The sequence below is a fragment of the Leuresthes tenuis genome, unplaced genomic scaffold (genome assembly GCF_036924035.1).
Source record: "Leuresthes tenuis unplaced genomic scaffold, fLeuTen1.0.hap1 SCAF_9, whole genome shotgun sequence".
Classification (NCBI taxonomy): domain Eukaryota; kingdom Metazoa; phylum Chordata; class Actinopteri; order Atheriniformes; family Atherinopsidae; genus Leuresthes; species Leuresthes tenuis.
Window position 1 is genome coordinate 5063445 of NW_027325363.1, and position 144179 is coordinate 5207623.

A 144179-nucleotide genomic window follows, 5' to 3' on the forward strand; every position below is an offset into this window, starting at 1 on the left:
TCCATTTGCAGCAATTATTGCATTGCAGACCTTTGGCATTTTAGCTGTTTCACCTAGATAGTCATTTACCACATTAACCGTGTATAGTAGGGATGTGACGATACACCCAGCTCACGAGACGAGACGAGATTTTAAGAAAACTACTATGATAAAATATGACTGGACCAACAGACTTTTATTTAACCGAGTTGCACATGCATTTTGAAATGTTTTATTAGAACTCTTTACATGCATGATGAAAGCATGAGGTTTTAATAAACTTCTTCTTCCACAAATTGAAATCAAATTGCTGCGGTGTACGGCATTATTTTCATACAATGCTTGCATATTGTCCGTGTCTTATCAGTCACTCTACTGCCATTTATCATTTCCACCGGGTCCCCAAAATGCTGCCAAACAAACGATTTGAAAGTGGCGGGAGCATCTTCTATGGTAATACCAATATTTTCCGATGTCATTCTGGCTACTTGCTGCTTCCCCTCCTGCTCCTGCTCCTTCTCTTCTTCTTTTCCTTCTCCTTCTTTAGGTTCCTTCTTTAGGTTTTTAACGCAACGAGAAATACCGTCAAGTTTAATCTCGCGAGATCTCGTGGTACACGATCTCATCACACCCCTAGTGTATTTCTGATTAATTTAATGTTATCGTCATTGAAAAAACAGTGCTTTTCTTTGAAAAATAAGGACATTTCTAGGTGACCCCAAACTTTTGAACGGTACTGTATGTATAACTGGTAAATTAGTTTGCCCCTTTCACTCTAAACCAACACAAAAACAACTCTGAGCTTTCTAATAGGAAAGTCTAAAACAGTCTCCAACACAGTGAATCAGCCTGAACAGCCTACATGGGGAAAATCTACAAAGAATAATGCTTTGCTAGAAATAGCACAATTTTTCCAATGATGGGCTTTATTGTTTTCCCATTACAGTACGTTATGTACCTTTAACGTACGTTATGTTAAAAATTGTTAAAATTTTACCACTAATGATGTTTTATTATTTCGGGGTAAAAACACATTATTCAGACAATTTTATTACCAAAATGTTTTATTCTAAAAGCAAATGAATACTTACACAAAATTGGGTTCCTGGATTACTTGGAATTTGTATTAACCTGAAATACCTGTGTCAGTGGACACCAGATTTAAAGTTGCACTTCATGTTCAAGCATTTGTGTCTTGTACATTAAAAGTGAATGAGATCAATATGAGAATACTGGTATGTATTGTTTGTGATGATTAATATGCCTGTAGACGTTTAGGTAACACTTTAGCAGAAAAGATGATTCAGGATCATGATTCTAGCTGAACTGAGTATCCTGTTTTGCATTGTTGTTCATGATAAGTGTTCCATCATAACATCCTCTTGTCCATTTTCAAATCACTGCCAGTATCCTACTTAATCCAGCACATATGCCGTACATGTGTGGAAATATTATTCAAGCAGTAATTGCAAAGTCTGCCTGAGAGATTTGAATTGTGCAACAGCTGAAAAGTCCATCATTATTGATTAAAGCCAACACAGCGCCCTTGTTGTATGGGCCAAGAAAATGCCAGTCAGTTTTCCCAGACCTCTTCAAATTTAATACTACAAGAGCAGTCCCAGTTTACTTTTTAATTCCTCTCCCCAACAAAGAACAAAACAGGCAGCTGAATTTGTAAACAACTGTCTCCATTTTTTCCATCTCAGTGCTTTGATGAGACCCAAAGGTGATGCCGATGGGATTGACAACACGCTCCTGCAGGGCTTTTGGATTTGGAATAAATCACAAAGACAGGCCCGACCCTCTCGGTGCTCTGCTCCTGGACACTAATATATCTCCCATATAGCTGACTGCCCCAGTCACTCTGTTCAGATGAGAAAAACGACAAGGTGCCTTGGGGAAATGAATTGCATGCATGCAATTTACTAATACATGGGAGAAATAACAGCTCATAAATGTCGGTAGGTAAGCCGAAGATGGTGTAGATTTGACAGCGATTAATTTATTCCTCACAACAACGTGCTGCTTATAATACAGATTGAAGGTGTGAGGCACCCTAAGCTTTATCAAAGAATAACATGTCAAAACACTAGAGGACAGCATACATTTTGATAAGAAGAATGATCATAAGTTGTGAGATGAGTCTAAATGTGTTCTACTTGTCTTAAATAAGTTCAGTTCAGATAAACCTTTTGAGCAAAGGCGCTGTCATAAAAAAACAAGCCTTTCTTCTCATGTTATGCTTGATTAGGTTTTGCCAGAAACCGTCGCAGCAGGGGATCGCGTATTGCATTACACCCAGAAAAATGCAAAAGCAGACGGTAGATTATTGTATGGTTGCCTCATATCTTATTTCACGGGTAAACAAAGGATCAAGAACACATTAGAGACTACTCCCGTATTTAATCAAATTACAGCTGAACATTAATTGCACACATGACATAATAAAATGTTTCATTTCATTCAAGTGGATGTTAAGTATTAATGCTGCAAATCACATGACCTCTCAAAATATCTCTCTTTTTCATATTTCATGCTTCCTGCCTAATTTAAAGGAGAGAATTAGAGCATAAAATTACTCAGCTCTCTATAGAGGGGGAGGAGTAGCGGTCACACACAAACACATGACATTAAGTGCTATCCTTTTTCTCACCACGAGCCGATGCCAACAAAAGCGGATGTGGCAGTTGATTCTCGTGTTTTATAATGTTCAAAAAGACCAGATTCAAACTGAGACTTGCATTGATGAGGGTTAAGGATTCCGTGTAGCACTATCACAGCAATCTATCCTGATTAATGCAGATAAAATCAGTTTCCGTGTTCCTCCTTCAGGTCTTCATAATGCAGAGATTGTATTTTTTAATTGAGCAAGTGAACACAAAAAACTGCCCATTATACACTTTGTAATGAACTCTAATAAGATGACTACCATAATTCAAATACTGTGAGCCATTCCACCCAAAGAAATCAAATTATCTGAATTTGAATACAGGGAACAACTAACACGTGGAGCAGCATTGAAAGTTGGATTTATTGCAGTGATGTTAGCATGTTGTTGATAGTGACATGGTTAAAACTATTTAAAACTAAGAAGAATAACTTCTAGAGGCCACTCTGACTCGATGTAATACTACATCTATTGTACATGAGTACATAAAAGGGGTTTAAACTTGGAATATTGTGAGCAGCATCACTTTTGACATTACTTTTTTGTATAAAAACGCACCCAATAATCATGTACATGCTGCCTATTGGTTCAGAGAAACATCTGCAAACAAGCCGCAGCATGTTTCTCAAAACAAATCTAAATAGTGGCCACCATTTAGATTTACATCTTAATGTACATTTACATGTACATTAGAGATACATGTAAACTCTGTCTTTAATGACAGCCTTGCTGTCATTGTGCAATTTACTAAATTTACTAAATACTGATGTATTTGCTGCCTGATATGCTCAAACCCAATAATCTTAATCTTTTCCTCTGAGCTTCTTTCATGTCAAAACAGGCAACATGGCCACAGCTGGTGGAGTGTGTGTCCCCACGAGGAAGGCAACATTTATGATAGATATATGAGACAAAACAAACACAGTTTCTACCTCATTTTCTAAAATAAATAAAGGTTTGTTATGTCTGAGAGTACAAGGGAAGCTCCGGAGTAAATAAAGCACAAAACTGATATATTTTTCTCCTTCTTGCTAAGTTTTTTAATGTCAAGGCGACTTGCATCAACACAAACACATACTCACAAGCAAGCTATCATATACACTGTTGCATTTTCATGTTAAAAAGAGAGCAAAGGCATTGACCTCTGGAAGATTCGCTTCACAGCCTCCAGAGATTCTACAGACCAATCTCACAGCAGCATGACGGGATGTAAAACATGCATGAGTAACCCGTAACATCATGGGGAGCGTTTCCAAAGCCAGGCTTGACATCTCTTATATAACGCTTATAATAAAGGTTATGCAGCATCGAGACCTGACCAGTCTTTGGCTGTGTGGCAATTCCAGTGTTGCTGTTTCAACAAAAGATATTCCAGTTCCTCCCCTGTCATTCTGATTTGTATACTTAAATTTAAGTGTATGCTTAAATGTTTTTACTTAAATGATATGAACAACTAGTGTGAATCTAATACATTCAAATCCGCCACCTTGCTCACACCATATACAAAATGGGCTCATTAATCAGTTATTTCACATGCAGGAAATTCATTACAGATGCATCATTGATTGTAAGCTGCTCAAAAGAAATGTTTTCACTTGCAAAATACTCTGGTTAAATGTTCAGTTGTGTTTGTCTTTTCACTTTTTTCATTTTTAACAGCTGATGAAGGGATGTTTCTTGACCTGTGTGCTAAGGATCAATAGGTTCAGGTCCACAGTTGTACCGTTATTGGCACAGTGCTCATAGGTACTCATTTTTGAGTATATCAGATCTTGCTGATAGTGTTTCTTTAGTTTGGGTGCTTGTTTGATAACCTGTGTGATCACAGAGACAGTGTTGCATTCATTCAGAAGTCAGGTGCGGCATAGCTCGCAGCTGCTCCTCTCAAGCTGTTTGACTTGGCTGCTAAACTATCAAACACTTCATAATTTAATTTCTTGTATGATAAAAACTAAACAAACAAAGTAAAAAAGGCTTTTCCTTGTTTTTCAAGAAGAGAATAGACACAATTAGAAAGCTGTTTCTGTTTACTCTTAAATAAAAGTGGTGATTCATGATTAAAAGCCTAATTTAATAGCTGACAGACACGAACAAATAGACTGGCTCCAAATACAGGCTGAGAAGGGGAAGTAGAAACCAAGAAGAGCAAGAAGAAGAAGCAGGACTCGACATTACAGTGTGCATAACAAAGACAAAAGAAATTCACTTTCTACCACTTTTATCTGATCAATTTAATGAAATGACAATCTTTTAACTAATTTGTTGTACTGGACTTAGCTTTGAACTATATCAGTCTTGTAAGATGTTGCATGTATGCTTGCACATCTGGAACAATTACAGCCCTGCTGAGAAAAGGACTGTTTCTGTCCAACTATATGCAGAGGGGATTTTTTATTTGATAGGTTGCTGGCAGTGCTAAGATTGTAGTTAAAGCTTGTTAAGCTAGCAGTTTGTTCGCTGCTTAGTTTATTCAGTTCTCTGGCACACAGTGCGGTATCTCTACACGATCCACTGGAAAAGTTGAATATCCTCAAAGTACTAGAGGGAAATTCTATGAAGCACAAAAACTGATGGAGGAGTTTTGCGCACCTACTTTGAGATGCTAGCATTCCTTAGGAATAAATGGACTGCTTGACTCGCATATAAAGACAAAGGTTTGTGGAAATAAGGCATAAGTGCTTATGTGCATCGTTCCAGATTGAATTTTGAGACATTAAAATAAGGCTGTGCTGAAAAATTTGACACCAATGCCTGCCTCTGATACAGGTTTGACCCTGATAGAGGCCTGGTACCCTAAGCCTTTTAAGTAAATAAAGGCCTCAGTCTCTAGTTGAGGAAATATCATACAACAATGTGCCAAATCTGTTGTTTGGCTTTTATCGGAGGTCTCCTTTGTCTGTAACGTATGGTGTTGCAGCATATAGAAATAAATTTGTGAAATGAATCAATAAATCCTAAACTTGCTCATATGTGTAATCTTACCAGCTGTCGATAAATATTATTTATTTATCATGATTGTTGAAATGTTATCATGAAGCTGAATTCCTCTCTGTTGTGTTCTCTGTTCTTGCATCACTCGACTGTAAGTTCCAATTCCTGACTGAAAAAGTTCAATTTCATCTTCATTTTGTTTACAGCAGGCATTGATGACGTGATTCCAGCTACCAGCTACTGCCTCCGAGCAGATTTGCATTGTAGTTAGTTGATAGACTGTTCCAAGCAATAAATTTAAGCCCTGTGACAGCAAACCTGCAAGCTCCTGACATATCTTTGAGCAGGACAGAGCTACAGCTCCAGGCATGCCGTAAGCTGGAACAACATTCTGACTTCTCGAAGAGGAAAGCCTCACATTCAGGAAATTGTCACATTTCATCACCAAAATCCACCTGTGACAGCTTTCCGTTTTGATTACATGAATAGAGTCTAAAACCAACAGAAAACTCTGTAACCAAGATCAATTTATGGAAAAGAATTTTTCTCAGAAATGACAAGATTCCAGTGAAAATGTGGAAATTGCACTCAACTGTTGCAACGATTAGTCTAAGTGCTAATCAATGTCAGCTCTAATTACAGAATGTTGCAAAATGTGTTTGGCTTGATAAACTGTTTTCCTCTCTCTGCCTACACCCATCGCATTTTATTTTGTCTGCTGCTTGGTAGGACGTAAAAACCTGGGCTGTTCCCTGCTAGAGGGAGGGGGCAGTCTCCAGGGAAGCTTTGCAATGACATGATTATCATCCATCTGTTCAATTAACTGTCAGCTTTGCAAGAAATAAATGAAAAGTGCAAATGCAAAAATAAAGTACAATGATGAAGTCAGAAAGAGAATTGAAACAGTGGCCACATACAGTTAAAGGCATGAAATATAAAAACGGACGGCAAACAAAAATCTGCTAATTTCCGACAAAACCTTAAGAAGATAGCATAACATTGATATCTGGTCTTTGACAAGTGATAAGGATAATGAGCTTTTCTTCCTCCTCGACTGGATTCAAGGAAATCACATTTTCTGTGTTACAGATGTAAGTCTCATTATCTGACCTGAGTGTCTTCACTTCAATTCCCAGTCTTTGCTCACTAAGCGCATCAAGATGATTAAAGAACTTTTCCAGAAGACTAAGCCTGTTTTATGCTTGGGTCCTATGTTATCACACCACGAGCACAGCCCTGTGCTCTGGCGGCCAAACAGATAGTGTAGCCTACGCATCCTAAAGCTGGCTTAAACTCAAGCAGCAGCTCATCATCTCCTTCGATTCTTCATGTTCCCTGCTTCTAACACCAGCCTACATAAACAAACGCACTGTGCATCAGAGCATTGATGCATAGCACTTTTGAAAAGCCATACCAAACAGAATCACATCCTTCAGAGTTCTGCTCCTATTTTCATTCATATATTTTAAGATTTCAACAGGGTCTTCAGAGAAAGAAAGAACCTTTTCATCTCAACAATAACACTGTTATTGAGTCACATAACTATAAATTATCAATCTGGAGATTAGGTTCTGCTTAGGAATGACTATTGCATGGATAAAAAACACATGTCTTAAAATATAGTAATCTTTTGTGCAGTTCTCTGTAATAACTTATATTAAACTGTTCATTCAGCATTCATATTTACTATTAGACAACAGCAATATCATTGACTGTCTTCATTTACTCCCATCACATTTTGACCTATTTGTAGTTAAGTCATTGCATTATAGTTCAACTAATCTTGTTTGTTATCTAAATTGCTTGTTTGTTTATTTTTTTTTAAAAAAGGGGGGATATTGCAAAGCAAAGGTTCATATTTTCACAGTAGTTTGTGGTTCTAAAAAAGCGATGGGATATCTTTTATGTTTAACGTGACTCATGTCCTTTTCCAGTGTGTCTCTCCGACTGCAAAGGTCATGAAGCAAATGTTGTTTTCCAATGTGAATCCTCTTTCTTCCACAAAGGGAGAATGATGTTTGAGATCATGTTTGATCGAGTCATTGTGATGACTCCTTCCTGCTTCCATGGGGACAGTGAAAATATTGTTGTACAGTAACAGGCTGCCTTTAGAGACTGTATACATGCAGCATATAGACAGTTTTTGCTTTCATTTCAACATCTATGTGTTTATGTTAATAGATTTTGCGTTTTTATGTTAATATGAATGTAGCGTCAGCTTTGATTTTCCAGACAGAATCATTTTTTTTCCGAACCTATTAATCTGGTCAGTTTTGAAACTTGAGAGATTTCTTCCTTTTACACGATCATATCAGATCATTTCCAATACATATCATTGTATTTCACAAGGATAGTAGAATGCTGATATTTTATTTGAACTAAAATTTATTAACATCAAAATGTTCCAGTTGCCATTTGTTAAGCCGGCAACAACAATTAACAAAGCATTATGATGCTTTGAACTATTTTATCTATCGTCTCAGCACCAATGGGAGGACGTCCCTATTGCTTGTATATTTTGTTTTCACTTACCAGAAGTGAAGTACTAAAAGTAAGACATAGCCTCATCTAAAAAAGTGCTTTATAGGGTTTAATAACTCACTAACTTTTGCCTGGTTAAAAACCACTAGTTATAGGAATGACACTGGTCAGAAAAACTGCCAACTCTCTCTAACTTCAGGGCCTGCTGAGCAATGTGAGAGTGCTTAATCTACATTCAAACCAGTGCCAAATGACAACAGTAGATGGAGGTTTTTAATCAGCTTTAGCTCGGCTTGGTGCGTTTGTGAACACAACACCTGACAGCACATGCTAATTCACACTGAGGATGCTGCGATTAGACGGACAAGAGAGGGCATTGTCACGGAGGCATGCCTGACAATGTGCAGGTTACACATCAATCTCAATGGACTAACGTCTAATTCCATCAAGCCAGTTTTCTAGAGTTGTTGTGCTTTAGTGTAGCTTGACTGATGTTGTGCACTATTCTTGAGAAGGACACATTGGGTTGTATTTAAGCTAAGATCAAGTTAACACAGCAGAACAATGGAACACGTGGTTTGCATGCTAACTTTGCCAGCTTTATGTCTGATTTTGGCATTCTTTTTGTCAAGCTATTAATCATTTGCATTCTTTAGAAGTAACAGCAAACTGCACACCGACATTCAAAGGAATTTATTCATCCTGTCACGTTTTGAGTTTTGTTTTGTCTTGTTTTCAGGTCTTGGTTCATTCTTGTCACGTTAAATTTCATTCAAGTCACCTGTTTCTGTTCCACAGCTGCATGTCATCACTAATTAGTTTCCAGGTTTCCATCAGTCGTTGCAGAATCCTCACCTTACCTTTCATGTTCCATACCACGTTTGCTCAGTCTCGTCAGGTCAGGTTTTTGCCACACAGTTTCATCGTCTTGTTTACTCATAGTCTTGGTTTTTTCATAGTCTTGTTTCATAGCCGCTGTCTTGTTTTGTTTCCACAGTTCTTCTGTAGCCGCGTCTTTTGTTCTTGCCTTGTGCTTTTTTTGTTAATAAATCTGCGTTTTTTGAAGTCTGCATCTGGGTAGTCCTCTCGCACCACGAACCATGACACATCCATGTTCATTTTTGTCTTTATTTTTATTACCTCTATATGCAAACATGTCCCACGCCTTGCAAATAAAAAGGTTGAAGGTCCAGAGTGGCAAACAGGCTGTTGAAAGCTCCAAAACAATTTATAAAAGAGGCGCTGTCAGAGTGTACCATTTTGGTTTGGATATAGAGTATAGAATATATTTATTTTGAATGGTGTTCAATAAGTAGTGGTTTAAACACTTGATCAAAGACATTGTAATTGTAAATCAGAGCAGTTAGAATAATTGTACTTGTTGTGCATAGGTTGATTGATAATTGATGTTCATGGTTTGTTCTTGTAGGAGGGGCTTCCGGTATATAAGGTCTGGAAAAGTGGCCCCTTGGAGATTTCAGTCTTACTTCATGGATGAAGTTGTCAGCTAATTGCCCTATAGCCAACAGCCGAGCACCATTTTTTTTGGTAACTTAGACGTGCCCTTATGTTCTTTGTCATTTTTTTCTAGTTATCTGTTTTTTGACAACACTCCATTCCACAACTGATCTGAATGATTCTTCCATCCATCCATCTTCTATACCCGCTTAATCCGTCGGGCTGGAGCCTATCCCAGCAGTCATGGGGTGAGAGGCGGGGTACACCCTGGACAGGTCGCCAGTCTGTCACAGGACCTCACAGAGGCAAACAACCATGCACGCTCACACTCACTCCTAAGGACAATTTAGAGTCACCTAACATGCATTTCTTTGGATGGTGGGAGAAAGCCAGAGTACCCGGAGAGAACCCACGCGTACACGGGGAGAACATGCAGACTCCACACAGAAAAGTTCCCAGCCGGGAGTTGAACCTGAAATCCTCTCGCTGTGAGGCGACGGTGCTAACTACCACACTCAGTTTTATTTATATATTGTCATTTTATAGCAAATGTCATCTTAAGGCACTTCACAGTTACAATCCAATTCAAGCCAATTAGAATCTATGGGACCACTGTAATTAAACCCGACACTCACTTGGCCAGTTCTTACAGGCACAGCTACCTTTTGCATTACAGTAACACATGTTTACCAACCACACCAGGATTGTCATTGGAAATTGGAAAAGAAGTTCGTATAAATTCTGTGACGCCTTGCAAAAGATAATTGTCATTTTGTGACGAGTTCTTTATGTATCTGTCCTCACTGAATAAAAAAGTCAATTAAATGACATCGAATGGACGTCTCACATGAAAGCTCTAATACTGACAAAAAAGAACAAACACACGGACAAAAAGAGAAGAGATTGCTCGATTTTACCTGACTGCAAGACAGTTAGTGACACATTTATATAATGATAATGATCTAGCCCAATAATCTGGAAAAGCCATGCTGATCAGATCATTAACACAGCATGTTGACAAAATGTCACATCGGGTGTGTGAACTGTGCTGTAACACAGAGCCTCACAGTTGCTCGGAGCTTTATCTGGATTTCAGGACATAGATTCACTAGATGTCTTTCACAGTTTAAAGATACTTAAGGTGAATATTTAGGAATGAAGCAACTTCAGATTTCATGCGCTTTGTTTATCAAAAAGATCTGAGGAAATCTGTGAGATTACACTCACAACCCAACGTATTCAGTGTCACTGACGCTGGAAACGTAGAGATCCAACTCATGATTCTTTGGACAAAGAAACTTTCTCCCAAAGCTTGCTGATTTTGCTGAACACCAGTGTGCAAATCGGTGCTGAGTTTGTGCCTTTAGGCACACTGCCACTGGGTCATTTCATCTGCAGTGGAAAATGTTGTGGCTCTGCAGCTGACTTAATTTCAACTCTGTTCTTCATTTGTGCAGAAAGAGCACGCTGTGATGTTTGATTCAAGACCCTGTTGCAGCTTGTTGGTCTCATTGCAGAGAGAGAATCTGTCAGTGTACCATAAACACAAATGGTTGGAGACAAGCCTTTTCAACTAAACTGTGTAACAACAGTGTTTGATGTGCTTCGTCCCTACAGATAGACCAGTAAACATGTCACTTTGCCCATGTGCAAATCTAATTTTGACATCATCTGTGCAAAACATTTTAGGGGTAAACTGCGATGTAGTTTGTTGTTGAAATACAAACCATAGTTTACCAACAGTTGTTTTGTCTGACATTTGTGTTGCTTTCTGTAGGTTATACAATCAGTACATTGAAGATAATTATATGGTTACAACTGCAGTCAGTTCTTCTGTAGGTGGAGAAAGTACAAAGAAGAAAAAAGATGCACACAGATTTGAGTCATAAGCTTTATCTCAGTGTTGTGGACAAATGTGATTTGCAAACTTTTCTCAGCCAAAAGCAGCAAACTGGGCTGCCCACCAGCTCAGATTTGGTATGTACCCATCCTGCCAGTGTTTGTTCATGAGATGCACGACTATAAACATCAGGTGCATAATCATGCAGGACCACCGTAATGCATCAGCTGCCGGCATGCCCAGGTGAGTCCTCTGAATAATGAACTGTACACTTAATGCTTAATAATATACTGAATACAATTTATTTAAAACAAGCAACCCTCCGTAGAGATCTGTAGACCTTGGAAATAGCTAAAAACGTGTGTTTTGTCTTGTTAAAGGAATATATTCAAAAATGATATTCTCAGTGTGTCAAAATGTGTTGGTCATGATCTGTGTTTATGTGAATGGCTTAAAAGGAGCCCAAAGGAATTTTGACTTCACAAAGCAAATTTGCACTTGTTACTTTTATCAAAAAGCTTTAAAAATATGGTATTTCTAGTTTAAAACATTACTTTACTTCAAATCAGAGCTAAGATCTCAATGAATAAAATGAAGAACCTAATGAAAGTAACATGCTCTTACACTCTAGGAGAAAGATATCAGGAAGAAAAAAAGAAGAAGCAACTGTTGTTTGGGTTTTAATAATTTTACCTTATATAGATTTTAGTTTTTTTTTTGAGTAGGTGAGTCAGTAAGAGTACAATCTTAACACAACAAAGTACTTGTTCATAGTGCCATGATTCGTGTATTTTTACACAAACCATTATAGATTGTAAACTCTGATGTAACCATTCCTGCTTTACTAGTCTTTGCTTCCTGGTTTGTTCATATGTATGAGCCTTAGTAGCAAACTGCTACTGTCAGACTTGACCCTCTGATCCTTAGTTCGTTGTTGAGGAAGAAAAAAACACACCAATATTTACCCAAAAACAAAGGTTGCCTTCAACCGCTCCTAACAAAGTTAAACTAAAAACAGAGTAATTCCCCAAAACAAAAACAATTCATGTTTCAGGGAAAATGCATATCCTCCAAGTCAATGACTACACTATTGCAGAAGCTGTCTGTACACTCAGATGCTGAATGCCGACAACAGAGCGGGACTCAACCAGCTCAATTAAATCTGAGTTCAAACTGTATGAGAGCCCACAAACAAGCAAAGTGTCAATGACCAGCGATCACACACAAGTAAATAGATTCTTAATTGATAACTGATATTAAACTAGAACACCAGCTTATTAGATGAGTCACAGGTGTGTGATGAATTCGCACACAATGATTTTTTTCCCTAATGAAACAGGCAACAGCACGGTGGATGAATAACAACAGCAGCCTACAAAAACTGTAATTACTTACCCTTTAACGGTGACGTCACTTGAAAACTGATGGCAGTGGGCTTACTTTAATCATGTTTTTAAATCAAACAACCTATTCCCAGATGGCAAATAATCTCAGTGCTTCTGTCCATGGATGCATGCAGGCTTTCACATGTAGAATCAGTTTGTGTGGATCAGATGCTGGATGGATCTGAGCTGAATAGCACAGTGAGGACCACCAGCTTCTGCACAGAAGTCATTGGTGACGAATGTGTTAGCAGCATGGTAACATGCATCCCTCCTCCTTGTCATACATGTCAGACACATCATGAAGGGGGGACATACAAGATTGTTTTGAATGTGGCAGAACGCACACACTCCACTCATGCTGCTTTAATCCTGTGAGGCATTGATCACTGAAACTGTTTTTCTTTGAGATGATAGTGAAAAAAACTGTAGGGTTCGTGTTGAAAGCCTTTCAGTGATAACTGAGTTTTGTCAACTGGCCATCAGCTCCCTCCTCCTGTCCCAAAAGTGGCCCTTGAACTAAGCTATTTGACTATCACAGATAAAGGATGTTATAAGTCAAATCCGTTCCTTCTACAGCATTATGACTAGATTTTGGTCAGATCAGCAAAATCCACACGCAGAGGAAAGCAAGCTGTAATCAATTTCCCCATCCTGAGGTCTTATCAGCTCCAACAGATCCTCTCTTTTTTTTAATTTCATTTTTAGCTGTCTTTGCATTGTCAAATGTTGCTACCTCGGCTGAAAAAAGGAAAAAAAAACAATTTTTCAACAACAACTTTATAAGACAGGTTGTTACCAGGAGGTGAAAGCCGATAACCCCCCGGAAGGCTCAGAGGGTATTATTCAAACCCATGCAAGCAAAAAGCCAGCGGAGATAGGCTGCTGAACTGTTGGGGTTTCAAACAGGAATGTGTAACCAACATGACAGGATCATGTTTGTGTGATTGCAGGTGTGGATTTATTAATCTGTGGCTGTTGACTGAGGTTTATTTTCTGTTAGACAACTTATATACCTGCAGCATGCTTCAATCAGATTGCACCTTATCAGAAGAAACAGACTGCGCAGAGCTATCTTAAGATACTGCAGCAGGCTGTGCTCTCCATCCACGTGTTGTTCGATAGGCACATTAGCCACATCATTATTGTAGGCCCACTGACACTACCTCTGCTTTGAGGTTACCCCCCACTGTAGGCTTGCTAAATATCTAATTGAAAACCAGATGTTTCTCTCACATAAGCATTAAAAAGGATTGATATCAAGCTGATTCTGTCCCCCCACTGTGATAGGATGGAAATAAACAACCTTCACTTCAGCACTTTTCTATCTCAGTTCTGTCAAACAGAAAAGAATCAAACGGTCTTTTTTTCTCTACATAATTTACAAAGCAAACACATCACCCCTATATCTTCCAGTTTCTCTGAGGTTTTGCCACAGGTTAGAAATAATAATCATATATAATAAGTTCCATTACTTATTTTTCTGATGTTTAACACATAATAATATGTATGATAGATCTGACTGTTGCCCAGAGCTAGAAATCATTCAGACAGAGTCATTTTAACTTGTGTGCGCCTCCATAATGGTCCCTGTAATGGGCCCTGTGTCACTGCCCACCCATTTGCTGATAGCCTACTGGTCATTCAGCAACTCTCTCATTTTCTCAGTGCAGGCTTTTGAAACCCAAGACTGAAATTAAAGATCTCCAGATATAATCCTTCCCTCGCAGCACTTTGGTCATCTTTCTCTACACTGCTCAGCAGCAGTTAGGCTCCACATGCTTTGCGTCACACGGCTACATGTACAATTGTACAATGCTGTGATTTGTGTATTTGTGGAAGTGCAAATAAATCTGCGAGAACCACCTGCCAATTTGTAAATTTTGCTTTTGCATTCATAGTCTTGCGATTTTAAATCTGCATGAAATTTCATTTTACATCATGTTCCAATGTATGAGTTAGTGTTTATGCCTTAATGAACATAGTATAGAGTATACGGACATATTGGTTTTCTACATAAAATAAATGCTAAGATGCTGCAGTGTGCACTGCGTGGTTTTGCTTTTTTTAACGTGTTAATCGTTATGGCCGGTTGAGCAAAAAGTAACTTTTTGCTGATGCTAAATCTGTGTTTATACTGAGTTTCTAACTCCTAACTACAGATCTTAATCCTACTAAAATTACACAATAAAATATATCTCCTGCCTGCAGCGCATTTCCTGAAAGCTTATTATAGGAGCTATTGATTGAATTTGGGGGCACACTTGATGGCTTTTATAATTGTTAATATTGATGGCAGGGCAGAATATTACATTGGAATTTGCGAGAATACAAGCAGTGAAATTACTTTCCGTCTGCTGCCACGCTGTTAAAAGCATTAAAGTGTACTTATGCAGTGCAGATATTGTCTGTCTTTGTTATTGTGTGTATGCGTCAGCAGACAGTCTCATCTAAAAAGTCTAATCATGTCCATGCTTCATATTCAACACTGATAAGGAGGATGCCGACCTTCTCCTACGTTGATTGTTTTACACTTGCAGTTTCACATTGCCTTTATGCGTGATGATACAGGAGATTCAAATTCCCTCAACAGGATGATAAAAACTGCATAATTTCATCATGTGATATATGAAAGCACATGACAGGGCTGTAGTTCAGGAGGCAGCGCATTTCTCCAACAATCAGACAGGCTGAGAGCTGTCTACAGACAGAATAAAATGTATAGAAGATAGATTCTTTCCATCATATATGCATCTCATTTTGATATAATTTTGTGTGTTTTTAAAGCTTTGGATGGGTTGGCACCTGATTATATTACTGAATGCCTGTGCTTTTACTCCAGACCTCTTACATCTTCTGAACAACTGCTTTCAGCCATTCCCTGATTGAGGTTAGTTTGTAAAGGAGCTTTTACAAAGGCAGCTTCATAGCTGTGGCAGGTCTTCCACTGTCAATTAAATGTGCCCTTTTTATTCAAGCTTTTAAAACACCCTTGTTCTCCTTGGCTTTTAACTGCATTTCCCACTGTAAGTATCCCAATGTTTTTACCTTTCGGGAATTCAACAATCTGTTTGTTTTCTCTCTTTTGCTAATCTGCCTGAGCATATTTGATTTGTTTTACTATTGTTACATTAATGTTGTGTACAGCACTTTGGTCAGTTGTGGTATGTGTCCTCGACATACTTCATAAATACATTTGATTTTGTTTGATAAGAAGTATAAATGTGTAATAATGGATGCACGTGGTATTGTATAACACTTAGTGTGGTTGACAAAGCAAGAAAAGTGCTTAATGTATAATGCGACAATGGAAATGTTATAAATTTACCCAAATATCTGTAAATATGTATATGGTATGCTGGATTTTGTGATAAATTAGTATACAGAAGGAAGTACAAATCATATTCAAAACTAATAAAATTTATAACACGATATATATGTATTTTTACTAGAAATAACTAGCATAAATAACTGGATTAGGCAGGTATGGATGGATGGATGGATGGATGGATGGATGGATGGATGGATGGATGGATGGATGGATGGATGGATGGATGGATGGATGGATGGATGGATGGATGGATGGATGGATGGATGGATTCTGTAATCTTGTATTAAATACGAGGCATCTCCAGTTTCAGTAAGCTTTTTTTTTAGCCATAGCTACAATGTCTTGCTTCTGTGTGCTTGTGTCTGTGTAATTGGTTGGTTAATTAGATGATTAAAAATGCCTTTCACCAATAATTTGCTATTTTTTTCCTTTGGTAATGAGACAATATACCAAAGACTCTTAGGGATGGGGCAATAATAACAGTGATGATGATGCTTCATAATCAAAATGTCACAGATAAATAAAAAAAAAGAAAATAGTGTTTCACTTTTGATCACATCCATCCAACATCCAGAGGGTATTCAGCAGCCGCACTTTTGTAACCAGATGTTACCAGATGCTTCAAAACTGCAACACTTACATTTTGATTAACTCAGTCATGACAAACCTTAATTATAGGATAGAAACTTTCCCAGGAGTAGAGCTGGTCAACATTGTAGTATATTACTTTATAGATTCTTTGAAGAATGATGGTTTGAAGATTCATATACTCCACTCTTACATGCATTTTTTTCAAATTCTTATGTTCTTGCCAAGCAAACTTTGACCTTTTGTGTCACTTCATCCTGATATATTAATGCAAATAAGCTTTGGTAAATAAATCATGAAATATAAAAAGAAATTAATAGGCACCAACATAAAGCATATGTATCGCTCTGCAAACAATTTAATGATGCATTCCTTTGAAATAAGGAAATCACCTGCTGCAGGCAGTACTCGGGAATAGTCTGAGCACGATACAGTCAGCATTTCAAAATGTGCAATCTGGGTTTTTGTCCATTTACATAGTTGGAGGAACACATTTCCTATAAACTCATTTCCTTTTGTTGTCATCACCCAGTGTTTGCTTTTGTGTTCGTTTATCAAGTCTGCTTATACCGTAAGTATGAGTGTGTGATTATGTGCAGTCAAAAGCACAGAAATGGTAACCCAACAGTAAACAAACTCTTTTCAGGTGGCACATTGCATCACAGCGCAGTGTTCTGGAATCATCCACTCAACAAAGTGACTGGGTTGAATGATCCTGGCTGATTTTACACGGGTACTGACAGACAGTATGATTACATAAACAATTTGGTTAAGTTGATGCTGAATATTCAGACAGCTCAACTGAAGCATTGAGACTCTGATACTGTAGTAACTTGGTTGCAGAGCAGCTGTGTCACCTTTGGGTGTCCTCCACAGAAGGTGGGAAAAAGCCCACTTTTTTTCTTCATTACTTTGTTTGTCATTTTTGGGCCTTTTAGTTATCTCAATAGACTAATAGACCTATTTTCATACCTATTGAAGGGGTAGTCTGTAGGTTTCACTGATTTTAAGTCTGGACTTGGTTTGTGAGTCTTGACTTTGCTCAAGGAGTCTTAAAGCACAACAGAGGTTGTTTTCTAGTCTTTTATATTCTCATTTTGATAGGACTGAGATGAATAGAGCCAAGATGTAAGTTATATTAGGGTGATTTTTTTTCCAATCAGACAGGAAAGGCCTGGAGTGTTTTCTATAAATTTGCAAGGACATATTCTACATTGTGGCTTTGAAGGCTGCCACAGAAGCTTGATTCAGTTCTTTCTCTTCTTAGCAATCAATTCAGCTAAAAGGATATCTTTAAAACCCCTAACTACTGAAAAGCTTCTGGCCTGAAAAGGTTGTCATAACAAACCAGAAGAGAATACTTGACCATTAGCAAAAGAGGCAGTTTCTATTTACAATTTGAATTGATTGGCTTGAAAGCAAATTATCCTTGACTGGCACACATGGACGTCAGTGACAATAACATGTCATGTGTGGCTTTAGACGAAACAAAATCTTGGCTATTTTTAAGACTTGATGAGTGAAATAAGTGCAGTTTATTGGCATCAAGAGGGTGTCGTGATCAGGAGACTGTGCATTATTTAGTGACTTCTAAACACACCATCAGAATGAAAATGTAGTTTTCATATGTGGGAAGTCTAGAAGCTTTAGTCTGACAGCAGAAACATTCACAATCAAAATGGAAACAGCCTTTCTGGGCAATGGGAGGTTGAAGTAGCTTGAAAATGAGTGTGCTGATAGATAGTTAAAACCATGTAACTTAGCAAGTGCTGCCATGCATGTGATCCATCTGATTATCCTCTGAGCTGAGATTTTATCCTGCTGCCACTGCAAAAGTGCCTTCTTGCTGAGCTGTAGCTGCTGGATCCACATTCACAGGGATAATGCAAGCACAACACTTCTGCACAGTTTCAATATGAGCTCAGAGGCAGAAAAGTCAGGGGTGCAAAGTATTAGTGCAGCTTTTGATGTTGGAAAATAAAAAAACGTATGCCAGGGGGTCCTTTTTTACATGAGAAATGACCACACATTTTACTTTATTACTTTATTTTTAGCTACATTTTGAATGACAGCAATGAAATGACAAAGAAAATAACATAAATGGAATATATTGTTTTGACATTTGTGCGTCATATAATTGAATCATCTTTTCTTGTAAGTGGGCAACAGGATGTGACTTTTCCTACATCATTAGTGATTGATTTGATCTTTATGTTGGAATGAGTGACATTTTCTGAAGTGCTCCCTGAAGAGCATTCAGTCTTATCAGAATTCTTTCACTACTATTCACATCTGCAGGCTACTTACAAAAATGCACAAGAAAAAGTGATCTTTTCTTGTACTGTGACTGAAGACATCGGGTTTCATAAACAGGCCAAATAGCTGCCAAATACACACCATCTGAAATGCTGTAGGCTATTTGTGTTCAGTGGTAGGTCATCATTTTTGGGTTTACTCTCTGTTTTTGGAATAGAAAAAGAAACAGCATGGTAGTATTTTGGATTTGGATTGTTATGGAAAAATCACCAGGTTTTTCTCACAGCAACAGAATTATTCTTATGATAAAATGTATTTTTTCTCTCGTCATTCTTGCAAAAAAGACATTTTCCCCCTCGTTTTTGCTTCCTTATCTTACCCTGTAAAACATCAGTTCACATCTCAGCTTTAACTTTAACTCCAGCTCATCTATTTGAAACTAAAGTTTGCAAGGACTGAATTTGATGGTTTACTGTAATATTTGTAGCACCCACCCTTTCCAAAGAAATATTATCGCAAAAGAATTGTCCTATTGGTGTGCGTAGTATGAGTCCCATATTGGATTTTAAAAGAAAAGTTAAGAATAAACGTGAGAGATCACATTTGGGGGTTTACTTCCATTCAGTTTACTTCCAATTGATTTCGTTTACTTACAGCATTATTTATCCTGCATAGGACAGTTTGCCAGTATGATGGAAAGAAGTATTGCCATCAAATAGGGACACTGAAAAAAACATATCTTATTATTTGAGTTTCACATGGCAGATTGCAAAATTCAAATGCCTCCGTTTGCATGTTTTCATATGAAAGCACAGAATGTGGTCAGAGGCTAGATGTCAAATGCATTATACATAAACTGTCCAGTGTTAGAAAGCTTTAAGTCATTTTGTTTAAAATTTAATCTTGAGCCACTGAGGTACTTTCCCTTCAATTTGTCCTACACTCTGCTGTCAAAGGGCAGAGGAGGTTGGATATCTTGTCGTTTTCTCAGGACCCACAGAGAGCTTAAGTCTCCCAAGATTTCTTGTTTTCTTATTTGAGTTCATGCTGGAAATGCCAGAGTTGATTTGTGTTTGAAGAAAAAGATAACACACTGTCAAAAAAAAACACTGTAAGGTTAAACCACCTTTTCTAATCTAAGACCTTCACCTAAGTCTTTACACTGCAGAGGAGATTAACTGCCTCATACAGTGCAGTGATGGCTTCTCCACGCTGTTAGGGCTTTTCCATGCTGTGCTGGTGCATGTCATCTTGGCAACATGAACATGTCACCACAGACCTTCCTGGAATGTCCTGTATGAATTATATCTGCTGCTTGAGGTTCACACAGCAAGTTTTTCTTTTAACATTTTGTAGTTGATTCCACCGGCTGTGAGAATGTGTCTGCTGGTTCCAACTTTGATCCAGTAATAAGATTTACAGATTTCTAGGACAACATTAACACTTTTGCTACAGTGCTCATAATTATTTGTAATCATCTGCTTCTTTGAACTGCAGGAGGATTAAATCAAAGTTCCCTTTTCAGCCTTATTCATAAAGAATGTAGATTTGAAGACATTATAAGCCCAACTGGTAAAAAAAATGACCAAGCACTGTATCAAGACATTATTTCAAAATGGTCAATCATTTATTTTTTTAAATAAAATTGCATGTTGTTAAATATAAAAGAAAATCAGAGCTTAGCAGAGCTGTTTTTTTGCTTCAAAATGTTAATATACAATATTCAGCCCATATACCTGCCTGCATGAGGATCCCATTTTGTCACCACAGAGTGTGACATGCGGTTTCCTTCTGTTAAGAGACTAACATTGAATGTATTCAAACATTTAACTTACCCCACTAAACTGGGGACTCTCAATAAAGCTAACAGTTCTGCATCAAAAGTAGAGATGCTCTCCAGGAATGAACACTTTTCAGTGTTTAACTGTTCTGGATTGCTGAAAACTTGGATTCTACTTTGTCAAAGTTCTGCCATATTTTTGGTGCACAATTACAAGTTGGTAACAGCTTAAATTAGTCATCAATACAACAGATGCCATGTTGTATAAGTCAGTGTTTGCATCACTTGCGGTAATGTAAGAATGTGAGACTGGGGCAGACTTGATTCACACCCTGTATCAAGTATTTATATATGAATACGTGTGTGTGAATTTATTTTATTAAATGGTTTTAAAGTTTTAAAGTTTACAATGGGCCATACATTTAAATCAACTCAGTCTAATTTTAAAAGGAAGGATTAAACCTGGAGCTACACCTCAGAATCTTCTGTCATCTGTCTGTCCTTTGATACATTCAGTGTCTCCTGGACAAAAGGAACAAAGGAGCCGAACCTCCTTTGGAGGCTGTACCTCCACCAGGTTTTACTTAGTGGGGTGTTCATTTCTTTGTGTGCTTCATGTTTAGACTGCACTGATATGGTTTATTGATCTCCACTAGTCTCCTCTGTCCATAGAATATTATCACAGGCATACTTTGGCTCATGAGACATTTTGTAAACATTAGTCTTGACATTTGTTCCCTCTTTGAATAGTTAAGTCAACCTAGACGTTTTGCTCAGACAGTGTATCCCTACTTGGCTCAATATACAGCAAACAGACCACTCTTGACTGCTGATGTTTTCTTTTATTTTGCTTAGTTTTTTTTTATTGCATAATTTGCACCAAACTTAATTTCTCTAATTTAGTTTGTTCCTAAATCCACAGCATGGATGCGTAACACTGGCTGGCTCTGAAACTACTTGATAATATACACACTTTTTAAACATGAATTTTTGGTATGCTTGAAATTCTCTTGTAGCTTTTGGTATTGTTACACTGTATTGATAATAGTATTTCTGAAACTCTCCTTCAACTCTCATGTCTTCACCATTGCAGTCAAACAGCAAAAGTCTTTGTTTTGGGGTCTAATTCAGGATATTTTATGTAAGTATTAAAATTTTACACAATATTTTACTCAAAATAGTGTGTTTAAAGTTAAGGGATGCCAACAATTCTGACCAGAACTGTAAAAGATGGCATATTGACATCTGTTTTGCACATTTCTGCATTGGTTGCAAAAAGAAAATGTCTAAATGCTATCATAAGGCGATACTGGCAATAGTGCTGCGGAACTTCTGATACTCAACACAATTCAGTTTCATTTACATGGTGCAAAATCATGACAAATGTTATCTCAAGACACTTCAAAGATGCAATGCAATTCAAGCCAAATACAATCCAATTCATTGTGATATAATCATAGTCCAGTCAAATCAAATTCATTACATTCCAAATGTCTAGTTAATACAAAGCCAATTTCAAAAAAGTTAGCAAGGGAAACTAACAGATTGGATCAAAACTTCTTTTCGATTCAATTCCCCATCCTGTGCAGGATCAGAACCAGACTCAGAAAAGAAAGCCATCTGCCTCCACCGGCTCTGGTGGTAGTACTGTGGTAATCATCAGATCATCAGAAAATGGAAAACACTTTCATCTGTTACCTTATAATTTAGCTTTTTACTTTTTCTTATCTGTCTCTGCATATCATCAAGTGAAAAATAAATTACATCCTTATTCCCTTCTAAGATTTTAAACAATGTCATGAAATACGTGCGCTGTTTTTGGCTGTGCAGTACCTGTCACGTGTTATTGTTAATCTGAGGCTAAAAGGACCAATAAGGAAGTAGGTAAAACCTTGGGGAAAGGAAAGAAGAAGCGTTCTTTTTCACATGACTGCATGTTGTTATGCAATGCAGTTCCTTTATCTCCGCAGCAGCTACGGACTGAGCCTTGATCAGTGGCAAAGGCAGTAGTTCAGAGAAAGTGTACCAAATTTCAATGGCTTGCCTGTGAATCAAGCACCTCAGCCGCTCAATCATGGGGCATCAGAGTTAATGCACCAAATGCAAGGCCCAACCCAAAGTTTTTAGCTTTCTCTGCTTTGTTTCAACAGCAGCTTCCTACTCACAGGCTAGCTGGTGCATCCAGCCAGCACTTTCCTCATGGAATGCTTTGCCCAGGGGAACTCTTCAGAGCTCATACAGAGCTGTCCTTGAAGAAGATATGATTTTATGTTCTCTGCCTTCTTAAATCCAGATTTATTTGATTTAATTCCCATGTCTCAGTACATTTAGCCTGCTTCTCCTTCTCCTCCTCCTGTAACCTTTCAAGGTGTTTGACTGAAAGTGATTATCTCCCAAAAGTCCAATGTCCAAAGATTCTGCAAAAAAAAAGGACATTGTTAATTCATACTGTGTATTTTATTCATAAAACTGGAACATAGTCATGTTATCTTGTGTCATACCCATAAATTTCCATTTTCTGTATATGCAGTGTCAATAGACAGTAATGTATTTCAGCTGCAAACTACATTCTGTTGACATGATTACATTTGTTTAAACAGCATTTCAAACAGCAGCATCTTCACTTTTTCCTTTCTGCCAGTGTCTGACTAAATAATAAGTCACGTATATGCTTTATTTGTAAGCTTCCAGTGTAAATGCACATACCTGGTGATGTTTTACTTGGTTGTAGGCATGTTCATCTGAAGCTCCTCAGCAGATAATTCTGTGACAGGATTTTAACCGTTCAAATGATGCACGCAACTCTGCATCTTTCTCCTGTTGCAACTATCAGAAGAGCCAGTGTCCACAAGAGGGAAGTGTTATCACATCCATCCTCCTATTAATTTGACTCCAATATTCTACCTTCACCGGTTTAATCCTATCTTGATGCTTCCAGAGAGAAGGATGAGCTGGCCGAGGGGCAGATACAAAAGAAGAAAATGTGGGTGTTAGGTATATATATAGTCCCTGATGGCTCAAGAGGTAAAATATATTTCCTTCAATCTGCACACACACACACACACACTCATGAGTCATTTTTCTGCCAGTAAGATCATCACAAGAAAACCCATCCTCCACTGCCATTCCTTCTGTGTTCAATCTAAAAAACATTATCTCACCTCAAGTGTATGTACGGATAACCACTTAGATCATGATTTAGCTCTCACTGACACAGATTAATTTATTGCTTGAGGTTATATGACCTCAGTGGTTGCTGCAGGCGCCATTGAGGGGATCTGTGGTGGTTCCCTGCTTAGCAGAAAACACCCCAAAACTCTTCTTTGTCAATTATTCAATCAGTTTGTAATTAATGGGGAAATCATTGATGACGTTGGATTATAAAGGTTTCACTGCCTGGAAATCATCTGGAAAAATGCAGCTCAAATGATCACTCTTTTCATATTATATTTATTTTTGTAAAATTTAGCTTGCAATTGGTACAAAATGAAGGAAAGTGACAAGAACATGAATACTCCTTAGTGACTATCCCAGTGGGTTCAGGTCGTTTTTCTCAGTGGGTAAACAGTCGGGTGACCTTTTATTATTTCATGCTTTCTGTATGGCTGGCCTTCCTTTCAATGAATACAGTTCCCAGACACGAACTGGTTGTTGTTGTCTTTATTTTCAGTCTCTAAAGCACGTTTACACGATAGATTCTGTTTTACTTCTGTTTTTGAGTCTCACATCTCTTTTGCGCAGAAAAAAACAAATCCCGAAAGTTTCGGCTGCTCTGTAGTTGCCTCAGGAGACTTCCAAGCATTATCTCAGCATGGCTGTGCTGTTGTTTCCCTTCATTCCCACTCAGTCTCTTCGACGGATTAATATCTACACTCCTCAGTGTCTTACTGCGCATTATTAGTACCTTCTAATCCAAACATTTTTTTTTCAAGCTGTTTGACTCGAGCGCATAGTTAGGGGGTCCCTGACTGGAGGGATAGCATGCGATTCTTTAGCTTTTTGCAGGACAATCCAGGCTCCTCCCCGCCACAACGTCACCCGATCCCGATCTCTCCCAGAGCGTCAACTATAGCCAGCAACATATCGTGGTGGCAGATCTGCGGAGCGGTGCGTGCATAGAGGCGAGCTACACAGTCGTTTTAATCCAAAAAGAAGGGGGCGCATCCTCATTTCGAGAGTTACAACAACTTCATCTGATTTCTCCCACTGGCGGTGGCTGCAGACAGAAGGAGTCGGGAACTTGCGGAACTAAAACAGGGACTGTGCCCACAGAAATCTGTTAGGTACAGTGTCAGTTTTGCCACAGAAGACAAAAAGTCGACACCGCCTCGGAGTTACTCTCCCGGTGTTGGAAACTTCCCAACAAAGCATCGATCGAGGACCTCCCGCCCACTTTACCTCTGATCCACAATACTGGAAAAGGGGGGAGAGAGAGTTCAGCAGCCGCAGCGGTGGATGGAGCAACAAAGGCTGGATGGTTAAACTGAAAGAACCCGTCTGATGAGAACCCAGCACTCCTTTCCCTCATCTACTATTCTCTGAATCACACAGAAACCCAAACGACAACTCCGCAGCTGCTTGGATCTCATTCTGGGGACCCAGCCAGGTTCTCCATAGTGCAAACTCTCCGCCAGCCACGGAATCGCCGCAGACGTGAAATTGATGCTTTGGCACGGAGCAGCTCACCACCGATCCTCTAGTTTTGCACCTACTGCTCAGTGAGGGAGGTAGACTAGTTTGGGCCGAAGTGGGATTTGCAGAAGTTGCATGCGTGGTCTTTGTCGTCTCGAGTGAGCTCTGTCCATCCGCTCTCAGGTTATCAGACAAGATCCGGATAGTTGAGGTGCCATGGCGGTGTGTGTTGGGATATGGGCGCTCCTGTTGGTGCTGCAGATTCAAGGTAAGCCACAGTCATACATAGATTTCAGCAGGGAACCATCTGTCTTATTTTACAATGACCTCCCTGCTCTGTGTGTGTGTGTGTGTGTGTGTGTGTGTGTGTGCTGCATGATGTTCAGTAATGACACTCAATACATGCATGAAGATGTGGATCGATTGCATGGTTTGTGTTTTCTGACAAACGACTTAAAGAAAACTGGTTTCTGTCTTAGAAGCCATCCGACTTTAAACGGCTGCAGAATACTTATTTGGCTGCCAAATTATGAAGTTACCCGAACAGCAGGCAGATGGCGATATGTGCGAGTCATGCAGGCCAGCAGTCTTCAAGTTTCAATACTTCATTTTAATGGCAACTCGGAGACACAAGACTTCTGTGAATGATAATTGAAACATGTTATGCTCTGCTCCTGCCTGTTCCTTGAATAGCAACACCTCTCTTCAAATCCTGTAGTTGAAAATCTGAATGGAGTATTGAAGCCTTTTTTGTTGTATTGTTTTTTTTACGCTTTCAAAAAAATAAAAAAATCTTAAATGTCATCACACTCTGAAATATTATCTCCCAGCCACTTAATTCCCCAGAAAGCCAGTGTATGTGTGTGTGTGTGTGTGTGTTTGAAATGGTGTTGAGGCAGACACTGGTGGTTGATAAATGGATGAATGGAAGGATATTTTGACACTGATCAGCCTGACATTAAAGCTTTCCAAAGTGAGTAATTATCTAAATGTGTGGTTAAAAAGCCTACTTGACTTGGAAGGAGAACCATTATTCAGCGTCCATTTGGGAAACAAAACAAGCCTACAGCAAGACGTGTGTGTTCGTGTGTGTGATCTGATATGCTGAAGGGGTTTTTACGGATTAGCTGAAAGTTTACTGCTTTGTTTACATCTTTGACTGGTAAGTTGTGTCTGGAGCCTCCATTTAAAAATTTAGAAACGGTGGGGAGTCAAGTGTACTCAAGAAATATCAGATGGTGTTTTGACGGGCACTGACGGCCTCATTTTCACAGGCAGACTGCTGCTTGTTTTTGATGTAATGCTTTGTTGATCATACTTGCAGATCCCATTTAAATCTAATAAATCTTTCCCAGTGGAATATTTTGGTGCATCCCTTTTTTTCAGCTCCTTTGAGCTTGAGAACAACTTAGATGTTGACCTTGTTGGCGGTGAAGCTCCTTGTGAGGTCATGTGTTTAAGACTGATTGAATACTTTGATCAAAAGCTCTGTCTGATTTATATTGAGATGATCCCTTTGCTTGAGGAGAAGATCAGGATTAACTGGTTCTCTTGGGATTCACGGTAAAAATCTTTTGAAGCTGTTCAACGAAGGGCATGGAAAATGTCTCAAAAACTGCTCTCCACCCTGGAAATGTCTTTTTTGAGTAAAGCTGGAGCTGTTTTTGAAGCACAATTAGACATTGTATAAATACCCATTGCGTTCATTTATTTTCTTTTTTTTATAAAAACCAAAGTTAACGTGTTCAGACCTCCTCATGAAGAGAAACGCTTTTCATTTTTGGGATTACGCTGTTGTTTGGACCTTTTCTTTTGACATGCAAAAACAAGAATTCAGTCTTTCACCCTGAGGTTAAAGGGCGTCGCCATAAATACCCACTTGTCTTTGATTGCCTAATTGATTTACAACATGTGAGGCACAAACAAGTGAGAAATGCCCTGACAAATGCAAGTAGCAGCAACAAGCCTGTTGCAGGCATCCACAAGGGAAAACCATTTGTGCTTGTCATGGTAATAACCATTTGTGGAAAACACAACGGTGCCAAATTCATAGACGGAGAAATACTCTGAGCTGCTTGCCAAATAGATTATCAAATAAAAGGAAGACTGAGTATAATGGATCTGTGAATAACAACAGCAGCTTTGCTTCTGCATTCTTGTAGCAGTACTCAGGCTGCCCTGTATTCCAGACTGATATTTAATTGAGTGTGAATTGAGTTAGCAACCAGGTGGCTGTTTATAGCTTGGCTGCATTGGCAGGTTCTGGTGCTGTACCAGCCCATATAGATATTACTCTGAGGCGTGGCATTAGAAGATCGTCCAGCTCGAATTCCTCATCTTCGTCTGACTTATTATTTGGGAAATTAACTGTGAATGGTGGGCGTGCATCAACTTTTAGATGTGTTATTCTTCAGTATTGGAAATTGTGTTGCTGTCTTTGTGATAACTTGGCAGTTTGCAAGCTAAAATCATTCTGCTGCAGACCCCTGTTGTTAAGTTCTGTCAAGCATTCCATGCAGTTTCTCAAATGAGTTTCTCTTGAGTGTTTTTGTTGTAAGCCTCACTATACAACTGTATTACTTTTTGTGTCGCTGACCTTTTGATTTTCATGTGAGGCCCCCTCGAGAGATTTAAGTCACAAGTGATGTTTCCTGTTAAGTTTTTCGTGTACAGCTTTTTTCTTCCAGCGATTAAGGATTACTTTGACAGCCAACTACTTGATTTCTATTCACTCCCTTGTCACCAGAGCCTGACACACAACACTTAATTTTGACTTGTGACAGATGGTCACATGCTGTGCTGCAGCACGGTGTATTTGTTTTTCAGTTTCCTTTGAAGCACATAAAGCCCCTTTGTGTCTGAAATGTCATGAACTACAGTTGGATTGATTGATTTTTGGAGTTTGGGGCTTTGAGAGGAGTTGCAAACACATTTGTGTGTTCAAATAAATGTTTGATGATGAGAAATGAAACGGACAGAAATATGCTTCCTCTGATAGATGAGTGACAGATTGAAGGAAGAAATGCAGCGCACTCCAGCACTGATTCTACAAGTCTCTGGAGGGATGAAATACCTCTGGTGGAGAGCACTGTTCACAAATTCGCTTCATTTTCATACTTGTCAAAGGACCCCTCATGCCTCATGGGCAGGAGCTGGAAGAACTTGGACCGAACCATTTAAAGCAAGCTGCCCCCTCCTCACATATATACACCTTTACAAAGTCACCAGCATATATTATGCTTTGCAACCCGACTATTACACATCTAATTTCAGCAGACCTTTCATGCTGACTGTCTAATAATCACATCCTACTCTGACGTTTTCTGTTACCTGAGGAGTTCTTTGTTCTTTTTCAGTTTTACTTTATACACTTGCTACTGCACAGGCATCCCAGTCATCAGCCGTGCACTGTTGACCGTAATATCCTACATAATGTGTCCTCCGTAGATGTTAATACAGATGTCACTTTAATCAGTGATTTATTGAAACACAAATCACAAAGTTGTCTTAGTGACCCACCTGAGCCCAATAGTTAACGCTTTTTCAGTCACAGATATTTTGTCCTCTCATAAAATCAGAATCTACTGTGCATGATCAGTATTTTCATACATACCACAAAGCATGAGTCAATTGCTTAATTGTTGCATGTAATGCACCTGGGTGGATGCACCTGCATTTGCTGTTCCCCCACTCACTCGCTCCTGGTTTTCCTTTAATTTGTCACCTGCCTTTATGTCACTGAGGGAACACTGCTGGCCTTTGGAACAGTGTAATTAGTGTTTTCACTTTGTTAATTTTTTCCCTCTTTCAGAGAAAACTGTAATTGCTGCTCTGTGGCAGTTTGCATTTCACATGGATGACAGTTGTGATATAATGAAATGGAGAGTGTCACTATGGCATTGTTGGGCCTTGATGGCTTCAGTTTGAATGCAAATTGCTTTGATCCTCAGTCCTTTGAGGAGCCTCCCTTTGGTCCCTGCTGAGGTGATGGATGGGTGCGAGCGCTGCGAGTCCTGGGAGACTAGCTTGAGGGGAGTTGACAGGAGATTAAGCTTTGCTTTTGCTCTAGCAACTAATGGAGGCACTTGGCCACTCAAACTTCATCTCGCACAGCATTTAGCTCATTGTGGTTCTGCTGTCAACTCCTTAGCAAATCCTCCTTAAAACACAGCATGGAATGTCTCTGTAAAGCGCAGATTCCGTTTTGTGTCTGCAGTGACTGTGGAAATGGAGTGGCTCCTCATTCATTTCAGGGGCCATGTCTCTTCTTTCTTAAGTTTCCTTCCATAAACCTCACCAGTCGATCTTTCTCTGTATGTTTCTCTGTATGTTTGTGATGCCGACTCACCGACTCCTGTTGTCTCTGCATAAAGACTGTTTATCACACAACAGAATAAAACATGATGTTTAGCAGTGAGTCTAAAAATGGAAAGGTTATGACAAATGATCCTTATATGTTGAAGACTGCACACTTAGTATTGAATTCTGAATGAATATTGAATTACGACACGTTCACCTTTCCAGTAGTTTGGAATCTGTAGTTTCCATGCAGCATCTTAGTCACTATAGACAATGAAAAAATGCTTTGAGGCCTCGAGTGGGGAGCGTACAGCTCTTGTGCATGTCCCTCTGATGATGAAATGGTTTGGATCGGATCCTCTGTCACTGGATGGAGCTATTTTAGGGGATAGGAAGGTTTAGTCAGATATCAGAAGTAATGTTTGTCCCAGACACCAGCCGTCTAAGGACACCCTGTTGTGTTTGAACATGCAGTTCGATATCATATGCAAGGCTTTCTTTTGGACATTCTTTCAGGGTATACAGTAGTTTCTGGCAGATGTCCTCTCCTGCTTATTGGCTGTCTTCACATCAGACTGCCATCATGTTGGATCACACAGTTATCAGCTACAGCTGCAATTTTATACTTTAAATCTCTGACTTTCATCTCTGTTTGAACTCAAATTGCAGTATCAGCAAAGTGAGAGAAAAGAAAATCAATAATAAGCTCAAATTTGGCCCTGAGTTTCTTTCTTACTTAGCCGATCCTTGTCAAGGGATTAAATGGTTAAATTCCCCTCCTGCTCTTTAGAATGAGAACGGAACGGACTAACTATACATGCCCCATGTTTTCCTTATCCCTCTTCACATAGTTGCTGCAGCATCATTAAGTCGACTTATTATATTCTTTGGGTAAATATAAATTTCAAATCAAAACGTGAATATTCTCACAAGGCAGTCTGATCCTAACAGTCTGCATTGTTCTCATGTGACATCTTCTTGGATTACCAATAGCTTGTAGAGTGTCTCTGCAGTCTTTCACCCTTTGTGCTCAGTTACTGTAGTTACTACTCACAAATTTATTTCTTTACAAGAGCTGCATCCATTCCTGTGTTTTTCTTTCAAGCTGTCGTGCAAGGAGAGTGCAGCTTTTTACTGCATCATTTTATTGTTTTTTTTTCATGTAGTCCTCTTGTATTTTCTGCTTCACTGGTTTAAAAGAAGAAGCCATATGGGTATACCATTCTTTGCTCATTATGTCGGGGTCTACAACTATGGTATAGCATTTATTCATGAGCTGATTGAGCAAGTGTATGATTCCTGGCCTTCCACTAAGGCTTTGTGCCCTTAAAATACAGCAGATCTGATCAGTACAGCTCCCACTCCAACGTGTGAGTGCCTGAACAAGTCATTTTTCAACAGGCAGCTGGGGTGATGTACCTCCATTAAGGAGCCAAGAAGAATAGGAAAGTAGCTTGTGAACAACCCGCTGAGTCTGAGTGTGAAGGGGAAAATGATTCCCTTAAGTTCACAGTTGATTTAAATGTTTAAATTACACGGTTACATTTTGAACCGTGCCACAGGAAAACCACCAAGTAGTGTTGCAGGAAACACCTTTAAATTGACGTGATCAGTTGTGTGTGTATCTTGGTCAGCTCTGTGGAACAAATTGTGCAATACTTGAAGTTTTAAAACTTGATGGACTAGTTGATGCTGTTGCCGTGTTTTCTGCTGCTTGTCTCAGGTGAATTTTGTGCTGACTTGTGCAGTCTGTTGACAAGAGCTGGCCTGCACTCCTGCCTCTACTGTCTTGGGTCAAATTGATGAATCAGTTCAGTTGGCTGACATAGTAGACCAGAATAGGCTATAAATTAACCATAAGATAGAAGTTCCTCCCTGAGAACAATAGCATTCTGTTGTGGTTCTTAGCTTCCATTTGGTCATTTCAAAGTACACAAGTTTATAGTAAAACACTGGCAACACTTTAAAGTTTTTTTTACAGTGTAGGATTAAGATCAGATTTTAGCAGTCATACACAAAATTTCTCCTCTGCTTTAAACCCATCCAGGTTGGCACCTGTTGAACCACACACACACACATGCACAGTTACACACTCATAGAGACAGATGCCATACACTGGAGCGGTGGGCAGCCAATCCCAGCATGGGGATACAGTGCCTTGCTCAGGAGGTGGACTGCCACCCCTCCAGCTGTCTTTTGAGTGGTAAGGATGGGAATCGAACTGCCAACCTTCTGTTTTTTGGACGATCCACTCTAACGACTGCGCCGAGCTCACTCTAATTTACTTTAAAAAGTATGTCAAAGTACATTACGTCAGATGTAACATAACTAATCTTCATTTACAAAGGACAAGAATCCTTTTTTGTGTATTTTTATTAAACAAACAACAACTCTTGAACTCGAACATTAAAAATGACATGCTACTGTGACGTCACGGTTTCGAGAAGTGGCTATTTATCCGAGCAGTAACGTTTTCAAACTCAGTGACGGCATTAGAGTTACTGAAAATGAAGTGCGACGCATCAGTCGTTGTCAATGCACTGCATGGAGTCAGCATAGCAGAAGGTAAGTCTTTCCCTGCACCCACTGCATTCATGTCAGAGCTTTGCTAATCTAACGTGACACTACATAAAACCTGAGCAAGTGAACTGCAAACATAATGGAACAAACAAAGAACAACTCAGTGTGACAGAAAATGTACTTTTCAGATCTCTCCCTTAAGCTTTATTACTTGTGTGTGTGTTGGGGGGGTGGTTGACAGAGAATAGTCTTTTATGATTATAATTAGCAATTTTCTACTGTTATTTCTTAAGCGATGGCATTAATTGTTAATTTCGATGTGAAGCATGACTACTTAACTGCAATCCATAATGACTTTGAAATTGTAAATTTACATTGGGGTCATTAGTGCACGAGTCCCGGTTTAGTCTTTTTTTCCACATATACTGCCTTAGATATGTTGGAAAAAGACATTTTTTCTTTCAGGCGCTGGAGAATTCTTGCGCTTTGAGCAAATCTTGTTAAAACAAAGCATAATTTTTCTAAATTTATGACCTTAAGAGGTCGGCTTAATTGACACTAAACATTTGCAGAAACTATATCCAACTTCTGAGTGCAAAAATCCATATCAGAAAAATCATATCTGTTAAGACTATTACATGCCTTCCAGCTCACTCACTGCATAGCCATCCACTCAAAAGTACCCTTAGGCTCAAACTGAAATGGAGTTTTAAGTTGCAGAAGATATTCAAATTAAAATATTGAATGTTTCTTAAATTTAGCAAATGTTTCCATGTGTCATAATGGAAATGTTTAGAATTAAAGCAGTTTGGAAATTTCAATCAGGGTGACACATCACTCAGGCTTGCACGAGCCTCGAAGCTGATCTCCTGCTGGAACTTTAATTTTTCTGTTACTTTCTACAAAGTTTGCTGCATGCATCCTCCTCCACTTCTGTCTTCCGTCGCCCTGTCTTCTCTCTCCAATCTCCTCACTCTGCCTTTGAAAACGGTGCGTGCTGAGTGTTGGCTTGGTTAGCACTTGATACAAAAGGGGGTTTGTTTCATGAAATGTTTCCCTTTTTAATGAGTGATGGTGTTCACTCATTTAATATTCCGTGCTGATATCTCTCCGGGAGCTGACTGTGCTTCAAAGCAACAGCGTGGTTGTAAATGGGAGTGGGTGAGGGGGGTGCAGTAACAGCGGTGGTGGTTGAATGAAGGAGGGGCGGGCTGCTTAGAAAACACAAACACAGGTTTATTTATTCTCCCTGACATATAGCTAAGCTCCCAGTGTGCCGCAGCTTGGTGCAAAGCTCCTTAGTGCCCTCGTCCTGTGCAGACAGACTTGCAAAATATGACTGATAACAGGTCAGCTCATATCTCACTCAGCGTGTGTCTCCCATCCCTGCTGTGATCAACTTTATAGACAGCAGCTCAATATGAAAGGTTTTCATTGTTTACATGATAGAATTTCTTTTTTTATCCGCTCACATCACAGCTGACATCTCGTCTCCCAGGGTTTTTCACTGTTTGCGAGATTGAGGTCATTTTACAAAAGTTGTTGAAATCCTTCATGCGGCACAAACTTTGCTTTGAATGAAGGGTACATGATCACAGAGGTGGCCTGTAGGTTGGCCTTTCCTTTGACATAGTGTAATGTAAAGGTAACATAGTTCACTGTTGAGTCCCAAGTTTTCACTGCTGATTTGCTTTGTTTTCTGAAAGTCAGCTGTGCTGACAGGACTCCTTTTTGCTGTATGTCCACTCTCATCCTCAGCACACTTCACAGGGTATGTAGATATTAGCAGATATAAATACACTCTTGTAGGTCAGTAATCTAACCACTAGCCCCACTCCAAAGTAAGGAAAGAGGCTCTAATTATCTCTCAGTCAGGAGCTTTAGGATACTGCGTCTGTGTGCATGAGCTCTCAACCTATTTAAACACTTGACTTGTATGCATCAAAGCAAAGCTTAAAGCAGTGCACAGTATGGCAAATATAGCGCATCACATACAAGAAAAAGGCAGGAAGCAGAGCATTACGTCTTGTTCTTTTCATACCTGACATTCATTAGGAGTAGCTTGTGTGAACACTGACCAAAGGGACTCATGAATACAAGATGTGCACACGCTCTTTACACTAGAGGTCTGTATCAAAGAAAATGTACACCGTTCTGCTAGATTATTCGGGATTGTCTGGTTGGAAAGCAGATCACCCAAATGAAGCCTGCTCTGTGTAATATTTAACATGTTACAAGTGCAGATGTTTTTTTGCATATATGTTGTAAATTGTTTCAATTATTGCCTGAGGTGGACCACTGCTGCGACTTAATGCACTACATTTGCTTGTTAAAGAATTCTGGGAAGTGTGTTTTTAAAATATCACATAAAATGTACATTTTAAAGGTTTTAATCAAGAGAAGACTCTTCATGGGTCAGTTTATGGGGGAAATACAATTGGTGAAGGTTAGAGAAAGATTTACGTCATATTTGACCTATTTCGTGTCACCAGCTGGCATTGACATTTTGACAGGGTTACTTTTTACTATTTTCCCTGAAGGTAGATATTTCTAATACTGAATAGTTGCATATGAAATGTCTGCTGAACCCTCCCCCCATCCACCTCTCCTCCTCTTCAGTTTAAGTCTTCCAGCTGAATGACTTCTGTCATGGGTTTCCACATGGGAGCTTCTTCTCTGCCAGCACCTATCCTCTGTGGCTGTGGGTTTGTAAGTAGAACTAACCAGTAGGAAATCTGGAGTGTGCATTGACACCAGTATCAGAATCATAAGGGGCCAGTTTGTATCATGCAGCAATTGTCACTTCAGCTGTGAAGATACCACAAGTCACATCAAGCCAGAGAGACAGAAGGTTGGGAGTGTTAAGGGCTCGCCATTCTTTTACCCACCCGTGGAACATATGACATACAACATTAATGTGATAAGTTATGTGGATGGAAGTGGCCATAAGAACACCCACTCACTGACCCTGTGCCCTTTTAACTCAGCCTCACAGATGCAGAATGAACAATACCTTTTCCTGTCTTTGTTGGACTCCAATTTCTTCCCCCACATTATGTTCTTTTTACATTGAGCATAAGTAAATATTTATTTCAGATGGATGCAGATTGATCCCAACACTCATACCTGCTTTGTCAGCATTCCAAAACTGAAATGAGAAGCTAAAGAGGAATGAATGCCAGAGTCAAAAGGTTGATATGAATGGTGTTTGATACAGCATCAAAACTTTTGAAATACCTTTTTTTCTCATTCTTACCGTCTACAGACTCAGACCCCTTAGGTTTCAGAGTTTCAGCTGCTTTGCTGAATGGATTTAAGTACTGTACCTTTCTTCCTAAGTTGCTGGAAAAAAAAAATTCCAGGGGAAAATAACTGGCTAAATGTAAAAAGAACTGAGATTTACATGCAGCCCCTGCGGGGGATGGGAGTTAGCACATAGTCATGCTGTTCCTGAGTAAGGCTATGTTCCAAGGGTGATTCTACTTTGTCTTGAAAAAGTGTTCTTGGCTGAAGTTCTATTTAGGCTCATTGGGACTGCCTGCTGAAAGAAAAAGACTTGTGCAAATAAAAGTTCATTCAGTTTTTTCCAGCTCATTAGGTCTTTTTTGTTTTCAATGTGGGAAGCCAGCAAAGTCAAATCAACTCCCATTCTCCATTAATACTTTCTTCAAACATATGCATCGTTCATTAGATAATTATGAGAATACCATTACACATAAATAAATTAAATTAAAGCTCTGGAATAGGCTAAAGATCACATTGTCTGTTAGATTAGTTTAATTAAAGCTTTCCTTAATTTGAGTCATGAAGCTCAATTAGATCTCCTTCAACAAGTGGGTTCAAATTGAGATTAAAAGGAGAAAAATGCTCCAGTAGACTGTTCAATATGTGATGAAAGTAGTTAAAACTGATTGGATTTGCTCCACATCGCTTTGTTCCAGATCCTCACTGCTGTTTCACATATTTGGTTTAGGGCTGTGAAAAAAAAGGGGGAAACTCCTGCCAGAGTTTGATGCTCCAGTGACAGTAGTCCTAATAATAGAAACGATTCTGTGTGTTGCCATTTGAGATATGAAGGGTTAATCCCATTGATTTGCTCGAGGGATTAGTTTGAGTAATTCTGGGGGAAGTTTTTCTGACCAGATTCCGGGCCAGTTTGTAATGCACTGCTCTTCCCGATCTCCCTAACCTCTCTTTTCATTCTCACACTGCTGATGCTGTGTGACTGGCATGGGGTTTGTATTTGTTTTTGTTGGGAACACCCGGGGAAGTGGTGCACTGATGCATAAACACACATGTGTGTGTGCGAGGCCAATTGCGCAAATGCACGCGTCTGTGCTCAAGCTCGAGGCAGAAGCAGTTTCTCCTTGCCGGCCCTGCTCCCCCCGATCCTGACCCACTTTCTTTTCCTCGCTCGTCGCTCCCTCTTTAATTGCCGCGCGGCACACTGAGGCCATCTGCTCGACTGAGGCCTGTCGCCATGGAGATGCTGGGAGGCTTTACGGATTTGCTGTGGACTGACCAACAGGGAAATGGAGGTCAGGGAATGGGGGTAGGGTGTTGGACAGAACTGTATCAACGATAGTGCGATAGTACACCTAAAGGATACATTAAAAAATGGTCAGAGTGATTCCATTAAACATAAATCATATCTTTGCTAAATCACCTTTCCAGGATTTCTGATGTCTTTATTTCTATTGATCTCTGAGATGTTTTTCAAAGCCTAAGAACTGTGGACTGAGTTGAACTCTGAATTTGACTTGAAACTTGAAAATAACTGAGATGAATATTTGGGTTTTATCTGACACCAAGGTCGAGTTAGAAATTCCACAAGATAAACTGAAAAGTTTCATTGTCTTTGTTTGCATTTATACTGAATTCTTTCATGACTCCCAAGGACAGAAAAGTTTCCTTCATGCTACAAATTACACATCTGGTTATTGCTGCGAGGGCATTTTTAGACAAAAGTCTATTTGTCTGTGTTAAGACTACAGTGTCACATTTAGCATCATCTCATCTGCCTGCTCCAATCACACTGAGCTGTGGTCTTTTATCCTTATGAATGCCTTTGTATATTATACTGCTCCCGCTTATTTCCTTTCCAATGACACGCCTGAGTGAGGAAGCAGTTGTGCTGTTTCCAGTTAACACTCAGGCGTATTTCTGAGCCTTGAACTGCGCAGTTAGGTCATCTCTCACTCTGTCAGTCATACTTTCATCAAGCCCTCCGTGCATGTTGCTGAAGTATTCAAATATTCCATTCTTGCTTCATGTGACTATTTGACCAAATGACTTAATGCAGCATTTTACTCCCAGAGAATGTTTTACTTAACCATCTCTAATGGAGTCTGGTTATTGACCCCTTGGCGCCTGAACAAAACTGAGCTTTGGGGAAACAGTCCTTCTATTTACTCCTCTTTTAAAGGTCAATATTGGTAGCCGTCATTTCTGAAGTGCCATTTATAGGTCAATACCTCATTAGTAATCAGGTGGAGTTTGGCTCAAACACAGCTTCTGTTCTGTCTGTGTCATGGAGCTGCAGCCATTCCCACCTAAAAAGTTTGTGGATATTCTTCAGGATTGTGTTAAACTGATTTAGAATCTGGCATGTTATTCCCTCTGGAAATATCGGTTTTATGATATTTGCTGGTTATTGTGACTGTGTTAATGAGGTCCTGTCTGTCAAACTGCCAAACTAAACTTTAAAGCTTGTGTAGAGGTGAAACACAGCCAAAGAAGAAGAACCCATCAAATATGAAATTATCAAATGATTATTAGGAATAATATCATAACAATAAAGTTAGGAATGATATGGCAGTAAAAGGCTTTGGCCTTAGCAGTGCATGCTTCAGTTCTTTCATTCTGAAAAGTTTTGTCTGTAACCATCCAGAAGCAGGAGATACAGAAAGACATGAACAGGGCTAAGAAACGGCTAAAATTTGGTATTTTTGCTAGCTGAATGAACTATTAATGTAGTCAACGTGTCATGGCAGTCAGACAAAGTATGAAGGCAGGTGTCCACATCGAGTTTCTGCTGTACTGATTAACAAGAGTGAGGTTGTTAGAATACGCTGACTCTGATGCTGTCAACATCTGCATAGTTGTCTGGGACAACTTTTTCACGAAAACTCTTTTTTTGTTCCTCCATCACTTTTAGAGAACATCATTCTGTGCATATTTGTGTGTGTGTGTGTGTGTGTGTGTGTGTGTGTGTGTGTGTGTGCGACTCGTGGGCTTGTGGTTCAGTCTTTTTTTCATTTTCCTCAGTTTTATCTTATTTCTTTGCTGTTTTTTTCATTGGCTATGTAAAGCACTTCATGTTACAATTTATTTTTTGTATGAAAAGTTCTTTAGAGATAAAGATTGATTGATTGATTCATCACCAACCAGTGATGGAGTCATATGGAAGGCTGTGGCAGCGGCAAAGGTAGCTCTGTCAATTTAAACTCCTGCAAGTCTTTGATCTCTGAGCTGCCTGAATGTACAGTCAGAGCTGAAGATAACAAGACAATGTAGCCATTGCCTGTAATTGGACCGAGCCCTTCTCTGCAGTCTGAAAAGATGGAGAGGCCCGTCTGTCAGCCTGCTCTTCAGTCAAGCCTGTGATGTTGGGTGCTGGATGTGTTGTGTTTGCTACCATGCTCTTGGACCTATTACAGCTTATCCAGCATCTGCTGGCAGAGGTGGGGTGTGCTCTCTCTCAGCACACTAGATTATGTGCTTTGAGAGATTAATCAGATCTAATGATGGTATACTGTGAACCAGTGACCAAGGGAAGCGTCATCCAGCCAGTCTCGCCAACATAGTCACCTCGATGTGGGTTAAAGGTTATTTTGTTTGTCCTCACTGTCATTGCTAAAGGCACAACACATTTATAGCTTAATAGTGCAGTGATGAGACAAACATTGATAAGCTTGAGGGGCTTTCTGACTCGGGAACTTTTTTTTTATAGGTCTTCCGACTATGGGGAGGAGTTCCCCTTTTGTTTGTGTGTCTGCTCACCAGTAACTGAGAACAATCCCCTTTCAAAGACCTCTGTTTTTGGGGGTGTTTAATCTCTTCCCTCACAGTGGCTATTCTCACAGCACAGGAAGAACCAAATGGGTGACTAAACAGTGACTAAATAGATGACTAAACAGTTTGGCAATACTTGTGGTTGAAAAATTAGAATTCTTATTTTTCTGAATGTACAACATTGGTCAACGGTTGGGTCTAAAAGCACTTGCTCACTGTGTTTTAGTCATCTTATGAGCTCATTGCGACTGTGTCACATTGATCGACATGTCGTTCCATGCTACACTCCTGTTTGGTGGTTGGTAGGTGTAGATTGTAGCTGCAGTCACACTGTAGGAGGACCGTTCTAAAGTTCAGGCACTGTCTCTTACTATGGTCCCACGATCATGACCACAGTAGTCTTTGAGCCTCTCCCATTGTCCAATGTGGGACCGCCATTTTTAGCCACAAACAAATTTATCACCGCAATTATTTCACATTTTTCATTTGTTATCTGGGACTGTCAAAAATTGCACAGTATGTTCTGGGCTTAAGATGTTATAGCCACCCACTGCAGGCCAGGATTGGAGCCTCTCTGCAGATGACAGCTCTTCTCCTCTTGTCTTTATGCTTGGATGTAGTAAACAAAGGGGGTGGGAAGTGGGACAGATGACATTTGGTAAAACTGGCATGTTTCGGCAGTGTTTTATTTATAAATTGAAAACAGTGGATGCTATATCAGAGTAAACTGGCATACAAATGCATGCAATAGAAGAAGTTGAACATTAACCTGAAAGAAGAGAAAGCTGCAGCTGCTAACATGGCTAACGTTGGCATGCAGAACAATAGAGATTCTTATTGTAGTTATAGTGATCAGTTTTAACGATAACCTGTATGTATTATTTCTTTAAGTCCAAATGTATTTGTTTGTATTTAAAAGTTGCTTTAATTGAATGAACCCGTGTAAAACAGTTGAGATCCTGCATTAACTCTGTTAAAATGGCAGCCAGATACAATAATGTTAAAAATCTAGCTTAAAAAAAATGCAACAAGATGTAGATTTGGTGAACAGCATAAGCTTGTCTTTTTTCCTTATTTGACCTGTGCCACATTATTACTTTTAATATCACCAGCTGCAGATTCTCCTCTGCATGTATATCCAAGGGTGCTTACGCTCACACGCTTACACAAAAAAGTAATTCCCTTTCATGGACAACAGGAGGAAAAAAGGTTGTTCACTATTCAGCAGAATCCACTCCACCACTCAACAGAAAATGTATTTATTTATTTACCCTCCTGATGCCATTTTGGTCTGCAGAATCCCTGGAGAGGAAAATGCATTAAGCCACTCACTGTATTTACTTGTGTCAGAATGATGCTGATGTGTGAGGGCAGGCCAGAGATGGAGGATGGGAAATTGATCATTGGTGAATGAGTGTCAGGGGAATCTTGACATCCACACCTGCTTTTCACGCTTTGAGCTCAGGGAATCCATCAAGCAGGGACTTGTCGCCATCAGAGAGTACGACTGCCTACCACGTAGATTAAGACGTCGTTTGTACAGAGAGACACCTCAGTGATGTGTTTTCTTTGATTGTACAAGATAATTGACTCGCACACACACGTCGGGGTAGTGAACCCTGGTGAGTTTGTTGATGTGTTTTCGCTCGCATGCATTGACAACAATCCCATGCAAATTAAAGAAAAACAAGACATTCCCCAAGTTACAGTTGTACTAAAAGCATGTGCTCGTTAAACAACTGGAGGTATTGCAGACCCAAAAACCTATGGTCTTCTTAATGATTTCTAAGCTCTCATCTTCATCATTCCTCAGCAGTACATTAAATCAACAAAATGTAGTTCTTTGATTCACAAACCTTCTCAGCTGCTTTGGTTTTACCATGATAAACACAGCAAATCTAAATTTCCTTGATATGCTTTTGACATGCTGAAACTCAATCGCAATCATCAGATGATCAAAACGAAATGAAGGCCAGAGTCGACGTGGGTGGGTGGCATTATTTCAGAAAAAAGTGCAATGGGGATGGCAGTGGATTAGCAGTTGACTATCTATGGTGCTTTTTAATTGAGAGCAGGTCTGTCACTTTTTTGACAATTTGACCCAAAGACCCCATTTTGTAGCTCAGTTTGAGAGTTGATCCCTGGTGCAAAAGACTGTCTCTTCAATCCACATAATGGTTTTTACCTGCAAATACAAGAGAAAAATGAGTAATATCATTAAACTAGATAAACAAGAGCCAGCAATGAAAGGCTTCTCTGTGTGCCTTTGATGTTTGCCTTCCCACACACCTCGAAAAGAGTTCTCATCTGACAAATCTGTGAAATTTAAGAGGAGAACCAATGAAAGCTGCCATTAAAGGCTGTGTTATATTTTGAATTAGAGGCATTTCAAGGATGGGTAGCAGGATCTCCCAGCCATGAATAAGCCCTTTGTGCTGCATGTGTAGACTCATTTGTTTGACTCGTCATGTCGACAGCGCTGAATTTCATGTGCTGGCTGTGAGAGTGGACTTTATGAGAAATGAGAGGATTACAGGCGCTGCAGTTTCATGATGATGCAAGTATATTTTAATCCACACAATTGTTGATTATTTCTCTGTGTCTTTGCAGAGTCTTAAGCCTACTTCCTCAAATTTGAGGCCTTAATTTGCAGGCTGCATTTTCCCGTTTTGGCTCTCCAAGTCATTATTGTAAATCAAGTCTGGCTCTCAGTTTGCTTTCCTGGTAAAACTGAGGTATGATTAAGAATTAAATGTTGTACACTTAATTAATTCTGATGCTGTGCCTTTGCACAATCCCTAAAGTTAAAAACTAAAATCATTATATGCTTTTTTTTCAAGGAAAACAGCCATAGGCAGCTGATATTTACTTTTTTTATTTTTTATTATAAGTTAATTCAGAGAACTCATTAGACTTAATTAATCAACATTCTTGGCTGGGTTTGTCTTTCGTATTATTCACCACCCTGGCTTCAACCTTAGATATATGATTAATATTTATGGAGACTGTCAGGCGCTGTCAGCCTAATATGATTCAACAAGGCTTCAAAACTCAAGAGCCAGTTGATGTGCTTATAAATCAAAGGGTGAGCAGGGAGAAATCCCACAAAACTGAATAAAAAGAATCCTATTAGAAATGTGTAACCTTTCTGCAGGGACACACACTTTGCGATTTATTAGTTAAAAGCTGTTTACACTTCCTCCTTCTATTATATGTTTTAAATATTGGAGGAAATTAATATGTCAAAGAGAGTGAATGAGCTCAAGCAGCATGCCTGCAACTCATGCATTACAATGGAGAGTGTGCAGGCTTCTCTTTCATTTAAATCTGCCTCACACACACACACACACACATCTGTGAGGCACAACTGAACCATCCAATTCTCTTGTGCATCTTGCCATGTGTACAAGTATTTTTAGTAACATGCAGCACTCTGTGTTTCCAACGCAATGTGTCAGGACAGCAACATGTTAAGGAATCAGTCAGATGGTCCTCAGCAATTTGCCCAGAGCTCTGCAGAAGGGATGTGTTTGTCCCCAGCGCTGAGAGGGGTCACGTGCTGACCTCATTGTCTGCACGAGTAAGAGCACTCTGCAGCATCAGTGTGCAGCTTTCCTGCTCGTAATGAGACAGCGACTTATCACAGTGCTTATAGCTAATTGATTGATTTGCGTGGCACAAATTCCAGATGGAAAGTTTTTTTGTTTTTTTTTTCAATCTGCTCAAGTCTCTTAGAAAGGCTGATAGCCACTGAAGAATGGAAATGGACTCCTCTGAAAACAGAAGAAGATTTAATAGTTTTATCCAGAGAAAGAAACTGACATGCTTTATTACTCTGCTTCACCACCCCCGCCCATCCCTCACTGAGAGCTGTGTGCTACAGTAGTGTTGTGCTGCTGTGGAAAAGCACTTTGCAATGAAGAAAACACATTGCTGCTTTGTAAACGCAAAGGTTAATGTCTTATTTACAAGCTGCAGCCCCCTGTGGTTGATTTGTTGGCACAAATGTCCCTCTGTCTTTTGGAGTTAGCTCATGGAAAAGTGATCCAAGACAGGCAGATCCATCTTCTGCCACCCTCCTTCCAGAAGTCACATTTGCCCCTCTTGGACTTTCAAAGGTTGCAGCTGGCCTGCTTTCTTCACTGGTACATTAACTCCCGCAGCCTGAGCCGCTTTACTGGAGCAGACGCTGCTAGGTGAAAACAAAGCTTGTGGGCCAGGGGGTTAATCACACTCATCGAGAGGTTCGTCATCCTTTTGCCAGGTGTGTCACACTCAAAATACACTTTGCTTCCTTTTGTTGCTGCTCTTTAACCTCAGTTTTTTCACTCCCTGTAGATCTGCTCAAGGGTCCAAGCCTGGTGGATTCTGTTTCAACCTAAATGTCAAGTTTATATGCAGGTCCTGCAGAATGTGCAGGAAATGAAATAAACAAGGATGTTGAAAGTTCTGAGATCTCAGAAGAAGAGAAGTATTTTATTTAAGGAAATAATAAAGTGGTCATGACACTTCAAACAGTTTTTCCTCTTGTGTTGGCTGAAGCAGTCCCTGAGTTCTGCTCACTGTCTCTGAGGGCCTAGTTCTGCAAGATGGCGGCAACAAAATATCACTGTAACCAAAGAAAAATCCCAGAACACCTTTAATTCGTTATAGACACTCTATGTGTGTTATTACATTGTGTGAAAAGTTGTTTTACAACTTGAATTCACATACTGTATACTTATATTTCCTTTGCTGATCTTAGACAGTTCCATTGCAACTCAGACAGTACTGTTTGTTTCAGATTCTATTTGAGTAAGGCTAGAGATGTACATCAAAATGCCAGTGAGATTTTCTTTTGTATCAGTTCTTGGCAGGATATTGCCTTTGTCTGCATTTGCAACCAGGAGGGAAAAGAGCTGTCTTTTATATTTCCTTTTTCTTGGAAAAATAAAAGAGAATCAAAAAATGACTGAGTTTGACATATTTAGCTCATGTTAGAATAGGTTTTTAATCTAGTAAAGAAACTCATCAATGTCTCTTGGCCTGGTATTGTCTCAAAATACAATGAGAAATTGACCAAGCTGGTGTTGCTTCGGTTAAATTCTTGATAAGTATGTTACATGTTTATCACTTCTGCTTGTTCTCAGTGTTGTATTTTTGCAATAAAATGCCCACTCTCTCTCACAAATGCATTTCCTAAGACACAGCTGCATACTTGGATAGCTAATGGCTGTGCTTTTTTTCTGCAGAGCTGTTAGCTGAGTGTAGCATGATGGCATTTGTTCTCTCTGCCCAAGGCCTGGTCTGTCATTGTGCATCAGGCCAGCCAGTGGCCGTGACTCACACATGAACTCTCTGGCTGCTGAAGCCCACGGAGACGACAGTATTTTAATGTTCAGTGCACACAAACACAGGGTGGGGGTGGCATTGGAGGGCGTGGCACAGCATGGACAGAGCTGATGAGGTGGTGTTTATTGACAGTTTTTCTCATCACAACAGCACAGGCTGCAGAGGCACTTTCACAGGCTAAAACTGTCTTTCTTTCTCTGCATCTTGGGGTGCTAAGCAGCCATTAGTATGATGAATAAGCACTCCTTTTACCAGTGTTTTCTCAGTAAGATAACAGTGTAACCAGCACTGCAGTTTTAATGCTTAATACTGCTGTTATTAGCCTTTTCACACCTAAATTTAGTACTTAGTTGCATATTTTTCTTTACATTGGTAAACCTGAGAAAACAAGCTGACAGTCAATGTCAGTAGACATTTGGTTACCCTTAGCGTGCTAGTAGCATCGACCCTGCAGAGTACATCATCAACATTAACTGGCATACAACTGTCATACAGGTTCTAACCAAAATACCTCAATTTCTGGAAAGCATGACTCTGAGAAAAATGGTTTATCCAGTGACAGTGAGAACCTGGGCTACAAAGCAAGACTTCTAACTGCTGTTCAGTTTGGTAAAATGGGTCGAGTTTTATGTTTGTCACTGCTCCTTTCAGCTTCAGAGCATCCACTTAAGATGTTTCAATCAGTAAACGCACTCTTTCAGCTCTACGTGCACCACACGTTATTGTGTCCCCCTGTGCGTCATGTTCCATCACTGCCAATTGGAGCTGGAGCCAATAAGTCCCTGTTACTAAGGCCGAGTCATTTGATCTGTGACCGAATGCAGATTATACCCCATGCCTGCTGAAGACAAAATCCAGATGTTCGATGGTGTTTGCAAGCCTTTTCTGTCCAGTGAGAGAGGGGCATATGTTCCTGTTTATTTCCAGCTATCGTTATCTGCCTTTGCAGATTAAACTGCTCCACTCTATGTTTCGTAAAACATTTTTCCCCCTCAGGAGTAGCACTGCGATTAGAAGAGCAAATCTTGCAAATGTGAAAGTTTTCATGACTTGGGCTTAATACTTTTGTAGTTTGTAATTTAGGAAGAGCAATAGCAGCATTTACGTAAATGAAAATGTAAGAGATAATTCCCCTAAGCCCAGTATATTTTCTCAGTTTCACTTTGCCTGCATTTCTGCTCTCTGTGATGGCCTTATCTGACACGCTGACGTATTTTCAGAATCATATCCATCAATAGACTTCAGGCCAAATCTCACCCCATTCACTAACAAAAACAGCGGCTGTTGTATAACATCATCTATCATTCTGGGGCCTTTGTTCAGCATCCTGTCTCATACGGGGGCTAGCAGCCGATGTGAGGGTGGCATTCTGTTTGACAGGCTGGTACAGATGCTAAATGACAGTGACACAAAGAGAGGGCCCTCCACACAGGCCCTGACAGGACTGTTTTCCATAGAAAAGAGGCTTGACTTGACTTAAAGGCCCAACCCAAAATCAGATTACAGCTTGGCTCTTGATACCTCTTCGGCCTGGTTATAACGTTGTAATTCATTTCGATAGGAAGCGATGAGATGCTCATTAAAGTTCTCAGCAGTTTCTGTCTCCTTGAATTGGTTGAAAATCGTATTCATTAGGTGTCTTTGTGTAAATTATAATTTTAATCACTTTAAAAATTTTATTTCAGCTTCCAGCTTTGGTTTAATTTTGAGTTCGGAGCAGAAACCCTAAGCGGACAGAACTCTGCAAGATTTCAGTGTCCTTGAGCTGGAAACTGAACCATTGTGCTTCTTTTTGTTAGTTACTTGATTAGAGCATTTCTCAAATGCCTCAAGAGTAAATGCAATGATAATATTCATTACAGTGTTTCAGTTTACCTTGTATCCATTTGTCTCTGCTGCCCTGAAGGAGAACTGCTGTTCTAAACCCTTTTGTTAAAATGCTGAATATAAAGTACTCTCATATCTGCAGGCACATCTGTCGTGGGATATTGATACTCAGACACGTCTCCACACGGTAGTCGGATTACGCGGCCTTGCTATTTGCAAAGTTGACTGTCTTTCTTAGGTGTGTCGAGGCCGTTTTTGGATTTACATGAGTTGTTTTTCTGCTTGTGTAGTTAGAGTATCGTCTGAAAGCTGTAATCTTACAGGATCAATGTTTTGTTAATGAATTACCGTTTTCTCTTGTGCCATTCTCACTGCAGTTTTCACGTGACACTTAACTCCCATGTCTGTTAATCGTGTCTATTCCTAAACATAAAACATTTTTATTTCTATTATTGAAAGATGTTTGACGAGTTAACTTTTTGGACATAAAAATCAATTTTTTTTTTCTTTCAATCATCAAAAGTTAAACATGTGGGGAGTATAAGTGGTTGTATGATTTGCTTCTAGTGAAACAAATTAAATAGAAATGCTGTGTTTTTATAGATCAGAGGAAGCACCACTTTGAATCCGTCAGGTGAGAGGAAAAAGCCATACAGTGTAACACACTGAAATGTGACAGAATGCCCACCTTGAACCAACATGTTGATATATGTCTGGTGTTTCTAGACAAATTAACTAGATTAACTAGACAATTTGCTAAGAGCATGCTATTAGCTATTGATACTAAACTCAATCCAATATAGATTTTTTTAATCTGTTCCAGAGCCTCTGCCTTTGTTTGAATAGAAATATAAGTAGATCATTATAATTATAGCGAAGTTTCACAGCATAGAAAGTCTCAATGCATTAATTACGACTCCATTAGAAGTGTTTTCTGATCCTAAGCTTCGGGTGTCTTCTCACTTTCCCCTGTTTTCTTTACAATATCTACTGTGCAGCTGCTCAAATGGTGTAAATCTGAACATAAATGCTTTAAAAGTATTATGATGATAATGCATCAATGGAATCTGACCTAAACTCTGTAAAACAAATTGTTAAGCTAACTGTGTGATTTGTATAGACACACAATTCATTACTGCCTTAAAGACACTTTATACCCTTTGAATCGGTGAGTTTAGTTCTCACTGGGGTATGTCAAACCTATATTCCAAAACACAAACAGCATTTGTGCTGCTGGTGTACAGGAGACTCAATATTGCTTATGGGAAAACAACAATGCACAAATCACTGGTAATTTTACAGTAGGAAATTTCTGTTCTGTGTGTCCTAACTGTAGCTTGACTTGGAGCTGATAACTTTATACCGTTTGGACCAACTCTGCACCTCAGACACAGATTTAGATTTGAATAATCTCTCTGTCAGTCCCCTCTGTCAGCAGGTATTTCTTAGCTGCAGCCAGTTTGTGCTTTGCTGAATCATTGTAATGTTGTGGGGAGTCAACAATCAGATCATCAACAAAACCCTTCTCTTAAAAAGGAAGGCTCCAGCCAGTAATGTTTCATTTGTATCAAGCATCCTGGCATTTAGAAGCCTTTCAATTAGGTACATTACAACAGATTGCAAAATGAAAGTGATATGTGATTAATTGTGATTAAGTACAAAGTCATATGCGTAATTGTGATTTGATGTCATTTTAACTGCTCGACAATTTATAGGGAGACACATCTTAACATTGTTAAGAGGCACTGGGATTTTTGTGTCTTATTTTGTGGCTGTTTTTGTAGATAACTGAATTATCTTAAAAAAAAACAGCAGGATCCCATCCACTGAAATATTTGTGAATGACCGCTTAGGATGTAAGTGCCAAAAACCATTTGTGAAGTAGAGGCACTGAGCTTTTAGGGCTGGAATCTCAAACCGACAGGACTGATGTGTTCAATAGCTCTCATTATCTAAGGGGTTAAAGGGACACCATGAGCAGGGGAGGCGGGGGGTCTACATTCACAAAACAGGTGGTTTTAACTCAGCACATAGTGACGGATTCCTTTTATTTAATTTTGAATAGGTTTAGCCACGTCTTGAAAGGCAGACTCATATGTGCGCCAGTTGAATGTCAGACCACTTTTTTTATCTTTGGCAACAACTCTCTGCCCTTTTTAAAAGTAGCATTTTGATACCATCTCAGGGTATGACACAACCACAGTTCTGTTTGAAACAGTACTTCACACCATCACCATCAGGAAAGATGTGGATTTATCATGCAGCATAGACTTTTGGTATCTTGGAAAAAGAGCAGAAAGTCACCTTTATCTCCTGGAAGCCCAAATGTCCTGACATTAACTTCTTTTTAACTTTGTGCACTGTAGAGGAAGTGCACTAAAAGAACTGGACTTCTTCACTTACATGAAAAAGACTTTGAGCAGGCAATAAATCCTGTTTTAAAAACAAAAGCATCTATGATTACGTAGACAACCATAGATATGATTCTAATTCCATTTTTTGTTTCAGGGAATTGGGATTTTTCTGAATTGCCATCTTAACAGTCTAATAGACGACAGGTGAGGAGCGACTGAAATGCCTGCTGCTGAACACAAGCTGTTTCCTGTGACAGCTTCATCTGTGAAACCGTATTCTCCAGGGGCTCAAAGCCTGCCCAGGGATCACTGAGACCGTTTAAGATTACATGTCTGCGGGCAGGGAGCAGCAGATAGGTGAAAATAATTGGCTTCGTCACTAGCCACCCCTCCACCTTCCCACCCCTTTTACTCTTGCCAGTGATGACAAACTGAGTGACACTGTGATGTAAGAAGAACCCACCTGAGCTACTCGTCTAATCTGCGACGCTGCTTTTACCCGACTTCTGTGGCATATAATCAAGAGAGGGAACCCTCCTGCCCCCCCCTACTGATTGAGTGTTAAAGAGGTTGTAGACCTAGTTTCATGCAATTAGTGGAGGAATGCCAGACGCTAATGGAGCCCAGAAGTGTTTGCAACGCATTATGATGGGATTGTTGGGGCTAGGGGAAGTTAAAAAAAAAAAAAAAGAAAGAGGTCATTTGCCCACAGGAAGAGTAGTACACCACGGTATATGAGACAATAAACTGGAATAGACGTTGGGGAAATTATCAACAGACAGCATGCTTTTGGGTGTGGGACTTATTAAGGAAGGGCATCGTGGGAATTTGAGATGGCCCAGGATAACATGATGATATTATTGAGGAAATGCTGATGGTTCAGCACAGGGGAGGACTCTAAAGGGAAACAATACTGAATGGGTATTTCTATAGTAATTATGCTCTAATTTGTGTTGACAGAACATGCAGTGTTGATTCTCCTTTGAGTGTCTCGGCCAATTCTGATTGGTGACAACAGAGGGGAGGAGTCCTTTTTGTGTTCAGACAAAGCAGCTCAAGTGAGCACAAAAGGGGAAGACATCAGGAGTTAAGAATTGAGTATGGATGATTTATTTAAATGCCACGTTTGAATATCTGGACTACATATCTTTTTTTTTTTTTTAGATCAGCTGGGTGTCTTGATGTTTAAATTAGTGCAGAAATACTCATGTGCAAGTAATTTGGCTGAGTCGTGTACTCTAACGTTAACAAGGCATCCTGTTGCGTCTGTTGGGCAAGGACTTATTTAGGGTTGAATTTTATGACTTTGTTCCTGAAATTCCTCATGAAATCAAATGTGATACTTCAATCTTTTGTGTAGTATTTAACATACACCAGCACATGGCACGACAGTGACACCTCCTCGCTGCAGGTATTCTTACAGGTTTTTTAGATTTTTATAATTTTCTGGAAAACAATTTAAAATGTTGACACCATTTCATCAATTTTCCTTATTGACTTAAGTTCTGTCTTTTTAGAGGTTAACTAGAACTGCTGATTCTATGGACTACTTTAAACTGAAGCTTTTGCAATGATTGGAGGGTTTTGCATTTAATTGGAAATCAGAATTTCCAGCCTTTGGCTGAAAAAAAAAAATGAAAAACACCAATTAGCAATCAGATATCCTACTTGGAACATAAAGCATTAAACAAATTTCTGGGAGAGCATTATTAGCTCATTAAGTGGTCTATATAGCTGCTAATGAGAATTTGTTGTTATTAATGAAGCAAATGACAAGAGCAAAATAGTTTATCCACTTCTGAGGTACAGCAAATGCATTTGAAGCTGGGTGGAGATAAAGATGAAGAGGATAATTTTACTCTGAATTATCCACTGCAAATCTGGAACGGTTCACTGAATGAGATGTATTCAAACCTCAGACTGCCAGGTTTTGACTCGATAGTGACTCCAGAAACCAAAACATATGCTCTTACACACAGAAAATGTGATTTTTTTTCATAATACAACCCCTTTAATTCAAATTCTAGAAGGTAGTGAGAATTCTGTTTATTTTTTCATACATCTATAAGGTTGATACATGCTTAAATACCCAGTGTTTTATTAATGTGAGGTCTGTCGACAGGGAGTCTTGAAATGAGCCGGAGTTGCAGAATAAAGGATGCGCCATGGGGCAGAACTGGAACACAGCTAGTTCAGCTAGGCTCAGTTGCATTCTTGTTAGTGAACCAATTAGAGCACACAGAAGCAGACTGATGTATTAGGATATTTCTGCAGTTTTAGTGTGTACTGTGAGCTACAGGGGGGGATTGTAATGTCACCATATACGAGTACGTTTGTACTGCAGCGGGATCAGAACATTTTCCACAGCAGTCTCTCCGGTGTTCTCCCACTTTTTTTCTGTGTTTGCCCTTCCCTCTTTAAGAATGCTACACTGCCAAAGTGTCACTGGTGGTTTTAAATAAATAATCATAAAATGCATTTATCAGATGACAGCTCTACCGTCGCTTCTTATCTGCAGGAAGTTCAGATTTTAGCTCTGACAGGAGGGACAAGTCCCAGCCTGCATCTACAATGACAAACCAACTGTGTCTTAGCCACTGTTGAAACAAGCATGCATAATACCATGGGTGAGTCAACTGAATAGGACTATTGTTTAGTTGTAGCCATGTGAATATTACATGCATGAATCACTCTTAGTTTTCCTGATCTGTACAGTTTACACATGGCTTGACATTGCTTCTTTGTCAGTTCACAGTTATTAAGGAAGATAGTGAGACTCAACAAAACGGCCCTTTGAAATTCGCAGTAAAGCCATTTGCTTGAAAAATAGGCCCGAACAGATGGATGAGTGAACGAAGAAGAAGGTGTTTCCCCCTACTGTCGCCTGCACTACTTTCCCCCAGAGGCACAGTGTCCTTGGTACAGATGTTGGGACTTCATGTGTGCTTAGGACATTTTCACTGCCTTTCAGACACATGGTTCCTTGTGGATAATGGCAGGGGATCGGCGCTGAGTGGTTGTCAAACCTTGAAGCTTGTTTGCACAATGCAGCAAATGAGGCAGTTTGGGCTGTCAGCAGCGCTCGCAGGGTTTCAAGCGTCCCATATTGGCCATGTCGTGGTTTGAGAAATGTGTAGAAATTACATGTGACTCTGGCCAGAGAGTAAGCTGCGGCAGGAGCGGCCACACCCAGCTCGCCCACATGTCTGCACACCAAACCAGGAGGAAAAAAAAGGAGCAGTGTGGGTGACATCAGCTGTGGACTGAGCAGTTTAACCGGTCTGTGGATGGCAGTCGTAATCCAGAAAAGCCGTTAAAGTCACCCGCAGGTGGTTTGGACAGTTGTGTGTGTGCTTTTATAAAAGATGAAGTGTTTGTTTAGTGTGTATTGCCATTAGGGATTTGTTTGTTTTTTGGGAGAAGTGTCTTCAGGGTGTTATTTAGACACTGTGAAATCTGGGGATTACTATGGCTGACTTTGTGGACCCTGCCATTGCTAAATGTGTCACAAATGTGATGCATTATGGAGGGGCAGTGATGCAGCTTCCTGTTTCATTCACTGTCATGTGCAAGCATGGCCTGGTTTGACTATTAATCCCACTGAATGTTGTTCAGGTTTCTCTCAGGTGAATATTGTTTAACAGCACAAAGTAAGGGAAATAATGGAACTCACCCACCAGGAAAAAGCTTCGAGTGGTGTCACGCAAACTAGATTTTTCCTTTTTCTTTATTACATTTGCTTGGAAATGTGGCTTCCATTTTAATGACTGACTTGACTCTGGATATTGGCAGTAAAATGATAAAAATGATTGTTAAATTAGTTCACTTTCAACAAAATGCAACCCAGTTTTACCCAAGACATTTTTTGACATGCCTGTCACTGAAAGTGTGCTAACTTTGATCATATTCTGAATATCTGGGATAGCTCTGGCTGCTTTTTGAAAACATCTTACAAAGTCATATTGTTTAGCATTAATTATACAACAAGTTTTTACTCAATTTTAGGAACAATTCTTATAATTTAATTTGTCTTACATGGAGTATGACGCAAAAACAATCCTTTTTTGTCAACTCCCTTAACACAGGAGCAGTGGAATTAACAATTAAAGTAACACCCAGTTGTACTGCTGATATGTTTTCCTGAAACATTAGTTTGGATAAACGGAAGGAAAACACCATGAATGCCTCTTAGTGTTGAAGGGTAACATCCCACTTTTTATCATGGTTCAAACCTGTAAAGCATCCATAATTCTTCGTTACAATGTTTATGATTAAACTTGATCATCTGCTACTTGCACCTCTCAATTTTGGGCTTAAAGGGATATTCCTTGTTTTTGCTTTTAAATGGAGTTGTCTACGTTTGGGGAGTTTCTGCCTGTGCGGTAAACAGTTCTCAACTTGCTCTCAGTTTGGAGAATTGGGGAGAAATTCTAACAGGGGGAGCTACCCTAAACGGTACTTAGAATGAGGCCTCAGAAGATGGATGTTTTGCCACGTGAAAGAACTCAAACCTCAAATATTCCATTGCTGTTCAGGCTACAGAAATATCTATATTTTTTTTACACCACATCACTTTTGTATCAAACAGCTGTTTACTATTTTCTCAACCAAAGCGCCTCCGTGTTTCTAAACATCACCATTTAGACGGTGCCTGCCCAGGGTATTCCATCAGTCACGTCAGACTTCTCGCTTAACTTACTGCTGGGTGCTACGGTAGCATAGATTTAAAAGATGGCATGGGTTTGTGCCTTATCGTTCCTGTTCGGATTAGACTGGCTGACTGTTTTGAGTCTCATCTGATCAGCAGCAGGATATGTTGAGCAGCCATCGTGCAGGTGATGATGTGGAGCAACATGAACGTTCTTCAGTTAAAAAAATAACAACAAAAATAAACTGTCTGATGCAAAGCTAACAAAGTGTAAAATTCACCATTTACTGTTCACTTGCAACCAAATACTTGAGGTTTGAGTTGTTTTAGATTGTGAACCTTTTATCTTCTGTGGCCCCGGTCTGAGTAGCTCTAAGTTTAACTCCATCCTAAGTTTGCCTCTGATTCTCCAAACTGAGAGCAGCCTGACTGCTGACTGCAGATAAGGCAATGACTGACCATAAGTATCATGAAAAAGAGAAATATCCATGGAAACGGTGGGGTTTTTGAAGGCAGAATATCATTACTGTACCATTTTGGAAAATGCACCACACCAACCAGCTCTCAGTATCTACTGCTGCTAGTCTCTTAGTACTGCTATCCCTTATCTCATTCTTATTTACATTTTATTTTACTCAGTTGTTGACATTTTAGTAATCATTTACATTTGTTGTAACTTTTTCTGCCTTCCAAATTCAGCCCAAAAAGTGGGTTTGATAACCCACTCTGAGCCACAGACTGCCTCTTCTCTTGATTTTATTTTTGACTACTGAGCAATGAACCCACTGAACATACTTCCCTGCCTTTGCTGTGTCAGTAAGCAGCCTTTCTACAATTCAATAAACTTGTTTTATGACTGTGAGTATTGTAATCTTGTGGGCTGTTTACATCCACGTCATGGTGTGCTGTTTCTTCTCAGTGCCACATCTGCTAACTGCATCTATGAACCGGGTTCCATGGCTGGAAACCAGGTGTGCTGGCGAACATGACCCAAGTATTAGACAGTGTCCTCATTTGTCAGGCACAATGCACTATTCCCCCACTGATGACTGTGCACCCTTTTGGCCTTGCATTGTAATCTGGAAAACTCTCTGTGAGGTTAATGTGCAGTTCTTTCTTCCTGCTGTGAAGTTTGAGAGAGACACTCACAAAAGTTTGTTAGATTTGTTTGTTCCACAGCAGGTATGCTTTCACGTTCATTTTCTCCATATAAATGGCTCCTGTTCTTTTTTTTCAAAAGCAACTCGGGGAAACTGAGGTTCACATTTATGCATCATCTCTTAAGTGTAGATACAAGCAGTTATATTTCCAGAGAAACAATCATGATCATAGTGTTTAGAGGTAGATTAGACTCCAAAGGGAGATACACAAGTTAGTGGTGTGTAGCAGAAAACACTTTGTACTTTACACAGCGTGGGCTTACGTTGTTCTGTGTACTAGTCTTATACCTCTTATACCTTGCAACTGTAACGGCTCCATCTGTAATAGCCCTGTCAGATTTAATGCATCAGAAAGGCCATTACTTTCACTGGTTGTAGATGATTTACAGTTTCATACCTAAAAGAGAATTCATGTGGAATACCTCTATTCTGTGTTTTTTTTTTTTTTTTTGTCTCATATACATTATGAGATAATCCAAACATTTCTGAAAGTGAATTTCTTTTTATATAAACGTAACGAGGACCACACGGGTAGGGCTGTGAATGCAGGCCTTGTTTACAACCAACAGCTCTCCTCGTCCCAACATGATGCTCTGTGAGAGCATTTTGGCTCTGATCTCCATGGATACATTCCAGCATGTGTTTACACAACACTCAAAGCTGAAATGACATATGAGTGCATTACTGGGCTGAGACTCTCATGTAAAAGTAGTGGATGTATTGATTTTCCATTGCTTATTAATGTTAATGCTTGCATAGAGATAAATATCATGTAGGTATAAATTAGAATACAATGTGGCACATTTCATCTTAATTGCATGCACATTGCAATATAAATGCATATTTTGCTTGATGGTTCTTCAGTGTCCTTTAATTAGCTTAATCAAATCAGTCAAATGTGTTTTCATCATGCTCTTTGAATAAGCCACATTTTATTCAGCTGCTTCTCAGGAATATTTTCTGCTGCTTTGCTTCCATAATGCAGTTCTAAGCTGTGCACTGATGCTCGTATGAAAATTTGATGCACTACACGCTTGGTTCGCCCCCATCGCTGCGCTGGGGCAAAACAAGCCTCCCCCTGCACACCCATTTGATCTGGCAGCCCAGCTGTTTTCTCTGCTCTGTGTCCTCTCCATAAACCCTCACTTTTTCTCTCCTTCCCCCCTTTTGTAGTCTCCATCTCCTAAAAAGTGCAAAAATCATAAATTACAGGCTTATGTGCGCCTTTCTTGCACTTTTGTGGTGTGAAGCTTGTATCTTCTCTGCACGGAGAATTCACCCTTGACTGACCTTTTAGGTGTCATGAATCGCTGAGGCAGAGGAACATGGTTTCTATGTGCTTTTAAGAAACTACCTGGGGAAATAAGCTTGACTATCCTAAAATGCACTTGCTCTGTTGAACTCTGCCCAATTTTGGGCCTATTTTTTTCTGTTATTGACTTCAGTATCTGTGGCTTTCTTTCAACGTCAACATTGAAATTAAAATGGAATGTCGGGCACTTCTTTCTTGATTGTGTAGAAGTGCATCCCTGCTTTTTCTCGTAAATTGTTGCTAAGGTCTCTTTGAAACGACTTTGCAAAGTTCCTCTTCAAATGTTCGCTCTGCTACGCCGCAGTCCCTTCATCAGGAGCTTTATTGTTTACAGTGTGGGTGTTGTACATTCACAAGGCAGAGCACACTATCTCTCTAAATGCATAAAAGGCGATACAGCAAATAGAAGCAGCGTCTGATAAAATGGTTCTCTTAGGAATGAGAGTGCTCAGCGCCGTCTTTCACCTTCTCGTCCCACTGTTTGTCTATTTTTGAGTCTCTTCCTGCCTTACTTATTAAACTCCCCCACTCTCTGTCACCGTGCACTCTCCGTACTGTATGATAGCAGTTTTTCACTTTTAGCCCTGGCTGTAAGTGGAAATTAAAACAAAGATCTTCTTCTCTGTCAGTTATTAGAAAGAAAGCAGGCAGGTTTTATTTTTGGTTGTTTGTCCGTGTAAATAGGCTGTCCTGTCGATGGCCTCTCGGAGGATCTGCACGAGAAGTCAGTGTAAACGCATGTCACAGGCAAATCTGAGATTGCCTCAGCAATGTCAGTCAAGGACATTATTGTCTCATGGCAAGGACACTCACACTTCAGTATGCGATAATGCTGAACTGCTATTTTATTCGTGCTCTCGCTGTATTGAATGTATTGAATATTTTGGCAAGATGAATTTAAATGTGTCTGTTTGCTGTTGTTTTTATTCATCAGCGCCTCTGAATTTCAGAGGAGGGCACGTAGGTAAATGAATTCCAAACGGTGGAAACTCTTTATTTTCTGAAATTTAATCCTGTCTGTCCTGTAAGTCAGCTTCCCTGAATCACAACTTGCATGCTGAATATTTTTATTTATTCTAAATCCAAAGTTAAGTTCAGTGAATGTGCCACAGGACTGGGAGCATTTGCTGTAATCTGAACCCTCTCTTCTTCAAGTGTCTCTTCCTATGCGCGGTTACATGAGACAGTGGTTGGGTCAAGGGCATCTCTGTTAGATCTTCAAAAGACAAATGGCAGCAGTTCTCTGAGACAGAGCAAAATAATAATGATCAGTTCTTAGTTCATGGCATACTGCTCTGATAAGGTTGAAATATGTGCAAGCACTGAAGTGTCAAGACAAGTGCTCAACAGAAACTTGAACATCTAATTACTTCAAGTGTCAGTGCGACCAAAATAGAAAAGCTCAGCCCGTGTCAAATTGTTGCCTGAGATGCAGAGTGAATTACAAACACTTCAGCTTTACATTTTTTAAGGCTCAGTTCTAGAATTTGTTTTAGTGGCATCCAGAGAGCCACGGTGAGCTGCTGCACACTGTCCCAGAGTTCAGTAGTTCCACTGTCGTCAGCTTAATAACGCACTTAGCAACTGATCAAGACTGAGTAGATTGAAATGCAGCACATTTTCTGGCACTGTGTTGGTCTGTGTGGCATTTAATAAGGAAGGCCTCTGTGAGTTAGAAACTACTGTGAAGGGAGTTTGTCGTATTTAGTCTGTGGAGCCTTCAGAAAATCTAGATTTCACAGATTGTAGCACCAGACGCCTTCTTTTAAAAATAAACCAATTTTTTTTTAATGCTACATTATTTGCTGTGCTTGTATCCTCCAACATCAAATCACCATTTCCAACATTTTTCCATGAGTTTTGTACTGATATTATTGAACATTTAATAATTGGACACACACATACAAGTCAAAGCTTTCCCATGGTTACTAGCTTACAAAGCAAAGCTGCTTGACAAACATGATACTTAACAATTAAAAGACAAGCTAACGTACCCATCATTTCTATTCTAGCTGCTTGTGTTAGGACATGGTCATGCATGTGGTTAGCTCTACTACCTCACCTTCTTGGGGATATTTAGCATGTTTCCCATGTGCCTGGGTTTGTTTCCTTGAGGTGCTTCAATTCAAAGTACAAAGGAAGACATGTGAGGTGAGTCAACACGATGTTATGGGCCGTCCACACCAAGAGCAAAAACTAAAACTAAAAAGTCACTATAAAAAGATGGTTGCAAATACTGATGAAGTTTAAGTGGATGTCAGTCCGCACAATAGTGACGACAATGATACCGACACAAAGTGAATTGTTAAACAATATAAAAGCTGACAGACAGCTTCAAGGCCATTCTTCACTGTTTTCTTATTATCATCGATATTCTTCGTGGTAAGAATAGACAGAAGCTAGACTTCAGGTATCTTACTTTTAAAGTAAGATACCTTAAAGTTATGTTGACCACCTCTCATTACGTCCTTAATGTGAGTTAATTGATGATGTAGGAAACATTTTTTAAAACTAAAATCTCCCATTCAAGGCTGCCACCTAATGAATATTCAGTTAAAAAGATATTTGGACAAAATTTTACACGGAAAAGGTCAAAATTACCTGAGACACACAGCAGTCCTCGACGCAGAAATTGATTCTGTACTGACTGAAACAAACATATGAATACAACTTGTTCTTAAAAAAGCATGCCTGTCATAACAGAGTGATACTCCCCGCCTCATACACAGTGGCAGCTGGTTAAGGCTCCGTTCACCTATGACCCTAAGAGGATAAAGCAGGTATAGAGATTGGATGCATGTGCAAGTAATGGTACAGTAAAAAACACTGACTTGTGTGTAGCAATATTTAAGATTATTTGAAGTATATCTCCACATAGACAATCATCCAGTAATGCTATGATCCATCCTACAGCTAATTGTCTTATGGTTCTTCATTCTGTAATTGGTTTATGCTGCCAAACCAATAAAACAGTGCACATCTAGACTAGCAATCCTCTGACAGCCTCACATGGTGAGTCTGCTAAATAATCTCCCCACAAAAGAATAAAAAAAACGTAATAAAACATTAAGGATATCCAACACTTGTTTGGTGGATGTAGAAGGCCAGTAGAGACCTGTCATGGAGTATTTGGAGAGGGGTTAACAGTAATTCAGGTGGATGAAGTACAAAGCAAGGAGAATAATTGTACAGCAAAATCGTAGATGGCTGTGTGATCCCTTTGCTTGAATATAATCCAACCGTTTAAACAGCCTATAATCACAGAAAACTTTTCTTACTTTTGAGCTTGTATTAGGTTGTAGTTATTTTTCTCTTTAGAGAACTTGTACATCTGCTTCTTGTTCATCACCCTCTACCTGATTAATTGAAGTGTGACAAACTTGGATGTGTGAATTTCTTCAGCTTAGTCTACATGGATATTACCTGTTTACAAACTGGGAAAAGAAGCTGTGATGAGACAGCTTGAGTGCTTGGTTTAGTGCACTTAGATTATTGTAATTAGACTATCTCAGTGCAATATTAACAAGTGTATTTTGCATTGGTTTATTTAAAAAGGCAGGCTTAAAGAAATATTGAGCATAGACAGAAAGATGTTGTTCACATCTTAACATGAAGATGAATGTATCTTTTGGGAATCAATCACATTTTAAAGAGGCTTTGGTGCAGTGGTTTTTGACAGTTTCTCCCAAGCTGGGATTTTGTCAATCTTTCTGCATGAATATAGAACATCCTTATGATTGCTTTTGTGGACCTGGGCAGCTCGAACATTTATAGTGACTGTGGGGCTCCGTTTCAGAAAAACCTGAAGGCGGTCTTTATGTACAGTGACTTGAGGTTCAGTGCTGTCACTGAATTGTATAGATTTGAAAGAGCAGCACAAACTAACAGCCCTCTCAACACACAGGTACCATTTTAAGTTTTTTTCTGTTGAGAGGGGTGAATTACTGCAAAACTACCAGCAGAATACTTTGGAGTGTGCTTTGAGACATAAGTGCTGGTGTTAGGTTGTCTATCTGAGAGAGAAACGGCCTATAAAAGTAATCTGAATGATCATTTTAAAAGAAAAGCAATCTCCTCACACACGTATGCACATTTTTCTCAGAAAGTGATGTTTAGATTGATTTGTGAAACGAATTCCCTTGAGTTTGAGTGCCCCGTTGTCTACAATCACAGGACTGACTCATTCCAGGGTTTGCAAGGTAAATCATGTCTGGGCAGGTTTATGACATTGTTGTGCTCTTCTTGTATTGAAACATAAGCAGCTGGCTGTACAACCAGCAACTCTTACATCCTGACAGTGGGGATCCTTCAGGTGTTCACTGGAGTGTGTCAATGGGTGCAGCCGAGCCAGCTGATATAAAAGTCGGGAGCCATCAGCAGAGTTCAGCATTGTTTCACCCTCTACTCTGATTGGCTTGTGTGGTTAAAAGGAAAAAAAAGGCAGTACAAACAACCTTGGAGTTGTGTCTTGTTACAGTTCATCAGCCAAGCAGACTCAAGCCAGCTGAGCTGTGAGAAAGAGGGGTGCGTCACCTCGGCCTGTTCGGGCCTGCTCCTCCTGCAGGGGAGTGGCAGCACATTAACAAAGCAACCAAGAGCCAGAGCAGTCAGGCAGGGTCTGTCCTTCAGCCACCTAATCAGCCAAGGAGTAGGACACAGACCTTGCTGCCCTCTGTCCTGCTAACAAACAGTCAATAAGGATCCCAGTGTAAACCTTGCTGGATGTGGTTGTTTCTGCTTGGCTAGTCTAACGGATAGAGGGCGGGCACAGCCTTGTCATGTGGCATTCTCCTAACTAGGTCACGAGTTTCATTTTAGTGCAGCCGAGCGAGACCTTCTTGTTGCCAGAAAATGGCTGTATAAATATTTAACAGGTTTTTTTATTTGTGTATTTTTGTCCTCTTCACAACAACAGGATTAAAAAGGGAGAAACGGGTATTCATAAAGTAATAGCATTTCAAAATTACAGCAAAATTATGGTGAGCATGATAATTGTTAACTGTTTTAGGTGCAGGAAGACAATACACTTTTAATTGCTGCACAGCAATGATGTTCCCAAGTCTCAGGAAATTAAACTCTTTGATCATTGCTGAAATAAAAAAAATGCACATAAATGCATCTGCAATTAATACAAGTTTGTTGGTAATTTGCTTTGATTACAGACAATAGACTAAAATGATGATAGCCTACTCTTGTTTTCTCAAAGTTGACTGGCTCAAGTGTGAGAAAACAATTTTTTTTTTTGGTATTTTTACATCTCTGAGATGTTTTTTGCACTTTTCTGCTGCCGTTGTGAACAACACAAGATTAACCACCGGTTACATTATTTTCTTTTAACAGTTTCTAATAACAGAAACACATTTGCATAAAATCTAAATTTAAAATCATGAATGAATGACAAGTGAGATACAATTAAAACCAGTATGATTTTACATTATTTTCCCTCATGTTTACATATTATACCATATAAAAAGGTCTCAACTTCACCTTCACTGTATTAGCATAATGTTTTTAAACAGCATAGAGGAAATTAGGCTGATTAGTGTAACACTGTGGAAAAAAGAGCAAAAAGCCTTTGCCTCTAGCATGTGCAGCTCCATGGACACGAACACATCTATTATGTATGAAGGGTCGGCCATGTCACTGCATAGCACGTGAGCATACACTGCAGCCAGGCTGGAAAAGATAAAAGCAGTAAGAACACAGTCGCTGTGGAGATCTTTCTGCACACAAGTGGCCTTCATCTGTCTGTTATTTATTTCAATTTTTTTCCAAGACAGTCAAAGTGTTTGATAGCTTAGAGCTTAGACTACTTGTATTTTTCCTTTTATACAGTTTTAAATGAGTACATATGTGTGTTAATGCTGTAATAAATGAATTGAACAGGTTTTATGGTGTGGCTGGAATGTCTGAAATAGTCAGATAGCATCAGAAACCAATTCAGCATCAGCTGAATGCTGAAAATGTGTTTCTTAATCTTAATGTGTTTGTTTCTCAGCCCACCTCTGAATGTGACTAGCACAGTCAGGTCCTAGTATGCCTCGGGTGCTTCCAAACCTCTACTTAGAGCTGTTGTCTTGTGATTAGATCACCCGTGACTCATTTAATGCCAGGTGATACCAGGACCTGACATTCACAAGAATTACAATGCAGCGCTGTACAATGAATGACTGTCTGAAGAGACTGTGTGATACTTTGTGCAATCATCTCCATTTTAACTGAGGTCATGTTGCTTAGTGTACCTCCCCATTTCTGTGATGCCTGACTTGAACATTGGCTTTCCAACCATAAGCACAGTTGATTGAGGACACTGTGGGACAGGACTCCCATAATGACATCCAGTATGTCACCATGATGTTAGAAATAAATATATTATCATGTTGGTCCAACTAAAACCAGACTCTGCACTCATACTAAATCAAAACTCTCAAAGTCAGACTAGCACACCCAATGCAGTTTAAGGTCAAATTACTTTTGCATGTGCACGTTCAGTTGGACTTGAACTGGTTTAAGCATTCTGCACATGTTCCACGCCAGGCTTTGACCCAGGAGTAAAAATAGGAAAAGAAGATATAGAAACTGGGAACAAGAGAGAATAAGGGGAGAAAAAGAGAAGTTAAGTGTGTGGTGTATATGAAATGTACAGAGTTGTGAAGTTTTCCAATTTATTGCTCATCATTCTGCCATTAGATTTTTGATTGTTTTGGTCCATGTGGTAATAGATGGAAAAGCCTAACAAGCTAACGAGCTGACGGGAGGCATATTGCTGTCTAACTGTGCTCGTAAACATACTGAGTGTATTGGCAGGGTAAACATATAGAAATGCTTATGTCCAGGTTTGCTAAATTCTAGGTGTTAGCTTATTTTCTCATTTGTGTGCGGAGATGCGAAAAATAGTCTCCCATAATTTTTGCTTCTGAGTGTATCTGCAAACAGTTCATCCTCCCAAATGATAAAGTGATTAGTGTTATTAATCATTCTGTTTTCTTTTCTTATCCTAAACATATCCATCATTCTGAAACCGATATTGCCTGTAATTACCACTCTGATATGCATGGCAGATTAATGCACAACATACTCTAAAATGATAAATAACTTAAAAATGGGATTAAACACTCAATTATGTCTACAAGGGACACACCTGCCACAGCTCACTGCCTCTCCTTTTACTCTGGCCTGCATCCTGGCTTGGTTTGTGGTGAGTCCGATCTCATGCTGGCAGTCACTCACAACACTACACTTTAACTGCACAAATGCAGTTTTGTGAGTTGTCCAGACACCATATAACACCAGTTCTTCAGTTTGGTAAGGAAATATTTGGTCTTTGACCGAATATTTGTTATTTTGGCTGTTTACTAAAATATTCAAGTCACAGTTCTTGCTAATGAACCTATTAAACTTTAAGTATTTCTACAATTTAGATAGAAATGTCTTGAAATTAAAGCTACAGTATAATGACTGTACAATCCCAACCATTGACTATACAAAAATTGTGTTTATCGAACTCTTTCCAAGATGAACTAGAAATACCACAATATGGCATTTAATTCCATTTGCCAGTAATAGATACCACAGAATCCAGTGCAAGGTTCAATACACACTTAACTGTGAAACTTAAGCCAAACCTAAATTATAATGTCTATAGCTGAAATTCTTTTGTTGAGGATGTGCACGCTTTGACAGAGCGGCTTCAGGACATTGCACCACCTGCACTTGCCTGCTCCTTTGACCAGATGCAGTGCAGGCAAGAGAAAAGGCCAAAGAGCATCTGCAAATGGAATTGCGACCTCACACCTCACCAACACCCGTGCCCTTTCCTCCGGCAAAGCCACTTTCACACCAACTTCAAAACCACCCCTGAAAGAGTGTGAATTTGCTTCTTGCACTTAACTGTTGTGCTACATCTTCATTAGATATCTAAATGTGGAAAACACAAAGTCGTTAAAAACTTAGACATACATTGTAAGAAGATATTTGGTGTATTTCACCATTGCCCAGTACATAAGCAGATGGGTCGCTTTTTATTTTACATGACAATGAAATCATGACATGACATTTTAAGAGGATGTGGAAATGAGCTGGTTTCACTCCGATAATCGTAGCCACACAATGACTTAAAAGGTTTCTTTGTTATGTCTGTTAAGTCTCTACAGTCAGCGATTTTGTTGTCTCACAGTACAGAGCAGCAAGATTACAAACTGTATCAAAGTGAAAAACTGTAAAAAAAAAAAAGTGTCGCTTTGCTCATTGAGTCATATCAAGAAAGAACAGCCAGGTGACTATATGGGGGAGGATCCAGAAACCTATGAAAACAGAAAGGTTGTGGAGATGAGAGCAGCGATGAATGATGTGCATGGGACACAGTTTGAGATATCTTTTGGTAAAAGTCGCCCAGCCTTTGAAGGCTTATCCCACTGCTAAAGCTGTGGTATTAGGTTTCATCTTACAGAGTACTGGGGGATACATTGTCAAAAGAGGAGCATTTCTCTTCTGCAAACCTGTAAGAGAAACGCCAACCATAGGAATGACATTGCTAACATATCCCCAGGAGAAGGTATCTTATATCGTATATTCACTATCAATGAAACTCAGGCAGGAATTAATTAAAATGTCCTTCTCTGGATTATGACTCCACAAAGCAGCTGTCCCTGCTTGTGAGACCCTCCGTTTAAAAGTAGACTGCTTACAGTGAGACAGAAAACATGTGGCTGAGATGCTATTAACTCTGAATCGGTTAACTTATTTGGAGACGCTTCAAGTGAACTTCAAACATCTCTTTAATGATCTCTAATCCCTTGGGAAATCTTCAGTGGGCAGCTCAGCTCGTCAAGTTATTTTTAACAATATGTGGAAATGAAATTGAAATTACATCTAAAGCTAGAATTAAAGAAGATGGTTCATGATGAGTTTTTTTTTTTTTTTTTTACTTATGCATAGGCTATGCAGATCCACATGGAAAAAAACATTCTCCTTTTGATGTGACCAAAAGACAGAATGAGGAAGAGGCAGGTGAAAGGTTCTTTGCAAGCCAAAGCAGCAGTGTCAGAAAAAAAAAAGTGGTTGTCCAGGTTGGGTCTTAATGAAGCCATTGATCCTGTGTCAGTGGAGGACACGCCCAATAGGGGACTGGCTCACAGCTAAGAGACAGGTGTTCGCTCGATATCTGTCCCACTTCTCTGACCTTAAAGCTTTTAATCAGCTCTGCCAGGGAGCTTGTCAATCCTGTCAAACAATGAGCAGGCAACAGTATAGACACAGTAAGGGAGGGCAGCTCGAGGGTAAGAGCTCTAAACAATACTCTGCAGCCCTGAGGAAAAACCTGCAGGTGCAGTGTGTAGTTTTTTTGCCTGGGTTCCCACTAGGGAGAGGCCTGTAACCAGGTACATTAGAGGTCTAAACCCTATCAGCACATTTCAAAGGCTGTTAATGTCAAAGCGTGGGTATTCACAGGAGTAAATATTTGGTTTTGGTGCTAAAACTTTTGATTGACTTTCATTCTGTGACAGAAAAAAGATTAAGGTTCCCCTTACTGACAAATTTAGCATTGTAATCATTCTTTTTTGTCACCTCAAAATACAGAACAAGACTTCATTAGTTGGATGACAAGGATTTCTATGTGGCCTAATTGAGTTGTTGATTGTCCCTTTGACTGCCCGCTCGACTTTCCCTGCTGCTGATCAATAGTAATACACTATCAGCATTTGTCAGCTGTACTTTTCTTTCTTTGTTCCACCAAAGCCCTGCAAGTCGCAGTTCGTTCCATTCTTGCCAGCTCACATCACAGTGCATTCTCTTACATTTCAAGTAAAGTCTATGAGGTTTAACTACAGAATATCTTTTAACACGGAGAGTAATTACGGCGGTGGTTTGATTGCAGTTAATAGCACAAGCTGTCAGCAGAGTAGTCACACAGCAGTCACACAGTTACAATTTGACCACAGTGAAATTGCACTGAACTGCGTAAATATCTCCAGTCAAAGGAAGCTATCTTCACCTTTGCTCATTTTTTCCTGGTTGCTATGGTGTTTTGTAACCATTCATACATTTAAATGCAAAGATGTGCAGAAAACAATTGTTAATCCAGCTGATTTGTGTCTGGAGGCACTTAACGTCCTTGACTGTGGCTGAAAGTATTGAATCCCACCCCTCAAGTTTCAACAGCAACAACTGCACTTACAAAGAAAAAAGTTAATTTCCTGACATTTTTTTTCTTTTTTCCACAAGCCCACCCATTGTGAAGTTTTCAGATGAAACTAAGAGAAACCCAGAGAGTCGTTTCACCATTTTTCTCTTTTCAGTCACATATAGACATGCCTGTTCTGTTCTTTCTTACATTGCACGTCTTGGGAAGTTTGTTGTATAGCTTCTGTATCTTGGGTCTCCTTATTAAAAGACATTGTTTGACATCCAACTACCGGTGGAGGCTGGAGTAACTCGTACCACCCGACTGGGCTTTCAGTCTGCTTTCCCCTCGATGTGGCTTTGTGGTTTACGTCTCTGTGCCAGTTGCTTTACTATCGAAAGAACCGATGTTGTTATTTCATGTGTTCTTTTAAAGCTTTCCATCCCCAATGTCACAAGATGAACAACAAGAGTTACCAGAAGCTTGAAAAATTACTTTCTATAAAATTCCCTTGGCTGGTATTATTAGTAAGTCTTTAAAAGCTCAGCTTTGTTTGCTTTGTCCTTCGTGTCAATTTGAAACATAATGGCAATTAGAGTAATTGATGCATTGTCAAAATTATATATAAGCCAAGATCTGAGATGTTTCATAATATCCAAGTGTAGTTTGATGTAGTAAAAGATTCTGTGTGGAAACATACAGTGAGAACGTGCTGTTTATGATGGAGCTCAGCGAGTGGTGGGAAAGACAATACTCGATCACAGCTGGAAAGCACATGCAGCAGAATATGACCATAGTCCTGAGATGTGGTGAGCATTCCAACGGTTATATGTATGTGGAACATGGAGCCTTACTCACTTTGGAAAGATGGGCTGTGGTCTTGGTTTAGGAAATGGTTCAGCCCTGGTCTCGGAGTTCTGCCGAGAACCGCTGGATTTCATGGAGGTTTATGATCAAAACACACATGAAAAGGGGGACTGACAAAGGCCAGAATCCAGCATTTTATGCAGAAACTCCGGTGTTCCCATGAAGCCATCTCTGCTTCAGTGTTGTTTTTGTATTTACATTTCATACTTACTATTAATGCCTGTACTGTAACTTCAGCTGTTTTTGTGTCAGTCTTTACAAGAAGCCTGTTAAGTATTAAGGTTACAGAGACTTCAGAGCACAATGATCCTGAAAAATATGCATGAGACCTTCTTCCCACCATGCAGCAAATGTCACAGTTAGACTAGCAAGGAACGCTTATGACAATGTACATGTATTACCAATGTGAAAAATAATTTACATAACAAGATAAGATAACATGTTCAAGGAGAAAGTAAGTGTAGCATATCTAACTTTATCAGCTTAAATTACTGTGCACATTCTGTCCTCCAGTGGGGAAATCAGGACACTAATCCATGCCTAAACGATGTGACTGCAGGGCAAAATTCATATTCGTGTTTTTTTTTTACTCAATTCTCTGTACACTGGCACAGAGTTGACTTCTTTTTACAGTATTAGAGAGATGCTAGTGGCGAGATGATTTTAAGACATTCAGACATGACACAAGGTCTGAAAGACCAGCCTTTGTGAAATTTCGTTTGGGCCAATGCACAGCATTTTCTGTGTCTCATGGTGATCATGACTCAGACACATACTAAGTGTGCTTGTTAATTGATAGCAGACTGGGGCTTCAGCCCACTGCCCACTCCAGCTGGAGTGTGAATTCCCTCTCCTGTATGTTAATGGATCTGCTATATAAATGGCCTGCGCCAGCAATGCTGGGGAAAAATAGCTCTTTCCAGTAAGCAGAGCTGTGTGAACACTGCCCCTGCTGTCCTGTTTATGTCCCAACCACACTTATGGATGCACTTTGATAACATTTGTCTCTTCTTTCTTTTCTTACACATTCTTAAAAATGTATAATATGCACAGCATTAGCTTATTTAAAGAAATCTATGGAGGTCACTACAGTTCAGAGAGCTGAACTGTCTGGGAAAAAAAATCATAAGTGCCTATAATCAAATATTGATTTGCTTGGTCTCTTTTTATGGTTTAATATACCACTGGTCATACAACAGTGCTTCTTGCTATACTTATACCGGACCTATTTATCCCCGAAAGGCCTCCTCCATCCTGCATGGTTGTGACATGTCAGCGGGCCTTTGTCAAAAAAGGTAGAAATAAACTCCACCACTAAAGGTCGACAGGGGTCAGACACAGAAAACGATAGTCTCTGTGCTCTCACTTAGTATTTCTAAAGGTCACCTTGCATGGAGTGTATGGATTTATACCTATTCAGTGCAGTTTTCCCAGAGCATGCAGAAGATTTCCACATCGTGTGCCCATTCCCATTCCTACACACAGCCCATAATTGATCATTCAGTATAAGCTGATAAATTGTTTAATTTTCTTTTTTAAATCTAAATGTTTTATAATGTATCCAACACAAGTGCTTGGCATAATCATGTGGAAATATTCAGTGTTTGTACTCTATGCAAGACTTATCTTTACTTGTGGACAATAGAACAGATGGTGTGAGAGAGGGATTTGTCATGCATGGTTGTCCAGGGCCAGACTCCTTCTCAGCACTTTTTGGCAGGACTTTATATGCATTTCATGCTGCATTTGCAGAGTGCTTAGCAGAGGTATAGGGTACTGCTGTGGTTCTGGCTCAGACAATGCTGCGGCTGTCAATAAATAGGCATTCCCTCCAAAACCATTTTAATGGATAATCCCCTGTGCTTCGTTTGTCCAGCACCAATTCGGCGTCGATGTTTGTGGTTCATACTTTGAAAGACAGCATTAATACGGTCTAATGCAATCAAACCAATAACTGTCACAACCAGTGGTGATTAAGGATTCAACAAATGATTATACAATCTAATGTCAGGAGATGGCCTGACAGTGAAACATCAGAAAGAATATCTGTGAAAAAATTTGCAGAATGCCTAATACCTATCATACCTCTGTGAAAACAAGTCAGAATTAATGTCAGTTATTGCTGCTGCAACAGTTGCTTAGCAGGGAGGGGCAAAGCTGAAGTACAGCAGAGAGGGACTGCATAAGTAACACAGTCCACATTCTTCCTAAAGTTAACAAATTCTGCTTAAAGGTACTAATAAATTCTGAAATGTCAATGTGATATAAATCTGAATTAATTTCTGATGCACTTAACTTCAGTCTAAACCGCAGAGTACCCTAATCTGAAGGTATAAGGAGACTCATGCTCCTGCAGCAGCGCTGTTGTTATACACTTATGTTGCCCGTGTCAAAAGCGTATTTGGACATAGCCTCTTTGTCACCCTGTGCTAATACTGAAATTTCCACAGGAGGTTTGTTGCCTGCAGCATCGTCTCTCCTCCACTTTAATATCCTGAGTGCTGTAATCTGCTCACCACAGCTGACCCTGTGTGTGTCACTCTCACTGCTAACTCTCCTCCTTAACTCCCCCAAAATCCTCTACATCACATTTACGTAACCTTACCTGTTAACCCTTTCACGCTGGAAGCCTACACCTGCCACTGCCAGACTTCAACCTGTCTGAGGCCATAATGCCTCACTTTGATGAGTGCCTATGGCCCTCTTTTATTTATTGATCTGCTCTCTCTTATTAAGACATCCAGCAGGGCCTTTGTTTGAAAGCCCAGTGAAGCTTTTGCATTATTAAAAAATAACTAGCTCACATCAATGTGCATGCTTAACCCATTCTATGGATTAAGATGCTTTGCTGACTAATTGTCTCGTTGGTGGAAGTGCTCCCTTGTGTTTTTGGCTCGAGATCTTTCGTTTAAAGTACACTATTATCTTGCTGTTATTGCTCTCACACCACATCAGCATTTTAATCCCGATACCACAGTGACACTCGTAGCAGCTGCTTCTCTTCCTGGTTTCAGTCACACACACAGAACACTTACAGTCAGTCATTTACCAGGTGGGCGGCTCTTTCACTTGCACCCGCACTTTTGTTTACCGACAGCTTCTTGCTCTCGGGTGTCAGGGGTGATGTCATCTCACCATTTGGTCAGCCAACGTCAGCTTTGTTTATTTTGTGTTGTCGAACCGAAACTACGGTGGCCTTGTTTAGTTAAGCTGCAGGGCAAGGGAGGAGGGTCAGAGCTCACTGATGCTGTGTTTCTACTTGATATGTGTTATCTTTCTCTCCCTCCCTCCCTATTTTTGGCCTAGCTTTATTTGTCATTGCCACATTCAAAGACAACTAAAATCCCAGATTGCTTCTCGCATATTTCCTATTAGACTACATTAAATGCAATAATTACTGGAGATCCAGGCACTGTATATATTAAATTCAAAAAGATAAAAAAGGCATAATGTACTGCACATTGTTGGCTAGATTTGGTTCTTTGAAAACGAGGAGTGGTTTCCTTCAAGGAGGAATCATTATCTCGCTGAACTAAAACCAGAAGCTCTCTTGCAGGCAGCTCAATGCATCCCTTTGACATCTAAAATGCCTAAAAGCTTCTTGAGGGGAGTGTATGTGTGGGCTTGCGCTGTGAACCTCGTGTGGCCTCAGAAACAACAAAGACAACAACATTAGGTGAGAATCGTGCGCATAGCTTAGTGGCTTCTGCTACGCGCTGCCAACCTGAAAGCTGTAATTTTACAGCCCTGATGGGAAAACATACGACTACTGTTCCATGATCTTGGTCTTTATGCTTCTCTCCACCACTCAAACAAACAGCCGTTGCCGGCAGTCAAAATCCATGGAGCCATCCCAGATAGGGAAGTTGCCTAACATAATAAATATTCCCGATAATCATTAACATTTACGGCGCAGCAGATGTTACATTGTCGTCAATGAACGAGTGTGTTGTACAGAATAGCATTTCAAATTTGAACCAGATAGAGGAAAATTAGGAACAGGTCTACTAACCATCTGTTCCAGTGAGGTTTCGCTTGCCTCTGCAATTGAATGTTTGCTTTGAGAGACAAAGGGTAAAGAGAGACCTGCTTTGGCAGGTACACTGTTGTTTACCCAAGAGACCTGGCTCAAGCATCATCTGATAGTGACTGAGTGTAAATTAAAACAAATTCTCTGACACAAACTGCTCCATCTAAATAAGGTGGAGGGCTGCAGTCAACAGAAAGCAACATTAAATGTTGAATATGCCTCCTGCCGAATGAAGTGCCATTTCTGAGTGTAAAAAAGCTTCAATCACAATGAGATAACTTCCAGTTATCCCTAAGAGTAATACCACAATTTATTGTGTAAACCATTTAAATATCCCTTCTAGTTATTATATAACATAAGCTTAATGCCACTGGATGAGCTGTAAATTACTCAAACAAACAAAAAAAGAGTAAAAATGTTCCACCAGGGGAATAAACAAGCAGCTAATGGGAGGTTTGTGTGTGTGTGTGTATTAGACGGTGGATTTGGACTCCCCCTCAGCACCCCATGTGTGGTCATGAATAGGGGAGAATAGAGGCCTGTGCCATCGCCGTGGGAACTGGGACTACATTAAACAGTCATTATCCCGAGTGGCTCAAGCCATGTTTTATCTATCAGCATCCCACTTAAGTAACAGTGCAGTAACCAAAGCATAGCATAGGAGAAGGTGATGATGAGATGATGTGTCTTCATCAGACAAGCTTTAAAGCTGCACTTGGCAAGTTGTTACCAAAATATACTGTGGAGGAGCCATCGCATGTGACACTGTACTCAGATTTGACCTATTTGCCTAAATTTAAAGCAGATTAAATGTGACACTGGCTCTGGATTTTTTAAACATGGTGGTCACGACGTTTCAGCCGATCTGGTTGGTCTCCATAACCCCACCCCCAGCCCTGACGTAAGCATTTATTTGCTTTGGCCGAGCAAAGACTTGGTATCAGTGTAGCACCAGTTATTTGCTGCTGGAGCCAGAGCTTTGACAGTTGAAACAGAAAGAACTGGTTCAAAGTTTGGCTCAGGCTTTGAACTGTGGTGCGAGCACTGTCAAGGCCCTGCGCTGTAACTTGGACAGGAGCACAAAATCCTCCCTGCTTTCTGTAATTGGTAATTGCGCACTCCATCCACTGAAAAGTGGAACTCCACCTTATCTCCACCCTCATAAGCAACTGAGAAAAGACATTAAGGTCCTAGAAGAATGCAGTTTAATGACATCACGTTACACATTCTGGAGGTATTGAAGTCTCCAAACTTCAAACACCGACATCTTGATGCCATTTGGGACTGACACTGTGCCAAGCTGCGTGGTGCAGCTTTAAATAGAAGACATTAATGAGCGCATCCTCTAAAATATGAATGCAGTTCTATTTAATCTTTGCCTTATTCACTTTGCTGCAGTTTGAGGTGAATCATTCTCAATCTGACTCAGGCACAAATGGATTTCCTTGAACATTGTCAAAAGAGCCAATAATTATCGTTGGCAATTTTGTCACACATGAATTGTGAGACAAGTTGCCAAACAGCAGTTGTTTATCTAAAGGAGGCTTCCTGGAATTCGGCATACGGCGCCCTGGTTTTAAATTTAGTTTTATGCTGTTGTTTTACAGCAGTGTCAGATCAATGTTGTGTACTTGTTTCAGCAACCTTTATTCATAGCTGCAGACACAAAAGGCAAATATTAAATGTTAATGTGATTCCTCTTTCATTTTGATTTGTTACAGAAAGGATCGATGTTGTTGTTTTTCATTTAAATTTTCTTTTCCCGCTGGCTTGTAACATCTCTGAATGTGACCGATGTAAGTACCTACAACCTTCGTGCTTTTGTTATCGGAACTCTTTCCAGTGAAAGCTGTCCTGCAGTTCTGCATTTACCTGGATATTGTCCACACACCACAGGAAGGCTGAACACTGTTATGTCCAATGTGCCATATGCAAACAACACAAAGCACATGCTTCTCCTTGCTGCCTCACAGACCAGACCTTATTACAGTTAAACGTTCCGTGCACAGCTCAGTGTCGAGGCCTTTGGAGTCTCTCGCTATCAGTGCAGGGCCAGACGGTAGAGCAGCTGTTTTAATAGTGCCCCTTATGTCCCTCTCTGATCCAAGTCAGCTCACCTGGTGTGAATCAAGCTTCTCTTTTTCATATTCTGCCAGGTTTCACATTCTTTCTGCTTTGTTTGTCTGTCCTGTTGCTTTTCCTTCCGGAAATAGGGCTCCTCTCTCTCACTGGCAACTCTTTAGGCAGTGTCTTGCCTCAGGTGTATTAGAGCATGACTGCCCCCCCTCCCCCTGTTGCCCTCTTGTCAGTGTGAGAACAAAGCAGCAGCAGCACAAATGATAATGCCAGCCAGCATCAAACGCCGAGCACACCTACAAATCTCCCTAAAGCTCCTCCTTCCTCTTTGTCCCTCTTTCCCTCTCGCCACTTTTGAATCTCCTCTACTTTGCCTATCTTTCCTTCTCTGTGTTCCACCTCTCTTTCTGCACCACTGACTCTTATAACCCCCCCCCCCCCCCTCACCTCCAAAATATACCGTATTACTGCCTCTTGCGTTTATGTGACTCTGCTCTTCTATGGCTTTGCAACTTGGTCATGTCGTCTATAATTACAGCTCTACTGTGCGCTCAGCCAAAGACTCCTACAGGCCTCGAGTGGAGGGGGTCCCAATGGGCGTCCCTGGTCCTTCACAGAGGAGACTGGGGCTCTGTGGCTGTGTAATTATGCCTGTTCCCCTGGTTTCCATTTGTGCGAGCTGCTGTTTACTTAGTTCAGTGAGGTGGGAGCATCAGACTCAAAGAAGAAAGGGCAGAAAAAGGGAGGGAGGGGCTGCAGCTTTTCACAGAGCCGGCCCCTATCGTTATTGTTTGGCCAGGTACAAATTGATAAGTTTTTACATTCCGCCTGCATCCACAGCTCCCCCAACTCACTCCAGCTTAAGATTAAACTTTAACTAGTGTTGTCACACAGTAAATTGTGTTTGCTGTTTCAAAGAATATCATACTATAGTTGCCACAACTGGTAATCTAAGCTGTGATAAAATAGAGTAAAGCATTGCCCTGGGGTGTATGAGGACACAGGTGGTTCTCAAGGTACAGATGACAAGGTTGGCAGCCCTCTCTGTCAAACTGTATTAGTAAATCAATCTGTCATCTTCCAATCCCCCAAGTTTAAATCTCTATAGAGGGACCCTTTCTGATCTGTTCAGACGGAAATGAAAGATGATGTGTACTCAGTAACTTCAAAAGGTTGTCACTTTGTTTTTATATGATTTGAAGTAGGCAACAAAGGCAGTATTAGAGTGAAAGCATATAACAATAGATTGAAATAGCCTTTCTCTCATAATGCACTGCTTTCCAGTATAAACAATTCAGTATGAGGGTTGCGCACCCGCTATGAACGATGGAAAAAAAAATCATTGTTACTCTTAATGGTCTTCCACCCAGAATCTGCAACATTTCCTCTCTGTGTGCATGTATTGTGTCCTGATGTCCTTTGGCTGACAACTGACAGTTTTTACAAGAAAAATCTCCAACATAATAACCACCTCTGCTGCTTGAGACAGATTGCCACTGCATGCACAGAACGCCCTGTTTCAGAGGCATGTGCAGTTGAGATCAACTACATCAGACACTGTATTCAGTGGATGTTTACAGAAACTGATCTCTCATGTATTCTCACACATTTTAAAGCCCCCCGTGGAAACGTTATTTCTGAGGTCAGCGATCATCTATCACTGCGGTGCAGTTGCTCAGTGTTAAAGAGCAGCTCTGTTCATGGTTTTTGTGTTTAGGCTCCAGCTTTTCACTTGAGGCCACAACGTATTTTCTCTCTGTTTATGACTGGATTCACTGGTGGCTTTATGAGCCCGGTGTGATTAACGGAGGAATTTTAGTCCTTCTTCCTGTGGGTCCTTGTCTATCCATAGGAGATAATTATAGCTGTAGCTGGTTGTAAATGCAAGCTCAGCCAGGGGTTGTCGGATGAGGAAATGGGACATCATCACAGTTCACCTGGAAAGGGGTATAAATCAGCGCCTAAAATAACAAAGATGTGTTGAAGACAAAGAGATGTAGAGGCCCTATTCAGGCTGCAAACCCCAGATCAGATGAAAACAACAGATGTAGTTGTTTTTCCTGAACTCAAGGCTGAATTAAAGACTAGTGACAGGACTAGAGAATGAAGTCTGAGAATAAAAAAAGAAGCAAAATATGATTTTAATTGATTAATTGATCTGTTTATTGAGAGCATATTTAAATAGGTTATTATGTCTGATTCTGCTGTTTAGAAAAGCAGGTCCTTACCTTTTAGAATCAGAAACCACGGAATTATTTTATGGTTTCATTTATTTACTAAATGATTTCAGTAGTTAACTGACCACCAATATTTTTGTTATGTTTGGCACTTTGATAACCTCCAGCTAAGTGCCACGTGGTCCATTGTGTTCGAGAGAACGCAAACATCTCTTCAGGTGATAACTCAACAACTCACACAAGAAGAATCTAGGTGACTAAATATTGCTACAGACCTGATGTCAATATACAGCCATCAATTAAAATGCATGAATGACTGAACCACAGATGAGGTTAATGATCCTACCTCACTAACTGATCCTTTTTTTTCCAACCAAAACACTCCTCACAGGCATAGATGGTGAGCAAGTGGTGCATAATTGCTAGGTTTTTAACGTAGCTAATGTGTGTGTTCTCATTGTTTTGAGTGCTTACGCGGGACGCCACATTGTTTCTTTAATAGGAGCTCGAGGCAGTCATTGAAGTATTTGTGAGCAGAAAGTAATTAAAATTACAATGGGCTACCCAGTGTGTTGCTGGGTAGGTGGAGGGGAACACAGCAGACTCGGCTCCAGCTCTCTGCCCTTGTATTTGTTCATTAGTGATGCATTGGTTCTTTCTCGACCCTCCCATCTCATCAGAAACGGGACCTTCCAGGACAATGAAGGGGCTGTATGGAAGTTCTCATTATGCTGCTAACACGTCCCCAGCATTTGCACACAACCACCACCATGCTTTAACTTTTTACAGTGATGTATGTGGAGTAGACATATCTGAGGCATAGGAGTGTGTGCGGTTAAATCCATGAGTATGACTGCGTGAATGTACTACCTACAAGGCTGAATTGACTCCTTGACTTTCCGTGCATGTACTTGCTATTGACTGTAGTGCCGTGCTTGGCCTTGGACACTTGTTAATCGTAATTAATTTTTTTCATCCTTCTCTGTGTCTAGCTGGCAATGGGCAGACTGTTCAGATGGACTCCATTAAGTCTGGCTTTGTGGGTTCACAAGTGGAGCTTAAATGCATTTTCAGCAACAGCAACCCACCGGTCAAGATCTCTCAGGTCACCTGGCAGAAGCTGCTCAACGGCACCAAACAGAATGTGGCCATAGCCAACCCTGCCCTGGGTGTGTCGGTCCTGCAGCCCTTTAAGGAGCGGGTCAGCTTCAAGCAGGCAGCAGTTCGTCAACGTATGCCCTTGCTGGAGGACACCACCATTGTGTTCTCCAACCTGCAGTTGTCCGATGAAGCGGCCTACATCTGCGAGTATACCACGTTTCCAGCAGGCAACAGGGAGAACATGGTCAACCTCACTGTGTTTGGTAAGGACTGTACAGCAGGGGTGAAATGTCACAGGAACCATCACTGATTCCTACTTTGTCCAATGTGTAAATGTGGCTAAATCTGCAATAATTCAGAAAAAAAACAAAGCTTTCTTGTACAGATCTAAATCTTAGTGATCATAACTGCTGTTATTTATTTATCTAATAATTTATTGCTATCTTCTGATTTAGTTTGTTCTGTTTTCTTATTTTCCAAGGCCTTATCAAAGACTCATTTCCAGCTAGACCCCGTTCCAAAAATATTTGGCCACGATAAGCCTGCCGAAACATTTCTCCTAAATCCGATAGCACAGGGTTAATCTTACAGTTAAATAAAGAGCAAAAAGAAACAACTTTTGCAGCTCTCCTCTTCAACGTTACTTTGCCACAGGCGCTGTTGTGAGGTAAACTGAATTCCTTCAGAGTGCCTCACACCAGGTGATTTTTCTCTGTTTGCCCTCAACGTTACTATGTTGTTTACAGTAAAAAGCTCCTGCAATTAAACAGAATCCCCAACACCTACAGCACGGTTTATTCCCCAAGGCCCTCATTCCTCCGTGAAACAAACAGCACGTGTTGTAAAAATCACTTTGGCTGATGTGATGATTGGCGTGTTAACACCAGAACCAGATTATAAAACAGGAAACTGCCACAGATGACAGTCAATAAAAATGGAAAGTGAGACAGAAATCAATAGGGCCACCTCAGATTGTGTAATTTGGCTCTAACAGTCTCATTTTGCAGTAAAAAAAAAAAAAAGACTGCTTGAGATGTAGTTTATCTTGGAAAGAGGCAGCTTTGAAAAGGTTGTGGGCTGACTTTGATTAGAGAGCTAATTAGTAATTAAAAGCTGGTATGTTTTCCATTAAGTCACCATAAAGGAAAAAGCACTTGGCTTGAAATATTCCCATTGCCTGAGCTTTATGTCACTGAGCCATTCGGACTTTTTAGGCAGCAGCGACTCAGTGAATGTCAGGAACCTGAGAGCAGATAACCAAGCGGCGGTGTTCAAAGAGGCCTCTTCATTGCTCTCTTTCAGTTTTGCATTCGCTCAAGCTCAAGCCTGCCTTTTGATGTACCAAAAGTAGATTGCTAATTGGCAACTCACAAAGGATTCAAATTGGATGACTGCGCATTTGGTAAGGCAAGTGGGTTCTACATCTAAGAGCTTTGACAACTGCTTTGGCTTTGAGGAAGGAAAGAGGCAGAACTTTGTCTGATTTGAGCGAACACTGTGTTCATCTCTGCCCCTTAGTTTAATTTACTTTAGATCGTTGATTGTGGATTAATTAGACATTCCTCTTTTTCAGTGGGATTTTTACATTGTGGTCTTGTGATTTATCCTTTTTTTCTCTCTTTTTTTTATTCCACAGCTCGGCCAATGACACGGATGACTTTGACAACCCCGACAATTGTGGCCAGGGCTCAAAAGCGCAAGATGACTGTCGCCACTTGTGTGTCAGCCAATGGGAAGCCCCCGAGTGCGATCAAATGGGAGACGAGGTTGAAAGGTGAAGCCACCTCCCAGGAGATCCGCAACCAAAATGGGACGGTGACCATACGGAGCAACTACGTGGTGGTACCGAGCCGCGAGACCCACAAACAGAGGCTCACATGCATCGTGACGTACCGGACTGAGAAGATCACAGACAGCGTGGTGCTCAATGTGCAGTGTAAGAAAATGGGTTTTTCTGAGCGTGAAAAGAAAAGTGTTTGTTGTTTACAGTGAACAAGCTGGTATTTTTAAAGCTATAAAATGATTAATTATTCAAGACAAATACAACCGAATTCAAACTTGTTTCAGAGAAAAATCATGCAGCAGTATGCACAGTATGCAGAAGTTTTCCACTTTTATTCTTGGAATATTTCATGCTTTGATTCATCTTCACAGCACTGTCTGAGGTTAGCTGTGAGTATCCCGTGCCGCTTTTAGGGAAAGGTTCCTCAGATTACAGTTTAATTATTGGATTAAGACCTCATGTACATCTGGTCTGATGACTGGCAGGATGAATTAATTATTGCCTGAAACAAATTGGGTTTTATGACATATTAGATCAAACTTTTACAATTGGAACTATGTAAGTGTTGAAAAATATGTATCAATGGGTATTTTTGAGCATTGCTGTTCTCCAAAACTCCAAGTTTAATGATAAAATACAGATTTTCTGGTCGGGTTGTGGAGGAGTGAACTGACATCAATGTGCTTTTCTTTCAGATGAACCCGAGGTGAAGATTGAGGGGTTTGATGGAAACTGGTACCTGAACCGTCAGAATGTTCAGCTGAACTGCAGAGCTGATGCTAACCCCCCTGTCACGATCTACCAGTGGAAACTGTGAGTCTAAACCCAAGCAAAACCCTTTAAGTTTCAGAACACAGCCTGGCTACGTGCTGTTTCTCTCACTTCAGAATTCTAGGGGAAAAAGGAGTTTCTAAACCCCTAGAAATCATTCCGGGCTTTTCCAATATATATATATATATATATATATATATTTTTCTTTTTTTACAAGAAAGTCATCATCAAGGTTAGAAACTAACCAACTTCCTTCATCCTCTAAAGAAATGACACTATTTGTTTATAAAATGTGTGATGAAGATAAGAGTGAGGCAGAGAACAATGGGCCTATTACAACAGCAACACACACCCCTATCTGCCTGATGGTCACAGATACTGTGAGATAAATTCAAACAGAGCTCACTTTGCTTTGTGTTTGCTTTTTGCTTTGAACTCTTAGGACCGGCATGCAGGTACAGTGGTTTGGAAGTGGTACTGTTAGTGCTCTGTTGGGCACAGAGGCACTGGTATATACCCCTGACACACAGAGGAGAGAGCTAGATTAAACCAGCATACCGCTGGGCTGACATCAGGTTGTTTGGCTCAGAGATGATCACTGCAAATGCAAAAGGAAGTAGAGATACGAACACGGGGAATTTCTGAATAACCGCTAAGAGGAGTTGCATGACCGTTTAGCATGGGAAAATAGCAACTGTAAGCACTGAGATGTGCAAGGAATTCAGAATGCAGACTGGTTTGCTGTCATTTTTACTCATCCTGATCTTCACTGCTCATAGATATCAGATGGAAAATTTAAACAAACATGAAAATTATTGTGGCTGTTTGAATTCAAGCATTATCATATCAAATTGAGAGAGAAATGTGGCAGTTTGTTCTGTAGTTGCTCAGATAGCAAGGTGGAAAATGATGTCACTGGACTTGAGTGGAAGAGGATTAATAGATGATTGTGCCCTCATGGTATCCACTCCAAGGACCACTGTGGGATTTTAATGAAACAGGGAGGATTCCCCCCTCCCTTTTTTCCATCTTAAGGATTAATATATCTTTCGGAGCAGGGACACTGATGTACACACAGCAGCAGAATAAGAAGACAAGATAGAGAAGATTTGACCTGTTTGGGGTTATTTATTTATCTGAAGTAAGCAGATATTGGAGGAGAAGAGGAGGAGGATAAGAGATGTGATCCTGAAAGACGAGGGCACTGTGCTTGACAGATAGGAGAAGACGGCCATTGCTGCCCTGAGAATGAGATGCCAAATCTGTTGTGAAGTTTCCCCTGGGCTCCACTGTGGAGGTCAGCACAAGGCTGTGATGGAATGATCCGGAACTGCCTGGCAGGATTGCATCACAAACATTGGCACGAGAGGTGTAGCCAATTCCGATGGATATTAATGGCTTTTATACAGATCCCAGTTATTTCCAATCAGTTGCATCCCTGAGCCTATTGGTTTTCAGGTGATTTGTGTGCTTTTGCCTAAGGCTGCCATAGCTAAACTATATGCAAATATATGCATTTATTTTTTCACCATCTGCAAACACTACATGTTTTTTCTTTTCTTTGACTCTTTCTGACATAATATAAATCGTCCTTGAGGAAAGCATATGAGCATCTTTGAGTTTTTTTCTTTTCTCAGAGCCAGAGCTGTGTTTCAAAATGGGTTAATGGACAACTTCACTGAAACTGCAACAAAGGCTCGCTTAAAACGGGATATGTGCAATTTGAGCTCTTTATTTTCAGAGTGCTTATTTTTTTGGGGGTATCCTTGACTCGCTGTGCTCATTTCTTGAGTCTGTCTTAAGTGCCTGCTGTAGTTTCTGAGTTGGCACAAGAATGCTAAGTGAGAGAAGGAAGGATTGAGTTGTTTAATACCACTTTACAACTGAATTACTGATAAGATTTCAGACTTCATATTTTCCTTTTCTCTTTCATTGAATAGCTAGTTTCCAGATACATAGCCTCTTTACCCTCCAAAATGCATTTTCAGCTTCTCAAATAGATGGGATTCTATAAATGAAAATCTGCATTTTTTAATATACTGCATTTCACAGCTTGATTACTTCAAACTATGCTGTAATTAGCCAGCTTGCTTATCTCCATTGTGACAATGTGATTCCATTAGTCATGTTGATTAAAGACCACAATAAGACAACTGTTGGTTAATTTCTTCAGTCACCAGTAGCTGCGGATGAAACTGGCCTGTTAGATCACTAAATGGTCTTTTAAATGATATTTAAGTCATGGTTTGTTTTAAAAGTATAGCCAGTCCTGCTCTCATGGAGGCCATGAAGGCTGATGGCTCCTCTTTTATTAAAGCAGCGAGGAAATGAAAACGTTACCAAGAACAAAACTGCACACTAAACATTACAGTTGAATAAAGCTATCAGACCAACAAAATAGGGGTTTGATTAAAAAATCATCATTAGTCTGAAGTCTGGAGAGCATTCTTAATCGCTTGTTTATATGAATGTTTTTTTCTCTTCTGATTATTATTCTCGTGGCTGTCATTAACAGGATTTCTTTTCATTATGATATATGTGAACTCTTTGTGTGTTAACTTGGGCCCTATTTTCCTCTTGATCAAGGATGTAAAATGATATTAATCTTTACAGTTGTTTCCATGTTTGGCCACAACACCATCACCTGTGTGTAAAAATGTCTTGACTGCTAATCATCCTTCAGTTTTATTATAAGTGTCTGGCAACATTAAGGAAAAGATCTCTGCTGAGGTGACTTGAAATCATATGGAAGGTGGATTGTTACAGAAGGACAGCAGTGTGCACATGAGTGAACCTCAGAGGTGCCCGGTAACCTCTCAGAGCTGAAATCCAAAGCGTAGAACGTGACAATATGGTGGAAAGGGTGCACACAGAGATGGGTGTTTTTTGTCACCTTTTCTGCTATTCTGCTCTCAGTTGTGTCATCCATTTAAGTGCCAATGTTATTTGTGCTTTGGGCAATGAAATTTACAAAAAGGAGACATCCCAGAAATGCTAATTAGAACAGTTAGTTTAGTGATAACTGCCAATGTAGAAGACGCTACAAATAGTACAGACTGTTTAGCTGATTTTTATCGTTTAGATGTGGCATTTACTGACATTCATTAACTATTTTAGTTGTAGTACACAAAGAATAGAATAGAAGACTAGAATAGCCACTTTATTGTCATTCAGAACAAACACTGGTTAGTGTGCATTGGGAATGATACAAAAAAACAAAAATATATTAAAAAAATATATATATTAAAAAAAATATATATATAAAAGGTTTTTCTGTTCCTGGAAATGCATTTTTCTTGGTAAAAAGATTATATTTTTTATATTTTAAGATTTCTACTGTTGTAGCAGCAGTAGTCTAAATGTTCACTGTGAGAAAGACAAGGAACAGTGTTCTGACTGGAGTGGTCACAACCATTTCCAACAAAGCTAGCCACAATTTCAAAATGTTCCAAATCAATCAAATGCAGCCTGTGAAGGCCTTTTAAATTTGTTCAAACCACTTTTAGTTTTCAAACTCTGTAACATCCTCTCGTCCTGGGGTGGCTGCGTCTGCAGTATCTTGTCTGCCGACTGTTGTCTTCCTGCATTAATTCAGCCCAAGACTTTTCCCTCAGTGAGGCTTCAGTAAAGATCTTTTACCATAATGGTGTCCGACACTCGTGATAATAATCTGAGCCTGCCAAATGCAGACTCCAATGCTTTTACTTCTCTGACTTTTTACAACACACAGAAGCTGTTTTGCTGTTACCACTCATGGCGCTCAGTTTTGGTCTGATTTGAAAGATTTTTTTTTCATATCAATATCCCATAATTTTCCAGAATTACAGGTATTTTGTTTCAGGCCCCTAATTATAAAAAGCCCGTTCTGCATTCAGCTTTTAGCCTCAATAAGACTCTGCTGTTTAGACTGAAACCACCAAGTCATACCGATGCACCCTCCACACACCCAAAACTGTACATAAACATCACATACATGGACTCACACGAGGAGCCCAGCCAGTCATCAAAGAATCTGTAACACTCTCAAGCTGTTTGTTGGTCTTTCATTTCACTGCCCCTCAGGCTCCTCTCGTGCACACACACACGTGCATGTCTCACTCAAATTCAGACATCGCCTGAGAATCAGTGGTGAATCGCAGTTTGCCAGCCTTTCATTTCTGCAGCAAATCAATCGGGCTTTGCAGAACTCAGCATTTGATAGAAGCTCACTAGGTAACTGATTATTGAATTGGGAGATACTGTATTAAAGGTTATTTGCAGCTTCATTGCGATTGCTTCGCTAATGTGGCTAATGTAAAAGCAACACGAGCTCAGCTTTTTCTATTACTTTTGTTTTTGAGCCGTGTTCTCATATGTTGTTGATGAGAAATGTTGATGTAAACATTTTCTTACATAGAGATGACCACAGATCTGTTAAGAGGTGTAATATGTTAAATTCAGTACATCAGACTTGTTTAAAGCCTGCTTAGTAAACATCAAGGTCTGATTTTTGACCATTGTTAGCATGAGACCTAATTTTGTCAGCTTGTTTTTTTTCTCATCTTAATCACTGGAGCACCGCATTGTTTTTATTGTTCTCACACAGCTCTCATTCCTCTCAAAATCTCCCTGACCCAGAAGTGAGACAGGGAAATCTTTGCTGCTTCCTTATTGTTGCCACAGTCAGGCTGGAGAGCTATCAACCATCTTCACAATTGTGTTCTGTAACTCTGCCTAAACCGAGTCCATTCAGAGCAACTGGTGAAGCTGATCGAGGGGAAGACAACAGGAAATGGCTAATTGTCACGAAAGCTGAAACCTTTTCCAGCCTAAAGGGGGTCCATAAAAGAGGTCCAGATAATAGAGAAGAGGGCTGCTGCGTTATGGTCTGTGACCTCGAAGTGGGCTGACCTGATCAAAGGACACAAGCGAGTCTGAACGCGACAGAGATAGTGAACCGTAAAGACAAACAACTCTGGCTGGAGAAAGGGGCTGCAGTTCTTAACCACAGCCTAGCAATTGGTAGATTCTGCATTTATCGCTTGATCAGCTGTCTCTCCTGACAGCTCCCTTGAGTTTTGAGCTCAGCCGTGGTAGCTGTGCTGTAGTTGAGGAAGGAACCCCCCCCGACCACTGCAGCCTGTCTGTTTTGTATTCCACATGCCGAAACAGCCTGTCCTCAAGGATGAGCTATAGCTTACCTGTTCTGACCTGTTGGGAATCCCTGTCCTCATAATTCTGTTTGGACTTGATGGATGATGGCTGAAGAATAGCGCTGTCAAATATTTCTGGTATTTATCCTCCCTCCACATGCACATTTAGGTTTGTTTAGCATGAGAAACTGTATTTCTTTTATCGGCTTTGAAATGCTTTGCGGCATCTTGAAGGTTTTTTCTTTTTCTTCTTCTGTTGTCTGGAGTAATTCTGTCATTTTAATCTGCATTATTTCCTGCCTTTCTTACCGCAGCTTGAATGGCTCCCTACCCAGTAATGCGGAGGTCAAGAACAACACCCTGTTCTTCAAGGGGCCTGTGACCTATGACCTGGCTGGAACGTACGTTTGTGACGCCACCAACGGCATCGGGACTCGCACCGGCATCGTGGACGTCAACATCACAGGTAGGTTGATTATGGCTGTCATTTCCGCTTTTTCTAACTCTGGCATGGCTTCATCAATACAGTAGCCTTCTAAGGGTTTTCGTCATGGAGCTTCTGGCCCGCATATCAGCGCACATGCAGAGACAGGGTGATTGTGTGTTTTCAATGTGGATCCCACTTGCCTTGGCTCTGCGGCACCCTGCATGTGTGGCAGGTTAGATGAAGAAAAAAAAATCCTCTCTGTTTGTGTATCAGAGCTTCACACACACTGTAAGAGCACCCGCCTCCTCCCACCCTGTTACACTTCCGAGCGCATGTGTGGGAGCGATATAACGTAGGTCTATTATCGGTGCCTAAAATAACATCATGGAAATTGGGGGTTTGAGGTGAGGGTACTGTATTGATCATAGTATGCTTGCATCATGCTCACATTTCCCCAAACAGCCCGTGCCTCTTGTACAGTTGAGCTCTGTGCTTCTTCTCTCTATTCCTATTCTGTCTTCTGGGAAACACAAAATGCTGAACAAAACGGATTCAGTTTCCTCTCCTTCCACATAATTGTTGGCACACATACACTGTGGTTCCTCTTGGTTCTTCTCCATAGTAGACCATACTTTGCAATCAAAGCCCCTACTATAATATAAACCAAATCTGACTGTACATTCTACAAATGAGAGGATCTTCTTGTGATTGGTAGCAGCTGGATGTGTTTTGGAGACTGTCACAGTCTAGTCAAACTGGAAAAACACTCTATCCCTTTTATTGGCTGCTTGGTTTCTGGGATTCTGAGGTGTTCTAACTTGCATCGCTTTGCATGTTGAGTCATGTGTCTCTGGAAATGCTGTGACTATTGTGAAGCAAACCGCTGTTCTTCTCACTACCATTTGTTTCTGTCTCCTGTTCAGTGTGTTACTCTGTTGTATTAAGGGCACAGCTAAGACAAAACGGCCTTATAAGACGTGATGTCATTGTGAAAAGTTGCACATCCAAAGTAGGCAAGTTAGTTGTGTGATAACATCAATCTCAAAATAGCTTTTACAATACTGACGAACAGTAAAGTGAAGAAGTAATATTCCATCAGGAAATCCCTGTGAACCAACTTGTATTGAGTAAGTGTGCCCCAAAGAGATGGCCTGTTTGGCATAAAGCACTGTACCCCTTTTGTTTTGACAAAACAGAGGCACCAAAGTAATTTTCTATTCCTGCTTTCTCATTGATAGCTTAAATTAACAAACCACAATGCTATTGTCCCTGTAGTCCTCCTGTTTATTCTCCCCATTTGTCTATATAATTTTATTGTGAGTAAGGTGAACACTGCGTGGGTGTATGACTCGAGTGCGTTCACTTTCAGTTCGTCTGAGACTGAAATGCAAGAATTCTCTGCTTTTTTTTTTTTTTACATTTGTGGCTGTTTAAAGATTTGTAGATTGTTCAGCAGCAGATCAAACGATCTTAAATCTGTGAGAAACACTGCTTGTTCCCAGCAGTAGGTTGTTTTTCTGACTCTAAATCCACAGGTTTACCATAATAAATTCACTCACTTATTACACATCACATGCATCAAAGAAGCCATATTTATTATGATTTTCATTCACAGAGGTTCAAAGTCCACATTAAAGGGAGATATTCGCTCCTGCTGGAGATGGTCGCTACATTTACACGCACTAAGCTGACCTAAAGTTAAGCTCGACTAGCCCTTTGAACTACTCCCCTTGTCCCTACAGACAAGTATGGGATTTAAAATTGAGTTATTCTGTTTTTAGTTTGACTAATTCAACTTTTTTTTCCCTCTCTTAGTGTCATGTATCATACTGAATGCCCTGAGCTGCCTGAAACTACTCATTTGTGTTTCACGCTTTTCTTCCTGGACCTGATGACATCAACATTAGGGATGTGCATTTCAAATGAAAATACAATTCAAAATCATCAGGAATTATTTGATAATTTTATGATTAATAGCTCCACCCAACACCCACTGCTCATCCTCTCGTGACTCACACACACACACATAGACACACAAACCAAAGCACAGTAGACAGCCTTTCACATTTCACAGCCTTGTTTGTCTTGCTATCAGATTCTTTTGTATATTATACTTGATATTGCACAAAATGTGTCATGCATTGCTGAAAAAATGACAGCACATAGATGTGGTAGTCTTATGGCATGCTAGGTTTTCCTGAAAGAGGAATATAATGGACCTTATTTTCTTTTGTTCCACACACAGTTTTGGACAGCTGTTGTCTTTAGCTTTAACTTTCCCTTTTTCGAGCACCAGTGTCAGAGAGGTTCTACTGTAGCTCGACTGTAGTAAAGCACTCTTATGCTGTTCTTTTCATGGTGATTTGAAAACAGGTTCATGCATTATCACCTTCTTGAGCTGCCGGTAAAATCAAAATAGTTTACATTCAAAATATCAAGACGATGGGTTTCGTATAGTTAAATGACTACTTAAAAAGTTGAAAACCATTAACCAGCCCTGACCAACTTAAAACATATTTGCATCATTCTTACTTATTCTTGCAATGACAGGGTGAAACAAGGTGTTGCAGCAGTGTGAGAAAAACACATAAAAAATATTAACCTATTTAAGAAGACGCCTCAAAATAAAATCATCAGCATGCAAATGAGCATGATTACTATAGTAATAAGAAAACAAGTTTCAAGTGTTGTTCTGTTCTGTTACATGGCAAAAATGTCTCTAAGTATACATTCCCAAAGGGTACTATACAAATCTTAAAAGCATTTTGCTAGTTCCCATAGTAACAGTGACAAGTTAAAGGGAGAGCAGCCAACCTCTCCCCCTAAAACGCAGCTCAGGGCCTCAGCTCCAACAGTGCTCCATCTAAATGCACAGCAGCTTATAAAGGGCTGTAGTTGATATGACACATTAATGCAGTTTGGTGCTTCTCGTGCAGCTTACAGGGACACAGCAGTTCTGCCTTTGTTTTTCAAGCAGGTTCAACTGTGATATGTCTCAGCGGTATCATCCCTGTGCTTATGTGCTCTTTGCTGATAGGGTGGGATGTTAGCCAACCCCCATCTTAATGTTCACTCTTCAGCATTTGGCTTCACAGGCATTTATGTGAGTGCCAATCAGCTTAGCATTTGCCTCTTTTAGAGGTAAAGTTTGCCTCTGTTAGTTTTACACTAATAAAAGACAGTTTGGGTTGAACCTCTGGGTGAGCATTACATTTCCTACTGTATTTCTAAAGTGCTCTGTGCAGTCTTGACATTGGTTGTGCATAATGGAGGTTTAACAAGTTATGGTGATGCTTCATTAACTTCGGAGAGCATCTTTTTGCCTCCCAGTAGCTGAAGACAGGCCAGGCTGATGGCTGCCGTTCATGGCTGCAGCATTGGGTTTCAGTAATGCTACTCTGCAGAGGACGTTGACCAAGGTGACTCGCCTCAGCCAGTCAAACATGAAATAATAATTAAATTTATTATTTATGAATAATAACATTTTATTTATTTATTTTATTTGTTAAAAGGCTCAATTTTTAAGGTCTTTGGATTCAGATGCTCTCAGGAGAGTTCTGTGTTATAAGAGCTATAGTTATTAACTTTTTACTTTGTAAACTTTTATCAGAGCAAAAAAGTGATACCCAAGCTATCAGTTATGCAAACTTTTCCCACTATCGAAATCTGGATTTATCCAAACGCACTACTGCTAGCTGCATAATGCCCGACTTTAGCAGTGGTGCTTTTTGTTTTCATTTTGATGGTAATTTTCAGATTGACACGGTAATATGCTGAACATCTGTCGGGGAGACAGCCCTGCCTCCTGTGTCAGGAAGATAAAATGTCTTTGATAAGTTGTTTGTATCAGAGAAAAGCTATTTTCTCACCCTGGGATGCAACACTGATGGAGCACTTAAGGAAAGCGTATTTTAATCAATCTCCTCAGTTTTTATGGACAGATTTGTGGGAGCTGCATAACTGTCACGGCGGCAGATAGTGGGGCCACCGAGCACCTTGTTTCAATTAGTTTGGGGACAGTGTTTGCTGCTTAGATGGCACCGACTGTGGTATATCACATGGATGAAAACAGCTTTTTCCAAGGACACGTGTTCTACAGATACGGTGTCACTTGTCAGAATCTAATGAATCGCTCTCCAGTTTTAATCAATCCTCGCTCCAAGGAAAAGAGGAGGAGGAGGAAGTCTGAGGGGAAAAAGAGGAGAGGATCTATAGTAAGAGCGATGCGCTTCATGTAATGGACCTCTTTTTAGCAGAGACCTTTCTCATTTACATGCAGTTCAGAATTCTCCTGAGAGAAAGTTGACAAGTCGTCAGATCTGATTAATCAGCTAATTACTAGCGGGCATCAGAGGCCATGTTAAAAAGTAAAGACAATTAAACAACCTTACAATGAAAGTTAATTTTTGACAAATCATTCTTAGCAGCTTTTGAGTGTCTAATAGGAATGCCACTCAGCCCATCAGTCCTGTGACAGAGAAAACCACAGGAAGAGGTTTAAATAAAGCGGTTAGACCTCAAAGATCCTCCCCAACTTAAGAGAGCTAAATCAGTCTTTCATTAGGATAATCAGCTATCCACCATCACCCCCTGTTTGTGTGTTTGAAACAAATCAATGCCGCCATCTTAAATTTCTTTCCAGCACATAATAAGACATGATAAATGGCCATTTTGTCAGGATGGCCTTACAATTATGTCATTATCACCCCTGAGAAAGGATATATGTGGTTTTATTCTTGGCAGTATACAGTACAGTGAAATGTGGGAAAATTTCTTCCAGTGAAGCAACAAAGAGCATATCTGTTTACTCACTTTAACCTTGATTCTTTCACACAACAGCACTCATCTTTGCAAGATGGGGGCCAGACTGAGTTCAAGGCGATGCATTATTCCTGCCATATTTGCGGGATCAACTGTGAAGAATGATATCAGATCAGCTAGGGGTCAGCTAATGTGTGAACTCTTTGGAGATTCCCCTTATGGCTCAGCAGCCCCAACTTTCATCTTCCTTTGTCAGAGCTGCAGCGCCGAGTTGCTTTAGTAAGCAGAGGTGCAGTCAGCTTTGCTACAGGGCTTTACCACTCAGGTTAAACTAGATCGAGTAAGAGCATTCTCTTCAATTTAGCAAGAAAACATGAGGATAGATCTTTCTGTAAGCACAGGCTACCGTGCCAACATCTGTTCGGGCTTGCCTGAACAAGCAATAGTTGGCTCCCGTGTGAGAAAATCAAGTTAAGAGAGATGAGGTGGAGGGAAAATCTGAGTCACGTGGTGAAATCGAGAAGAATAAAACGCAGACAGTGCGGTGGAACTGTAAATAAATAAACATCCACGTGACTGAGGGAGATGCTTCAGTGAGTCTGATTTTTGGAATTTAGTAGAGTAGTGAAAGTGGATTCCAGAAATAAGCTCTGAGGCAAGCTGCAGCATCTGGGAGCAGTGCAGAGGCAGAGGTGGAAAAGAGGCCAGGAGCCTGTTTACATGACGTTATGTAACAGCCTGTGTCAACTTTTTGTGTTCACGACCGGCCATTTTCTCAGCAAGACACAGTGACGGTGAGATGGGGTGACAGTCCTAAAAAACAAAAAGCTGTTTGATTACCAGCCTCCCTTTAGTCCCACTGGCTACATGTAACCAGTGGAAAACAAATGAGACCTGTGTGAGGAGCATTAACTGAATCTAGAATGATTTCATGTTTGACACCAGGATGGCAGTAAAACACCAGTGAGTAGTTCGAAGGAGGATGTGACTTTAAGCTGACATCAGATGTTATAATTGCCCCATAAATTTATTACAGCTTGAACCAGATGCACAACATGGATTTTACCGTGTTATGGTTGTAAAATTTATAGAGCAGATATTTCTTCCTTTTTTAAGAGAGCAGTCTTATGGTACATTTTACAAGACATTTGCTTTGAAATTGCCTCTGTTTGTCCAGTAAATTAATAGCATTAATGAGTTAAAGATCCACTGGAAGTGATTGTGCTTTTCAAGTTAAGTAGAATTTGATTAATTTAATAGACACTATAAATCAAACTTCCGCTCACCTTGGCAGCCTGCTGGCTTAAGAAAATCCCAAAGAAATGACCACCTCACAGTGACCCTCAGGTCAGATGTGTCCAAACATCACTTGGTAATGTCTGTGGAACACTATTTCTGGTGCGTGGGTACCCAGTCTCACCAGAGTATGTGTAATAGATCGGTTCATCCACATGTCCAAAGCACAGTAGCATTGCAGTCCGTGGTGAGCTAGACCACACCACGTACACCAAAGAGGTATTTTGGTTCTTTTTCAGTGGAGTTGTGTGAAGTACCTATGCATGGTCAGTGTAGATAAACTTTTAAACTTTTGAGGTTTGAGCTGTTTTAAAATAAATGAACTCCCACCAGGATGGAAATGTTTTATCAGAGGACAAAAGTGATCAAAGCACACCAGCGCATTATAACAGTCACTAAACTCCTCACTGTATCGTTAGGGGTTCAGATTTTTCCATTAATTCGTCACCCGTCCATCCATTCCATTAAGACTGTAACGGTGCCATTTTGATAGATCTAATGGGAGACATTCTCACATTAAGCTGGCTGCCAGAGCAGCAACAATTCAAAGCTGTTCATAGTAGCCTTCAGAGGAATTTAATTTGGACAAAACCCCTCAATATTTTACTTTCCGTTATGTACACTGTCTGTCCTCGCTCATATAACGGTAGGTGTTTGTTCGTTTTTATCAGCGGTAAACAGGCACCGTGTTCTCTCCGTCACTGCTGTATCAGTTGGCTCTTTCAACATGATGGCACACTCATTGCTCTGTGTAATAAAACTTGCAAGACTGCAGCAAGAACAGTCTTGAATAAAACAGGTAACGCACCATATATTACTGACATCTAACGGCGATGCTGCTCCATGCAGCCATTTGTTTCTTTCTTTTTTTCTGACAGAGACAAGAGACATTATGATGTCAGCTTTGCAAAGGCTCCCCCCGCGATGTGAAATTGTTTGTCTTTGCCTGTCATCTGTCTCAATCTGTGTGCTACACCATATCGAGCCGTTGCCTTTTACATCCCTGCCTGCATTATTCATAGATTCAAATGCCACATGTGTATATCTTATATATCATTATACTCATTTCAAGTAGAAACTTGCTGTGAGACATGTTGACGAGCATATTCTGTATCTTGGCCTCCTTCTAACCCATGCATGCTTCTTATCACCGTTGAACTTTCATCTTTGACATCTACAATTCTTAATGTTTTTGGATCTGCATTGTTTTGGAGTGACTTCCTTGCCCCCACGTCCTGGGCAAGGGTGGGGGAGTTGCTTGCTGCTCAAATCCTGCCAAGATCACACCTCATTATCCAAATGAGACATTAGCATGAGCTGCTCCCTCTCTCGCACAGCATAGGCCGCCCTCTGCTTTGTTGTTCTGTGCCAGGGAAAGCACTGAGGGGGAAGACATTGTGCTGCAACTCATTTTGTGGAAAAATGGAGGAAAATGATGCTCTCTTTTTGTAAAAGGGTCCTTTTTTATTAGAAGAAGAGGAGATAGCCTGGTTGGAGACTTGAAATGCAAATGTCACCAGGGGAGAGCATGTGAGAGCAGAGCAGCTGAGATTGTAGTGATTTATCTTAACATTTGTTTCTGCATGGCTAGCTGTTTCTGCTCTCCGGAGGATATGCAGAGAAGAGGGATGTGGCAAACAGATGGAGCAGGGGGATTGGCTGAGCCCTTTCGGCCAAGCTCACCTCCTCCACCCTCCTCCTCCTCGCTGTCCACCCGTGTGGTGTTGGATCTGTCACGCCTCCCTGAGAGCCTGATGAAGTAGGTCAGACACTGTCCCAGGGTCTGACCACTGGCTCCGGAGCTGCTGCTGCCACTGCTGCTGCTGATTCTGTGCAGTGATTCACTCATTACACTCCCAGATCCAAAATAACAACAGGGAGACAAAAACAGGAGAAAAACAAGAGAACGGCAGAAAAAGGGTTGGATGATGTGGTAAACAAACAGTGCCCTGACCTCTCCTGGCTTAGCGTGTCCTAACATGCAGAGTTATCTGCTTCTTGCCTGGTGAACCCATTAACAGCCATTCCACTTAGTGCCAAAGCCATACAGACTAAGAAGAAATGGTGAGATGCATTCATAAGCATGTTTTTAGAATAGCTTTGGTGTAAAATGCTGGTGTAAATATTTATAAGTGATGATTACAGCCCCTGTAGCACAAAATGATTATATGCAAAAGCACAAGAACAGAATCCTTTTCAAGTGCTTTCAACTTCAGCGTGGGATTTCTCCTCGAACAAACCAGTTCAGCTGAGATTGTTTTGACTGTTTATTTTAACTCTAAATCGATATGTAAATCAGAGACTTTCTGGGCTGTGGGCCCTCGGAGACCAGCAAAAGTCAGAGATTACGTGCCATTTCATCTGAGGGCAGATAGACACTGGAGGATGTTTTTCAGTCAGGACGGTCCTGCAAGTTGCTGCACGTTCGCACATGAACCCCACCGATTATGTCATCAGAGTTTTCATGCTAGTATTTCAGGCCTTTATCTCCTCCAGCACATCCCCATCCTGCTTATTCCCCGGCTTTTGAAAGGGAATTGAAGTCGAATTACTAATCTGAAGGTTTTAGTGTCATGAGTGGCATTTACCTGCATATGAGGTGAGCCTCTGCCTCTGTAGATGTGGGAGAAGTAAGAAAAAAATGATGTTGACAAACAAGAAAGAAACTGTAGAAGTGGGAGAAGGAAATGCATGATAAGGTGAAGAAGAGATTTGGCTCAGCAGTAACTCCCAAGGCAGCGTGTTTAATTCCTGTCAGTGATGAGCTTTTATTCGTCTTGCCAGAATTACATTTTCATGACTTCACAACCGCTGGCAAATTCAGACAGGGGGGTAATGAGGATCTCTGAAATCACTGAATTAATGTGTCTCCTCCAATTGTCCCCATCTTCATTCGCTCATCATGCCATTTTTTTATTTGCTGGTGTCACTCCCCAACCTTACAAAGTCCTCCATGTTCTTTTTCTTCTTACCGCCACTCCCCAACTTCTTTGAGTAGCCTTCTGCTTCCTTTTCATCTTCTGTTGTCTGTTGCTTGTTGCTCGATTAGTCATATTAACACACCACTCCCCGTACCACACTTTCAAATCCTCTTTCATTTTCCCATCCTCACGTCCAAGTGATTGTGCTAAGTCTCAGGAATGTTTGTCTCACTCCTTTTTTCATGTGTGGACATGACTGAAGCACACCTAGAAACACTACCTGCAGGAGTTTCTGTTGCTCTAAAAGCTCCTTCTACTGCAGACATTCCTTTGCTTCAGTAACTTTGAACATTCACCAATCCTGCTGTTTGTTTTCTGATGTGGCTTCCACTAAAACACAAGCCCTTGCTCTGTATCTACTTCATGTTGTTTTCAGAAGCCACAAATCTTCTTTCTTTTTTTGTGCTCACCATTTGTCTCCCTTAAAAACTCACATCTGTTTTACATAAAGGCCTTGGAAAGAAGGAGAAATGGAGAACACTAATCCAGTTGTGAAGGAAACAGATTTTGTCACAAAAATGTTTGGACGTAGTAAATCATCTACTCGATCATGTCAGATTTAAGTGTTCAGAGCAGCATGATTAATCCAATGCAAACCTGTTTGGTTGCTGCATTAGAATAGCTGCAGTATTTCACGCTCTTCATAACCTATGTGCATCTGTCACACCTTTGGATTGAATTATAGCCTTTCATTGCACAGCCTTCCTCTTATTAATCTCAATGGAACATGTTATACATTGCAGGTCAAAGTTATCCCACTATCTGCATATTTCCACTGCAGTGCTAATAGACGCTGCCTTTTGTTGCCTGGAACGGTATCAGAGCTGCTGTTGTGCTGCTGAGGTGTCTTTATCTGTTGGCAGGCAGGTAGCGAAGGTGTGCGAGAGAAATGCCTCCTCCCTCCTCCGTGCTGTCAAACACCTCTGTAGCCCATTTCAAATGCATTTTCCCTCAATGATTGTTTATTTAATATGATTAGTTTGCACCAAAGCTGCTACACTTTCACATACATTCACTGGGTATATGGACGAGACAAAGCTGCTCTGCTGCTATTTTTTTGCTATCTTCATGCATGCAAGGCCAGTGATGTGACCTTGCAGCTGGAGAAAAAGGCAGAGCAGGAGTGAGCTAGATAACACTGTGAGAACGGGCTGTCTACTTTGCCAAAACATCTTTTTTTTTAGTTTCAGAATAAAAGCAGCGTTCCTCCGCTGCACTGAAGGGGACCTGATGAGCAATGCCTGGTGTTCTTTAGCTTTTAAAATACGTCCATTACAGCACTAGAACCATCTGAGTAAAACAACTTAATAGCTGCCTCAGAAAACTCCATTTGTAGCTTTTGGTACCTTCTAAAGCTTCCTCGTGGGTGGGAGCGCCACAAAAATACCTGAATGTTTACAGGTGCTTTCATGTTTTTGCTTTGTAAGAACATTGGCTCGGCGCTCAGTCATTAATGTTCACATTCTTGAAATATGGGTGTCAAGAGGTATAACTTGATCCTTTATTGGGATCGAGATGACAGAGAGCATCTCTGAGGGTTCACTGTGTCATCTTTAACTGCTTCTGTTTAGTGCTTTTAATGGTCCTGGCCTTGCATCTTTCCCTTTTTTAGATGGTGGTAAATGTGGCATCATGGCAATGCGGGGGGAAAATTAGCCCAATTAAGATTGAAATAGGGATTTATGAGAGCAAAGACAGATCCTAGCAGAGGAGGGCAGTGAGGGCTAGAGGACGGTATTACAGCTGAATGTTTTCCCTTTTCTCTCTACCCTTTCAATCATCTGGATTTTCACCCCTCTTTGGACTTGGTGGGAGGATATGTTCTGTTGCAGGGGTGACCTGGCTCTGCTCTCTCATTGATGTGTGTAATGAAGGCCTGTGTCTGAATAATCCCATTAGGTGGTCAGATTAAAACCTGAGCTGATATTTGAGACTGTGCCCGGCACCGCTTTAGAAATTGGAGAGCTTTGCAGTCAGCCCTGGGAGAAAGGGAGCAGAGGAGGAGCAGCTGATGAGAGTGAATATGTTTGGGAGGTCTTTCCTATTTGCACTGATAGAGTGCCATTGTAATTACAGCAGAGAAGAAGGTTTCAGTAGCTTCTTAACTTCACCCACTACCATCCTTTTATTCCTGAATTATGGTCAGATCCATCATTTCTACTAAAGAGCAGTTCTTGTTGAGGGTAATCGGCTTGATTCAACACTTCAGGGTGATCATTTGAAAAGATTGTCTGCTTATGTTAGACATTTCTCCCTTTTGTTTGCATGTAATGGTCTGTTTGACTTATTTGACTTTCTCAGTAGCACCTCAGATATCTCAGTATCTCTAAGGAATTTTTAGGATTGCTCAATTTTTTTTTGTTCAGTCACGATCAGTTGCAAATGAGGCTCCTTATTATCCTCAGCCCTGCTTAGGGCTATACGGAAACAACAACAAGTCAGCTGCATTCAAGGCGTCGTGATATTTGTTAACAGATTGGCTTCCTCAATGTTTTAGTATTTCTGTTATTCGATCCAGATGACCATATGGACCGTGGTAAGATCTATCCCCAAAACATCTTGTCTCATAATAGGCTGGCAGTAAAGCAGTGCAACAGCAACTTTCAAAACAAGTAGAATTTGTATCAAAAGCAGTAAATTGTCTTGCCTTGTCTAGCTTTTCTTGCCTTGTTGCGTATTAAACAAGCCTGTAGTTTGCCGTACGTGAACGTAAGGCTTTTTCTTTTGTTCCTTTTCAGCCTTCAGCTGCATCATTGTATACTCAATGGTTGCCCCCCCCCCCCCACCCTATCTCCTTCAATCTTCACCTGTTAAATTAAACAGATCTTTTCTGTGCAAGCTTATGCAAGTGCTACTGATGTACACTGAGGGCTTTGATCACATGTCAGATAAAAGTTCTCTGTTTCTTTGCTTGAGGGAGTTCTGCACGGTTTTAAATGGTATCAAACATGAACCGTAAGCTCTTAGTGTTACGGCCAACAACTCAACACGTTTTGTGCTCTCTTAAATACCAGACTGGTTATGATTGGCTCAGTTAAGCACCAGATATGATACTGCTCTGTATGGTCACTGCATATTGTTTTTGCAACTGTCACATTCTCTCATCTTAGTTGCTGTCTCTAATAAAGCATTAGTAATATTTATTCAGTTCTGGATTGGACTGCATCTATGTGACACATGTGATCATTTTCTCTCTTTTCTCCTCTGCCTTTTCTGAATAATATATATTTTGCTCTTTGAAGTGTGTGCTATCTTTTTGCTGTATTGCTCTGCTGCCTGGATGGAAGAGCTTCATGTTTATCAGCTCTCTCAGGGCAATGTGGCTGTGTATGCTTGGCTGCTGATAATCATCCCTGGCAGTGCTCTTTCATTTCATTACCTCTATACTGATGATGAAGATGTCTTGTCGCACTATTTAAGGCTGGACTGTACTTGAGTCTGTCATTCCATATATTTACTCTGTATGAAACTCACAATGTTGAATTTATTAACTCAAAAGCCACATTATGTGCTTCCTCTGCCGCTTTCTTGTGAAACTGTATCATTTTCCCCGCCTTCCAAACAGAGATGAAACGATGGTTAATGCATGCTGACAAACATTCATTCACTTTAATGTCTTCCGGCATTTTACTCTGACTATGTTGTGTGGTGGACTGGCTGTTTATTTCAATGTGTGTATGTCTGAAACTGCATGTGCCTGTCAGTGACTGAGCCTTGCCACAGTGTCAGAAAGGGCTCCTGTGGGGTTGGGCAGGGTTTGCCGTGGGAGTGGGGGGTCCTTCCTTTCCCTTTTGCTTTTCCGTCCTTGTCTCCCTGACATCATGTTTCCTAAAAAAAAAAAAAAAAAATGCACCTGCACAATGCACCTCCTCCCACCAGAGCACTGACACACTCCCTTCCATCTGTCTTTTCCTACCCAGAATTCCCTAACAACCCGCCACCTCGGGGCCATGGGATCCCGCAGGAGCAGCACAATACAGGTGCCGCCATCGGGGGTGCTGTGGGGGGAGTTGCCCTGTTGGGCGTGGCGGCTATACTGCTCTTCGTATTCCTGCGCCGCCGTCAGCGCACCTTCAAGGGAGACTACAGCACCAAGAAGCATGTGTTTGGAAATGGGTACAGCAAGGCAGGTGGCCTGCCAGCCCACCCCCCCATCCCCAAGAACCTGCAGTACCCTGACGACTCAGACGATGAGAAGAAACCCGCCCAGATTGGCAGCACTGGAGGGTTTGAGGCAAGCGAGCGCAATTTTGATGCAGAATCAGAGGACCTGAAGAGGCCCTATTTCACTGTGGATGAAGGAGAGAGCCGAGAATACGATGAGCGGACTCTGGCTTTCCAGTACGACCCTGAACCTGAAATAGCCGACGATATGATCTCTCAAACCGACGGCTCTGTCATTTCTAAGAAAGAGTGGTATGTGTAGTGGCATGCAACGACCAAACCAAACAACCTTTTGTCCCCCACATGCATTCCACCTCACCCTTCACCTCCATCCTCCCCACCTTCCCATGCGTCAGACTGCACCGTCACACATCCCTGTTCCCTCCTCACTCCCCCGCATCAGACCCCATCCAACTAATCTCAATTAGAAAATCAATCGTCTGTTTAAAGTGCAAGAAATATCAACTTCTCAACATGTCAGCATCGGTATCAGTTCCATCAGGTGAATGAGCAAAGAATATAAACGAAGGTATGTTAAATGACTTGTTATGGCTGATCTACAAGGCCACAAAGGTGATTGGTTAAAACTGGTGTGTTCTTCTTTTTTTCATGTTATAAATGTATTAAATGTATTAAAAGAAAAAAAAACAGGTTGAGGTTTTGCTGAGCACATTTGTGAAAGTCCTACACTGGATGTATGATTTGTTTTGTTTTCCTCTCCATTAGCATTGCAGTTTTTTTATTTTTATATTTTCTTTTGTATGATTTTTGAGTGACCTGAGGATCGAGACTTAAGTGTCTGATAATTAGTTCGAAGGGGAGTTCAAAGTGTTTGTAGTTGTTTGGTCAAATGTTTCAGAGAAATTAGAAGAAGAAAAAAAAAGCTGTACAGATCTGTAATCATTTCTCAAATTTTCAGTGGGGTTAACATCCATTCAGCTACTCATTTTTATATATTGACGGCATTGACAGCAGATGTGTTATTGCTGTTTTCCAAAGACATGCTTCGTATTTCTTGACCCCTTGTGTTTATGTGCGTGATTTGGGGAGTCAGCCTACTGAGCCACATGGACATGGCGGTAACAGATAAACATCCAGTGTTTTTAGATCTTCATTCTTGTTTAATCAGTGCCCTTATCAGTTAGAAAAATAGCAGGTGAGAGGAAGGGCTGCAGTTGTATCATAAATAATTTCTACTTTTCAGTGGGTGCATCAGAATTTTGTCCAAAAGACATTTGGTGAATCTGACAGGGAGATCTCTAATATTGCTCTGAAATGTCATGATTGTCACTTGACTTGAACAGTTTGACCTGTGTACACACTCTAAATCTTACCACTATACTGAAATGTGTGGGTTTTTCTTTTTTCTCTTGAGCTGCCATAATTACATTTTGTTCTGACCCCGTTTTATCAAATGGATGTCAGTGGAAGGTGTCAGAGGAATTTCTCCAATAATGACTGTCTCTCCACTTGTGTTCTGAAGAACTGGCTCACATCAACAGCATTTTCCACCAGGAGTCATCCATGGACACAAAGGACAGGATTTGGAGGGAAATGTACCCTAACAGAGAAACTATTTTGACACGTAAAGGGAATTGAGATTATAATGGTGGCCATGCTGTATAATAAGTCACCTGCTGCTTTGATGATTTTTTTGTTAATTTTTTACTTTCTAAATGAATTTCAGTCGCTTTAGGGGTTATTTTAAAGTAATGAATTGTCTTTTCCTTAATGTTGGCATCTCAATCTGCACACATGGATCCAATGACCCTCTCTGCAGACATTATATATTTATAGATATCTGTTTTTAAAATTGCTGTTAACAAGTGCCAGTGGATGCTAGCATAGAGAATTACTAATTCTCTCCTCAGCACTGAGATCCATTACACAATCAGCAAAATGTATTTGCTTCAAACAAAACAAGCTCAATGTGAAAAATTAGCGATAAGAGAAGCATTGCAGTAAATCTGTGGATGTAAACAACATATCTGACTGGCTCTGAACAATATAAATACTGTATTAAGCCTTATTTTATGCATGTTTTGTGTATGGGAGTGGAAGCGCATACGTTGCTGTTTTGTTTTCTATCAATTCCAGTGTGTTTGACCTCATTTGCAGCTCAAAAGATGATATTTTGTCAGTATTGTCAGTACTGACCGAGGTCTGAGTTAATGGGCACACAGTACCCATCAACAATACTGCAGTTAACACAAAAAAAAGCATTGAAATACGTATATAAATATACATATATTGATTAATAAAGATGGCTAAAAAAACATATCTGTGAGGGCAGATCTTACAGACGTGAATGTTCTACAGTCAATGCTTGTCTACTGTATGCTTTTAGATGAGCATGTTAATCATGAGCCTCAAACTCTATTGTATATTAAACACAAATTAGCATTTAAAAGTGGGAAATATCATATTCTTGTTAAAAGTCTGTTGATCTCAGTTTTAGTTCTGTTCAATTTCTTCTGGGTTATTGTCCTTTTCTATGGCCTTATTTCTGTTTTACTGAGTGATAGATGACTCAGAAGACTAAATGAAAAGCAGTGGGTTTGCCTCTGTCACTGTGCAAAAGCAGTTTTACAGTTTTATAGTCTTTATTTTGTGCTCACCGGCAGGGGGACTGCTTTGCTGTAACTTTTCAATTCTAAATCGTTTGCACCACAGCATATAAGACACAGAAGCATGTTTTTATATTTCATTCTTGCTTTCAGTGCCTATCAAAGTTAGGAGGCATGAGGTAGTCTAGGCAGTCACTTTCCCATCTTTCAAGTTTTCATGCGCAGAATATTATGCTAATTCTGAAATTCAGCATGGACTGCAAACCTCTTAGATTTCAGCCAAGTGATGGTTGTTTACTTGCAATGAATTTGTGTTAGTGTAGTGGGGATCAATCCCATCTCCAGCACTTTACTAACGCTACGTTTATACTTGATCTTTAAATTAAATAATCTATTTTAAGGTAATGATGGATAAATGATGACACGGCACTCGATATTGGCTTGAAAAAGTCCTAAAGATACCTAGTCGCTTAGTCGCATAATGACGACTTTTCTAAGCACAACAATTGAAACACAAATTCTATGAGAATATATTGAACTTGGAAGATCTGAATAAATCAACATTACCCCCATTTGAAAGCACAAAAGTGAAGTTTCATTTGACATTCTGCTTCATCCATGATGAAACCACTGCCACACTTGCTTCTTAGACATTTTGGAGGAAGAATATATTTCAGCTTGGAGTCAACATTCTGTACACTAGTAGATATCAACATTGTCTTCATGTTGTTGGGATATTTTGACCTTCTATTTTATGATACTGACTGTAACTTCATTCCATCCTAATCTACTTTTTGTATCCAGTATGTTCAACATTCCATTGTAAATATTGTACATAAGGTTGAGATTATAGTTGGGATTTATTTAGGGACATCTGTGTAGGAACCCTGTAATGCAAAACAAACGGTACCTATTTTGACTGCAAACATGGAGACTCGATGATGGATAGATTAAATTGATGCTATAGCTTTCTCCAAAGTCCCACCTAAAAATGCTCCTCCAGTACCTTTTAATGCTCACGCCAGTAGTGGTGACATGCAAAGGGTGATGCATACAGTTTGCCAATTTGATGTAACTGAAAGAAACTCAAAAGAGAGAAATTGTCTGTATGCAGCCATGTGAATGTATATTTCTGAGGGTGTTACAAATACAAAAAAAAAAAATCTCTTGTTCAATTGTGATGACCCAGTGAAGTAACTTGTATTTGTTTTAAGCATTAAATGAGTTCAATAGTCTACAATGTTCTGTCCAGTTCACTGATTGGATACGTGTGTGTGTTCTAATTGAATGTGGATAATGTCTGCAACACATTTCTTATCACTGTGTATTGATTTCGGTATTTGCAGCCTTTTTCCAGTAGCTTTTATCAATAATGTATCGTTGTCGCCTCATGCAGGTACATATTTAGATTCTTTTTTTCTTGTGTGCCTAAAGTGTAAGATACAAAAAGGTTGTTCTGCAAATAAAGTAGAATTAAAAAAAATACTGTGTTGGGACAATGTTTAAGGAATTCCGAATCATCTATAATTAACAAATCAGGAACCAGATGCATACACACAATACACACCATTTCCCCCACACAAACTAGTATTTGCATTGACACTGTTTGCACCTCAGGCGTCCTTGCATACAAACATTCATGGAGCAATTTAAGACTGATGCAAAGGAGAAATGGAGGGTGACAAAAAAATGAGACAGAATTTAACATAAAACCTCTCAAATTCACTCGAATAGTGTAATAGTAATATAATGATATGTATGATAGTCATTTTCTTCTGATATTGCTCTAATATACTCTAATTGTTGGGGGTATAAATAGCTGCAGCTGTGCATAATGAACAGCTGTGCATAAGGATGGTTGCTCTGGTGCTGTTGGAGGGGTTTCTTAATGCAATTTTAAAAGGAGAAAAAATATTTGCAGGTTGGCAAAAAACGATAGTTGGCTTTAAGGGTTCCAGTAACTGTTTAAGAAATCGGGCAACGCACCATCTGCACGTCTGTTTCTCTCCTGACCATCAGGCCAACCATCGCACTGTACAGGCTATAGGTTCATCTGTTGCAGATCAAGCAGGGGTTGCAGTCCTCCCATAGCTCTGAGACTGCCCTTCTGTGAGCTGATGCACTTTTTGCCTCCGAACATTTCTTTTTTTTAACCTCTGCAGAGCATTTTGCTCTGAACTTACAGAATTCTTACAGAAAACCTTTTTTTTCTTTACTGTGTCTCTTAACTGACACACTGTACTGTGTCTGTATTGTATTAGTTTTGCTTTGATTATCATGTCTATGAAGTTGTGGTGCAAGCTTTGTTTTTATATGCAGATGACTAACAAGGGAAGTGTCCACTCCCATTATTGGCCAAAACCAAAAATGGGAGTGGATATCAGCACATGTATAAATGTCCTATTGATTGAGATTTACAAAAGAGAACCGCACGTGCACACTCCTTTATTAACTGACACAAAAGAACATGTACATACTTTTCTGCCTTTGCAGCTTTAGTCATCAGACTACACAGTTTTATGCCTCCAGTCCCTGTAAAGCACAGTGTCCAAACCTGTTCTTAAACCTGAACATGATATTTGCCAACAAGTAGAACATATAAATAATATAAGATAATATTAAGAAGTGTTTAATAAGTCAATTAAAGCATGGAGGCGCCACCTCTTACCACCTTCACCTGTCCATTCAGCTTCTATCACTGAGAAAAAGCTCATGACACATTACCAGTTTTATGTGAAGCTAACACAGTTTCTATGAAAGGATACATACAGTACATAACATAAGTCTTTGATGGTTATCACTGTCTTTTGGTGTTTTTTTTTCTTTTAATTGGAAAGCAAAAACTCTCTGACAGATGTTGTTATCAAGTTCAAAGCTTAATGAAGCTGCTGTCATATGATGAGAGAGGCCCAGTATAGAGCCAGACAGATCTGCCTCAGACTGTGGGACTCAAGTGCCGACATCTGCACTGTGCGCATTAAGAACAGCCCTGAGTTTGCAGCTGTTGCCATCCATTTGCTAAAAGATGCCTTTGCTGCCCAAGGGGCTTTGATGGCTCATAGTCTTTTAACATGCATGTTCATCTAAATTTTTCTCTGCTTTACAGACCCCAAGAGTGGAATTCAACTACATTCCCTCTATCAAAGCACCTCTCCAATGAAATATGGCAGAATTTTTTGATGTGTCATAAATATGAAAGCAGTCAAGCAAATCAAAAAGTATGATCTTTTTTATTCAGGAGTCAGTTTCATTTTGTTCATGGAACTCTGGGTTAGATCTTGCACTTTTTGCCTGGCAGGAACCTTGCTGCTGCGAATTGTTGAGTCTACAAAAAAGAATCCATCCAATCAATTTCAGGAGTGCACACACACAGCCGATATTAGGAGTCATTACACTACAGAGATTGAATGGTTAATGGACATGGTGTATTTGCATAAGCAATTCATTGGGCTGGATGAAACAGGAGCATTTTACTCATTGATCAGTGCATTTTAGCTGCACTACTTGGCAGCTTTGAGGTCAGTTTGTGCACAGATCGATAAAAGAGAAAAATATCAGATTTATTTAAATTACTGGTTTATCTACCTGAGATCAACTGTATTCTCAATAAACTCTGCTGTGTAAGTCACAATATGAAATGTTTTCTCATTCAATATTCTCATTGTTGTCAGATGACCCTGTTAAGCTTCCTGTGTTGAAGACTGTAAAAAGGAAAAGTGCTGTGTTCTGTCGCTACATCTTGTTTATGCGTTTTTTTCTTCTTCTTTTTTTTTGATAAACAGATTGTTCATGGCTTTTAGAAATACACCGTGTTCTTTTATTGCTCTTTTTTTTACCTGTTTTCAAAGTGTACACTTTGAGGTTACATTGGGAATTTTCATAAAATGTGTTACTATCATGGATGCATTTAGATATTGGCTCTCAAATATTCCACCTTAATGCAGTGCACATATGTTAAAAGACAGAATGTCTTATTGTAAGAATGAGGAAGGGTAATGATTACATATACGAGGACAAGTACTGCAGCCTTCACACTGAGAAGCCTTCACATATAGTAACTTGACATTAACTGCTGTGAAACAAAGTCCAACATTTAATCTTTTTCCCCATTAAAATTTAGGCTAGCATGTTAGCATGCTATGTTCTTTGGTTGATCAGAATGTCACTACTTTTGCAGGTATTCTCGAAGTGCTGGATGAAAACTGTCCTTCTGGTTGTTGGTTCATTTCCCTCAATATGGCACATAACAGTGTGTTGTAAAGAACCGACCCTGCAAGCCCCAGAAGGGAAATATGAATCACGTGAGCGTTTCCACTTCAGAACAGATGTCTTTCTCGTGTACTTTGTCCTCATAGGGGTGAAATAGTGTGGGTGGATGGATCAGCTAAGTTCTAAGTTTTATGTGATGATTTCTGCGATCAAGACCAACATGCTCTCCGCCAAAAATACAACAACACTCTACTAGAACACTTTAGATTCTTCCTGGACGCCATTTTGCTGGTTGTCACGGTTACATAAAAACATGATTAGTTACACCATCACTTGATTAACATTAGGAATCAAAACTACTTGGTTAAGGTTAGAAAATGATTGTGATTAAGGCTAAAATACTTTATTTTTAAAACACAACCATCGCGTCGTGGACGCCATTTTTACCCTTCGCATGCTGTTGCTCTCCATCCACCAGTGGTTTCATATTCTTTTACCATAATTGTTTATAATGTCTGCCAGAATGTATAAATGTCACAAGGGCACGTTTTATGGTGAAGCACCTCTCATAGTTCTATGAAACAGAAGGTTGGTATCATTAAGCACTTTGAATTGCCTTGTGTACGAATTGTGCTCTACAAATAAGCTTGCCTTGCCATCACCATTTATACTGAGGTGGACCTGCACGTCTACCAGATTTCATGGCAATGGACCAAAGTCTGACCTACCCTGATAGGCAGGCAGACAGACAGCCCCATCCTTGAGGCAAAGCTGTTCATAGAATTAACTAAACAAATGTAATTTTTTTCTGCCACAACAGACTGTTAAACACATAATGTTGTTGTCCATAGAGACAGCATGTTTGATATCTTCCCATTTTCATCAGCATTTGCAAAATTAGTTTTGAATTGTTGGTTTGTTGCTGATAATCTTACCCACAGCTTCATTAAACAACCACATGACATGTCAAAATTAACAAACATACATGCATGGCTTAATGCTTCAGGTCAAGTGTAGCCTAAATGTTACTGTACTTTACTTTATGCCTTTTTACATTTAGCAGTAAGCAAGTGTATCCCCCAATTATCTTCCACACAGCAAGTACATCTGGATTATTGTAAATATAGCATTGTGACTTGATATTGAACATATTTTGATGGACTGACCATAAGCCTAACATTCAGTAATCAAACTATAAACTAACTTTTAATAGTGTTTTGTCTGGTCTACTGGAGCAAACTTGTAATGTTGTGGTCTACCTGTCACTGACATTAAAATGCTTTATTCCTCAGGTGCTTACAGTTGAAAGTCTTAATTAAATCAGATTGTTTTAATATGTCTTGTCACTATATGTTACCTGTAAGCTGGATCAGCTCAACAGTGACAAAAAGGTTATTTGGTAAATGTGCTTGAAGGCATTTTTAAATTAGTCATTTCCTGAAAAAGAGAATTACATGAAAACCTCGAACTGGCGGTTGTATCTTAATTTTTCATCAAAGGAATGAATGACTTGCACATTTTTCACAATGGAATTGTGGGTTGAGTCAGTGGAGCTGATCAGCCTGCTTCACAGGTAAATGTTTGAAAGTGAATAGCACTCCACGAGCTAATTCACGTGAACTTGGTTCATAAATCAGTCTATATGAAACTAAAAAAGAAGGAAAATGTTAGCCTTCCTGAGTGATGAAATCATTCCAAGCAAAGCTAACTGCATGATAATCAGTCAAACTGTCGGACAAATTTGTGTTGTGGTGTTTTCATTGGTCCTCTGATCAAAGATGCCCTGAGATTTCTGTTGTCATCTCTGACTGCATTTTCTGCATTTTGACTATCAGTTCGATGTTTCTTCAGATTGTGTCTCTCAGGCAAAAAGAGGTACAACTAAAGCTGACACGTTGCACTTGGAACGCCATCCAAAACACAAGGCACATAATCTGGGGACGCATTCCTGCCATGACCAAACTGGTGAAATTCACATTTCACACCAGGCTCATACTGTTCTTTCCATTCACTCTCAACAATGAGGTATTTTTATTCCATAATGCTACAGCTGACTAAATGATCAAAAATCACCAAACTAAATGGACAGATCCCAAGTGTTGTTTCTATAATGTCATCATTAATACCTAGCTGAGTTCTTGCAAAGCCTTTTTTTTCCCAGTGCCTGTAATTGTGACTTCCCTTGTCTTCTGGTACATCAGTACCCATTCTAACCCCTCTGTTTTCCTCGTAGAATATATATTCTACCTTGACGGTCCTCTGGTGCTCATGAAGTCTCTTGCTGTATCCTGTCAACTCAGACTGAAACACTACAGGAGAACATAATTACTGCCATTTTCAGCTACAAAATCTGGCCAGTGGACTCGTTCAGATGTAATGACATCATCTCTGCCCTAACTCCTCCTTAAAGACTTCAAGTTAAACTCTCTTGGGACTTTATCCAGGTCCCAGGAGAGTTTTAACATCTTTGCTGGGATGCACAATCCCCAGAGATTTTTTTAAAAAAAGGAATGCAAATAGCTTTAAACCACTTCAGACTTACATGAATATAAGGATGCTAAAACTACAATTACCTTTACCATATATTACCTTTCCTGACACCTTTACATGTAAACAAAACCTTTAGTGAAAGCCAAACATTCCCTGATTTTATACAAAACTAGATCTACTCTATGAGTAAAACACTGCCTCTTCATCACAAGTCATTTTGAACATCTAACACATGAATTGACATAAAATTTTAAGCCAAACAGCTCATTCTTTTTCTGTCAGTTCCTGTCAGGAAGTGGCTAATATAAACACTGCGTTGCTTCAGAGCGCATCACAACATCGGGCAGTTACTTATAAAGCAGAAATCATCTGCTGATGATCACCTACAAACTGAACCTACTTAGGTGCTGTTATTTATATCTATTTAACTCCTCAGTGGCTTCTTTAAGTATTTAAAACATACAGACAAGTAGAGGCACATTTTCCAATTTATTTTCCATTGTCCTGAATGTTTTCTGCTATTCTTTTCCCAACTTGCTTTTGGCTTTTCACATACAGTATAACCTGAATAACCTGTTGATAGACAGAACAAGCGGACACTACTTCCTGAAAATACTGAGTTATAATGAATTAGTTATTATTTGCATTAACCTCCAGATCATTCAGTTGAAATGATTAATACCTGCTACTTTGTAAATGAGACGACTCGCAAACTTGGAATCCATGAATACATTTCTTGGCATCTTAAGGGATGCTTGCAGTAGCTGCAGACACACACACACAAACCAGACCTGCTCTTAAGCCCTCCCATTTTCAGAGCCTGTCATGGAATGAGCAGCTCCGCTATCCAGCTGCGCATTAGCGTTCTCCAATTAAACTTAGCCATACCAGAGCAGAACGAAGGGCCTAAACCCTCTGCTGAGAAAAGTGCTGACAACCCTCATCTACAATTCATGCTGGGAATACTCTGTCCCTTATACCCAGCGTCAAAGAAGTTGTATATAATGACCCAGATTTGTTTTAAATATAACTGTATTAACTGTGTTTCTATTAGTTTAAAACACATATATTCACATATCACGGCCGGGTGAAAGTATGGTTGATTGAGAATTACAAAATCAATTCCAAAAAAAAAAAAAACATGCAACTAATTAAGTTAAATGTCAACTGTTCAGTAATATGAGTGGGTATTTTATTTTTTTAAAAAGCACCTTAGGGAGGCAGAGTCTCTCTGTGGAAAACTGAGTAAAAAAATCATGGAGCAACTCAGAAAAAAAAAGGTTCCTCAATGTAAAATTGCAAACACTTTGAATGTTCCTTCATCTACAGCATCAAAAGAGTCAAAGAATCTGGAGACAACTCTGTGCACAACCTAAAATAAATATTAGATTAACGGGATCATTGGGTCCTCTGGGAGCTCTGCATTAAAACAGGCATGATTCTGGATGCGCTCGGGATCATTATAGATTTTGTCTGTGAACACAGTTCACAGCAACATCCAAAAATACAAGTCAGAGCTCTAACATGCAAAGAAGAAGCCATACATGAGCATATTCCACAAACAAATATTTATCCTGGGGGCCAAAGCTCATTTAAAATGGACTGAGACAAAATGGAAAATGATTCTGTGACAAATCGAAATTTTAATTATTTTTGGAGATCATGGATGCAACTTACTCCACATTAAAGAGGAGAGGGACCATCTTACTTGTTATCAGTTCTCAGTTCAAAAACCTGGATCTCTAATGGTACAGGGAATTGGTGCCTAATGAACTGACAACTTGTACATCTGAAAAGGCACCATCAGTGCTGAAAGGTTGATACAGATTTTAGAGCGATAAAATGATGTACTCCCATCCACATGATGCCTTTTACAAAGAAGTCCCTGCATGTTTCAGCCAGACAATGCTACACCACATACTGCATCTATTACAGCATGGCTGGACGTCTGCAGTCCAAACCTTTCACCAACTGAAAACACAACAAATGACACAAAGGAACAAGGACTGCTGAGCAGCTAAAATCATATATCAGAAAGGAGGAGGACAATCCAGCTACTGGTCTTCTCAGTTCCAAGGATGCTACACGGTGGTGGAGCATCACAGCCCTGTCCCAACCGCGCTATACTTTTTTGTGTATTCATAAAATGTGTCACTTTCATATTTTTTTATGAAAACAACATTGATTTGAAAATCATTGCCTTCTGTTTTGATTTACATTTTACAAAGTGTTCCACCTTTTTTTTAGAATCGAGGTTGTAACATATCAACATGCTCTCATACTGTGTGCTGTGTACATTTTAGTTTTTTTAACTAAAACACAGAAATTCTTTCTTTTATTAAAAGATTATATGATCTGTTTTACAGTCTGTACAGAAATATTTCTATGAATGCAAAACTCAATCAAAGTTCAGTTCTTGGTCTTGGTCATCCTGGATTATCTGCTGCTCTCACTGGCAGAGAAATGCAACACAGGATGAGTCAAGTCTAACTCAGCATCATTATGTCAGTTGAAATTTTAAAAAACCTGTCCCCTAGATATTAAACTTTCCATTAAATTAACCATCACCTGTTCAGAATCACTGAACCCACAGACTGCATGAAGAGCTCTCCAGTCCAGTCAGAATGATTCATCAACCCAGTTACCAGAGAGGTCCAGCATCTGACAAATAGGACAAATGGGGTAAATTAAGAATCCAGTGTCTCCCACCCCCACACTCTTTTCCCTGACTATTGACTCTCACAGCTTTATCAGTGTACATTAGTGTCAGTGCCAGTCTACATTTAGACAAACTGTGCCAGAGGAGGCAGCCCATCAGCGCATGCAGGCATGTCTGTCGTCATGCAGAGCCAACAACCCTTTGTCAGAAGCAATCCTCATCAGCAGAGTCACCAGGCCAAGGCTGCACTGTCCAGTCATTGTGGCATGGAGACCCCTTAACAAAAAGAATGCTGGAGAGCAGCATATGAATACACTGTGAAACAGCACTGAGCAGGATTTTTTTTTGTCAAAACCTGTCTGTATTATCAGCCCCCTGACGCAATGTGTCAGAATGTTCCAATTAGATTGAGATTTTATTTATTCATATAATGTTTAATGTCCTAAACAAGTCTGTGTGCACCTCACATGATTCTCAGTTTAGATATTTGCGTAATTCCAATGTTCCCACTCGGCCTAGAAGCTTCCAAAATGCAGAACATTCCATTTAAAATGCAGATGTAATTAGCTGTTAAAAAGCAGTCGCTTTTAAACGCATCTTTTCCAACAGCTGAAAATGACATAGACAGACAGAGATGTAGAGGTAGCAGAGAAATCGAAGCAGTAGGATCTAATTGTACGCCTGGAGGGACATAAGCAGGTAGCTGTAGTAGTGACTGTAGCTGACTTAACAACTCAATTATCTTTGGGCACTAGAGGTCATCGGAAAATATTTAATGGAGTGCAAAGTTCCACATTTTACACTACTTCATGTCTCAGAGAGGCTGTACCTCTGGTCATGTGGGCTCTGACCCCCTAAACTCTCTCCTTAGAACATTCAGAGTTACTTCTAACAAAAATAAGACTCCTAATCCACTACAAATGCACTTGCAGAGCGAGCCATTGATTAGATTACTCTGCAGTTTGCGACTCAATCTTTAAAAAGCTGATCCATGCAAAAATGCAAACAAACTTACTCCTTACAACACAGCCAGTTGTGACTAATTTTCCCAGAATTCTCGTGGCCAGATGCCATGATAAGTCACAACCAATTAGTTGAGGACTGGCTCTCTCCAGCCTTAATTTTCAATACTCAGACCTGGGGTCAGTCACTGAGCCAACATTGCTAATGTAATTGCTGGAATTGCAATGGAATTGATTTGCTCTGTAAACATGTCATTACTATTTCCATTTGAGATAGAAAACTTAAACACTGGACATAGTCTAGCTGTTTCAAGTACATAAAGCCTGAAAGAAAAATATTTCTACTTCAAACTTCAAGAGAAGAAACTCTTTGATTAGACCATACCTGCTTTCTTCAGACATGCATGGATGGATGGATGGATGGATGGATGGATGGATGGATGGATGGATGGATGGATGGATGGATGGATGGATGAATGGATGGATGGATGGATGGATTGATTGATTGATTGATTGATTGATTAATTGATTAATTGATTGATTGATTCACCAGAGCTGTGGAAATTTTATCCAGTCTCAAGGATTCATACCCATACAACAAAACAAGAACACATTACAACAACATTTTCTTATTGGGCATCCCTGCGATTAGGATCATTTACAAATTTAGATTTAGAAAAAACCATGTATTTTTATTGTTCCAAAATCTAAAGATACTCAGTGTTTCTCCACAGACTCTCACATGGATTATCAGCCAGTTAACCAGCCCTGGCTTGGAGGAAAAAGACGTGGTACTGAAAATGTCCACCTGACTCAGCCAGACTTACAGTTTATAACTGTAAGCAGCCATCATTTTGATTTTTGTGCTTCTCTACAGCATCACCTGTAACCCAGGCAACACAGAATCACATCAGTTTGTGTTACTTTCTGGACTACATGGATACAATAGCTACACACTGAAAAAAGTGTCAAAGAATTTTATGAAACGGCCATAAAAGTATTTCTTTTAATCAGTTTTAACAATAGAACAATACAGTGTTAGAAGCTGTGTGTTGGAAGAGTTACAGCAGCCTGAGTTAGTTTCCCATCTGTCCAAGTTCTCTCAACTCTTCTTCTCATTTTACATTTGCTGTTCAGGCTGTTTGTTTGGGCAGGCGTTTTACATTCTCAATTTCCCCAGGTAATTGCTTCACATCTCTTTGAGATAAACACTGACTATAAGCTACTCACAAATATACCAAGAGTTACAGTATATTGAACAACTCTTTCTTCACCTGGGCTGTTCTACCGTTTGTTCTCTTATTTACTTTACTTGATATCCGTTATTGAAAGGCAACTACCTAATCTTTCAACGGCTTCTTTGATGGTGTCCTCACTATCAACAATCTCTTCCAGCATCAGAAGCTTTTGAGAAGGCACAGATTTTACAGTCACCATGTAGAATCTGGGCAGGCAGGTGTCTGTGTAGCTGCTCTGGAGCCCAAGTACACCTATGAGATAAGAGGTTTAAACTTTGTTTCACTCCTTTGTTGCACAAATTAAATACAATTTTTAAAAAACTTTATAGATACAAACTGTAACTGAGAAACAGATACTGAATTTTTCCCTTTATGCTAATTAGCAGCTTAAAGTCAGGGGTTTTGATGCTGTATTAGGAACTTGTTTGGCTTTTGGGTTTTCTGGCTGTTGTGCAATAGGATTTTTACTTTTATTAGATTTAATTTTCTAATCAAAGTCAGAAATGTATTAACATACGTTAATGTTCACAGTGATTGATGACATGTTTATTTATGTCTGCCTCTCCCTGAAGATGAAGGCTCACAAGCTTGTAATCACTTCGGCCTTTTTCTAAAGAGCTTTGTCATCTTGTTTTGCCGGGAAGAAGGCAGAAGCTGTGGTCTTCAAAGAGCCTTTCTGATTCATTTAACCACTTGTCAATCTTTATTCATAACTTGGAATGTTTACAGTATATTGTGGTGTCTGCTTCGCATTAGCCACCCTTTGTGCAGTCACTGATCAAATCAATTTTACTGTTTTCTACTGTTGACATGAACATTTTCAGGGTTTGAATTTGTTCCCATAAACCTGACTGATTGAAAATCTCTGATTAGTTTATCTTACACTTTCTTCCAATTTATTTTCGACCACAGCTCATTTAATCACAGGCAGAAAAATAATCATTGGAGACTTTTCACTCAGTCTCAGTTTTGTGGCCCGCTGTACGCAGAACAAAAAGCAAAGAATGACTCACTTACTGAGTGCAGGTATCGACACAAGGACTTCCTGCCATGAAGCATCTTGTCAATGGGAAACATGAGACAGCAGTGTTGTTTTAACAGGTTTCCCTTCTTCTAATGAATGGCCTTGTGGTGTAAAAGCTTCCTGTTTGAAGAGATGTATTCAACAACGGTTTGGCTGATTGCTTCACAAGTAACTTGGAACAGTGTGTCTTTTGACAAGGACATGCAAAAAAAGCAATGCTACTCTTTGAACCTTTGTTAGATTGTAGCTAGACAAAATCCTAAAGGTCAGGTTTCTACTACAGGTTTCTGTAGTGTAAACAAGGTTGGATGAAATTTAAAGATTTATAGAAATATTCTTTTGAGGACAGAGATGTGTTTCATGCCTAGCCTCACTTTAAGCGTAGTGTGTGGCTTTAAAAGGGTTTAATAAAGGGGCTTTAGTGTACACAGTGCCTGTGTGTTTCTTCCACCATTTCAATGACAGACTTGAAAAATGTTTTCCTGTGAGCTGCCCAAGGGCTCCAAACTGCAGCACAACATGTGTTTGTGCTAGCGGAAAAAAAGATAAAATGAAGTCCCTACAAAACACATCAGTTCACAGCAGTGTATAAAAATCATATTGAAACACAACTCACGTGGACTTGTTTTTCATTTTTTCTGAAAAGATGTCAGTTCACTGACGAATGGTCACACATAGATTTCTTATTGACAATCATTATCGTACATAAAAAAGCAAAAATAAAGTATTCCTCATCATCATTTACCATTATTCTTACTGAATTCCTCCAGATGAAACTAAAGGATATTTTATGCAATATTATCTTTAGCAACCACATCAGTTATCCTCTGGTGAACAATAAGTAGAATAACATTTGGGAAAATGTTACCAAAAGTTAGATGAGAAGGTTGTTACCACCCTCATGTGTGTGGTAAATATGAGACACACACACATTAGGCTTAGCTAACTGGCTAATATAGCCAGTTAGCTAAGCTGTGACGAATTACAGTTGAGATAACTGGCTCTGTTACATATAATAACCAATAAGCAACATCAAATTATGTATATATATATTTTTACCTTCAGAGCAGGAATACAACATAAAAAACACCCAAAGCATCAAATAAAACATTAAATCTAGCAATCTACAAATATTAACTAGAAAAATGATGAAGAAAAAAACAATTATATGCCTCTTTCAGTAGACATGAATAAGGAAATAGGGAGACAATTTGGAAATTCTCAGTAAATGATTATGTCCAAAGTGCAGATTGTATTTTTTTTATTTATATTTTTTTAAAGGTACCTACAGGTTTAGGAAGAAAGCGAGCACAGGTTGATTGAAAGTCTACTCAGTATTGCTTTTTGGGTAAAATCATACCAGTCGATAATGTCCAAGCCACAAAGTTAAAAAGAACTTTATGATGAAGATATTTTTCTAATCAACTATAGAGGTCAGGTTACACTGAATCAGGCCTCAGTAAAATGAAGAATATTGCATGCATAGTGTTACCATAATTTATTGCAGGCAAATAAGTTGCAGATGCATCTTGATTCACAGAACCATCTGGGATGATCTCCATAGAGACTCTTTAGAAAAGCACTCTTTAGATGTAGTCACCTAAAACCCAGCGTTTTAAGACTTTTATGTTTTGGCCACAGACAGATAGCACTGAGCCTGACAAGATGGATTCTCTTGTGACCATGTTCTGTGAAACTTCATGATAATCCAGCAGCTTTGCCAGGTAACAGAAATGTAAATTCATATTTTTTTTCATTGAATTAAAAGTAAAATTAAGCTGATTTTCAAGCCATACAACCAAATACTCATATAAAGGCACCATTGATCAAGTTCATTGGCTAAATCATCAAGATTTTGAGAGGACAATTGGCTTTGTTTTCTAAGTATATAAAGCCAAATTCAAACTCCACATATGTACATGAATGACAGTGTCATCAGCATAGAGGTGCATTTTTGTTTTCATGTTTTTACCCATATCTTTTAAAAACATGAAAACAGAATAGGCCCTGAAGGGGAACCCTGTAAGGTATCTTTAGTTACCTCAAAGAAAGAAGGAGGAGAACATATGCCACCTTTAATCTTCTGAAAATGTAATTATATAAATGTAAGGTGAAAGATTATTTAGCATTCTAGGTTTGCTTTTGCATTGTGTGTCTCGACTCAGAGTACCCTCAGTTACACTCGCAGAATTAATATTGTAATGACGACAACAGAATCATGTAAAAAGAATAATAAGTAACCTTGTTTTCATCTAAGATAAGAAATAGCATTTTTGAAGCACCGTAATTGCTGCACACAGAGAAATCGTAGCTCCAGCAAAATCAGCTTCACAGTGCCCTCAGCGTAGTGTCTACATTCTGACTCTGCTTACATTGTTGAACATCGTCTGCTGCCGCACCACCAACCCCTTAGAAGTCCTTTTTGATTTGCTTGACATGAGTTCAGTAAGGAGGATGGGAAAGAGACTGATTGGCTGGGTGAAGGATGATGCAGGAGCATTGACGTCATAATTAACGTGGAAGGTTTGACAGCATGGAAAAGAAAGGAGTGGCAAGGAAGCAGGAGTAAAGCCCAAGTGGCAAGAAAGGGTTAACATAATGGATCAGATATCGCTTTTTGAACCTTCGCCAAAGCTCCATTTGATCTGGTCACATTGAATTATGCTGAAACTATTTTCTCCCAGGTTCACCTCTGTTCTGAAAACTGAAACTCCTCAGGTCTTGTCTTATTTAAGAATTTCTTCTTGTGTATATAGCATTGTCATACTTGTCATATTGATCAGAACTTGTCTCAGGCATTTCAAGTTTCACAAAGAACTTCAGGGATCAATACCTCTTCATATGCGGCATAGTGTCTGCAGTAGTTTCTGACTTACTGAGCTACTTACCAGAGATGGTGAGAATGATTATTCTGCAGAGATGTTTTTGAATAAACTGCGTTGGCCATTAGCCATCAATAATGAGTGTGATAGTGTAGCTCAGCAATGTGTTTCCAGCAATTTTTGAACAACAATGAAATTATGTGGCACACAGGAATAAGCTAACAAGCTTTGTATATAGATAGAGTCAGTGCCTGTCAGTCAGGTCAGTTTATACGGGTTTTACTCTTCTTGTTGGATTTGTTTTTAATAAGAAAAATAAGAACAATCACCATTTATCCTTCACAAAACTTCAACACTGTCAGAGGTCAGCTGGATGAGCATTGTAATAGCAATACTGTGATAGACGCAGAAAACTAAACCAAAATTTAACTTGAGATAAAGGAAAATCCTGAAAATGTGCTATTTGTTAATTGTCTAATTTAGTGTTTGGAGTGTATAAAAATCATATTTCCTTATTCTGTTTCAGACAATACAGACAGCAAAAGCTATACCACATAAAGCTTAAAGACAAATTAAAAGTACCTACAGGATTCGTGCAGAAAAGCAAAACAAAATCAATTAGATCAAATCAAATGAACTGTTTCAAAAAGAGCATTCACATTTGATTTTAGAGTTGTATAGGTAGTTTACTTGCAGCGTTGACATCTTCTTAGGAAAGCAGATTAAGAAGTTTGAGTTCGAGTCCTTGATATGAATAAATAGATCAGTCAAAATCAAAAGCTTAGAGGTTCGTTTGGATTCAAACTGGAAGATGTAATTGATTATAAGTGAACATAATATAATTGAACACTATTGCTGAGTATCTTCACACACATATTTAAATGTCATTCTAACTTTTGGATTTATTTTGATAGCAAAGTGCCAACAACAATGTGATCTTACAGGATGCTGATTTGAAAAATGACTTTTCTCATTCACTTATTGCTCATATATACAAAATGTGGCTGTGAAATGGTTAAAGATGCACTTCAATTTACATCTCTCTGTAAAAGCCTTGACAAATTTTGACCTAATGAGCATCACATACTGCAAATTTCTGCCTCAGCGGTATTGTTTTAGACAGCATAATATCTTTACGCAACAGCTGTAATCAAATTCTTTTATTTATCTGAATGACAGACACTTGTATTGGAGCAGATGTGCCTATTTAAACAATGACAGCTCTCCAAATGTTTCAGAGAATTTATTGTTGAGGCACTTGATATGATTTTGTGTACCTCATAATTAAGTGCCTGTTCATCCATCAGGTGATGTCTGATTTTCACAAGGCTGTGCCGCTGTGTGCTTTCCAGCCGTTTTCACCCATCATCTATTTCAGGTCAGAATGAATCAGCTTCTGCTCGCTTTTTTGTTCATTTTGACACCCGACAAAACTCATCGCCTCTAAGGGAATTGGACTTGAGGGTCTTGTTTTGTTCTGGCAGTTCTTTCAGGAATGGCCATCAATCAGGTGATCCATTGTGGTAGAGAGAGACCTTTCTCTATTGAATTCATGACTTGCTGCAAAAAAAAAGCAGATGCTACAAAGGTATTGAAAGTTTGCAGGGTACATTATAGTCTGAAGTGAGAAAGCCATGATGGAAGACAAGGGGCTGTGCTTCATTATGATTTTGTTGCCAGTTTATCCATCAAGATGAGGTGATCCCATTGGACGATGACTTGGCTCTGACAGAATATGTATTATGTCAATATTCTCTCATGAACTTGATTATTCTCCACAGATCATGTCCTGGTTCAGTGATTGAAACAAAACAAAAGAATCTGCTCAGATTATTTGGCCCTTCCCAGTAATTGAAAATAAATCTGAGATGGCGATGGAGCACCTCAACAAAAAGTGACATTAGCACTTTGAGAAAATTAATTTCACCTAAAATAATTGTCTTTTTGTAAAAGAGCACAATAGTCATTTTTATTGCAGTTTTTTAATCACTCCACGATTGATATTTCTAAATTAGTTTTTAAAAGATTGTTAAACAATGAGCCATCGTTTCCAGATTTGATAAATGTCAGCATGCTGGAACAAAGGGAAACAACAGAGGGCAGAAGTTGGATTGAACTTGAACATTTGATTTATGAGTCTGGTTGCGGTGGGCTAATGTGAGCACTCTTCTAATTTCAAAAAGTGCAGAGCAACTGGTTAGGGAGTTTGTAGGTCTTAATTTGCTGGGATTGTCAGTCACTGCCTGTTTTCATCAGACTGGAGGTGCCCAGATGAAGCATAAACAAAGAGTAAGCTCTGTTTAGAGAGTCATGGATGAGGAGAACGTAAAACATAATGATTTGTGTAAAATTTTGACTGATTGTGGGAGAATTTCTGAAACACTGCACATTTGTTGCGGTCTAAAAAAAAATATGAGCCAGTGTATATGGCATCTGTCTGCATGTGTGTGTTCAACAGAGTCATTTCATGTATCTACATGACAATAAAGTTTTAATCTTTATGGATCTAAACACAGAGAAGAAAACACTTTATTTTTACCTAAAATAAAATATACTCTAAACATCTGTTTTCATCACTTATTACAGGCCATGATTCAGTAGCTGGTAGAACCATTTTTAGCAACACAAACTTGAAGTTCCTTGTTTTCTGTTAGACATAATCAGTCTCTCACATAATTCTGTAGGAATCTTGGCCCACTCTTCTGTCCAGCGTTGCTTCAGCTCATTGAGGTCCCACCACAACATTTTAGTCAGGTTGAGGTTTGGACTTTGACTGGACCATTGCAACACCTTGATTCTTTTCTTTTCTTAATTCTTGGTCTAAATGCTCCAGACCAACAAACTGCTAAAATGTTTGCTTTTATAGATGTGCTCACATGCTGATGATCGACCAATCAAGTGCATTTAATGAGCATCTGGCTGCTACTTAGCGTTTAAATTCCTACGGCAGCAGTAAAGGTGAACGTTTTTTTATGTTTTTTGCATTTTGGCTTAATTTTTGATAAATAATGACAAAGTTTAATGTATGATGTATTGTTTTTAAATCATTCAAAGACCTGGTATGGACCAGATGATTTCATCAGTTATTATTATGTCTTGATACATAACACTGTAAAACTGAAACTTTCTTTTTTCTTATGACTCTTTAAAAGGATGTTTCACTATCATATTAGCGCTGGGATGCCGATGAGAAATAAGCACTTCACAGAATATATGATAGAAAGCTTTTGTGCTCGCAGAATGAATCATCCTTCTCACTAGAACATATTGATTCTTCACTCTGCATTTTTTGCCTCCAGATATTTGTTTTTATCAGACACATGCTTATCTCTTTCTCAGGTTTTCTTTTCATTGAAATTCTATTTGAGTTCTCGGGTAGTGGTTTTCACATTGCACCATAATTACCAAGGTCCCTCATAATGACAGCAGCCTCTGGTGTCATGGTGCTTGTTAAGATGATACTGAGATACGGTTCTGGCTCTGTCTGTCACACATGCCTCAGTGTGGCTCTTGTAGTCACTGAGTAAAAATTACAAAAAATAATGTGTTCCTACCTCACGCTCTACCAGGCCAACATGGCTGCCACACAGTCTCTGCTCCGAGATCTCCCCTGGAACAGTTTTGTCAGCTGTGTGGCGTAGGAGTGGGTAATGACATGCTTACTACAGATGCCTCTTATGAGTCATGACAGGCAAACATTGGAGCCAACTGTGGCTCTTAATTTCACTGGACAAGGCCTGATCTGAATAGCTGTAGCACGAATCACATGAGGGACTAATTTGACAAATTATAGAAAGAAAAAAAGGAGCAGAGCAGTTTTCTCTGCCGTAGAATACAGTATAATTTAATACATAAGCATAGCCTTCAATACTAAAAATGTATTGATCTTATTTTTTTAGCCACCAATTTTAAGTTTTTTAAATATACATAGAAGTTTTCAGTGTTGATTTAATCTCTTAATTTTCTACACCTTCATCCTGTAAAGGAGGGAAGGATCCTATTCCGGCTGTCGTTGGTAGACTCTGAACAGCGCTCCTGTTTCTCAGAGGGACATTGTGGCCACCAGACAGAAATCTTTTATAATATTATATTTAGAGAATGTTTTGTTCCTAAAAGATGCCAAAAAGCCTGCGTCAGTGACATAAATCAAAGAGTTTTGAGCAAGGCTTTATTAAATGTTATATTTTTGCCCTGGAAATGTCTACAATTAAGCATATATTTAGACAGGTAATTCCTCATTTGCATTTTCAAACATAACAAATGAATAATGCAAAAATAGAAAAGAGGAAACTTGTCCTGACCTCCTTAGAAAAAACAAAGGTAAAAAAAATCATTGTTTTGTTTGTTTCCTTAGGGCAATAATACTCAGAATCAATGTGTTTATTGCAAATGGTTCAACTTCTTTTAACATTACATAGATGAACTGAGAAGCAGAGATTGTTTAAGTAGGTGATAGATAGATAGATAGATAGATAGATAGATAGATAGATAGATAGATAGATAGATAGATAGATAGATAGATAGATAGATAGATAGATAGATAGATAGATAGATAGATAGATAGATAGATAGATAGATAGATAGATAGATAGATAGATAGATAGATAGATAGATAGATAGATAGATAGATAGATAGATAGATAGATAGATAGATAGATAGACCCAATGACAGCTGATCATGAGATTGAAATGTTAGATAAAAATATGGATGTGCTTCATAAATCAATATAGTTGATGGACAAGAGGAAAGTAAATCAGTAAATACCTACTGTAGTACAAAAAGAGAACATTTACATGAACAGAACCTACAGATGTGAAGTTCAGTCCTTTAGTCACCTTTTACACAGAGGTGAGTGGCTTGTTCATGATGGAGAGCAGTGTGTTCTGTGAACTCTTGTTCTCCTCCGACTCAAACATCTCCAGGTTCTGTCCAAGTATTTGTCCAGCAATATAAATTAGTTTATTAATCCTGCCTTCTCTGGCACTGGTGATGCTCCCCCAGCAGGCCGCTGCACAGCAGATGTTACTCACCGGCACAGAAGATCTCCAGCATTTTACTGCACACTTCCACATGCTGGATCTGAGATTCCTCAGAAAGTAGCATCTACTCACCTTTTTCTCGTACACAGCATGGGCATTTGTCATTCTGGTGTACATCTTAGTTGGCTGCTTGAAGTTATCCAAAACATCAGCCACCTCATCTGGGATGTTGACCTCCTGAAGTTGTCATCTTTTTGGTCTTGGTGACATATAGGAGATGATCCCTGCAGCACCACTCCACAAAGTTTTCCAGCAGTGCTCTGTACTTCATATCCAACTAAATAACTGGAAAGTAGACACTGGATGCTGAGGCTCCTAAGAGGACTATATATGGATGCATGCCCTTTGACTTTCAATAATGTGTGCCACAACACCTGTGTTTGACTACAGTAGACACTGACTGTATGCCTAATATTTTCTTGATAAATCATAGTAACAGCAAGTTTGCTAGCAACACATGCCAGTAGATTGTATTTAACTGATATTGATCCTGACTATCACATTAGCATTAACTTGCCATTAATGTTACCCTTCGAAACACAATCATCCAGAACCCATTAATTTTGTTGAAATAAATTATACAAAGTCCCACGGCTTGGAAAATAAACAGACCCTCCAGCAGTAAAGTGAAGCTTTAATATCTGACATGGCAACTAGTAACCCAAGAAAAGGACATTTTGATGTGATGCATTATTACAGTGTCTTTCAATACAAAGCCAATATGTTTTCCTAACTTTCTTTTCCTAATCTGTTTGTAATGTGTAAAACAGCAATGCAGACTCTCTCACCTGTTAAATGTGATGCAACAATTGTTTCACGACTGTTTCACAAATTGCAGTGATGCTTTGTGTTTGAACAAACACTTTAGCAAACAGTTATCAACTTGTTGATGAGATTAGAGGGGGCAGAGTTTCTTACCTACAATCCAACCAGCCACCACCCCAAAATATGTTGACATAATCTGGTGAGAGGAGTGCATTGGGAGTGTTTGCTCGATTGACAGACGTCTCTGCTATCACAGGCATTTGCTGCTTGTCTAATGTCAACTCAACTTCAGCTTCCTATCTACTGGCTAAATTGGGGTTTTTCACTTGCTCCTGTCATGGCCAAAATGCAATTGAAGGGTAAAATTGAACCTTCAAAATATTTCTACTATCTGTGGTTGACTTTAGAAGTACTGCTAGCACGATTTCTTATAATCAGAAAGAACATGGTGGACCAAAAAGAGGAAGATTTCAGCCACCATTATAATAACTGATTTGAGTAGAGAGTGAGATTAAGGGAAAGGTTCTCCTTTGAGACTTGTGAGATAAAGAGTTTGTCACTCTTGATGCCCTCGAGAGACTCTGCAGAAAAGATTAGGTTCATGTGCCACTCAATTATCTGCTCCCTTAAAGCATTCTCTTTGAGGATGAAATTATACAGAATGGATGTGAATGAAAATGTCTGACACTGTGATGTGGGGCTGGCCACTCGTGGCACTTTCAATTTGGTTCGCTTAATAGATCCCATATGTCTTGTGTTTTTATTTTCAGTTAGTAGACAAGAGTCATATTCTTGATGGAAATTATGAAGATAAAAAGGGGGAACAGCATGTCCAGAGACGAACATTTTATTATTCCATCTGTTCAATTATTTTGCCATTAAAAGTACTCCTGATTCTTTTCAAAACTTTCTGTGTTTTTCTGCCACCTTCTGCTAATTTGAGTCCACTGACCAAAAACATGTCACTTGCTGTTTTTTTCTGGTAAAACTATCCTGATGCTGCTGTTATAGAGCGACTCTTGAGTCTTTATGGAGGGGTTTAACTGTACACTGCCTGCTCCACCAGATCAGGTTTCCACTGTTCCCCCACTGAATATCCCTCAGGCCCAGCTGCCTGGCGAAGCATTCATGATTAAATGTGAGACACGAGCCATCCTGCCAAGAGAAAGCAGGGGGAGGGGCTGCTGGCTTAGGATGACCACAGTTTGGAATTTCTTCGCTGTTTGTCATACACTCAGAGAAAAATGAAAGCAGATGTAGGAACAGAGGGAGAGGGGCAAAGAAGGGGAGAAAGGCAGTCATCAAAGACAAGAAGTCTCTTAGGCAAGAGATACTGTAGGAATAAATCTAAAGCAATATTTATAAAGCAATATATGCTGCACGGAGAGCCAAGTGGGTTTTTAACTGCGCAAACATTTCTCAGGAGGCACAAACAATTTTATTGGCTGGGCTAAACCACAGTAGGCGGGGCCCAAGAACTGCCGTTTTTTCTGGCTAACAAGCCAAGTTACATTAAAGCTCCCCTAATGTTATAATTACATGGGAGGAGGAGGAATGATGTTTGCAATATTGGCACGATGACTATATGTAAAATGGATTGAATTGCTCAAACTGATGAACCCACAGAGATTTATCTTGCAATGTTGCAATCTTTGCTCTGCAATGTTTTCAGTGTTTAATTTTAGAGTATTCAGGGATGTACCTCAAACAGGATTCTTGCACACGTAGGGTCAAATGTTCCTCAATTTATGAATATTCACTGGTGAGAGAGAGAAACAATCAGATGAGTTCAAGTGGCAGGACATGTATGGGAGTTTTGATTTCAACCACTACTGCTCCAGTGGTTCAAACTAGCAGCAGAATAGCACTAATAATAATAAAAAAGATTAAAAAAAACTGGTCTCCCTACCCTGCACCCATCGGCAGACAGATAAGTTTGCTGGTGAAGAAAGTGATTTATCTAACACCTACTAAGTACATGAGATATACTTCTTTGAAGTTGATGGAGACCAAAGCAGAACTTAAAGAAGACAGACAGTGGGGTTTAGATTTATCAGGAGGCCATTACCAATACACGGTTCTCTAGTGGCCAAAGATACTAAGACGCTACACAACATTTAAGGGAATATTTTGGCTTCTTTGAAGTGGGGTTTTGAAGTTCTCATAAGTAGTCTGTGTGTTACCTGCAGTAGAAACCGGTCAGAGCACTTTTAGCTTGAAGAATTAGATGGTTATCCGATGCGCAAGCTAAAGCTAAAAACTTCTTGGATGGTAAAACATTGTCCTTTTGTAGCCTTTAGGTGTAGCTTGTCAGTCAGGAAATCATGTCCAAACCAAGAGTTCCCGGTCTATTGCAAGTAAGACACTGATTACCAATAAGATTACCAATCTCACTTCAAATAAACTGAAAAATATCCCTGAAAGTTACTTCCATCATGGTTATACAATATGCTAGCTTGTTAGTCAATAGAAATATTATTCAGTGGCTTAGAAACACAATTTCTGTCAAGTTGGGCAGCAACTTCACCCAAAACCTGGCTACTAGGTCAAATTACAAGAAACCTGTTGGAGAAGTGGTTCCTGAACAAAAAAAGAACAAAATTTTGGTGCTGATCAGGATCTGTCTCTTTAACACGTGAAAGAGGGCATTGGACTTGGTTGAGGATGTGATTTCTTAGTGCCCCTCATATTTGAAGAAGGTTTTTCCAGAGTCCCTACAAAAAGAGAAACAAAAACTGCTAATTAATTCAAACTAATTCATTTTAGTTTTGCTTCCATTTACCCCATTTCAGCCAATGTCTCTCAGCTACAGATGCAGTGATGCAGGATCACAGATCAAGAATATGTTCACTAAACCAGAAGCTCCTTCTCCTCACACCACATTATTTAGTGTTGGAGCCACTATCACATGTGAGCACGACTGGAAAATTTGCAGAAAATCTGTTGCAGCTGTTTGGCTTTTTGAACTTTTCTATAGGCAATATGAATTCAGATAAAAGACACTACAAAAAGTGTATAAAGGATGAATATCTGGTGTCTGGTGAAGTTGTTGTAGAACTGAACTGAGCTAAAGAATGTGTTAATGATTAATATTGCCAAAAAGGTCAAAGATAGTATTGTGAGTAAGTTCCACCACAGTTGACAGGCCTGTATCTGCAGGATTGGAGGGTCTCAGCTGGTCTGACAGTCTGCAGATATCAGCTCCTTTCGCTTAGCTTTTACTGTTCTTTTCTGCTCCAATAACTTCGACACACACAAAGACATTCTCCAAATTCGTAATTATTTTACACTCCTCTCCAATGATTCTCCTTTTATCACTTGAATGTTGCACTGATAATAAATCTTTAAACACAAAGACTTGCTGCTCACAAATTTTTCCAGCTTTGTTGCATTTAGTAGAAATCTGTCACAGCTGTGTTCCATTATTCACTGCGTGAATATGAAGAGACACAAGACCTGATAATCAATGTCTTTTTTTTCAAAATGAATGGAAACTACAATGTAGGAAATGAAACTGTGTGATGTGTGTGAATGTGAGCTGTGGAGGGGCAGCAGATGTTTAACGTTGTAGCAATTAAATGGAAGAAAATATGCCACTCAGTAAAGCAATTAAGAATGCTGTTAATCTAGTGTTATAGTAAATTTGTTGTCCAGATAAAATAAGTCTAATAAGTATGAATGATAGACGTGGTGTGGATGTAACAGTAAAAATGCATTTAAAGAGATCTTTATTTTTTTTTTTCTTATTTTATGTTGTTTAGCTTTATGTTCTGCATGATAACGTTCTGGATGACTGATTGCAGGGGTATGGTACTGGTTTGATCTGGGATATTAGAAATTAAATGTGTGTTTTCTTGGATTTTTGTTGGTATCATGAACTGTTATTTTGCTGGCAGTTCTGAGCATATTATGACATTTTGAGCACAAATTTTGTGAATTTCCCTTTTGTTTTTAGCTCCCAAAACATGCTACTGTTTGTTTAAAAGCTTCCGAACAACAAAAGAAACACTTCAAATGAAAATGTGCATAATTAAAGCTGAAATGGAAGCAGATCCATTTGTACACTTGTGGTGTTTCTGTTGAGCTGTGTATTGTGTGTCCTGGAATACATTCTGCAAAAATCTAATGTCCTTGTTGTTCGGACTTAAGGGTTGAGAAACCGAGAGGAAGCAGAATTGTTGGAGAGACAAAGGAAGTGAACAAGCAGTGCTTTCTGATTGAGGTATTTGATCCAGGTTTTGCTGCGGTTTAATCATTGTAACTGTGGAAAGCCACTCTTGGCGGGATGTTTCATAAAGAAGAAATGGTTGTGCAGGTCTTCTCTCTCTCGGACCTAATTCAATTGAAGAATAAATGAGTTCTGTTGGTAATTTGGAGATAACCTGCGCAGTGGCCGAGCTTAAAGCAAGATAAGAGACGACACAAAAACGAAGACAAGAAAACGAGACAATTTTTCACCCTGCCAATGCAGAATGAAACTTTTCCCAGTCCGCCTCAAACTTTAATTAAAGCACACACTTGCATGCACATTGCACACAGGTTCACACAATCATTTTCACGCGGTCGCACATCCACCAGATAATCCGAGAGGAGCAGTCAAGTTGTTTGGAAGAGATCAGTAGACAGTGAGCGGTGAGTTTAATTGGAACATACTATAGCTTCTCTATCTGTGCTCCTGTTGTTAGGATTAATCAGTATGGCGCACTCTGAAAGTCAACTGTCCTTTGAGTTGCAAAACCCAAAAGTAAAGCAGAGACATTAAAGGGTCAGTTCACTCTAAGCATAAAACCATGGGTCCGGTCAATAGTTGTTTTTGCTTCCGAAGATTCTTAACTGAGGGAAATGACTTGGAAGTTTCTCAGTAGCAGCCTTTATATGAGCTGTTCAAATTCTCTAGAATAATGATCAAAGGAACTCCAATAACTTTATTTTCTCCTTTAGCGTAGAACACATTGGACCATGCCTTACGAAGGAAGATCATTCCATCTCACGCTTCCTGGTGACCGCATATTTTAAACCAATGACTTTTTGTTTCCTTTCTTTATTTCTTTTCTTTATTTATTACCAGCCTTGATGGTAAAGTAATATATTATATGATAACGCATTATGTTGACAGAAGATGTGTGATGTAGCATCTGTGCAACGACATGATGACATCACAGCTTGGTGTAAGTATGGTCAAATTCTCATTACAGCAAGGTCATCTTTTCCTCACTCCATGAAGCTTTCCAGAAAGGTCAAGGAAAGAAAATGAGTTTGGTAACTTTAAGACTATGTGCTTCTCACATGGAGATTTGTCTTTATGACAGAAGTGTTACATCCCACAACTGTAGGGGGCGCCAACCAGCAAAGCGATGACCAAATTCATTAGCGTTACTTTAAGACAGAATGACTTGGATTTATGTTGGTTCTCGGGTATTTTTTAGGTCACTTTTGCTAATTCATTGGAATGCAAATAAAAATCTGAGTAGGTTTTTCAAAATAAACCAATAAGAAGAACTAAACTGTCAGTCAAAATTTCCAAAAAGGTAATTTTTTTCTTTACTGGACAACACAAGTTCCTAGTTTGAATGAAGTGACAGGCTTTTTTGTGTTGAGTTTGAAAAGTTTCTGTGTGCTTGGCTGGGTTTTCTCTCTGTACACAGGTGAAAGCATGCATGTTGGGTTATTTGTTACTAAACTGACTACAGGTGTGAGTGCGCATGTTGTTTGTGTTAGCACTGTTACGATGTGGTGACCTGTCCAAGGTGTTTCCTGTCTGTCACCTCATGAAACATTAGGCTAAATACAAGCTACCACAAACTGATACAGAGACACTCAAGGAAATATTATTAAAAGCCTAAACTTCAGCTTTTATTTTTGCAGTGATTTGACTCCACTTATAATCAAACAGGGCAGGAATTTGAAGGGATTCTGGGCACGAAAAATGGTGAAAGCATCAGGCTGACATCAGGCTAAACACATGGTCAATGTGTGAAGACAAGCTGATATTCTCTTAAAATCTGTGCAGTAGTCTGGTGGCTAATTTGTGTTCTGGGACACAGTGTGTCTTTTTCATGGGTTGGGACACAAAATGATGCACGTATAGGACTATGGTCACATGATTTTATATGAAAATGTCATAAAACAATTGTTTACAAGTTTCAAAAAGCAACAACGTGTGAGGGTGGAAGATGGCCCTTATTGAAGAGAAGAATTTGTTTCCCATCTTTTTCAATATTTTCAACATCCTCTTTCATTTTGGTTCCCTTTTGTTTTCCATGTGTTTGTTCTTGGTTTCACCGTCTGCTTAGGTTTGGGCTTTAAATACTACCTGGTTGGGGTTAGGAAATAATCATGGTTTGCCTCTAAATATGCATTCTCACTACATTTAGGAAGTGCGGCAATCTTTTTTCTCGTTTACCAGGTGATGACTCCCACCACGCAGACAAAACAAAAGCTTCCCACTGAAATGCATCACTTTAAAAGCTGTCACAGCCCCAACAGAAATATACCACAGTGGTCAAGTTTGCACAAATGTTGGCCAAACCTTGAAGACATGACAAACACTTTGAAAAGGTAATTTGTCTGAGTTACACACTAAAATATCTCTAACATAAATCTGTTCAGTCAATGATACAAATAATCTCTCAGGCTGTGTGGCACAACAGATCAGCATCAACAATCCAAACTAATTACCGCACATAGAATGCACTCGTTCATTCTAAAAGTCAATATAAGAATAACAATTTGGCGTAAGTGACTCTGATAATGTGTCACAGCATGAATTTGATTCAGAATAGTCTGTGATTGGGGTGTTTTTCAGGAGGTGTTGTCACATATTTCACAAGATCAATATGATATTTAGGCCTGTTTAAACCTTGTGAAAAGGCAGTGTTGAAGCATCATAATAAAACCGAGGAAACAGCTTCTTTCATATTTAATAAGACTATTTATACAGCCATTACCATCATTAAAAACAAATGTGAACCCCCCCCCAACCTCTAACCAAATATTCATCTCAACTGCATGGATCCTCTGTGCATCTGGTTTTGGAAACAAGCTGCCCATCGGGTCCTCGCCTCCAATCCTCCTTGAAATTACACTGTTGCAGCTCCACTGAAACTGAACAAAGAAACATTTGGTGGTGAATGATGCTGGGAACCTCCACATGGAAGCATTTTGTGGATGAGGCCATTTAGCGAGCTGTTTCCAGATCAGTTTGCCCTGATTCTCACATGTTTAACTGTTGAATACCCACTTAGCAGTTATGTTTGTCCTCTTCTCTCATAGTGCATTGTGGCAGCTGATGGAAGCCCTTTGATCTGTAATTAATACAGTCAGTGTTAAGTCCCAAAAACTTCCTGCACGCAGTCATGTCTTTGTCTTCAGAGATTTTAAAGTGCATAGCTTACAATCTTTAGTGCATTTTTAGAGTAAGACTAGCTGTTTTGTTCTGGATGAGGATATGATGAAAAATTGGCATAAATCTTTAATCAAAAAACAATCACAATACGGACAGAGTCATCATCTGAACTTGCATATAAAAACGCAGGAATTGTTTGATCTGCACAAACAAGCAGCAGCAAATAGAAAATCCTCAAAAGAAATATGATACGTGGAGTCATCACACAACTAAATCTTCACTCTGTCTGAATGAACTTGACTGAACTGTGTCGCTGCAGTAACGGTAGGGTTAAGGTCGGTTGTGTTTGCTTTGGATTTGGGGATGAACTGCATGAGTTGGCGGCTTTTGGAAAATAATAAAGTATGTTTTTACTGGGTCGTATTGATATTCTTCTATTTTTTGTTCCTCTCTTTCTCTTGCCACAAGTTAGTGGTTTCCAAAAGCAACAAACTCAGCCCAAAGAATGCAAATATGTAAATGTTTAAACCTGGTAGATTGTCAGTGTTACTATAACAGTGTACACATGCTTGTGTTTATTTTTGAAAGCTAACTGCATTTATGTCAGAGCTGTAACAACTCTGCCCCCTCTAATGCACTCAGATTTCAGCTCAGCCAGAGGTATTAGTGCTTGTTACAATGATGTAGATAAGAATGCATTTTTTTTCTTCGACTGTTCTGATTTTCTTTTCAAGGACTTGCACAACCCTAATTTTACTGTAGCGTCTGATTTTCTTTATCTTCCTGTCCACGGCACACTCGCCACACTGATTCCCCCCCACAGATACTTCTCAGTGACCACAGCGGAGTCTTGAGATTCCCCTGCAATATTTAGTGGTGGAAGTACTGTAACTAGTTTCAGCAGCTCGATGAAATGCCTTTGAATCTCTGGTGTCAGTCTTAGCAGTGTTTGCTCTGCGCGAAGCTGCACCCAGCTAGGGTGAGGGAGCGTTGGTATGCATGCAGAATCACAATAGTCACCCCTGTTATGTGGTCTGGAGCAGATCTGAGTTCAGGCAGCTTCTGTTAGGGATTTTTTTTTGTCTGTGGTGAAGAGGACATACTTCTTCTTTTAGCTTCAGACGTCACAGAACAGGTTGAGTTTATATCCAGATCAGCTTTCCATTGTTGAAACAATCTGTCTTCTCATGGAAAGTGTGTATTCTTCTTTAAATTCTTCAGTTTCATAATGAATACAAGGAGAATTGACTCCCCCACTGAGATTGGTCAATGCTTTTATTTGGCTGTCCTTCATGGCAGAAGTCTCCTCAAATAGCTCTCCTCCTCATTGAAGACTTACAGCCATGAAATCATGGTTTGTGGTGATGGGTAATATTTGTCTCAGTGGTCATTCTTTGCTGCATCAGCACAGTTTTTAAATGTCTGTAACAGGCCCTGCTGGACTGTTATAACCTGTCAGATCCACTTATATTCCTATTCTCATTATAAAAGTAATTTTCTTATGGGGATTGGATTTTGGCAACAATAAAAAATTATTAGTGAGACAAATTAATTTTCTTAAAGGTAGGAACAGCGATGGTTAAAATCCAGAGAACTTTGAGTGTGAATTTAAAGGTGTTATTGCCTCAGCACATACCCCTACTGTGCTTTTCTGTATAGCCTCCTCTTCTCAGGGAGCATCGAATCCAGGATGAAAGCATTTCATCCATCTATTGATTGCTTCTTCCACTAGGAGGGTGATATCATGTTTTCACCAAAGTGTTTTCCTGAAATCTCAAGTGCTGTGGAAACAGCCAGCTGTGGAGTTCTTCTAGCAACCTGGCTTTCCTTAAACCAAAATGAAGAGCACGTTAGTGCCAGTCTGTGGAATCTGCATTCCAGTCAAACAGCAGGCAGCCTGTTCCTATAAGTGTAATTGTTCTGGCTCAGTTGTGGCCCATATATTTTCTACCTATTTATTGATGTTTCATGTATTTTTATGTGCATAGACAGATGGTTTTCAGTCTTTGGCTCTCTGCTGAAAACTCCCCCACTTTTCGCTTGATGCTGTCTGTGAGCATGCACGCCTCCTCCATACACACAGAGACAGAAGGTCCAACATGTGATATCATGTGACAGCTTCATCCTAAGTCATCCCTAGTAAAGAACAGGTTGATTTTGTTGGCATAGAACACCTATTTTTAGAATAATTCTCTGGAACCCACACAAAGTTGAATTCCACGTGTTGCTGTATTCATATACATTCCTTTTATTCCGAAAACCTTACCTCCTCATATTCTGTCTTTCTGTTATTTGATTTCATTGATGAGATTTCAAACATAGGATGTCACATGAGATGACATGAGCCTGTCATGTTAAAACAATTATTTTTTCCATTAAATAATCTTACTAAGCGATTATTTGTGAAAGTCATCCTAACAAAGAAGTTTAAAACAGAAGCTGTTGTTGTTTTAACCACATTAGAATCAACAAGCTTGAGTTTTCAGGCTAACCTACAGGCCAATGACCATTAACAAATACCTATTAGATAAACTAACTGAATATCTTTAATTGTCAAAATACTGATGGTTACTGTATGCACTACTGAAATAATATACCTGATGTCCACCCATTTTCCAGTGGCTGAGGGTGTATAAAGCCACTAAGACTTTCTGCACTGAATAAAGCTTCTGTGCAGATAATAGATAATGTAAAATTCCAAGAATAGAATTGGGGTGAAGTTCTTCCAGTGCAACATCATTAATATCTTAGATTGCAGTCAGTCTGTGGATAATTTCAGGAAATGTGCTACACTTTGTGTCATGTGCTGCCCCCAGAGCCTTCAAAGTTGCTATTTTTGCTTCTAAATTGAGGATCAGGCATTCGTTTGGCTTTGAAAAGACATCATTCCAGAAATGTCCCTGACTTCCAAATCAAACATGCAAAATATGACAGCAGAGCAGTCTTCCATGTTCACAGATATTTTTGCTCTCTTGACAGACAGAATCTCTGAGAGGGTCATCTCTTGACTATTTTTCCAAAGAGCTTTTTCTGTTTAGTCATGAAAACCTGAACAAGTCATACCCTCAGGGCATGTTTTGTTGTTATGGATTGCAGGTTGCTTCACCTTAGACAGTTCAGAGTTTTTCAGGAGTAAATTTTGAATTGAGCAACACCTCCTCACTCATCCTAATCAAGTTTCTTCTCTCCTCAACCAATCGTTACATTACGTATGATATGCACAAAACAGAACAACAGCGATTAACAGGTTTAGAGTGAGAGAATGCCAGGCGCGACCCTATTTGAACTGAATTAGTTATTCCGATAATTCATTTCACATTTGGTAACATTAATGGTCGAGAAATACCAAAAAGAGGAGAAATGTACTCAATTAGCTAAACTATGTTAAATATGGAATAAGAAAAGGAAAATCCGAATGACTCACAGGGGGCTGTAACCATGTTGATTCAACAATAGTATAGAAAATAGTACTTCCCTTGTATTTCCCTACCCCCTCTATCTCTGCACTTTATCTTTCTGTTCTTTCCTCTATGCCTGCACCCTATCTCTACTCTGTCACCTCTGACAGAGTCGGACTAGTGGTTTCCCTCTATGTAGTTTATTGTTAGCTTTTTATATCTTCATTTGTAAGTCACTTTGGATAAAAGCGTCTGCTAAATACATAAACAGAAACATAAATCAATCAAAGTGATAATTGTAACAACGAGGAAAATAATGATTTCGAGTAATGAACTCATGGACTTTATGTGTCGATTGTAACCATAGCAACAATTCATTTGTATGTGTCATGACAAATATCAGCCACATGTCATCTTTTTGTAAATGGATCTGCATCCAGGTGATCCAATTGATTATTTTATTTCCAGATTTAACTAACTAAATATAAAGGATGTACAGTGGAGATTGTAGCTTATTTTAGCAATGATCACATTTGGATTTTTTTTTTTTATCATCTTAGGTGGCAACTGTGTTTATTTACAGTGTACATAGCTACCATGATCAAATTAGACTGAGTTTAATGGTCATACCTGCAGACTGTAGTGAGGCTTACAAACAAACTATCATTACTGAAGCTCAACAGTCTGAGGATGTGTCATGGAGCTGCGATGTGCAGGTAGCCTCATTTGCTCCAGGCGTCATCTTGGTAATTGCGTTAATGGACAGATAAGTCCAAAAAGCTTCAGTATGAGTGCCACAAAAGCAAATAATTACCTATTAAAATGTGAAATGAGAAACTGACGACAGACGCCCTTAGAAAAAGGCTCAGCTGAGAGAGAATAAAACATTGAAATGTCAGATAGAGAGGAGTGCTTCACAAATGAATACTGACGATTGAATTCATATTCCTGCTTAGATCCTGAGGTCTGCCAGTGCATATCAGGGATCAATAGTAATTTTACAGAGAGAACACAAACAGACCAGTCCAGGAATATAAATACGTTGTATTTAGGTTCAAATATGAAGTCCTACAGTGGTGATTATTTGAATGCATTCATGGTGCCTGAGATGAAACACTTGCCTAGCAGCAGAAGCCCCAAAGGGATGGGATCTGCAGATTCCCCAGACAGAGTTACTAAATTGAAAACCTCTCGAACATATCCAGACTGACCGGGTGTGTTGCTCTGTCAGCTTTTAACCCGGTAAAGGAAATTACAGCCATGACCTCATGGCACTTGCTTGGGAGAGACTAATGTAATTTTGCTTACAGGGAGAAGGTGGGAGAGGGAGGAGTAAGTGGAGAAGATACAGATAGGGTTCCTCCAGTTTAGAGCTGCATTAGATTAACATTCAACTCATAGAGGAGTTCAGCTGGGGTATGAAAGAGCAAGAGAGCGCCTGCTAAAGCAAACTGGTAGCCCTATCATCAGCACTGTATGGCCTGCTCTTTCTAGGAATCCAAAGCCTGTTTTGAGATTAGAGATGATACACAGCAGAGGAAAACGCAGCAGTGTCACTGCACACATCAAATCTCCTCATCTCCCTCAGAAGAAAAGCAGCCTCTTTTACGGTCTGTATGGAGCACGGGTATATCCAAAGTGCTCGAGTACAAGGCAACTGGACTTGTTGGTCTTCTTATTCTGTTCAATCACTCAAGATTACCGTGACATGGATGACTGAAAATCTACACAGAAAAGATGGACACATTTTTATTTATTTTTCTATTTTAATTAAAATGCTTCAGCGTACAGACCACTGGGCAGAATTAATGAAAAGTTATGTAGCTTTAAAAATAAGCTATTACATCTTGACAGCAGCTACAGGCATCCTGAAGCCAATAAATGAACGCAATTCACTTCCTGCAGCGATGTTGCGGTTTATTCCCCCATTAGGAGGCAGTGGTCCACCCCTTCCAATCATTCTTTAATTAGAGCTGTTGTTATTTGAGCTGTCACAGGAGGTAATACCTTATGACAGCATCAGCATCAGCTTGGCATCCTGCAATCTTACTTTCACCGACGGAGGCTTCTGTGCCGAGCGTCATTGATTCATCTGCCTCACTGGACTCAGCAGTGAACCAAGCACTTCCAGACAATCTGTGTGTGTAGTTAAATGGAGATCTCCAACATACCATGCTGCCTTTGAAAGTGGAAGTATGCTAAGTGTTTTTTTCTTAATTATTGAAGGCTGGTGATTATTTCCCCAGATTGAATTAATGTATCACTGAGTCACAAAATATTTACACTGCAACGGAAGAGGCTACAAAGTGAAACATAATGGCTCAGCAGGCACTTATTCAGCCATGCAGCAACATCCATGCCATGCTCTGATTGCTCCCCAGCTTATTGTGTCAATCAAATAATGTACAAATTTAAATAAAACAAGCATATGTGTTCAAATAAAAATTACTATTATCTGAAATAAGTGTTTTTCATGGCAGCGCAGCAGGTGTACAATAGCCATGCACATAATGATCTTGCTTTCATCTTTTTAAATACACCCCATGTGTTAAGAGTTTGTATTTAATGAAGTGCTGCCCTCTGTGGAGTGATGTCAAACAGTAATCCTACCCCATCACAATCCTCCAGCCCTTATCCAGCCCTCTGTCTCAAGTTTGACACAGAGGTGGTGAAGAAACAGACCATCGATGTGATTTCAGTTGAACTAGGATGCAGACCTCTCAAAAGGGTACACTGCTGTGGAGAAGAAGATGACATCAGAGACTCCAGCTCCCAGAGGACAGATCTCTGGGAACACTGAACTTTAACGAGATTACCAACTCAGTGAGGGGGAGGAGAGGGAAACAAAGCAGCATGTACAGCTTGGAGTTGGCAGCATGAAATACAGATTTATGAACTCCATTAAACCACATTCTCTCTCTTTATTGGGCCTGCAGAATTTACCTAATGTGGAAGAAGTTTAGAAAAAAAACCTCCTCCTGATAAATTACTAACAGCCTGGGCATTTACTTCCACATAAGGTAGCTGCACAAATCTTGAATAGAGAGATAAAAGCAAGCTTGACTGTTAAACTGTGCTAGTGGACTGTTCGAGGTAGAAAACCAGTCAGAGCGGTCTTTGGAACAGGTGGCTGTCTCAGACTGGCATTGGCGGTGTGAAGCTGGCGTGGGTTAGAAGCCAGACTCTCAATCTGTCCACTTGAAAACTGCCCAGTATTGCTGGAAAGTATTTTGGCCCCTGTGGAGGAGATAGCAATTACAATTTCTGATGGGATAGATGGAGAGTGCCAGGAGCCACATTCAGTCCTGGAAAATGATCAGACTTATGCCTGGAACATTTTTACAGAACACCACCACCAAATGTTCTCTTAATACCATCAGTGTTACGCCTTACAGTTTCAATACGCTGCATTTTTACTGTCTTCTATCATGTCGCTAGGGGTGACTTTACATTTAAAGACATCATTAAGCTGAGAATTAGCCACACTGTGCCAATGTTTGATGGTCCACACTGGGCCTCAGTGGGTACGTGGCAGTGATCCCCTGAAATGAACCTGCTTCCATTTAAATCCTGCATAGCTGCATTCTGTGACAGATTGGATTTAGAGTTGGCAAAGCCTGCTCCAGCTGGAAAATGCTCAACCTTTGACCTCCTACCTGAACTCTTCCTGCTCTGGTATGTGTGACTAACATGTTCTAGGGGGGACTGGTAACACTAGAGCCCACATGTTTTGTCTATTGAATACAGCTGATACAGCCACACACACGGGGACTGTCCCGATGGTGAAAATGCTCCATCACTTTGCATGTAGTTCACATTTACCCAAAAAGTACCATAAACAGCACTAAGAGAGTAATCATTTTTCAGGGCACAGCATGAAATGCTTTTGCTCTGTGAAAAATGTTGCCAGATTGTCACTAAGTAGTAACTCCCCCTGTTGGAGGCTTGCATTAAAATCTGTAGGCTCGGCCTGAGGAATGAAAAACATCAAAAAGCACTTATTCACAATGTCCCATCCCCCCACCCCCAAAACCCAAGATACCTCTGGGTGGCTGCACGTCTGAACTCTGCAGAAAAGAGAGCAACCTGCTGGGTACATGCTGGGCTCAACCAGTGAAGTCTTCTTGACGTACAGTCAGGGAAATTTGATTCTCTGTTAGCCACCAGCTGACGTAAACATAATACTACAAAGCCTATCAAGGCTGACAGAGGAATGTGTGAAGGCCTATGAATGAAGTCTATGTTTGAATGCCTTCCAGCGGAGAAAACAACAATAGCACATACATCTGGTGCTACTGAATGAACACTGGAGAGTAGATGTGACACTGAAGGTTGCCACCATATCCGAGGGAGCTGCAGCAACAAAACTCCAAGGTCAACTTTGTCATCCTAAATGTGCCACAGTGGTGGACTGACAGCACAGAGAGCGGTTGCATGGATGGGTGCTTTACGCTTAGTGAAAATCAATAGCAATCTTTCAGTGGTAGCTACAAGAGATACAGTATATGAACAACAGAGTTTACTCAACAGAGTTTGGTCAGGTTTCATGCAGCTTTTCCAGAAGGTCAATGTCTGTTTGATTCTATATTCAGCAGAAGTTTTTTTTGTCTCAATATATATTATGCTATATTTTGTTTGAAACAATAATGTTTCATATTGTAGAAATAGACAATTATTTACTTTTTAGCTTTAGAACAAGAAAGCAGACTCAAATCTTAGATAGATTGAGAGAAATGAATATTACAATAATTGAGGTTTAGCTTAAGATTTTGCTGCTGTGCTGATCTTTTCAGCTCATTTGTACAAATAATTTTGGTTTGTGAGATATATATTTGCTGCATAAAATAGCTCTTGGAGTTATTTTTGCATTAGGTCCTCTGAAATGATGTAGGACAGAGTCATGCAGTGGCATAAAATGGAAATAATATGCGTACAAACACAACTGAAGTGTAACTATGTGCAGCGTGCCAACTCTTTTTTACACTGATCAAAACAATCTGCCTGTTTTAGTATAGGTACCCCTCACGGTTCTGCAATCTGTTGAGTTTGGAAGCTGGCTTGTAGCCTTGTGCTTTTGTAGTGTTCCTTGAGCTGTTTCTACTCACTTTTTGATGAGTGGCATAGTGCCCTACCCAACATGGACACTGCAATAGGGAGAGGAAAGTTCTCACCTATTTACAGTAACCTCCCCCTCTCCAACTTTATTTGAAACATTTACATTATTTAGGATGGAAGATATAACTCCTTCTGTAGTTGAAATGCTGCCATCTTTTCACCCTTCTTTATTGCTCTGGTCAGAAGTAGAAAATGTTTTGAAAATGTCCATAAAATCTACTGAAAAAACACATTTCAGCACAACGGTCATCGTGAGATAGTTCCAGATAGATAACAAATTTAGGTTTTGGTTTTTGATTGCAGGAACTTCCATGTTTGGTTGTTTAATCCACCAGGAAAGATTCTGATGTCAGTGTAACAGAAGGTTTTATTCAGTTGCATATTTTGGTTTCCTTAACATTCTCTGAACATCTATAATGGGGTTCTGTTGTAAATATTACATTAGTCATTACCAAAATTCCAGCATTCCTGGAACATTCCAGGAAACAACTTTTGTTTTTGCCGAGAACTCGGACAAAAATCCCAAAAAAGTTTTTGGTCGAAGGACTTTTTACACCGAAACAACACAGCCGAAATATGATATTATGACGCAAAGAAAAACCGCCGCAGCCGCGCCAAAACCTGGGTGGGATCCAACTTGTCTGCAGCGTGGGTATAATTCCATATTTCAGAGAAAGACCCACGGATAGCCGTTTGTCAAGCATGTGATGCTGAAATCTCAATCGGGGGTGCATCGGCAAAGCATTTCTCAACGTCAGATTTCATTTACCGTTTAAAATCAAAACTTCCCGATCGACATGCTGATTTTGAGAAGAACGGATACACTAGTTTTACATTATTTTGTTGTAGGCCTACAGAGAAAATGTTAAAGTGTACTTTGTCTTTTATGAGAGAAGATAGTTCATTTTATCATTTATTTCAGCAGTCAGTTATAGGCTGGTAGGTAAGTAAAGCATTTGATTGAGAGTTTTATTTGATTTCATATTGCATTGTTGGAATGTCAGCATTCAGTGCTACATGATTATTTTCATAGGTTTGTAACTGATCTATTCTTTGAAGCATGAATATTTTTTTGTTTCAATGCATTGACTTTAGTGAGACAAGTACACACAGTCCCATCCAGTCCGATTTCTTTTGGTGTTTCCGTTTTCAATTTTGGCCAAAAAAATGAATTTCGGTGCATCCCTAGCCTGTACTAATCTCTAACTGTCAGTTATACATTCTCAGGGTTTCTTTTGATGGTAAAGCAGATGGAATAATCAGATGGTGGACAGAGACAAGTAAAAGGGAGGCATTTCAATTAAGCCAAAGCCAAGCACCTGTACTCAGAATCCAATGACAGAATCCAAAACCTGAAAGAGTGTCAAAGATCCTGAGGCAAACAATACTGGCAAGTTTAAGGCAAAACCCACAGGCGATGGCCATATCCTACCTAGGCAATATGAGGATTAAATTCTGAGCTAATCGTAAAGGAACAGCAGAAACCAGAGCTTGCATATACAGAGTGAGAAAAGACTCATTACAACCAGGTGTGGATGGCAGGAACAACAGAGGGGAAATCAACTCCACACGAAACAGGTGAGGAGCAAACACAGGAAGCAAAAGAAATGAGGAAGACCCAAATCATTTTAATTATGAAACAGAAAGGATAAAAAAAAGCCAATTAAATGGGTTTAAACCAAAGCTAAGACAGTTTTTCCAAGTATTTTAAACAAAATAATCAATATTATTCACTTCACCTCCCAGTAATGCTGCTCTGTATATACATTTCAGTCCAAATTCTAAATAATTTGCATAGAAGAAAATTGCATAATTTCCTTCATATAAGCAAAAACATTTCTTGTCTTAACAGTTGTTAAAAATACTACTTCAATGCTTCACAACAAACTGGAATATTGTTTTACCATTTGTATATATTTTGCTCTTTTATGTTTACTAAGTCGGAAACAGATTCTCCTTTTCCTACAAATAACGTGGTGTTAATTTTTCCTTTGTATGATGATGTGACAGCGAAGCTGAGGGGGAGGATAATGCAGGCACTTGTGGTGCTGTAATATACATGAGTGTGAAAGGAAGGGTGAGAAAAACATGCTACACACTGTAACTCAGTCCTCATGCCTATTATTGTTGGTTATCCACAGCTTGTCCTTCAACAAAGTCTTCTTCTTGTACCTCATAAACATGTGTCAGTGACTCATTTGACTGCAACTCCTTTGGTTCCTGGACACTTGAACTCCACACTTGCTCTCTCATTCTTCTCTAACTTCTGTCCTTGGCTGGTTCCATGTGGAAATTGGGTTCATCTCACCAAAAAAGAGCTGCTTATTTGGGTCAATCAGTGTGTTTAGAGCACAGATCTAGATTTTTTATTTTTTTAACAGAACTGACCTTTACAGTTGGACATCCAGTGTTCTTAATTAACAACAATTCTACTCCTTGAATAGATTCACTGCAGTAATTGAATGGTGAGACACCTTAATCGGGTACAGATATACTATCTTTCTTAGACTAATTGAATTTGAAGGTGTGTGTTGGCTGCACATGCTGTAGAAAAGCTTAGCTTTCGTAGAGGGAAGCTCTCCCCTATGTGATAAAATTATCCCTGCTCAGCATAATCGTAGATGCTCTGGGCGTAATGATGTGTGCAGCCTATGTTTGTTTCACTGTTCACAGCATATGCTGCTGTCCACACCTGTGACAGTAACATTTTGCAAACTGCTCCAAGAACAAACAATACAAATATGAGACGAGTACTGATGAGTGGGATCCTTTAACGTAGAACTTATGTGCACAAAATGAAACCTTGAATTTTTGATGATTCTCCAGCCTCATAAGAAGCAGCCAAAACGCGCAGACTGTGCACCAGATGGTTCACCCAACTTTATGTATAAGGAAGTGACAGTGTAAATCCTGTGCCTACGGCTCCACAACAGGGAAATTGCATTCTGATCCAGTCCACTCCTCTGTGTATTAGTGTTATACAAAAGACTATTGTGTCTGGCATTTGCATTAGGTCCATGAAATTCAGCCCACTGGCTTTCACTATGTAGCATGATGAGACAACAGTAGGACTTCTGCCTTATCTGTTCCCTTGCTACAGCAAGATTATATTTGCGCTTGGTCTTCAAAGCCACGCCATAGCCTTTTTACTAAAATGCATCAAAAGGGCTATGTGTGTGTGTCTGCAAGAAAACCATTTACTTTCTTTCGGTGTGAGGTTTTGACATGATGTGACTTTTAGGAACGAGAAGACAGAAAATTAGATCAGCTTTAGCTACTGTGACATGACAATCTGATGGACACGATATATAAACTCTGAGGCTGTGAGAGCCTCGTACAAGGTGGGCTAACATGCTTGCTATTGTGAGGCTGTGTGTGAAGTAGTCCTCTGTGTATCCATCATTATGGGCAGTGAATCAAGCAAGTGGGGGATGTTGAGAAGAGGCTCCCTGGGAGGAAAGCCTTGTCCTGTCACTACAGGGAGGGATGTACAGATAATAATGGAGACATCATGAGGATAGGGGATAGACTTTCCTTTTCAAAGTGGAATAAAGCAAAAAATCTGCAGTGTCTCATCCCAACAAGCTCACTGCCATTGAATGGTCCCTGGCTGTCTTAAAATAACAGCTTTGAATTTTCTTGTCCAAGAACAGAACCAGAGGTGTATCTCTTCAGATAAAAAGCTCTATTTTGCCTCTAAAAATATACAACTGCTCTATTTTAGTAATACCTGACAACACTTTATATACGATGAATTCACATGGGAACTGCGTTTGATGTGTTCAGATCAGCTACTGTGGGATTCATTGCCCATATTATATAACTGTAAAATCAGCAGGACCTTGTGCACAAGAATAGGCAAATCTGTTACCATTTCTTTATTTAGTATATTTAGTTGAAATAATTATAGACCTGCATCAAAACGCAGCCATTTTTGCAGTTCTTCTTCTACTATAAAATGTCCCACTGGCCCTGGTCAAAAAGATCAGCACTCATTCCTAAGTTCCTACATTTTGCCACAGACATGCTCTTAAGATGGCTTTTATGACTCCACACCTTTTTTCTTCAATACAGCAATTTGTGTTAGACAGCAGTTGTATCAAAACATGTTAAAAGGCAGAGAACTGGACTTTGGACTGTTTTCCATTACTTTCCACTAGTTTTTAGGGCAAGTCCATGATGCAGAGTATAAAAGGCGAGTAAAAGTTGACGCAGCCACTGGAATGTTATTAATAGGTCTGCAATAAAGAATTAGCCTCAGACTAGCAATGAGCAACTACCTAGCTAACTGTTCTGCCTTCATTGTAGAAATATGGTCGGCTCTGGATGACAGAATTTGGGCTGTCTACTTAAATTGCACAATGACAAGAAAAAATAGATAAATTTGGTGAGGAGTGAAGCTGAAATTACTGCATATATGGAAATCCATCAGCAGAGCTAACAAACAGGGGTTACTGAAGAACTGGAGGTTCCAGTTTCAGGACCGCAGTCTCTTTTGACTCAACAATAAGTGAGAGTTTACACTGTGTACTGTTAGAGAAAGATCCCCCGTCTAATAGTTTTATCATACCCCAATGAAGAATGTGAACGCGCCAAGTGTAAATGCATATAAATGACATCTGAAAAGTGCAGAAAGTGGTGTGCTATTTAAACACTTTGCCGTAAGCTCATGTTAAACAGGTGGATCCTGAAACTGCAGTCTCCAGTACGGCACAAATTCCTTACTACAGCCAGCAGTACATCATGCCCAAGGTTCAGGATCACTACCTACATAAGATGGGTATCTTATTATTCACCTAGTACTTTGACAAGCTTTTACTGGAGATAGCTGGGATTAACAGATACACCAAAACGTGGCTCCAGCTGCCTGTTTCTCCCATCTCACTGGCATGCTCACATTACGCTATTATATGTCAGCTAACTCCTTGGCAGTTTAGACAAACCTATCATGAGTGTGCAAGTGTAAGAATTTAACACTTTAGGTATGTTAGTACACAGCTGGAAAGGAACTGAAATATATCTCAAGCACATGTTTGGGATATTACATATAAGCTGATTGCTTCTGTTAAAACAAATTTTGCTGTGTTGGCCAGTATGTAATGTGAGCTTATCTAAGATCTGTCTGTGGGTGCCGTGCAGACACGCCACCAGCATCTCAAAAAAGAGAACATAGCTTAATATCCTGTCAAGCTAAGGGGTTAATAATGCATTTGTCTGTGATGTGGCAAACTCAGACCGTAGATTTATTTCTGTTTCACTCAGACTTAGACAGATAGATATACTTCTTTTAACCAGAGCACCACTGGTCAGGAAGCTGAATTATACAATGCAAGTGTAAATATAACATTCAAGTGGAAGAACTGGGATGTTAATGTGTTTGTTTACCTTTCAACGCATTAGAAATGCAATGCTTGAGAAGTTTCTCAGCTGCTAAGGTGATGCTTATGTCAGTTAAACCTTGTTCTCAGCTTTGAGACATTAGTTAGCTTAGAATGTGAAGACTAAACAGTTGATAATGAACTTGGCTGCTAACTGGCCTGCAGCAGTCTGTACTGAGAGACTGCTTGAGTACAGGATTGGTGAACAACATTTTAAGAATATTTCTACTACTCTCTTTGATAAATGGTTTGAATATGGTCTGAGTTTGTGAAGCAGATGTTTACAGAACGAACACCACAGACCCATGTTGTCTTGGAGTTTTTGATGCAAAACTAAACAAATCTCCAACCAAGCACAGTCCTGATGGCTGACTTTTAAGGTGAATAGGTGCCTGTTTTTGTTGTGGGGCTGCATAGTGTTTCTATCACTCGTTTGTCATCCCTCAAATTAAGATGATGTCCCACATTTTGATCAGCTAATCTTTTCAAAAGTTAACACTTCAAGACGGTTTGTTGCCTTTTTTGCCAGAGTAACTTTTCAGTTTCACGCAGGGGAACAATGTGACATAAAGCACCACAGTATATGAGGGTCTCACAAGGTGTTATAGCTAAGAAAAGAGATTCCAGCTGAACCCAACAATGATTGCAAGACGATTACTGTGTGCAGTGCACATAGGTCAGCAGAACATGGTAGTAAGGATTACATTCAGACTGTTGGTGGAAGCTGGCAAAGTTGCATTCAAATAAAACATAATGGTGAAGTTCTTATGATGTAAGTAAGTAGGTAAAGTTTAGCACCTTTCTCAGATAAAAATCACAAAGACTACCTCTCAGCTTTTGTTAATTGTCTGACACAAACATATGAGTTGTCTGACATGTTTTTGGTTGGGATCTAGTCACCCTACTGATTTTGTTAATGTCTCGTAACAAATATTATGGACACACTAACAAAGTTGAAAACTTGATCTTTGGCGGCCAGACATTGTAGGTGGAGAGACTGTAACCCAGTGCTGCTCCCCAAAAAATAGGCTGCATCATCATCTTGAATTTAATTGTAATCCCTGTGTCATTTCTTTTGAGTGAATATTTATTTATTTATTTATGCATTAAGTCGAACTCAATGAAATGAGTAACGTCAACAATGTGCGGTGTTTACTGGACCAAGTTGGACCTCTGTGTCTCCTTCATTCATCAGCTGAGCTGACAGTTGTAGACTAACTTTTCCATGTGGTACATTGTTTTACCACACATATTTTTTTTCCTGCACAATGCTGGAAATACTTATTGTTTTTGTTACCCTTGCACGGATTCCAAAATATAATAGCTTTGTTGTGGTCTCAAGAGTGCATTTGGGTTCACTGTCAAATTCAGCCCAATTTGGACTTCTTTTCAACAGTTGATGGAGCACACATTAGAAATGCAGCAGCAGCTGCAGACTGACCACCACAGTGTGGTATTCATGCAGTGCCAGGACAGGCAGGACAATGGTCTCATGCTGAAAGAAGTCTCTGAAAATAGTATTAGAGAGTGTTTTATGACAGAATATCTGAAGCCTGGAAAAAAATGGTATGACATGGCTTTTAAAGATTTTTCCTTTTGCAACAGTCTACTGTTTCGTGTTCTTTTTGGTCCAAAATTAAGATTAAAAACTTTCCTGCCATATACACACATATATATATATATATAT

General features: G+C 39.7%; 1 protein-coding gene across 1 annotated transcript; it reads left to right on the forward strand.

Annotated features, from left to right (window-relative positions):
• Positions 1-24720: 24720 nt before the first annotated feature.
• nectin1b (nectin cell adhesion molecule 1b) lies at positions 24721-101287 on the forward strand. Its single transcript, XM_072391985.1, has 6 exons — positions 24721-25594; positions 76057-76428; positions 77802-78101; positions 78644-78761; positions 84166-84317; positions 97237-101287. The coding sequence occupies exons 1-6, from the start codon at positions 25543-25545 to the stop codon at positions 97740-97742; spliced, it is 1500 nt and encodes a 499-aa protein (XP_072248086.1). The 5' UTR covers positions 24721-25542; the 3' UTR covers positions 97743-101287.
• The last annotated feature ends 42892 nt before the right edge of the window (positions 101288-144179 follow it).

Bases quoted from the DNA above. Each gene is read 5' to 3' on its own strand.
- nectin1b (XM_072391985.1), top strand. From the start codon at position 25,543: ATGGCGGTGTGTGTTGGGATATGGGCGCTCCTGTTGGTGCTGCAGATT. The intron at 76,429-77,801 runs GTAAGGACTGTA...TTTATTCCACAG, and splicing joins GGTCAACCTCACTGTGTTTG to CTCGGCCAATGACACGGATG. The intron at 84,318-97,236 runs GTAGGTTGATTA...TTTCCTACCCAG, and splicing joins CGTGGACGTCAACATCACAG to AATTCCCTAACAACCCGCCA.